This window comes from Mya arenaria, chromosome 6 (assembly GCF_026914265.1).
Source record: "Mya arenaria isolate MELC-2E11 chromosome 6, ASM2691426v1".
Classification (NCBI taxonomy): Eukaryota; Metazoa; Mollusca; class Bivalvia; order Myida; family Myidae; genus Mya; species Mya arenaria.
The window spans coordinates 7,087,094-7,209,200 of NC_069127.1; the positions used below are offsets into that span (position 1 = coordinate 7,087,094).

The window sequence follows — 122,107 nt, forward strand, 5'->3', positions numbered from 1 at the left end:
TAAGGTAAAGGATTGCTAAGTTTTGGCAAAACATGCATAGATCACTGTTAAATTAGATAACATTAGACATTCGGAACTCCTCGGCCATTTTTATCGGAAACAACCTCGGTTGTATTTGGACAGCTTACATACTCAAAAAGCGGAACGCCTAAGTCCGCTCCAAATAGATCACGTAGTAATTTTATTTAGAAGTTAAACTTTATGACTACTCTTGGTAATCTTAATGATGTTTGCAATGATACACTTCACTGGCGTTCAATTTAAACTTAGATTAATAGAAACAACTCTAAAACACTACATTTAATAAATGATATGATTTCAAAATTCACGAACTACTTCAACTGATGAACCGGCATACATCCGAGATTTTCGAAAAAAATGGCCGAGGAGTTCCGAGTGTACATTAAATTGCAAAACTTTACCTAGATTTTCTTAGTCAAATAACAATCGGTCCAAATGTGCAATATAGAAAGAGTTATCATACTTGATTGTATAAAGTATCAATGCAATACATCAAGTAGTTGCTGAGTAATTGACTTCTATATGTCCTTACATGCAAAACCTTAACCAGAATTTGAATAAAAAGGGGGCAAAATTTATAATATAATTATGCAAGATGGAGTTATCTTTCTCCCACGAAGGTTGAAGACCTTCACATTGCATAAAGATCCAATGCAATACATGATGTTTTTGCTGAGATAATGATTCAACTCGAAATGTGGAAATATTCAAAACCTTAACCGGAGTTTCAAAGTCCAATAATAAATGGGCATTATTTGCAGAAAATGCAAGATATAGTTTTCTCCCACCTCAGATAAGTAGATCCGAAAATTTAATCATGCTAGCAGTAGAAATTCTAATCTTGCCCACGTGCAAAGATAGAACAAATACCCGTATGGAACTCCTTTTTAAAGGTCATCACATTGTAATTACCTCCCTTGTTGAAGACTGTCGCCTGTAGCATCATAGAAACTTTGTCTTGTGGTTACATTTAGAATGCTAATTAATAATTTCTCGCTTCAAATGTCACCAGAAAAAAAGTGTTCACGCACCTTTCAAGAAATAATGCTTCACTCTCATCAGAACCATTTAAAGACCGATTTGACTATTAACATAATCTGAATCACTGTGCGCATATCCATGACAATCACGAATTATCACATAACCATACGCATTTATTTTCACCACGCACAAAACAGTTCCAGCAAAAAATACATTTTTACTTCATTTTGTTTTACTGAGGTGGGAGAAAAGCATCTACCATAGTCGATCGTATTAGAATGGTTCATACCAACCCAAGCGCAGGTTGTATTGCGGAAACTCGGTAAACCTCGTTTCCGAAAACATCCTACGCTCGGGTCAGGGTGAACCTTTATTACACTGTCGGCCATGGAAGATACTTATAATCTTACTTGATTAATTAAAAACGGTTTCAAAGTTGTGAACACACGTCTTAAGTTCCAATGCAATACATGATGTATTTGCTGAGATACTGACTTGAATGAACACTTTACCAGAATTTCTAAGTCGAATAAAAAGGGCAATAATATGCATTTTATGCAAAATATAATTATCTTACTTGTTTATTGGTGTAAGTTTGATTGTTTGTCGGTCAGTATCCAACAGGAATTCACTATCTCGAAGCTTGCCGGAGATGGCCGAGTTGATACAATTGAGTTAGAAACACATATCTAAAGTTTCAATGCAATTTATATACGATGTATTTGTTAAATTATAGACTTGACGCCAGTAATATGTTTAGTTGAATGTAACCTTTATATTCTTCTGATAATACATATAATCTGTTATAATTTCTCGCTCGTTATTTAAGCTTTGTCAATAAAGTTCCTTTGTTGAATTTCTCTTGTTTAATCAATCAGTGGCGTGGTGCTTACATGCAAAACATTTAGCATGGTGTGATGCCGACTCCGATGCTAGGGTGAGTAGTATAGCTACTGTGACAGCCAATAGATCCAACAACAACTCCAGCTTGAAAGCTTGACAAATTAATTAATAATAGTGTTCCATAACCCAAGACACATTTTTCTTCACAACACAAGATATTTCCAAAGTCCTGAAAGTCAAGTTTTTTTATCTAATTTGATGCTAACGAAATTATGTTCCATTGTTTTGTATCAACACATTCATATTATATGACATGATGAAATAAAACTTGAAACTCGAAAGTCGACAATTAACTTTAGGCGGGTTACCACATTCTCATTTCGGTGTCAGCTAAACTAGGTTCCCGTTATACATTCGAAATTTAAACAGAACACGGGAACCAAACTAAAATGGGGATCTGGCTAAAAGGCTGACCGGAGAGCTGACCATAAAGGGAAAAAGCTGGCAAAGTTGAAAAAGGCAGACCAAAAACATATGTTTCTGTATCTGTTTAAACACGTATGAGGACCACTTCTGGCATATTTAAACACGTATGAGGACCACTTCTGGCACAAACTCCGCGCAGTGTTACTTCCCTTGCAGTACAGTAATCACTGCCTTCACAAGATTTTCATCCAAAATTGGATGAAAACTTTTAATGGCATTTTTTTTAATCATATATATTTATTCTTATATCCTTTCTTAAATTATTACTTTACGCCAGTTGATAGGCATAATATGTTTTATAAAAAAATAACAATTAAAAAAAACATTCGGAAATGTTCGGTCTTTTTTCAAATTGAAAGTAGGATTTACAAATTACAATATCAACATGGATGTGTTGTTAGCTATTCAGACATGTATCGAACGTTTTGCATTTTTTTCCTTTTATGGAATAAAATCGTTTATTTTCTAAACAAATGAAACATGTTGCTGGAATTTCTTTTAAAGGTGTTCCGTCCATTTTGTAAATTGCAATCACGTGCCGTTTCTATCATCACGTGATATTTGTGAAGGCAGTGATTACTGTACTGCAGGGGAAGTAACACTGCGCGGAGTTTGCTTCTGGCATATACCTACGGAGGGAGGGATTCTTATAGCGATAAGGGAGAGGAAAACTATTGAAAATGATTTTATGGGTTAATTCTAGTTTCCTGGTATTATTTTATTTATTATTATTGATAATTTCATAGGTTATAAGAGTTTTTAGTGGAAGATGGATGGTTTTGTTACATTTTTAGATAGAAAAGTATCCCGGTCTACATCTAGGACACACCATTATGTGTTTTTTTTTCAGTTTCAGATGTTGTCCGCTGGGGTACAACGGTTCATGCAGTCAAAGCCAGGCGGCATGAGTTACGACGGTACGAGGAGGAAAGCGGCATTATAATTACGTACATGTCACGGTTTCTGGCCCTCGCCGGGTTCACTGGCTCGTACCCGGAAGTGCTCCAGTGAAAAGGCCGCGTCGATGTGACGGCTTCCTGGCCGCATATGTGAAGCCAGGGACCATTAAGGCGGTGTATGGATACATCAAGAAGTTCGTACTTTGGCTTCACGGGGAAGGCCTCATTACGCTTGAGGTGAAGCAGAAGGCCGTCTGCCTGCTGGCAAACTTGATTACGTCTGTTCGCAAGGAACGTAATAAGCGGAGGGTGAAAGTGCGGACGAGTGCTGAGCACAGACTCCCGAAAGATCACATTCAGACGGTTATTCGCCGGTTTAGGGTCTCGGACTATGTTAGTGGTAACATAAAACAGTTTATATGCTCGGACCAATCCAAATGGAAGGCGATCAGGAGCATTCTGATACGAATGCTTTCGCTGATAAATGGGTCAAGGCCAGGTGAATTCGTGAACATGAGGTATTCACATGTGTATCGGGCCACTCCGTTGGCTGACGGAAACCATATGACTGTGACATTGGAGCATCATAAGACCAGTGCACATTTCGTGGCAATGTTCACATGCCACTGATGTGTACGATCCCCTGCGTGCATACTGCCAGTACACAAGGAGTCTTATATGGAGAGGGGATGCGACCACCGATCTGTACGTTTTTCCCGCAGAGGACCCAAATCGAGACACCCCTGTTTTGCAGACGTATGTGAACACGTAGATTCAGGCGGTCTGGAAAGTGGTATTCTGAGCACCGAACCAGTATGACTGCAAACCGGAAGTTGATGACGACCTTGTCCAGGCAGCAAGACATCACCAAGAAAGGGCAGACTGCACATTTGCCTAGCCCTTACCCTAAGGGACCTGAAGGCAAGGGAACGTCAGTGCCAGTTGTGCTACAAGTAACAGTGGACGTACACGTAGATGCCGAAACCCCGCCACTCATCAACAATTGTGAGCCTGGCATAGTTCAACTTCCGGAAGAGGCAGCCTGCCCATCAATAAGCCACGGCGCCCACGAGGAGGAGGACTTGAGCACCGAGGTCATAGGCTTTTCTGTCCTGAAGGACAAGTGAATAATTACTAGTTGCTTTGTGATTTTTTCTTGTGATTTTTATTTGAATTGTTAAAAATCATTTTGAAAATAGTATTGGGTTTATCAAAACAGGACGAGTCAAAAGCAATAAAACCACTTAATTTCCGACCGTCGCCGAATTGAAATAAAAAAAAAACAAGTATATTGACCCAGTCTGACCCACTTCCTACCTGGGAGCCGTTGTACCGGAAGCAACGCTATCTCAATAACGGTATGAAACCGTTTCGGACTCGAGATTCTCGTTCACTGACACGCAAAACCCCAACGAGAAGGTCACTCTTTTAATTCTTTTTCAACTTCCGGCGGCACTGGTGGACACCAGGAGTCGTCTACTCAACTTCTTTATTATTGAAGAAAGCTCAAAAATCTCGTCGGATTCTTGTCCATGGCCGTCATTTGACTGACAATACACTTGTACATTGTCCATTATTACTTCCGGTCGCCCCAGTCCACGGCCGTCGGGAGCCCCAGTCGTTATCTCTGAGCAGAAAAGACATATCTCAATTGTGAATTCAGATTCGTTTTACGCGCACCCCAAAACCTCGCGAGTATCAATTTTCCGGCCAATCGGAGTCTTTTAATTTTGATATCACATTTTACCACTATATAATATTCCATGGGTGAAATTTGGAAAATTGAACAGGGGGTGAAGGGGGTTAAGTGAGTGTTTTAGTGGTTAGTTTATACGCTGAACTCATACCTAAAAAACGTTTTTTGAATTTTCTATCCGTTCCACCTGAACGGACTGTGGGCTGTCCAAAATTTTGCTCTCAACCTTAATAAGTTTTGAAGTATTTGAGATATGACAAAACGGATTTCAGATTCGTGTTTAGCGCACCTATTTACCCAGTCAAAGTATTAGTTGATATTAAAAATAACCCTAAAATTTCACCCAGGGTATATACATCAGTGAAATTTTTGGGGTTAGCAAAAGACAAAAATAAACCAAACTTTATTTCTAGTGGTTAATTTTCACTCTGATTACGAATCCGAATCCTTTCTACGATATCTTGATTTGTTCTACCAGAACGGGGTGGTCCGGGCTGTTTTTGAGGGCGTGCCTTTTTGCTCTCAGCACTGTGTGTTTTGGCTTCCAGCATCTGATTGCGCGTGTTCAATTGAAAGTAAGCGTAAAAACAAAGAATAATTTATAGAAATTCTAAAAAAAGCACAACCAACCCCCCAGCAACCCATAAAGAGGGCAAAACTGTATAAGGGCTAGGGTTTCCTGAAAGGTGATATGCGAAGCGCTTAAAAGCTTGGTTTTGCAAGAAGTATGTTGCCACAACCGATTGAGGAAGCTTTTGCTGTATTTCTGGTGCTCCTGGATATATGTTCTCGTTTAATTGGTGGCCCGAAGCACGGTTTTAGGGCTATGATTGCCCTAGAAATATTTATGCGAAAGGCCACTATACCGGATAGCATGTTGTTGCCACTACCCATTGAGGTAGTTTTGCGTTACTTCCGGCGTTCCTGGATGTATTCTAGGTGTTGCCAATTTTAAACTAAAAAACTGTCTTTTGCGCTACGGTTTTCGCCGGATATTGTTAAAAATGCATATTTTTTAATAAAAAAAGGCCCACAACGGCGCCGTTTTGCGGTTAAATTAATGCTGAAGGCCGTCTGAACCAAATTTTTAGGTGGTAAAGAGGAAAACATAGATCGAGATTGAGATAAGCACAGAAATTGTGCCTTTTTGCGCTAGGGTAAGCTAGGGTTAAAGTTGCAAGCCATAATTTCTAAGAAAATAGTCACACAACGGCGCCATTTTGCGTTTAGTTTAATGCTGAAAGCCATCTGAACAAAAAAACAGGTTTAGGGGGTTAATTTGGCAAAAATCGACCTAGATAAGATTGAAAACCCTTTCTTGGGTCGAGTTGGCTAACCCTAGTGAAGGGGGATAACAACTTTTTGGACTCAATAATTTTGGGGTAAAATATTTTATTTATAATAGTTAACATTTGTACTTTTTCAAATTAACAGACATGAAATCATGATTTGGTTACCGGCCTTCTGAAAACATGAAACATTCTTAAGATATATAGAACTAGACGCCAATAGAACCTTTGATATATACAGACGTATTTGGACTTTTGATCGTGACGCATGACCTATGTACAGACATTGGTCTTGTGTGCGGCACGACACCTCATCATGTTGAACATTCAAGGCAAGTTTCTTGAGAATCCTATAATGCATGGTAAATATACTGCCCTAACAATGTTCAGTCCGGACCTTCGTTCTATCAACAGTACTCGTTTTGACATTCAGCCTATAAGCGTGACCTTGACCATTGAGGTACACACCTGTGACTTATATGTGACATGCCACCTTATCTTGATGAATATTCATCTCAAGTTTCCAGAAGTTTCTATACTGTTTTGTGAAGATGTTGCTCTGACAAATCATTGGAGCAGTACGCATTTAACCTTGACCTCATTTAACGTTGACCTCTTGTTTAAGCGTATAGACCTGGATGTTTAGCGAGATACTCGGCATGGTGAACCTTATGACACGTTTTTTGAAAATCCTATAATGCATGGTCGAGATACAGCCCAGAAAATGTTGAATCTGGACGGATGCACAACCGCACGCACATACACAGAACCGCCATTGTAAAGACTATATCTTGCTCACCGCATGCAGACCCGATAACAAATAAGTTCTAGCCTCAATCGCTCGCTCTTCCCTTCTTAATTTTATCACAAATGTTCTTACTATTGCTTGATCATTAAATTTGTATGTTAAGTATAACTCATAGTATTTCAGAAATTATTTACTCATTTATTTTAATTTGTGACAAAAACACAAATGTGTTTTCTAAATACATCTCTAAGAGTAATGAAAGTTTATTTTAATACAGATTAAAATTCAACAAATCTTTAAAAACCCGCATGTAAATTCACAGACAGCTGGCTTTATATTATTTCTAGGTATCTATGTAAGTAGATATCTTTGCTGAAATAAATACACACTAGACATTTTTAACATGGATACAGTTAAGAACTGTTAACATTGGAGTGAAACTTAAAACAAACCTCAATATTTGTAATATTTACTGATATTACGTACATTATCAATAATGAATGATGATGAAACAGAAAAGAGTTATGAATTTGACAGCCAGGTTTGTGAGCTAAATGCTTGAACGAAAGTCCTATACCTAAACCATGTGACATTGGGCTCTAGATGAATACATATATATTTTTGTAAACGAATATGAATATATGAGATAAATTTACTACTAACATTATTTTATACTGCATACTGTATAGTTTTACCTTCAATACAATATTCCACTTATTGTTATTTTATTGGTCCCAGATATAGCTGAATATAATAAAGCCCTTAAATATGGATTAATACAAATTACTACCCAGAGATTTTATTATTATGGCACATTTTAAAAGATTCCATAGCATCTCCACATTACCTGTAATCTGGTCGCTTAGCTAAATTCAGGACTTCAGTCTCAAACAGCGACATCATGACTAGCTGCAAGTAGACGATCACCCAAGTGGACTTATAAAATGGATATCAAGGACCTTGACAGTTTGAGATCAATTGACCTAGTTGTTGATCTTGTTAAATAAATCCGTCTACAAGAGTTATTCATCGAACATTCTTCCTGTCGTCCCATTACTTTGGTGCCGGTATTTTGTTGACAGTGACAACTGATGAGCCTGTGTCCTGCTGATCCGAATGGCCGCGCCACTTACCTGTCAAGTTAAACAGTTTAAAGTTTTATTTACATCTTTGGCATGTAATATGCATGAGATGATGACATAGAAACAAGTTTGAAACAGTTTAAACAAATCAGTAAAACATGTATCAGTAAATGCATTCCGAGTTTAAAACACAGTGAACATAATGTGTGTACTACTAAACGGTTGAGATCAAGTTGAAAATAATGTTCAAACAAAACACAATAATATCAGGCTTTGCACTCTTACTCGCTAATAAGATGTACAAGAATTAATTTAAATGTTTGAATACCAATAAGGATAAATAAATGTCGAAAACTCTTATTAAGAATACCGAGTTTAATTTGAAATAAAGGTGCAGAAGACACGATCGGTATTTCTACCTTATGAGACGATAGTAAATCACAGTAATTTTTTTAGCACTCACTAATCATTTAATATTTTTGTGTGTTCAACTATTAAATTTATACACAGTTACAATCTTGTTATCAGTAATTAATAATGATTTTCCAAAAATGCATTATTAAGTAAGTAGTTATAAAGGTTTATCCGACTCAACAGTTACGTTTGTTATAAAAGTGTATGTATTGATTTTGAATAAGAGTGTCACTTTAATTAATTTACTTACGTGAGAACTCATCAATGAAATAGAATTGTTATGAAAAAAACTAATAAAGTCAAATTCAATTTCAAAATATATTGTAGCAATCGGAACACCTCGGCCAGTATCCAACAGGAATTAGTCTAACTCGAAGCTTGCCGGAGATGACCGAGTTGTAACGATTGATAATGTAGCAGGCTACCAGTCTACATGTAGTTTATTTCGCTTTATCTCAAGAAAAAAGAGTGACACAATTAAATTATGTCGTCGTTGTAAATTCATATATATTTGTGTAAAATTTAACATTTGCAAATCTATAAATGTTGCTTTTGAAGTCTTGGTCACCGGTCAGGGGCCGTATTCAATAAGCATCTTAGTGAATATTTTCAACTTAGTGGGAATTTCGTAATTTTTGACAACGATTATTTTAAATACCCGCTACTTTTCATCAGATTTATTCATATGCATATATTGTTTAGACAATTTTCTTGCTTATTTTCATATTTTTGGTATAGAAACATTGTTCGTTTTCTTAAAATTCAAATTAGAAAAATGGCAATTTTTCACTTAGTTGAAAATTATTACTATGATGCATATTGAATACGGCCCCAGATCAAACGTAACATCTCCAACAAGCTTCTAGATAGTCAATTCTGTCGGATAATGGCCGAGGTATTCCGATTACGGTCAGATGTCGGCCATGTTTGTTCGTGAGAAAGAAGCGTTTTGATTGGTTCTTGTTTCATAAATGTCCAGTTAAACGTTTTGTTACAAACGTTAATATATGTCAAAATATTGACAGGAGAAACTGCGTTTGTTTACCTCTGTAGCATATTTTCATATGAAATAAATGACATAGAAGAATCATATCATTGATTTTAGTGTTCAACATGGTTGAACCAATCTTTGACTACCAGTTTCGTCTTATTTTGATAGGAGACAGTACTGTAGGAAAATCTTCTCTCCTAAAATATTTCACTGATGGAAAGTTCGACGAGTTATGTGATCCAACCGTAGGAGTAGACTTTTTCGCAAGGCTGTTGGAAGTGAAGAATGGGGTGCGTGTGAAACTGCAACTGTGGGATACTGCGGGGCAAGAGAGATTCAGGTGACACTACTTATATTTTTCAGCACTTTAAGTTAAACACTGGCAATACTAACATGACCTAATTAATTCAACATGGCTGCTATCCTCAGCAGCATGGTCTGTGATGCAACTGACATCCGAACTTACATATGTAAGTAATCAATATCATGCAGTGAATAATTATTTCCAAAACATACTATGATGAATACAAAAATGTATTGCATGATTGCTACTTAATGTACATTATCATAGTATGATCAATTATGTGTGTACACATGTACATACTGTATTGATCATACTATGATGTTTAAATTGCCACATTTTGATTTTGTTTTCTATTCAAAACCTAACAAAAAATGTATGTGCTTTTTATTACATTGTGTCTCAAAATTATATATATTTAATTTAATTTTTGTTGTTGAATTGTTTCAGATCAATAACAAGATCCTACTACAGAAACTCAGTTGGAGTTATGCTTGTGTATGACATTTCAAAAAGACAAAGTTTTGAAAGTATAACAGGGTGGCTTGCAGAGGCTAAATTCCACATTGAACCGCACCAAGCAGTCTACATGATTATTGGACACAAAGCAGACTGTGACAATGACCGTCAAGTATCTTATCGTGAGGCCCAACAATTTGCACAGGTAAATGGACTGAAATATATTGAGACATCAGCAAAAAATGGACAGAATGTGGAAGAAGCATTCCAGCTACTTGCGAAAGATGTATATAAGTTATTAGAGGAAGGTAGAGTTAAACTGGAAGATGGATGGGATGGGATTAAACCTGGGTTTAATCGGACTGAAGAACATGTGCATTTAGAAGAAGAGGAAGCAAAATCTAAATGTTGTTGATATTATACTTAAGAGCTTACGTGTGCTGCGCCTATTGTAATTCTATTGTGTTTTCCTCTCTGTGCCATTTAACCATCTACATCCATACCTTAATGTCCTATTAAATGTGCCAGGTGCTTGTCTTTTTGAGCAACTTGCACACTTGATAAGAAACCTTTTTCCCCATTTGTCAAACTTAAAAATCTACTTAATTCTATGATCAGTCATGTATTAAAAACATATGAATTACCCATCAGGCCATCACATAGGGAAAACATGCGAATGACTATGCAGCAATCAATATGCGCTGCATCATAGATGTTAACATCCCCTGGTTTGTTATCCCTCGCCGAATTGAAGGTTTTGGGAGGGGGATATTGTTTTGGCGTTGTCTGTCAGTCTGGCATTCCGTTTGTCCTTCGGTTCACCCGGAACGATATTTTGGTAGGCATTGATCAGAAAATGTTCAAACTTGGTCAGAATGTTCCCCATGATCAAATCTCGACCACATGTAAAAGTGGGTCACATGGGGTCAAAAACTAGGTCACTAGGTAAAATCTTTGGAACAAACAAGAGGTATTATACATGGTCAAATATTCATGAATCATAATCAAAATGTTTTCCTTGATGAACTCTTGGACGTAAATAAAGTGGGTCAGATATGATCAAAAATTAGGTCACTAGGTCAAATCTTAGAAAAATCTTGTCAGGAACCATATCATGGTAATGATTGGTCAGATTATGTTTAAACTTGGTCAGGATGTACCCCTTGATGAAATATGGACCGCTTGTAAAAGTGGGTCACATGGAGTCAAAAACTAGGTCACTGTCTCAAATCTTTGGAAAAAACTAGAGGCATTATTCATGGTCAAATATTCATGAATCATAATCAAAATGTTTTCCTTGATGAACTCTTGGACGTATATAAAACTGGGTCACATATGATCGAAAATTAGGTAAACCTTAGGTAAAATTAAATAAACCGACAGAATCAGAACAGACCCCCTTTCCATCTATTAGGGCATGCATGTTTAATAGGACATTTAAGGTTTGCATACATATAGATCTTCACTTCTTTACTGACTTATTACATGTCATTATTGTTTTTTGAAACTGACTGCAGACTTTTGAAAAGTATTGAATATTCACTCAGATCTAGATATAATGCATGTCAACCTAATGATCAGCTAGTAGTGTAAAGCAGAACCTGTTAAATGCACAAAGTAGTATTGAAATCAAAACATCTGTATATAAATCAAAATGTTTTCAAAGCATGGTAATGTATTTAGGAATTTTTGAAACTGTTTCAACTTTGACCCATGTTTTATTTATACATACCATATGATATAACTTTTATCTGATATTTAAGTATTAAAATTAAAATCTTACTTTTTTATGTATAATTTTTGCATTATGTAGTCATTTGCCTTTTACTAGCATATTGGAATTTAATTGCCCGTATGCTTTTATCCATGAATTATAATATTTTACAAAAAAAAATATAATGTTTTGAAATCAGTAAGCAGTACAGCTCCATATATGTTGATAAGTGCATGGACAGGTACCTGCAGGATGGGTATGTTTTGGAGGATGCAATTTCGGTTCCATGTACCCAAATGATGAAGCTATGATTTTTAATTTATTCTTTCAATAACCCTTTTCATAGATAACATTCCGCCAACTTTGTGACTGAGTTCACATGAACAGAGAATGCATTTCCTCATTTCATTTGTGAAATGTTCAAAAGACTTCCAAACTGTACCAATCTTTGTTGATGATATGGTTTCTTTGCAGTGTTTTAAAAAGGAAACAAACCATGTATTTACTAGTCTTTGTCATGTTTATTCGATGGCTTTAAATGAATATTCGACTCTCCGGGTACCTGTGATTAATAGATGATCGGGAATCTGGGTTCAAAAGTTTTACCCGTCCATGCTCTTATAATCATAAATGGTACAGCAAATGTTTGAGTCAAAATAGATGCAATTTGTAATGTGTTCATGTACAACAGTGCTAGACATTAATGAAATAATTTTGTTTGTACCTAAGATTCAATACACGTATCATAGTTAAATCCTGTGTGTACATGGTCACAGACCTACGCATGAGGATCATCTTTATGAGTCTTTTTTTTGCTACTAATTTAAGCTTTTAGCCTCATTTATTGCTGTTATTGAACCCATTTTTTGCATATCACCTTTTCTGTTAGATATTCATATATTATACATGTATATTTGAACATATTTAATGGCTTTACCTGAACAACCAGTTGAACAAAATATTGGTTGAACTTCATAGTAATTGAAATGTTTACACAACCATGTTTAAGTTTTGATCTTCTTTTAAAAGACTAAGGTCTATTTTGACAACATATATTGTTGGCTAGCAGTTTTACAAGTTGTGATAATGTCTGCACTTAGTGCCAGTATGTCCCTGACATTGTATTATCTTACATAGAAATGTTTTCCTTTAAGACAGCTTGTGTTGATATGTTTTATGTTATTTCACTTGTTATTTATGTTTTAACATCAATGAGTCTTTCTTCTAGTCTTCTATGCTTTGTTATGATTTATATCACATGAATTAGTTCTGTTTGAAAAAAGAAACTAGTTTTTTGTAGTTGAGTTATAATGGTATAGGCTATTTTCCAAAAATACCAAACAAAAAACTCACAAACCAAGGTCAGTTTATTGGGGAATGAGGGGCAGACCAAGGTCAGTTAATTGGGGAATGAGGGGCAGACCAAGGCCAGTTTATTGGGGAATGAGGGGCAGACCAAGGTCAGTTTATTGGGGAATGAGGGGCAGACCAAGGCCAGGTTATTGGGGAATGAGGGGCAGACCAAGGTCAGTTTATTGGGGAATGAGGGGCAGACCAAGGTCAGTTTATTGGGGAATGAGGGGCAGACCAAGGTCAGTTTATTGGGGAATGAGGGGCAGACCAAGGCCAGGTTATTTGGGGAATGAGGGGCAGACCAAGGCCAGTTTATTGGGGAATGAGGGGCAGACCAAGGTCAGTTTATTGGGGAATGAGGGGCAGACCAAGGCCAGTTTATTGGGGAATGAGGGGCAGACCAAGGTCAGTTAATTGGGGAATGAGGGGCAGACCAAGGCCAGGTTATTGGGGAATGAGGGGCAGACCAAGGTCAGTTTATGGGGGAATGAGGGGCAGACCAAGGCCAGTTTATTGGGGAATGAGGGGCAGACCAAGGTCAGTTTATTGGGGAATGAGGGGCAGACCAAGGCCAGTTTATTGGGGAATGAGGGGCAGACCAAGACCAGTTTATTGGGGAATGAGGGGCAGACCAAGGCCAGTTTATTGGGGAATGAGGGGCAGACCAAGGCCAGTTTATTGGGGAATGAGGGGCAGACCAAGGTCAGTTTATTGGGGAATGAGGGGCAGACCAAGGTCAGTTTATTGGGGAATGAGGGGCAGACCAAGGTCAGTTTATTGGGGAATGAGGGGCAAACCAAGGCCAGTTTATTGGGGAATGAGGGGCAAACCAAGGCCAGTTTATTGGGGAATAAGGGGCAGTTGTGCGCTACCATTTTAAACCTGAGTTTAAAGTGACACTCTTATTCAAAATCAACAAATACACATGTATAACAAGCATAAATTTTGAGTGATAAATCTTCGACTACTTACTAAATAATGCATTTATGAAAAATATTAATTACTGATAACAAGTTTACAACCATGTATTTAATAGCTAAAAACGCAAACATATTAAATTAAACGCAGGGTCCTTAATAATAAGAACCATTGTTTTCGAAATTTAATAATCTTTTTGGTAAATTAAAACAATTGTGCTAAATATGGTAAATCTTATTTGGGAGTAATCGTGCATCTTTAGGAAGTACTATGCATTACCGTACTAACAAATTGGAATTTGGAATGTTTTTATTGAAACATTTGGGGAGATATATACTTTGTGGAATTGAAAATATAAACCAATATGAACTGTAAAATCTTATTTTGCTTTGTGACTTTTGAGAATCTCACTTCTATATTTTTAGATCATAAAAAAAGCCATATAGTAATTTGCTGATTAAGTTAAAACCACACCAAAACCATGAAATAAATTATTCTGTTGAACAGTTTCATTCCCAGCAAATACTTTGAATGACTTTATGAGCCTCAAAAGTCATAAAAAGAATTTGATTATATTTTGATTTGCCTTTTACATGTGTTCATTTCTATAGTGCTCACATTTTTAGCTCACCTGAGCACAAAGTGCTCCATGTGACTCATAAAAAGGGCCACGCTACATTAATCTGTATTGTCTATATGAAAAACCTTGAAAATCATTTCTTGAGAACCTATTGGCCTGAATTTACAGAAATGTTCTGAAGGTGAACCACTGTCAAATCCCTTCACCCTATGTTGATTTATAAAACATGGTTGCCAAGGGCTTGGCTAGTTAACACTTTATGTTTATTTGGAAAAATAGCAACCATTGACTTGATTTTAAAATAATTTCACAGAAATATGCCATAGGCAACATGGTATAAAATTACCTACCCCATTACAATTCATAAAAACATGGTTGCCAGGGGCAGGGCTAGTTTTCACTATATGTCTATAGGGGAAACATTTTTGAAATTTTTCCCTCTGAAACCATTGGCCTGATTTTTAAATATCTACACAGAACTGTTCCTTATGTGGACCTTTTATCAAAATTTTTGATACTTACACTGGTGATATTTCACTGATAAAACTCCATATTTCATAGAAAGGCATGAAAGAAAGAGTTTTACAATCATCGAAGACATCAACTTAAAACTTCATGAATGTATTCACAGTAACAATGTGCTCATTAGTGATGAGGTCTATAACTCCAACTTTAACATTGTAAAAGTAATGGCCCTTTGTAACTTTTTAAACACATAGTTTTCATGTATTAAATTACGCCTTTTTAAAAAGGGGGAAGTATTACAGTTTCATCGTATCATACGGGCGGAGGTCTCCAGTATGTTGTCCGATCAATTACTTTATAACCCTTTGTCCAATCAGGTGAGCAACATACATGTACATGTAACCCCGTCTTGGCCCTCTTGGCCCTCTTGTTTGTTACACCAGGTCCTGTCAATAATAGACCACTTACATTTTATAACAATGTAAACCTTTCAATGTTTGTTGTTATGTTAGATACAGTCATGTATTGTGTTCAAGACAGGCTTAAGTGCTGTTATGTTAGATACAGTCATGTATTGTGTTCAAGACAGGCTTAAGTGCAATATGAAACATGAATGTTTAAAGGTTGAAATGCAGAGAAATTTTATTTTCCTTATAAGTTTGTTCATGTATTCTTTCAAGGCATATACACTTGTTAGTATATATATATTTATACATACATTTTACACTCAATAATTGTAGGAAAAATAAGATCCTAAGACTTACAATGTATCTTTCTAAAGTTTGGTTAACTGATTTTACTGTTATGAAGTTATGTTGACATTAAATGATGATTTGAAGAAATAAGTTGAGATATTGTCATAGCGCTGGTTTTGTTCTTTTTAGCTAGTCTGTTTTTAATAAGATAAATTTGCATAGCCTTATTGTTTTAGCACACAAAACTTTAATCTCACCCATAACTCATTAAGGAAGTAGGAAAACCAAACCAAACTTAGTAGCCCCATCTAAGTTGAACATACGTCTATTTGTGAAAAAAGCAATGATGTTGACTGCTCTTAGTAGTAATCTAATGTGTTGGTATCACAAGCTGTTAAAATATGATCTGTGGTTATTATTTGCTTTTTAATTCTAATCTGAATAGGTTGTTGCTTCCATTATGTTGTTCTAAGTACACATGTAAACCTCCATTATACTATACATGTAGTCTAAATATAAATTGTGCTCCCCGAAGACTTGTTGATGATAAGTTTTATTTTGTTTTCAATTTCAGTTAAGTGTGTGTATTCGAAATGCGCTCAAATTACTTAGTATTAATCACATGGTCTGTTGTGGAATACTAGTCATTGGTATTCGTAAATAAACGTGCTTTCAACTGCAAACAATCTTTGTAATCTTTATATGTATGTTCCTGGCATGGGGCTGAAACCATCCTCTCGCGGTATTTAAAGTATTTTAATAAAGTAAATTAGTACTCACAAAATTTTCCTTGAGCATTTTACTCCTTAAGGCAGGTCTATATATAGCCAAGTCCGCTCCATAACTATAACCAATGAATGAATATTAAAACAAACTAAGTACAATTGTTCCCAACAAGGTGCCATATACAAAGGGGTTGTTCCTGCCAAGTTCACCCAGGGTCAAGGCCAATACAAAGTGGTTGTTCCTGCCAGGTTCCTCCAGGGTCAAGGCCACTACAAAGTAGTTGTTCCTACCAAGATCACCCAGGGTCAAGGCCACTACAAAGTGGTTGTTCCTGTCAGGTTCCTCCAGGGTCAAGGCCACTACAAAGTGGTTGTTCCTGCCAGGTTCCTCCAGGGTCAAGGCCACTACAAAGTGTTGCTCCTTCCATGTTCCTCCAGGTTCAATGCCACATTAAGGAGTAACAGGTCGTATGGCCATTTTATTGCCCACTTCTTATCTCTCGTGGTTGAACCGGTGAAAGGTATTACAATTTAATATTATAACATGTCGTTATTTTTTAACTCCAAAGGGGCTTGGAGGAATTCTAAGGGACCACACATTAAGGTTTCGTGCGCAGTCCATTTCCGGTCAAGGTCACTATTAGGGGTCAAATGTCACATAATCATTTTACTATACATGGGCTTCACTTTTACACAAGTACAGCCAATTCTACAAAAACACGTTTCGTGCATTCCAAATTATTTTAAAACAGGCATAGGCCACTTAGAACAACATGGGGCTACTATAACTACGGACTTTAAGAACTACTAAGAGATACCTAAAAGCATTATGAAATGTTATTTTGTTATGAAATAAATTATAATGATTATATCTTAAATTCAGAAAGAAAGATTATTTTGAAGTTGTTCCATGTATTTGCGTATTATTTTTTTTAAATAAAAAAAAATGTTTATGAGAATCTTTGATGACAGGTTGTCACATCAGGTTGTTCATGGAAAAGGAGCCTCGATAAAGTCATAATCATATCGACAAATAGGTAAAATGAATTGAACTTAAGGGATCTGGTTTAATAAGCGGCGAAAATTTCCGGCAAAATTGCAAAGTATTTTTCGAAGACTTCTTGTGTCTATATACATGTATTTTGAAACCCAAAAAGTTATAAAATTCCATCAGGTTATGTTGTATATTACATTGTTGTATATTACATTCGTTTTATGAAATGGCAACCTTCCTGCACATGGTTGTATCAGGTCTGAAGTTTCAAATAACGATATTTTCACAGAATTGAATAGGAGATAAATAGCACCAACAAAGAAGATCCGGTCCTATTGCCATTGTTGCCGACTATCAATTTCACTTTTGACTTTTTAATATTTCGTCGGAAAGCACGCACAACAACATGTCTAAAGGAGTAATCGTTAAAATGCAATCCCTGGTCAAATGGCAACACAGTAGAATATTGTGAAAGAAATCTGACTATAGGTTCATTGTGTATTAATTATTTAAGTATGGTTCTCTGCAGTCCCGATTGTGCCTCGGTCAGCACCGATTTATAAGAGTTTAGTGAAGATGTTTTGAAAAGTGTCAAGTATTTTGCCATTTTCTGATTTATGAGGACTACTCGAGGTTCATGCTGATTGATGAGGACTACTCGAGGTTCATGCTGATTGATGAGGACTACTCGAGGTTCATGCTGATTGATGAGGACTACTCGAGGTTCATGCTGATTGATGAGGACTACTCGAGGTTCATGCTGATTGATGAGGACTACTCGAGGTTCATGCTGATTTATGAGGACTACTCGAGGTTCATGCTGATTTATGAGGACTACTCGAGGTTCATGCTGATTTATGAGGACTACTCGAGGTTCATGCTGATTTATGAGGACTACTCGAGGTTCATGCTGATTTATGAGGACTACTCGAGGTTCATGCTGATTGATGAGGACTACTCGAGGTTCATGCTGATTTATGAGGACTACTCGAGGTTCATGCTGATTTATGAGGACTACTCGAGGTTCATGCTGATTTATGAGGACTACTCGAGGTTCATGCTGATTGATGAGGACTACTCGAGGTTCATGCTGATTTATGAGGACTACTCGAGGTTCATGCTGATTGATGAGGACTACTCGAGGTTTATGCTGATTGATGAGGACTACTCGAGGTTCATGCTGATTGATGAGGACTACTCGAGGTTCATGCTGATGCCGTCCATGATGTGCCCATGATTTGCTCCTTTTGCACTAAGATATTTTAAGGAGAAGATCAGTGGAGGATCGAACATTGTTCCCTCGTGGAAAAGATTTCTTCATGCGTTTATTGGTAAGACTGAATTATTGGCGGCCATTCCACGACGGGATGGGAACAACAGCGATATGTGTACGACTATTATGTCACGACACTGACCGTCACGATGTGAAAGAAATGCATCATTATGAAATATGTTGGCAGCCATATTGTCTAAAAAGATAATTGAATTACAAAAACAATTTCTATATCCCGCCATGCACGGTTTTGCTTAATTATCCCTTTGGGCTGACGACACTTTCATGATGTTTGGTTAATTATACCAGTCGAGACCTGAACTGTCTTTTTGTACGCAATAAGAATCCGTTTCTTATATTAAACTGCATTCTTAATAGTTGCTGTGTAACAAGAGTTAACACAAAAAGATATGATGGGTCCTCACTCCACTCTTGGCAAAACACAAATTAAAAAACTGCGATATGATGGGTCCTCACTCCACTCTTGGCAAAACACAAACTAAAACACTGCGATATGATGGGTCCTCACTCCACTCTTGGCAGTGTCATCCATTTTGCTGCATGCTGTTTATTCAGGCCTAATTGCCGAATGATTATTGCTGGAAACACGTGACTTATACAGCTGAATATTCAAAACACATGAAGCACGTCACTTATAAAGCGGGAAATTCAAACACGTGACATATAAATACATAAGCACCAACGATTACAATTTTCGGAACCAATTTTCTATCGAATGCGCAGAGAGGTCCTCACAAGCATACATATCACTATCATGAAATATATGATACGCCTACAGACCATTCAATTATTTAACAATGCATGTTTTCTGTTGTTGGTTTTTCCCATTTATTATCACTCTTAGTATAATGTCTTAATTCTTAAAAAATCCATAACGACTCGATCATGGCATGCGCACTGGTGATGAACGTAACGGAAGTCATGGTGCGAGAAACTGGGCAGGCTGGACGATCATGTGACCCAGTTCACGTGACATCTGTAACAGCGAGCAACACGGACAACAAGCGCTCGCGCAACAGTCGCCTAGCACCATCCCCTGAAATTTAAAACGGCACTGGAAGGAATCAACGATAATGTGTCGCACTGCGGGCGGGTCCAGTAAAAAGGCAAATACTTAGAAACTCTTATTCCATAATCTCTGTAACATTTTCCACGTAGTTATAACGAATTTTATTTAATAGGTAAACATGTAAAATAGCAATCTCATCAAAAAGCTTTAGGATCAAGTCCCACCGTAGCACTGTTGCATGGCCTCTCAGACTGCAGAACACCCTGATTGGTCTCTACCTAACTGAAAGTTGTCTATAATAAATTTAAAACGAAGTAGTATAAACTAACTGAACATGATTTCACAGTACCCGCACACCACCTAACGTCCTAATCTTGGTCCGGAGGAGTGGCCACACACACGGTAAAGCGGCGGCTCCACGCGGCTCCCCGAGTCGCCCTAACATCGACCCTACCACCAGACAGGGGCAGCAAACAACGTGATAAACTGCAATATATAACACGTGATTTGCGATTGGTGTTCAAAATATCGAAAGTGTCAAAGTAGCTCTATGATATTGTCGCGAATTTCATATTTATGTGTCGACAAAACAAGATGATAATCAAAAACAAACTTGAAAAGCAGCTCTCCTCTTTACAGCTCAGCAAACCGGAACTCCAGTCCCTGTGCCCCAGAGACGCTTGCCACAGCGTTTTATCCGTCCGTTTTCGTGGTGTAAACGCTTCAATAGCGACACGTGAGCCTCGCGCGGAACGTGGCTGCGCAACCACAGGCGTACGAGGAGTGATGTCCACTGCAGGTAATTCATCTCCACTTTCGCTCTCGCAATGGTGTAGCATTATTATTTGTTGTTTTTGTTATTGGATGTATATATCTTATTTAAATACTGTCTTATTAGACATCAACTCACGTTTTTCATAGATTCAAAAATTTGCGTTTCATTTTGAATGAACAAATCATGAATGACTGTAAGAAATCTTGTTATCAATGTTCTTTATTTCAGATAATAAATCGTGATAAAATCGCTCTTTAATTATGACAAATTAATTCAAATAAAACCTTCTTGTTACCTTTTGCTTTTCGATTCATTCTTTGAAATCATTTGTACAGGGCGTATTGTCGTTCTGTAGGAAATGTTCAATACGGAAAGATAAACCAAGCCAAATAGTTTTAATTAAATGGGAGCTGTTTTGCGCCGACGAAAATCGTGTTGTAAATATGATCCCCGTGGTAAAGATAAGACGTGTATGGGTGTCCTATCTGTATATAAAAATGTTACAAATACATATATATAGCACTTTTCAAAAATCAAAAACTGAAGCAAACCCTTTACATTACAGCACAACCAGTCTTTACTGTTCAATCAAAATTTATCGTTTCTACTTTGGTGACTTTCATAAAGTCTCCAGTTTCTCTCGGACGCCGACGTGACGATGATTTTGGATCTTTTAATATCCTTTCGGCATTTGGCGCATGTGCTGGAGGAGAGATGGCTTCCGTCGCGCCTCGGGCCGGGAACTGCGTCATCTAGGCCAAGCTCTTGGATCCTCCGCCGGCGGACCTGATGGCGGTGGCCCTTCCGCAACAGTTTAGCGAGTTTGGGCGCTATGAGCTTGTTGGTTGTTATATCAATCATAGGGAATACCATCTCTTGGAGCTGTTCCCCGATAGCGCGGTTCGTGTTCTCAATGCAGAACTGGCAAGAGCTAGGGCCGAGGATTTCGCAAAATTCGTCAGAGTCACTGCAAGATACAGGCTCGTGTAACGAGGGAAACTGTTGGATATTCACCACACTTGGTTCCCTTTTAATACCGTCCATGACTTTTTGGAAGTAGGTCCTGGTTGGTGGTCGCGGCATACCGTATGAGTTAGCCTGTCCGTGGTCGGACACGCGGTTAAACCGCCGCATTATAACGTTGGGGAACTTCTCTGGAGTGGCGTGCTTCAGGCGGCTTCCCATGATGTAGTTTTTCTCAACCAGGTGCTCGATGTTACCCACGGGCTGTCGGCCCTGCTCCCCCGGGCTTGTTGTGACGAACTTCATCTCTCGGCTCGCAATGTTCTCCCGTCGGATTGAATACAGGGATCTACATAGTATATAACAGATTAATTAAATATAAAGATAAGGACGATGGGGCATAACCATTTCTCAACGAAAAGTATACTCCTAATCATGACAGATTGTTAACACTGGCTACGTCGATGTACGTACTTCCCGTCAATGACGTTTCTATCGCCCTTCTTTTGTCGCTTGGTGACAGTCTGACCGGGTGCCCAAGTGGTTTCCGGTCCGATGCGCCCACTGAGCGGAAGTCCTGTGAGTAGGTTGACCGACTCGCGGCGGGGCGTCAGGTCGAAAGCGACACTGAGGCGGCGACTGGGCCGCCGGGCCATGATCACAGGGTTCGTCTCCATCTGCTATACCGGGGATAAAACAGGCAATGTAGTAACATTCTGCGCTCTTTTTAATACAAGAAAATGTGCGTACAATGTTTCGTTTCCACTAACTGGCCTGCTCTATTTATTTATCCAAGCCTCTGAAGTTCCATTTTTGTCACAAGACAGACCTAAAAAAAAATGTGAATTAAAAATATCTTGCATGTTTCTAACGTCAGATGTTTTTCTAAAAAAAAGTAAAAAAATACGTGACACAGTTAAACGGCCAAAAAGTAAAAAACAGGCCAGCAAACCATTGCCAACCGTGAAATAGATGCTCAAAATTGTCTGCCATTTTTCGTGTTCAAACGTTAGAATAGACACTGATACTTAAATTCGATTTGCCAAAAAAAATGTTTGTAGTATATGTTAAACCTGTAATTTATATAAAAACGTTCAACAATATTCTTTATATGTATAGAACTATTACTGTGCGCTTGATTTATCAATAGATAATATAGGTATAACAATAGAAAACTATGAAAGTCTTCCAAGACAACAATTATATATCGATGGCACCATTTAAAAAAGCCGAACCTACATTTTTTGCTATTTCGGGGTTTTCATCTTTTTATTAACATATTTTAGTTTGCCGCCTTTTTTGAAAACACCGGACTTAACAGCCAATAGAAATTGAGTTTACTGGTCAGAAGAAGTTGCAGAAAAAACCGAACCTACATGTCATTGTATATGACATTTTATATTGTTTTTTTTCCTGAAAAAGTACTAAAATGAAAGTTCGGCACTTTTAAATGGTGCCATCGATATATCTTTTAACAGATATGTATTATATCTGCAATCTGATGTATTTATGTCAATTAGGTTTTATATAAGTGAGAAGAAGAAAAACATCTGTTTAATAAATGTTTGTAGTGGCGAAAATCAACACATGAACATTAAGACGGCCATTCATTGAAATGTCACGTTTCTGTTCGAGGAAACTCATTTCATTAAATCATTTCCGAAATTCCATGCTTATTGAGTTTAATTGACTTCATACATGTACTGCTACAACATAGTGTGTTCACAGAAAAAGAAATCGCAAAATTTGTACATGTATATTGATACACAGAAAATCAACATTTTCCATGTCTGACAGATATGTCACAGCGCTAAAATTGTGAACTATTTGCTTAATACAAAAGCCTTTAATTGTAACATTTTACAAAATATTATTTGATATAAGTTTAAGGCAAAACATATTTTCGAAATGCGCATGATAAAACCTTTCAGATGAATATATGTACGTTTTCATTGGAACAAATATAGATCATGGTCGAATCCGATTGTCCAGCAGTAAATATACGATGTGCATTTTGAGCAATGGTTAAAGAATGTAAGCATGGACTTAGTCGCATAGCCATTTATTTTCTCAAAGTACATACTAACATCCTTTAAGGTTCTAGTGGTCTACATTATATTGTGTAAACTTACCACTAATTTGGCTAGCCACTTTTTAATTCTATCGATCCACCTGATTAAAATTAATACCGGCTGACTGCTGATTTACTGACATAAATGTATATATAGTTGGAAAACCAGAGATAAACTCCGCTCTTTAAACGATATTTTCGAAAAGTGCATGATAAAACCTTTCAGAAGAATATATACATGTTCTTTTTCATTGGAACACATATCATAGTCGAATACGGGCGTCCAGCAGAAAAGCTACTCGGCGCATTTAAAGCTATTATGGTTAAAGAATGTCATAATAAACTCACCAAAATAATGCACCAGTCAATTTTAACCATGCCCCCCCCCCCCCCCCCCCCCCAGGTCGTGGGGTATACCGGGGATAGCCGGGGAAATGGGCCGTGTTTTTACTTTTCAGGTGGCCCCGCAGTGCCGGGTGACGGCGGTGGTTTTGTCTTCACGCCAAATTTAGCGGGAAATTGGCCTTATCTATGGTCCCTTGGGTGCGGGGGCATTTGGCGGGGGTTTTACCAGCAGATTGTCCCCGCAGGGCGGAGACTTTGCCCGGGCTTGGCTGGACCGAAAGTCAAAGTCCCCGCTATTCCCCGGACCTGGGGGGTGGGGGCCGTGGTTACAAATGACTGATGCATAAGTGGATCGATGCGATGCAGTCGCATAACATTGTTTTTGTGTAAGAACATACTAACAACCTATTAATAATGAGTGATCTAAGTTATATTTTGTAACTACCCACTGACTGGGCCAGCCACTGTTTTCATCTGCTTAAAATCAATAACGACTGACTGTTGATTGACTGATATTATGTAATTAAATTACTGCCGCCTCATTTGACAAAATCTAATGCTGACCACGTCACGAACTCGAATCACCATAATACAACTTTTTTGTACCTGTATTTGTCTCTAATCGTTCGGATTTTTTATCAGATTTACTTCATTGTTAATAAGTGTTTGCAATTATTTATATAAATGATAAAAAGATAAACAGGTTTATCTTCATCTGATCTAAACAGCATATGAGTAAGTGTATCTTTTGAATAAGCACATCGAAACATTATTGTGCGCTTAATGTTGGAATATAGTGAAAACGTTTGTTTGTATCTTTCGTTTTAAATATATCAATATAGCATTACAATGAAGTTATTATTTACTGTTTAAAAACACTGAAATTATGGAAACGAAGAAAAAATAGTTACTTAATCAATCATAACTACAGTTAAATCTTGTTTTGTTATGCTTGTTGAAACAACAATGTTCACAACGATATTACTTTAAACAACTGCCATCATAAGTCAGATTTTTGCATTTGAAGTTAGAGTTAAGCGCGGGGTAAATATACGGTATAAATCTTCAATGTAGTTATTAAAATGTTATTCAATAATGTTAGTTGAATACTAATAACCATGTAAATGGCTATCGCTTGATTGCTCGGTCCTAAAATTGCAAAATCGAAAATAAACATTTGTATTTACTTTTCATTCGCTCGTTTCATTTTCTACGTCAATGTTGCTTTTTACTGTTTGAATACAAAAACTATATGTAACTTCATATTCTATGGTGGCATATAACTAACTGTTAATTTTTCGTGTTAACTATCTAGCTATAAAAGCAATATTCCCGATACCTTTTTGGTAAGATAAATATCCTAAGACTAAAATCTGGCTTGAAAGTACCCAGAATTGCCACCTGTTACCTTGTTAGCGAATCTTAATACGTTAACCAGTTATGGTATGTTACTTATTAAATGGAATTCGCAAACAATAATTTGTAAACCTGTTTGTGTTGTACTGCGTAAAAAGATAACACGTGGCAGTCTTCAAGCCGTTTTTTTTCCTAATGATAGCCTAATAACACGAAACAAATCGCGAACGTTTTCAGGTTATCTTACGGCAGTAACATGCCACCATAATGTTGAACTATAATTGTATATAAATATAGTTTTGACAAAACTAAAAGATACATGTTAAATAGCACCAAGTTCAGATACCTTAGATTGATGTTATTCCAATATGAATTTTACTGAAAGGATATTCCAACGATTTTGGTTTCAGTTATAAATTGTTATAAACAAAAAGAAAAGTTTTTACATATCTTGAAATCTTAAAACCATAATCCTAATAAGCAGATTAAACGATTTATATATACGATCACTGGTCAAAATGGTATAATCTCACGTCCAGCGCGTCGAATTTGTCAGACTGAAGCCTTACCTGCACATCAAGGTCATGGTTGTCTAGCTAGAAGCTTTTAAATAGCAAGGGCACCACAAAAGGGGCAGACGCTCACCCTTTTTCAAAGTCGATCAAGGGGCGTTTACTTATAATATAATTCGACATAAATCGTATCCAGAGTTACGGGACATTCTTCATATTTTGCGTACTTTCATAGTGAACAGTGTAGCTTGTTTGTCAGTAGTTAGCGCGCTCGCTTCCGCCACCAATGCATCCTTGGTACGAATCCCGGCTTGGGGGCATGTGTGGCGAGTGGTCAACATGCCCGATACTCTGTTTGGGTTCCTCCGATAACTCAAAACCACATTACTGCACAGCAGCATGCTCACAAGTGTGATTAATATAAGGTTGTAATATCTTGTTTAACAGTCGTTGTAAATTTATTCAATGGCTCTCATGTAATGGTCAAGATTGTGTTATTGCTAAATACGACGACGGGTGTTGTTGTTTTTGTTCGGTATTTTCGAAAAATGGCATTTACTCTTTCAATATGTATATTTTGAATTATTTTTGCGACGTTTTTCACGAAATTTGGACTTTTTATAAATAATAATATTGAGTAAACAGTCCAACCCCGTTGGCTCGAACTCGCTTGGCTCGAATTACTCATTGGCTCGAATAAAATGTAAAGGACCGATCTCTTTATACTGAATGTAAGCCTTCCCGCTTAACTCGATTTTTCCGAGGCTCGAGGTACATTTGCCGGTCCCTGAGGATTCGAACCAACGGGTTTCGACTGTACTCAAATACTCTCTTATTCTTGTGGGCTAAAATAACATCAACAATGATAAAGTTTCAAACATAACTTCTTCAGGTGATTTGGTTCTTTTTAGGAACTCTGATTCGAAAAAATACATTATTTTTGGCATTGGGAGCAAAACCGTATATCGGCTATAAAAATGACCGAACAAGTATAGTTCGTTGTTCGTTCTCTTCGAAATCAGGCGAGCTCAATGTCCAATGATTCACAGATACCTGATGAATGGATTTTAACATATGTAAGAAACAGAAGGCAGGTATGGTACTACATTTACTATGCAACCAATATAAACGGTACGAAATGGACAACAAGAAGGGTAATATAAAAATCGAACAATATTGCACTACTTAAAATAAATTTAAAGAGAGGAAACAGAAGTTCATTGAATTTACTACAGATCGCCAGACTGAACGTATGGTCGTCGTTTTTGCCTGACAGTGTTTCAGAGGGCTTATGCCCGTTGGGGGGGAAATACAATGTCCTGTGAGTCTTATACACAGTCTCGCAACCTGTCGTACAGCACTGGCATATCTCTACTGAAGAAAGCTGCAGTTACATCGGACAGGATGCAGGGGACTGGTCAGTGGTGAGGAGCTTCCAGGTGTGGATCCCGTAACCATCCAGCAGACTGTAGAGTTCTGCCATTTTGGAGTCAGGCACCCCTTGCGCGTTTCGCGTCAGTATCCATGCAAACTCTGGGGGAGAAAGCACACAGGGTTGGTTGTGTATAGAAATTATCAGTGAATTAAATATGAGATTTCACTGTTTCAAACAGTGAAATAACATCTTGATATTTGTCACTGTTTTGAAATTTTAGCCCCATCTCAATTCCAGATCAAACGTCAGCGCGAAATGACATTAGTTCGTATACAAGTTATACAATACAATAATTGATTGGCATTTCACATTTCTTAAAGGCATAACATAAATAGAAAAAAAACGATGATTTCAGTGTAAGATCGCAATACAACAACAAAAGTGAATATTTGAATCGTGACTACGCGACTCGTCAAATAAATATTTTGGTACGCAATGGTGAAATATACTACAATCTTACACTGAAACGATCGCTTCGATAATCCTCTATTTATTTATTATTTGGGAATTTATGGCATGTATAAAGTAAACGCGCACATCATACATATATTTACAAGACAGCAAGAGCGTTTCATTATAAATGCCATTAATAAGATCGCATGAATGTCACTGAAACGAGTTACATGTTAAATGTTCTATCATTCAAATGATGATCTAGCCTTCATGTAGTCAGTTTAATACATGTATAAAAATAAATGCATACGTACGTGTATTGAAAAACCGGGCAAAAGGTGTGCATGACCAGATGACCGTGTACGTATCGTAGTCAGTACTCAGTACCCAGTAGTCACCGCGGGGCTGGTCTAAATATGATAAAGAAATAGTCATAGGTCTGAAGGTTCAATAATACCAGCAATAACCTTTTTAATAAAGGAAAATAATAAATTATACGACTGGAGTTAGACTAGACCCCACTTTCTCATTACTTGAAATGATACCATAACACATTAATTGAGCTTAATCCTGCTGTTAGAAGGGAAACATGGGGTATGCTGGAATTGTAGTACCAGCATAGTATCGCCGTAGGACACAAGATTTAGTTGTATTTCAAACGTGAATTGCATAGTGATTAAAAATAAACGTACCCTTTGTAATTTTTAACATATTATGAATTTACAATTTGAGTACAGATTTGAAGTACTTACATTCCGAGAAGCGTACGCCAAGTTTGGCTGGCTCCCTAGGGTCCTCGACAATGGCGTCACCAATCGCAGAACTATACCTTCCCGAGCTGTAATATTGTACGAAAAAACCCATATAGAAATGCGCAATATATATGTATTATGCTAACATTTTAAAGATAACATAGCTCTAGGATTTACGGTGCATGAAGATACGATTACACAATGGTAGAGTAACAACAAAAAAAAGAAACAGCAGTTACGGCCCTTCTCGAATTTCTCATTTGATTTATGCATGACCTATTTAGTTAACTAGTTTGCCATGGCTCTTCAATACTGCCGCGGTATAAATAACTCAACAGTTACCAACAACGTATCTCCGCGCAAACACATAATGTTAGTATAAAGTTGTGTAAAGGTTGTGGCTTAATGTTTATGTATAACGTTGTGTGAAGGTTGTGGCTTAAGGTAAATGTATAACTTTGTGTGAAGGTTGTGGCTTAAGGTTGATGTACAACGTTGTGTGAAGGTTGTGGCATAATGTTAGTATAACGTTGTGTGGAGGTTGTGGCTTAAGGTGCATGTATAACGTTGTGTGAAGGTTGTGGCTTAAGGTTGATGTACAACGTTGTGTGAAGGTTGTGGCATAATGTTAGTATAACGTTGTGTGAAGGTTGTGGCTTAAGGTTTATGTATAACGTTGTGTGAAGGTTGTGACTTACGGTATATCTATAACGTTGTGTGAAAGTTGTGGCTTAAGGTTTATGTATAACGTTGTGTGAAGGTTTATATATATATACCGTTGTCTGAAGGTTGTGGCTAAAGGTTTATGTATAACGTTGTGTGAAGGTTGTGGCTTAAGGTTTATGTATAACGTTGTGTGAAGGTTGTGGCTTAAGGTTTATGTATACCGTTGTCTGAAGGTTGTGGCTAAAGGTTTATGTATAACGTTGTGTGAAGGTTGTGGCTTAAGGTAAATGTATAACGTTATGTGAAGGTTGTGGCTTAAGGTTTATGTATACCGTTGTCTGAAGGTTGTGGCTTAAGGTATATGTATAACCTTGTGTCAAGGTTGTGGCTTAAGGTTTATGTATAACGTTGTCACAAGGCTGTAAGTAAATTCAGTTTTAACTATTTTCCACTAATTGTTTAAACTATAACCAATGTTAAAAATAATTTTAGGCAAGAATCTCACTCTGGTTTATAAGTTGCAGAATGATACTGTGTATTTTTTGTAATGGAGTAGCATCATTGTTAAACGTTGTGTTAGAACTTTGAGAGACGTTTTTTTCGTGGTTTCCTATAAGTATAAAAAAATCGTTGTCCTAAAGTTGTTCTGGTCGTATTGTTAGAAGCAGTAACCAGAATGATTACAGTTTATTCTACTCGCACATGTTAACTCAACCGACATAAAGTGCATAATTCCGAACGTTAGATGCGAAATACGTACTTTCCTCCCAAACAAAGTTTTTTATGAAAATTATTATAAAAAAAATATAACGGTGAACATATCAATTTATTAGAAAAACTTCAAAAACATCGTGAATTACATATCTATATCAAATAAAAACAACTTACATCCTTCTGTACCCAGTGTTGTTGACTTTGACCACGCCCCCGGTCTCTAAAGTGTATTCCGCGCTCACGCATTCCATACCAGCCTCGAATACCGCAAAATATCGTTTCTGTTCATACCATGGGCCCATATACTGTAACAAAATATAAAGCATATACCAGCGGTCGAAATAAGCACAAGCCTTGCAATGGTAAATGCCAGCAGAGCGTGTTCATATTCTAGAGTTTCTATAGCAGGGCTTGTTAATATTTTTGATGCCAACGCTAATGTAAAATTTAATGCTTGTTCATTCGAAAGTGTAATGTATATCAGGATCAAATGGGTATCACTTGTATCATTTTCAAGAATAAGTATTGTTTCTACTTTTCAGTTTTAGTAAAAGTAACTAAGAGTTCACCAATGTATTAATTAGCATTGAAGAAATTTTAACCCCGTCCATTCACTACATAAAATTGATTTGAATTAGCATTAAAAGGAATAGCTGAATTATCAAGGAAAGTGGTACATTATTGTGCCGTATTTCACTTACCCGTGCAATGTTGAAGTTCTGCTGGACCTGTACTGTTGGGCAACTCCCCCACGATATAATCTGACCCCAGCTACCCCCCAACACACAGGCAAACGCCGCGGCCAAAAGGTACCACCGACACATTGCTCCAGTGGATTTTTAAAATTTAAAACAAATGTAAAATTCCTTACAAAATCCGCCTTACTGCTTACTAAGTTTTATCTTTTGAAAAATGATATTGTCAATCTAGACCTGTTTATATACGGCCAGTTTACCGAAAGGTCGGTGTTTTAATTACTGTGATGTTGACTCAGTCAAGTGGGTGCTTAGCGTTGACTGTTAATTGAGCTTGACTTTAAGTGCAGTGTACTGTATTAGTAAGAAGTTTTATATAAGTTCTTTACAACGTATGTACGTATATGTGGCGTGATGAACGAGTCACATTTTAGTCCGCATGATCATGTTTTGGTAAATCACAACGATAAGAAGTTTATATTGTTTCATAATTGATGAACAGTGTTTACGTCAGGTTTGTTTATAACATATCATCCATTTTATTTTTTGAATGAGGGAAAGGCTTTCTCCGTCAGAGAAGATTATTGAGTAGCTACGATTGTTGTCAATGAACAATCTCAATCAAAACAATACTATTATTGATCATACTGTGTACGTATTTATAATCAAATGGTGCAGAAAATACCAGACAATCAGTCTCCGTGGTAATATTTGTTTGGTTACTGTCGGCAATAGTTCGGTGCTCAAATACTCGCTCAAGTTGTTTTGGTACCAACCCTAGAGCATGATAGCTCGAGCCGCACCAAAAATGCATTCAAAACAAATTATCTCAATTCTAAAAATGGCCTCTCCAAATGAACAAACGCACTAAGATTCAAAGTATGATTTATTACAAAAAGCATATAAAACATCAAAAATGAAAATGCTCATATCTGGTAAGCAACAGCATTAATCATGTTTCAACTGTTATGACTCGTTACAGTTTTGTTCAGTAGTTTTGTATTTATTGACGTCGATGCCAAACCCGTCCAGAAGGGCGTGAATCTCAGCCATCTTGGAAGCTGACAACCCCGCGGATTCTCGCGTCAAAATCCAACCCAACTCTAAAAAAGTCAATAAATATGAATTTTTAAATACGTGTACTTCTTGAAAGACATGTTGTATATGTTACTTTGTTCATATTAATAATTGCTGGAATAAATTTGTTCCTGTCCATAAACGTTACGAAAAGCCCTAGTATTTATATCACCAACGTGTAAAAAGGAAATATTTTAGTTAGACACTATGTTCTTACTGGCGTACCTTACTCACAATGGTACTTGAATCTAACGATTTCACAGTGGTGTTTGGGGTGGAGCATTGCTTTAGACGCGCACAATCTAACGGTTTAAGGGGTGGAGCATTGCTTTAGACGCGTACTATCTAACGGTGTAAGGAGTGGAGCATTGCTTTATACGCGCACTATCTAACGGTGTAAGGGGTGGAACATTGCTTTTAACGCGCACAATCTAACGGTGTAAGGAGTGGAGCATTGCTTTATACGCGCACTATCTAACGGTGTAAGGAGTGGAGCATTGCTTTAGACGCGCACAATCTAACGGTGTAAGGAGTGGAGCATTGCTTTATACGCGCACTATCTAACGGTGTAAGGGGTGGAACATTGCTTTTAACGCGCACAATCTAACGGTGTAAGGAGTGGAGCATTGCTTTATACGCGCACTATCTAACGGTTTAAGGGGTGGAGCATTGCTTTAGAAGTGCACAATCTAACGGTATAAGGAGTGGAGCATTGCTTTATACGCGCACTATCTTACAGTGTAAGGGGTGGAACATTGCATTTAACGCGCACTATCTAACGGTGTAAGGAGTGGAGCATTGCTTTTAACGCGCACTATTTAACGGTGTAAGGGGTGGAACATTGCTTTTAACGCGCACTATCTAACGGTGTAAGGGGTGGAACATTGCTTTTAACGCGCACTATCTAACGGTGTAAGGGGTGGAACATTGCTTTTAACGCGCACTATCTAACGGTGTAAGGGATTGAGCATTGCTTTTAACGCGCACTATCTAACGGTGTAAGGGGTGGAGCATTGCTTTTAACGCGCACTATCTAACGGTGTAAGGGGTGGAGCATTGCTTTTAGTGCGCACTATCTAACTTTAACGCCTGAAAATGTTCCTGTGTCTCAAATTAATCTTCTTGGCGTTGTCGCTAGATGTTTTTAGCTGGTACATCTTATATTCGTACGGACGTTTGTTTGTGTCGACGCCGGTGATGAAGTTCACAAGAACAGGCATAATGTATGTTAGAATTAAACTAGTACTGTTTTATTTGTTCTTGTTACGTACGTATATTGGCGTCGACGCTAGTGCTAAGGTGACAGGACCAAGTGTATGTTACAATAAAACCTTTATTATTTCATTTGTTCTTAGATCGTACGTATATTGGCGTCGACGCCAGTGATGCCGGGGCCACAGGACCAGGTGAATGTTACAAAAAAATATATTTATTATTTCATTTATTCTTAGTACGTACGTATATTGGCGTCGACGCCAGTGATGCCGGGGCCACAGGACCAGGTGAATGTTACAAAAAATATATATTTTTATTTCATTTGTTCTTAGTACATACGTATATTAGCGTCGACGCCAGTGCTAGGGTGACAGGACCAAGTGTATGTTACAATAAAACTTTTATTATTTCATTTGTTCTAAGTACGTACGTATATTGGCGTCGACACCAGTGATTGGGCCACAGGACCAGATGACCGTATAGCTGGTGTAGTCTGTCGACAACACCCAGTAGTCACCGCGAGGTTGTTCTGTACAAGGCAACACAGTTGTAATGAATAATAATGGTCACAGGAGCCGGGACAAGAGTGCATTCATTGTACACGTATGTACATTTTATCTGAATAACAAGTCTGATAAATACAATGACAATAGGGAGAAAAGCGATTAAGAATACGTTGTTGTTGTTTTTAGTTATGTTCTGATGTACATCTACCGTCTATTTTATTGCAATCTGCGTTTACTACTATGTATATATTATAATGTAAAAAAATTTATAAGAACATTTTATAGAAAGATTAACTAATATTATTTCCTGAAGCATATACACTCTTATTCATTTTTCTACTCCATACTTGAAAATCATGAGCTGACCCGGCTTATAGTGCCTAGGTGGAGCTCCGCTAATAATGGTCAATCTAAAAAAAAAAAAAAAAAAAAAAAAAAAAAAAAAAAAAACCTCATCTACAATCAAGTCATTTGTGTATTCCAAATATTTTAACAGTTGGGAAAGTTTACCTGGAAAGAACTTAACTCCCAACTTAGCTGGTACTTTCGGATCCTCGGCTTTAGCATTTCCTAAACTCGTGGAGAATTTACGCTCTCTGAAATAGTTACCATCTGACTAAGTATCAACACTTTTTTCCAATGTTTGTCAAAAGTGTCATTAATGGTGCCTTGCTTAAAACAATACTTAACAGGTAAAAACTAGAATATATCTTCATATCTTAAACTAACTGGGCCAAATCTCTTGGGTACTTCGATTAACAATTTTGAATGAAATAAATTTCATTTACATAAAACTGACAAATTATTTTATACCATTCAATTCAGTATTACTATTAAAATAATGTGCACGGTTAATTGATTCAGTCTATCTTATCTAGAGTGCAACAAAATCTCCCAGAATGCCTATTTTCAATATGTATATACCAATATCATCATTGAAGTGAACTAAACCATCTCACATACACCCTTTTAGATCAGATTAATAAAGTGTTGCTGTGTTTTTTTTTTATAAATACCCGAAATGCTCTTTCCATTAACGTGGAACCGTACGTATGTTCTGATAGGTTACGTCTCCCCTAACCTGGATAAACTACCATTTCATACATACAATTTGACGTATCCGGTATTGTTGACCTGCACGGAACCGTCCTGCTGTAGAGTGTACTCGGCGGTCACGCATTTCTGGTCCAACTCGAAGGCGAAAAACAGCCTCTCTTGTTCGTACCATCTACCCACATACTGACAGGGGGAGGAAACACTTATATCGAGAGTTTATCAATCAAGGCGTGCGCAACTTGCACAGTCAGGCGCTGTTCGTAGCTATGAATTATCACGTACCCTGGGTAGAAACCATGGTACTAGTGATCTTCTTGAGAAACCGATGGAAAATTGGTCAGGCATTTGAGAAAAAGTGCTCCGGTAGTGACAAGCGACCACCTTTATACCACTGTACAAGCAAAAAGCGTAATACAATATAATGTTTGTCATAGTGTATTGACGACGATGATCTATGGTGTATATTATAGCATGAAACAATGATCTCCAAATCCTTGAAATTGCTGTAAGATAGTTCTGACGTTTATGCTGGAGGAGAATAAACTTGTCATCTTACCTTTTCGATGTCAAAATTGTCTTGCACCTTAACTTGAGGGCACTTTCCTGACGATATGGATTGCCCAATTACACCTCGAAATAAGCAAACGCATAATAAAATTGTGGCAAATTTTAACATTTTCTCCTGTCAGAGTTTTCGAAATAAAAAATCTGAACGTTTCTGCTCTAGAGCTCCGTTGAAATCTTTTATATCGGTCTGCCGTCATGATCATGGTTCTATAACACATAGATAATAATAGATCTATTAGATAATAGAATCACGTGGCAAGACCATACTTCTGTTAGGAACGTCAAGCAATTATTTGATTATGTAGTCCAAGCGTCTATGTCTCTCCGTAGCTCTACGCTCATACAGGCTGTGGCAGTGGGTGCCTTCCCATGCAGGCTGTGACAGTGGGTGCCTTCCCATGCAGGCTGTGGCAGTGGGTGTCTCCCCATGCAGGCTGTGGCAGTGGGTGCCTTCCCATGCAGGCTGTGGCAGTGGGTGCCTTTGCATGCAGGCTGTGACAGTGGGTGCCTTTACATGCAGGCTGTGGCAGTGGGTGCCTTCCCATGCAGGCTGTGGCAGTGGGTGTCTCTCCATGCAGGCTGTGGCAGTGGGTGCCTTTACATGCAGGCTGTGGCAGTGGTGCCTTTGTATGCAGGCTGTGGCAGTGGGTCGCCTTTACATGCAGGCTGTGACAGTGGGTGCCTTTACATGCAGGCTGTGACAGTGGGTGCCTTTACATGCAGGCTGTGGCAGTGGGTGCCTTCCCATGCAGGCTGTGGCAGTGGGTGTCTCTCCATGCAGGCTGTGGCAGTGGGTGCCTTTACATGCAGACTGTGGCAATGGGTGCCTTTACATGCAGGCTGTGGCAGTGGTGCCTTTGTATGCAGGCTGTGGCAGTGGGTCGCCTTTACATGCAGGCTGTGACAGTGGGTGCCTTTACATGCAGGCTGTGGCAGTGGGTGCCTTTACATGCAGGCTGTGACATGGGGTGCCTTTACATGCAGGCTGTGGCAGTGGGTGTCTCCCCATGCAGGCTGTGGCAGTGAGTGCCTTTACATGCAGACTGTGGCGGTGGCAGCCTTTACATGCAGGCTGTGGCAGTGGTGCCTTTGTATGCAGGCTGTGGCAGTGGGTCGCCTTTACATGCAGGCTGTGACAGTGGGTCGCCTTTACATGCAGGCTGTGGCAGTGGGTGCCTTTACATGCAGGCTGTGACATTGGGTGCCTTTACATGCAGGCTGTGGCAGTGGGTGCCTTTACATGCAGGCTGTGACATAGGGTGCCTTTACATACAGGCTGTGGCAGTGGGTGGTTGAACACGCAGGCTGTGGCGGTGGGTGCCTTTACATACAGGCTGTGGCATTGGGTGCCTTTACATGTATGCTATGGCATAGGGTGCCTTTACATGCAGGCTGTGGCAGTGGGTGCCTTAACATTTAGGCTGAGGCAGTGGGTGCCTTTACATGCAGGCTGCGGCAGTGGGTGTCTTTGCATGCAAGCTGTGGCAGTGGGTGCCTTTACATGCAGGCTGCGGCAGTGGGTGTCTTTGCATGCAAGCTGTGGCAGTGGCCGGGTGCCTTTGAATGCAAGCTGTGGAAGTGGGTGCCTTTGAATGCAAGCTGTGGAAGTGGGTGCCTTTGAATGAAGGCTGTGGCGGTGGGTGTCTTTGCATGCAAGCTGTGGCAGTGGGTGCCTTTGAATGCAAGCTGTGGAAGTGGGTGCCTTTGAATGCAAGCAGTGACAGTGGGTGCTTATACATGCAGTCGGTGGCAGTGGATGGCTGTGTGAGTGGGTGCATTTACATGCAGGCTGTGGCAGTGGGTGCCTTTACACGCAGGCTGCGACAGTGGGTGCCTTTACATGCAGGCTGTGGCAGTGGATGCCTTTGCATGCAGGCTGCGGCAATGGGTGCCGCTTTGCATGCAGGCTGTGGCAGTGGGTGCCATTGCATGCAGGATGTGGCTGTGGGTGCCCATTTTATACAAGATTATATCTAAATAGTTCAGCGTTTCGCCTTTATGAGTAGATAAATAAACATTATTCCATGCTATTCGATGAATTATGTAGTATTATCAGTGAAATAACAAAAGTGAAAAACATTTTTTGACTGTAAACTAAGGAGTTTAAATATCAACTTTTAATAAGAACTACTTTTAAAATCCAATGTCGTTATTGATTAGTGCACTTTTTAACCAGAAATTGTTGCCAAAAACATGAAATTAGGCCTAAAAAAAATTTGCTTGGTTAGGGTTACATCCTTTTCAAAAATAGGTAGGGTAGATAGGCTTTTTATTTTTATTTGGCGCCTTTACATGCAGGCTGTGGCAGTGGGTGCCTTCCCATGCAGGCTGTGGCAGTGAGTGCCTTTACATGCAGACTGTGGCGGTGGGTGCCATTGCATGCAGGATGTGGCTGTGGGTGCCCATTTTATACAAGATTATATCTAAATAGTTCAGCGTTTCGCCTTTATGAGTAGATAAATAAACATTATTCCATGCTATTCGATGAATTATGTAGTATTATCAGTGAAATAACAAAAGTGAAAAACATTTTTTGACTGTAAACTAAGGAGTTTAAATATCAACTTTTAATAAGAACTACTTTTAAAATCCAATGTCGTTATTGATTAGTGCACTTTTTAACCAGAAATTGTTGCCAAAAACATGAAATTAGGCCTAAAAAAAATTTGCTTGGTTAGGGTTACATCCTTTTCAAAAATAGGTAGGGTAGATAGGCTTTTTATTTTTATTTGGCGCCTTTACATGCAGGCTGTGGCAGTGGGTGCCTTCCCATGCAGGCTGTGGCAGTGAGTGCCTTTACATGCAGACTGTGGCGGTGGGTGCCTTTACATGCAGGCTGTGGCAGTGGTGCCTTTGTATGCAGGCTGTGGCAGTGGGTCGCCTTTACATGCAGGCTGTGACAGTGGGTGCCTTTACATGCAGGCTGTGGCAGTGGGTGCCTTTACATGCAGGCTGTGACATAGGGTGCCTTTACATGCAGGCTGTGGTAGTGGGTGTCTCCCCATGCAGGCTGTGGCAGTGAGTGGGGTGTTACCAGACAGACACCCCAACAAATAGTTGTATTTAACCTGAAATAAAAGATCTTCGTGAAGAATTTCCGGTAAACAGTGAAAATGGCAGATCAGATTATTTCAGACCTTGAGAGAGCCTCGCAGATCGTTTTGGTAAAAACATAATATGAGAAAGTGATTTATTAACAAGATTAAAGATCTATCCATGTTTAAGCTTAATTGATCGATTTAAACAGCCATATAACCGATTGTCCGAAATACTTATGTCCGAATTTTGAATGTTTGACTGGCACAGCATAGCATGTGTTAATGTGAGATTTTGTTGCAAATTAAACGCTCTTTATTGATCAAAATTAACGTCCCTGGATAACTGCAAGCTTTAAGCAGTTTGATCTCTAAGCGTTCATATACATGTGGCATTAAAGGCCTTTCGTATTTGTTGTTGTTGTTATATTGAATTGTGGCTTGCTGTCACCGATGTTCTCGTTGTACTTTGATGAATCGTTACACTATTATCATCTAATAGTACTACTTCTCATTGTTCTTTAACTCTTGCCTTTAGTTTAAAAGATTCCGTGTGATCAAAACTCATCAAGAAACCCCATGTGGAACTGCTATCAACCTGATATATAAAAACCTGATATTTTTGCACTTTCACCGGGGTGTAGTTTCAGAAAAATTGTTTAATGTTATATCATCTGTATCAAATAATAAATGCATTTCAAACAACAGGGCTCTTTCTGTAGTACCCATGGGTCCGACTATCGGACTAGTCGCACCCATTCCCAAAGCAAAATATACTGGTTCACTGTTGAGAAGCAGTTTCCGACGGAAAGCAGTTTCCGACAAATCACTTTTTTGCGTACCTTCCTTAGATTTTCATAAAGAAGGTACTGCAATTCAGCTATATGGTAACTAGGCAATCAAAAGTTGAAATTCTTACCGAGACACGTAAGAAACTTTTATTATATTTAATGTTTAATGTTTATTTTTCATTTTGTACACAATCTTGCACGTGGGGGATCTGCACGCGCAGCGTTTTGTGCATGCGTGTGAACCTAATTTGCATATCTATGAATAGGTACAAGGTTTTCCTTAATTGACTTATACAAACGATGATCATTGTGTACATATTTGTGAACACTGGTGTAATGCTTGTTTCGCATCCACATTCACTTAAATGTATACAAACACAAGTTTCCATCAGAAATGAATAAAAAAATCATTGATATTCAGTCTCTGCCTGATTTCGAGTATTAATTGATTGTCGTAAATTTTAAGGTTTAAATTTTTCGTAAATGTTGAAAAATTAAATAACATTTCTCTTATTACAGTCTTATATTTAGTTTATTAAATAAACGGATAATAGAAACACACAACAGGCACCTCAAATATGCCCCGCATTCAAATTGTTGGAAACTGCTTCTCATCACAAGCTAATCAGAACAATGTGAGTACCCTCTTTGCACCCCTATTAGATACACTATATGTGACGTCACATATGTAAGAAATATATCGACAATAGCAGCTTGAGCTGTAGTTATATAAAATGTGAACACTTTTCAGTAGATATTTAAACATGTATAAGTAATTCAATAAAAACGTTTAAAAACTGTCGGAAACTGCTTCTCAACCAGTATGATATTTTCCCAAATCTTCAAAAAAACAAACATGTTGAATCAAAAGTGATTTTTTTGTTGTTGTTTTTAATCAAGGTGTTTTTACCTGTACTGGTTCACTCAACATCCTATTAACATATTATGTGATTTTAAGATTTGGGGATAATTCAATTCAGAAATCATTGATTTTCATCATATTCAGAGATCAGTATGAAATATTATCAGTGAATATCTGTCATGATTTATTGCAATAGATATTTACACCCCAAGGATTGAGCCATTTTAGGTATTTTGAAAGGGCAAAGAAACTTCTATTTAATAATTTACTCATTCGCAGGAAACTTAAAAGCTTGTTATTAGCTTGACTATTCGAAGAATATGTGGGCTATACTACTCGCCGCAGCGTCGGCGTCGGTTAAAGTTTTAGGGCAAGTTGGGATTTTCACTTATAAGTCCAATACTGTTCATTCAATTGACTTAATACTTCACACAGTTGTTCAGGGCCATCACATGATGAGGTTAGATAACTCCATATTATGCTTTACACTGATTATGGCCCCTGATTGACTATGGAACTTAGGTTAAAGTTTTAGGGCAGGTTGGGATATTTATTAATAACTTCTATACCCTTTGTTCAATTGACTTAATACTTCACACAGTTGTTCAGGGCCATCACATGATGAGGTTAGATAACTCCATATTATTCTTTACACAGATTATGGCCCCTGATTGACTATGGAACTTAGGTTAAAGTTTTAGGGCAGGTTGGGATATTTATTAATAACTTCTATACCCTTTGTTCAATTGACTTAATACTTCACACAGTTGTTCAGGACCATCACATAATGAGGTTAGATAACTCCATATTATACTTTACACAGATTATGGCCCCTGATTGACTATGGAACTTAGGTTAAAGTTTTAGGGCAGGTTGGGATATTTATTAATAACTTCTATACCCTTTGTTCAATTGACTTAATACTTCACACAGTTGTTCAGGGCCATCACATAATGAGGTTAGATAACTCCATATTATACTTTACATTGATTATGGCCCCTGATTGACTATGGAACTTAGGTTAAAGTTTTAGGGCAGGTTGGGATATTTATTAATAACTTCTATACCCTTTGTTCAATTGACTTAATACTTCACACAGTTGTTCAGGACCATCACATAATGAGGTTAGATAACTCCATATTATCTTTTATACAAATTATGGCCCCTGATTGACTTAGGTTAAAGTTTTAGGGCAGGTTAAAGTTTTAGGGCAAGTTGGGATTTTCACTTAAAACTCCAATACCATTCATTCAATTAACTTAATACTTCACACACAGTTGCTCAGAGCCATCACATAATGAGGTTAGAGAACTCCATATTATCTTTTATACAAATTATGGCCCCTGATTGACTATGGAACTTGGGTTAAAGTTTTAGGGCAGGTTGGGATATTTATTAATAACTTCTATACCCTTCATTCAATTGACTTAATACTTCACACAATTGTTCAGGACCATCACCCAATGAGGTTACATAACTCCATATCCTTAATACAAGTTATGGCCCCTGATTGACTTAGGTTAAAGTTTTAGGCAAGTAAAAGTTAAGGGCAAGTTGGGATTTTAATAAAAAAAAACTTCTATACCGTTCATTCAATGCACTTAATCAAATTCAGAATTATTTACGACGATCTTACAACAAGAAACATAACTCCATTTCAACCCTAAATACAAATTATGGCCCTTTATTTTTTTTTGAATTTCTTATGAAAGGCATATTTGTAATATAATTCTTAATCACACTACAATAATGGGAAATCAAGTTATTTGAATGACTTGCGTCATTGTTCGGGCGGGCTGGTGGAAGGGTTAGCATCAAAGTCACCTTATGTATTGAATAATTTTAGTTAGGTTTGACATAAAGAGACCAAACTTGGAAATATGACATCGCTATTGTATTCCCTTCTAAGTCAAAGCGGCGTAGTCGAGCGCGCTGTCTTACGATGGCTCTTGTTTTAAATGTGAAATTTCCCAATTTAGGCATATTCGCGATGCAAATTTCCCCAACTTTTCCCAAAATGGGCCGAAAAAGTCCTGAACATGCAGTGGCTGTGCTGATTGCAAAGAAATAGAATTAAGGTTGAAATAACTACTTAAATGATCTATTTCTTTATAGCCCGCTCAAGTTTCTTGCAAATTATAGAAACATGTATGCCTGGATTTTGTTCAGTGCCCACCAACAATTCATTGAGTGTAGGTCACAGATTGGGTTATCGATCAATTAGTTGGATTAACACATTTTAAACTAACTGGCAGGAGACAACAGGTTTACAGCCCAGCCACATATTCTAATTTGGAGGCATGACCAACACAGTTGGAATAAAATTAGCAAACAATTTAAAAGTTCAGACGAAAAGAAAGTGGCCTTCCAACAAATAATATTATAACATTTGAGACAGATAATGCACAAATTTACCTACAGGGGCAGTTTTTACAGATGCTTCAATTCTTTCTTCAGGCTCCACCCAACATTGTCACCCCTGAGCAGAGACACGAGGCAGAAAATGTTATCCTGGAATTCCGCAAGTCTAAAATGCCATATAATATCTGCAAACATATTCTTGGTGAGTAAAATATGATTAACCTATCATCATAGTTATTCAATTGATGTAGAAAGTCTTTCCAGACCATTATCCAGTTTACTTTATCCTTATTCTCACACGATCTCTTTTTCAAAACTTTTGATAGAGATGTTAAATTCAAAATATTATCTTATGGAACCTATTTATTTTACAAGAAAGAGTGATCTAATAATTTCATAGGGCCCATTTTGTATTTTTAGCTCACCTGCGTACATAATACTCAACGTGAGATATTGTGATGGGGTGATTGTCTGTTGTCCATTGTCCTTTGTCTGTAGTCTGTCATCAAAATTTTATTTCAACATCTCCTAAACCACTGCAACAATTTCAATGAAACTTCACAGGAATGTTCCTTCTTTGGTCCTCTCCCAGATTCTTTCAATACGAAAGGTTACATGCAGAACTGGTTTTTGACAACCAAAAGGAACAACACAGAAATGCTTCTTAGGCAACCCTTTATCATCTTCCTTCACCCTATGTTGCATAAAAAACATGGCTGGCTGCTGCCAGGGAACAGGACTATTTTCTCAATTAATGTCTCTATGGAAAATGTTTGCTTCAGAAACCATTAAAAAGATGGAGAATCTCCTTAGGTAACCCTCTGTCAAATTTCATCACCACATGTTGATTTGTATAAAAAATGGCTACCAGGTGTTGGGACAACTTTTCACAATATATATATATGTATGTATGGAAAATTTTGAAAATCTTCTAAGAATCTGCTGACTGAATTTTATAGTAATTTAAAAAAAAAATCCTTAGGTGACACTCTATCAAATTCCTTCATCCCATGTTGATTCATAAAAAAAACATGGCATAACGCTTTTAAGACATAACGCCTATATATATTGATATAAGTTAGACTAGAATTTTTGGTGATAATTGATGAAAATATTTTTTACTTGTATTTCAGAGAAGTGCAAGACAGACTATGTGTTGTTCCAGGCTGCCAGTACCATACAGGAGAGCCTGCTGCGTGAATGGACACTACTTAGTGCTGAAGACATCGAGTCACTGCGGGCCTTTCTGCTGCACTACATAACACAACACATCAGGTTGGCACCATCACATTGTAAAGCCTCTGTAATAAGGTTCTCACTGGCTTCCACATTTTGTTTTTTGAGTTGCCTTTAGGCAAACTCTCTGGAGTCATGTTTGATACCATATTTCAGAGTTACACTATTTTTCGCGGACCCCTTGATTCAGGTAGAATGCCGCGCTGAAAGAAGTTCCATATCTATCATGTTTTCCACATGCATAGTTCAATTATTATGTGTGATGTGTCTTAATAAATCATTTATTGTGCGAGTCTGAAACTCGATTATTTGCATTTTGGTCAAATGAAGGTATTAAAAATGATTTATCCTGTCTCGTAGTAATTTATGCTTTTACATATTGTCAGAGGGGTGAGCGCAAGACTGTGTTAAGTGTAAAGCAATAAAGAATGCACTTAGCACAGTCTTGCGCTCACCCCTCTGTCAAATTGTGCAGTACCGGGTAATAAAAGTAGTCCATTGAATTTCCCGCCAGCTTGTCAAAACCCGCCCAATTCTGTGGTACTTCGGCTAAAAGTAGTCCATGAATGTGAAGTGTCGGGCGTGCTATTTTGTTATTTCATTAAAATAAATGTATGGAAATTAAAAAAAATTAACGTCGAGAAACGTTTGTTATCATAAGTGATTTATATACAATTCATTTTGAATGTTCGACTAAAATATCGCGGAGGAATCGTCGCCAGCTTCAATCCGGGCTAACTCTTCTACAAACCACAAACTATATCTGGTAAGTAGCCAACTATAACAAATTGTTTTTCCTTCAATTTCTTATTGTATGTGTTGAGTATTTTACAATCATAGCAGTGCATTGTTATTTTTGTCTTGTGACATATCTGCACAATTTACAAAGCGTCCGAAGTCAGTCATTTTTCAAAAACTCTGGGCATCGTTCAACAACACCGGAGCCTGCCATTTTGTAAAATCTCGGCCCTCGTTCAACAACAACGAATCGACAATCAGCAGTTCCGTTTGCATGCACTTGAATATATTGTCATTCACTTGAGTTTTCTTTTTATCGTAGGTTATTTATGTTTGATGTTCTCTGTGCATTTTTAAACAAACCATTTTTACACAAATTACGTGAATTCGACTTCGGAAAAACGATCCGTCTTCGTTCATTTTAGCATGCATGGAATAATTTCGTAACCAAGCCTTATGTTTATCTCGGGTTATATATGTATGTTGTATTCCGTGCATTTCTACTTAACGTTACTCCAGTGCGCATGCTAAATTTAGGTTATCATTTTACTGCGCTATTCGCCCCCACCACCATTATCAAACACGTACATTTGGGATTTTTTTATTGATGTTCACACTCACAGACATGTATTGAATTGACATATTAAAGACTGGTTAAAAATCAATTAACATTTTGTTTACATCAAGAGTTTGATAATCAATAGTTTGAGGTGTTTGGAATATTGGATACATTGTTAAAATATTGTAAAGCAAGTATTTGAGAAGCACTTGTGACTTTTTTCATCAAGTGTTTACATCACACGTGTTTGAATATTGGAAACGAGATTTTAATTGTTAAGTGTGTGTTTGATCAATAGTTTGAATTTAACTTTTTCATTTTTATTGGTCAAGCTTCTTTGATTCTAAGTCCTTTGGAATGTATTGAGCACAAAGTGTATTAAATTTATTTGTGACAAGACCCTTTGGGCGCATTGGTGTTTCAACTACACTTATTTACCATCGCAAGGGTTACAATTTGACAGGGTAATAACTAACGGTTTTTTTTGTGTGCAAATTTAATGCCCCTTTACAGGCAGACAAATGTTGGCATACATAAAAAATGATGATTGAAAATAAGCAATCAAAAACTTCTTTATGCCACATCAAAGATGTCGATGTTATTTCTCCTTGCAGGACAGCGTTGCCACTACAGTAATGGTGAATGACAAAGAGGTGAATGTGCGGACCATTACGGTGGAGGACCGTACTGGGAAGGTGAAAGTCAGCCTGTGGCGCAACATTGCAGCAGAGCCTGTGGTGTTGGGGGATGTTGTTGCCATCACCAATATTGTTGTCAACAGCAAGAGATATAACAATGAGGAATCCCTGTCGTCAACACAATTTACAAAGATAGAGGTAAATGCTATATCTTGGAACATACAAACATACATGTACTCGAGCAAAAGTTCCTTTCCAAATCCTCTGATCTACCTAAACTATTTGCAATGCACAGACTTGAATTTTAGCATGAAGGTGCATCTCAATGACCCACACATTTTGAGGGTCCACTTGTCAAGGTCACATTCAAGATGTAAAATTGCCATTAACTTTTCATCCATTTGACAAACTTCATATTTAACATGATATTGCATCTCAGGAAGCCGCTCATTTTTTAGCGGCCATGTTAAGGTAAAGATGTCCCATCAACATCAAGCGTTTCATTTATGAAATGTTTATACTACCCCTGGCAATTACGCATGCAAACTATTTCGATAGTGTATTTGTCCCATACTCTAACTTAAAAACTACTTGAAAGAATTAAAGGAATTGAAGGAATTTGATTGAAACTTGCAACTTAGATAGATAGCAATGTGAAGTTGTGCACTTTGCAAGGGTTATAACGCTTGGTCAATTTGTTGCAGAGTTATCTCCCCTTGTTCCATAGTTTAATAGTGTAAACTTTGTCCAGAGCATACTATGACAACTACTAGATTATATTTGATAAAGTTTTAAACAATGGTAGAGCTCAATTAGAGGAAGTACAGTTTACAAATACCATAACCCATGTTTGCTTAATGACAGAGTTATTTCCCTTTGTTACTTTTTCTTGTCCAGTGCATAACTTGAAAACTACCGGATGGAATTTCATATACTGCATACAATGGTAGAGCTCAATGAAAGGAAGTGCAGTGTACAAGAACCATAACCCCTTTATGCTTAATAACGGAGTTATTCCCTACTTTATTTATATAGGTTACTGACATGCCAAACACCGAGATGACGGCCACCATTCTAGGACTTGACCTGGGTGATGTGGAATCCCAGTTACTCACAGAACAGGATGGAATCTTCAATGTATCAAACGAAGTGCTAGTTGCAGCCTTTCAGTGTCAGTTGGAAGACATTACAGCCAAACTACCAAAAACACTGAATTTCATAGCCAAAGGACAGTCTGTGGTCACCTTTAATGAGTGAAAAATCATGTTCAAAGTTTATAGTTTAGAGATGTTTACTTTTCATACACTGGAGCATGACAGTCTGTGGTCACCTTTAATGAGTGAAAAATCATGTTCATAGTTTATAGTTTAGAGATGTTTACTTTTCATACACTGGAGCATTCATAGTGTTGCCTGTTATATCATTCCATCACCAAGAATTACCAAACTTGCTAGCTCTTGACCTGGGTGGTGTGGAATCAAGCTTAGTCACAGAACAGGATGGAATCTTCACTAAATCGAACGAGGATCTAGTTATCACCTAGGATTACCAAACTTAGTGTGAGGATGCATATATTGAATGCAGCGTTCCACTTTCATCAGTTTCATGCCCTTCTGACGTTGACCTTTACATTTGATCTTCATTATTTAGAGTAATATTCTTGATGAAAATTCACTTTAAAACACACAAAAATCTATCTTTGTCTGTTAGAGGACATTACCTATCTGTCATTGATGTGACAGATTGATGCATTATTTGATGTGAAAGTGGCGTATTTTACCTATTATAAAAGTCATTTGAATTCAATTTGAGAATTTTATTTCTCATAGTTCCTGCCCACAACTGTCAATCATTATGTGAACCACCAGCCGCGTTTCACAATTTTACTTTAAAGGTACCAGTATGAAACAAGAGCAGCAATGTGCCAATCAACCTCTTGTGTACTTTTTAATTGGCCAATTGTAAAGCACGCAACGGTTCGTAAACTAATTTACAATCTGGGGTGGGAATCATGAGGCATTAAAATCCTCACACTTTATTCATTTTGGTGTAATTAGGGACCCCCACACATCAATGTGGGAGCCCTATAGTAATCACCCTGTTTGTCTGTCCGTCCATTCGTTTTTTGTTTTTCTTTATAACTTCAGTATTTCTTAACACATTATCCCCTATGCTATATTTAGATTCCGACGTCATTTTTATATTTTTAGCTAACCAAAAATAATCTTGAAGGCTTGAAGTATCGGTTTATCTCAATGGTTTTAAAGGCATTATGGGATATAGAGCATTTGCTCCTAAGGAGCAAATGCTCTATTTCTCACAATTTCTTCAAACATCAGCCACAATAATTGTGCAATAATGTGTCTCTAGGAGATAATGAGTTAATGGAATTTGATAAAACTTCATACAATAGTAAAGCTCAATTGGAAGAAATGCAGTGTACAAGAACCATAGCTCTAATTTACCTAATTATGGAGTTATTGACCTTTGTTACTTTGTCTTGTCCGGAACATAACTTGAAAACTACTGTATGGAATTTCATAAAACATCATACAATGGTAAAGTTCAATGATAGGAAGTGCAGTAATTTGCTTAATTACAGAGTTATTGCCCTTTGTTACTGTTTCTTGTCCAGAGCAAAACTTGGAAACTACTGGATGGAATTTCATAATACTTCATACAATGTTAAAACTCAATGAGATGAAGTGCAGTGTACAAGAACCATAACTCTTAATTTGCTAATTATGGAGCTATTGTCCTTTGGTACTTTTACTTGTCTGGAGCATAACTTGAAAACTACTGGATGGAATTTCATATTTACTTCATACAATGGTAGAGCTCACTTGGTCAGAGTTCTAGTTCAATTACATATTGTAGGAAAAAATCTACCTCTTTTACCAAAAATGATTTCATCTATAACGTTTTTGGTCATTACTTTTACCAGACGATATAGGTTTTTTTTCGTGTTTGAAAGATTGAATATTCATCAGCAGAATTACTTTTAAATCTTTGTCAGCGCATATCTCCTATACTATATGGCCTACGATCACCAAACTTGGCTTGTGGTTGCATTTTTGGATTGTGAAGTGTCATGTATCACTATCATTTTGACCTTGACCTTCACATTCTACCTTGATTTTCACACACCAATTGAGTGGAGGCGTCCATGTACCATATATGCATGTCTACTAGTAGTTAAGTTTTAAATATACTTTAGTTAAATACAAGGAGTACAGGAATACTCGCATTTTATTATACCAGGCTTTAAAAATTGAATTTGCTTTTGCCAAATTCCAGCTACAGCTGTCTGCATTCTTTTTACATGCTCTTGGTGACACCTTCCCTAATTGACCACTACCTATCTAAGACAGGTAGTTGTATTAAAGAGTTGTTTTGCTGAATACACTCAACAAAACTCCTAATCGGTCACCTAGGTAATCTTCTAATATTCCCTTCCCTGTACAATAAGCTTAATTACAAATTAGATTTATGAAAAGACCATTATCTCGTACACATGCTGTGAAAACTTGGTTCACGTACTACGCTTCATCAAAAAGATACAGTGTCTCAAATGACAACACTATCAATAATAAAAGTCACAAAATCTAACATAGCATATAAAGGAAGAAAAATAAAAATACCACCCTTTGTCACTTTAAAATGATATTACATGACATGTGAGACTGATACACAGTCACCAATGGCTTAATAAGTTAAAAAAAAATGTTCAACTTTAACATTACCTTCTATGTGAAACAGAGACTGTGTCAAAAGATTTTAAAAATACAAAATCAATGAAAAATGTGATTCCCTATGGAATTTGCATTGTAATTTCTTTTCCTTGTGACTTTTGGATTAGGAGTAATCACATATGAACTGTGTTTTCTCTGCCGTTTAAGCTTCGATTTAGCTGAAATTTTCTAAGAATATTGCCACGAGATGGGGAAAATAGAATACTGAACTGTATATTGTTGACACTTTATGCATTTTTCAGGAAAGTTACTTTACTAAGTGACCGATTAGGAGTTTTGCCAAGTTTACATCAGCTGAGACAATTACTAATTTTTCAGACAGGACAGAAATATAGTTTTAAAAAAAATCCAGTTTAAGAAGTGATCGGTTAGAACTTTGACTGAGTGTATGTCATTTCACATATCTTACAAACTATTGATATGTCATTTGCTTATTATGTTGCCTATGATTTCTTTCTATGTTATGACTAAACTTTTACTATACTGTACATATCGTTGTCTGTTTATCTTTGTTTCATTCAACTTAGATATTTTTTCAAGCCAATTTTTTTTTTTTGCTAACCTTAAATTAATATAACAGGAATACAACTGCTTTCATAGTACATCGTTTACCCATTACCCGATATGCTATATTTGGATGATGACATTATTTTCTACACTTGGTTATAAATTTTTGAAATGCTTTGCAAAAGAAAAATTGAATTTCTAACAGTTTTGAAAACCTTTTTAAAAAAGTGAGCATTTGCTCCTTAAGAAGAACATGCTCCATTTTTAACATTTCTCGGATGCATCAAAATGTGTCTTATCAGATAATGGGTTAATAGTGTCGCGGGTTAGTGTTAGTACACATAATTAATGGCAACATATCAAAGCCAAGATCATCCTTCAAAGTCAAAGGTCAAATTTAAGGTTAATCAAGATGTTAATAGGCCATATTGCATACAGGCAGCAAATTGTTTTACAAACAGTGTTTTATGTGAAACACGAGACATACTATTTTACAAAACTGATAATGTACAACATAAACCTTGTACTTGTATTACTTTTACACCATCTTGTATGTACAATCTCATTCTAACCAGTATTTCAAGCAGATTCTATGCCAATCTAGTCATTGTTTTTTTAGCTCCACTGGCCGAAGGCCATGGAGCTTATGTCGCCACAGATTGTCCGTCGTGAGTGCGTGCGTGCGTGCGTAAACTTTTACTTTAAACGACATCTCCTCTAAAACTGATAAGCGGATTTTGACAAAACTTCACAGGAATGTTCCTTTGGTGGTCCTTTACCAAAATTGCTCAAATGGTTCCGGTCCATTGCACAATATGGCCGCCAGAGCTAAAAATAGCAAAATCTTTAAACGACATCTCCTCTGAAACGGTTAGGCAGATTTTGATGAAACTTGACAGTAATGTTCCTTGGGTGGTCCTTTATTAAAATTGCTCAAATGGTTCTGGTCCATTGCACAATATGGTCGCCACAGCTAAAAATAGCAAAATCTTTAAACGACATCTCCTCTGAAACGGATAGGCAGATTTTGATGAAACTTGACAGAATTGTTCCTTGGGTGGTCCTTAACCAAAATTGCTCAAATGGTTCCGGTCCGCTGCACAACATGGCTGCCAGGGCAAAAAAAATAGAAAAACCTTTAAAGAACATCTTCTCAGAAACCGATGATCAGATTTTGATGAAACTTAACAGAAATGTTCCTCGGATGGTCCTTTATCAAATTTGCTTCAATGGTTTCGGTCCACTGCACAAGATGGCCCCCAGAGGTAAAAATAGAAAAACCTTTAAATGACTTCTCCTCAGAAACCGATGATCGTATTGCAATGAAACTTGACAGAAATGTTACTTGGGTAGTCCTTAACCAAAATAGCCCAAACAGTTCTGGTCTGCTGCACAACATGGGCACCAGAGCTAAGAATAGAAAAAAAAACGTTAAACTACATCTTCTCAGAAACCGATTATCAGATTTTGATGAAACTAAATGTTCATCGGGATGCCCTTTAACCAAAATTGCCCAAATGGTTCCGGTCCGCTGCACAACATGGCTGCGAGAGTTAAAAATAGAAAAACCTTTAAGGACTTCTCGTCCGCAGTCTTCACGAAAAACATTTTAACCTACTAGCCAGTTGGACTAGCATAATGGCATATTTTACTAGTCCGAATGACAATCTAGTAGTCCGACTATTTTGCCACATTATAAAACTGTATGCTTGAGGTAAATACCTATTTCAATTGAGCAGCTTGCAGTTTGAGTAAACATTTCTTTATTATGATGCTCATGCAGTGATAGGGAGTGACATCCTTCTGTTGGGAATAGTGCTCCTTGTTTTTCAGAACCTATGGGTACTATGTAAAAACAAAAGGCATCTTGCTTGAATAGACTGTAATAATATCAACATGGTTAGAAAAGAAATGCCATGCTTTAATAGCTTTGATTACATTTTACTACTGAATTACATCCCTTTAATAGAAAAAAAAATAATGTCTTAATTTTTCACGTATAGCATCTTTAAATAATTTTTAAACAATAATAATTTATGAGTAAACATATAAGCTAAAAGCATAAAGTTCTCACAAAAAGATCAATTTAAAAACCGTACATTTATACATAGGAAAGTATATATAGACTGAACATTAATTTTCGTTTAAGTGACATTCTGAAAGTTTATGAAACAGCTATTTTTAGTAACTTAAATGGCCGAAAAGTGTAAGTGAAACACCAAGTCGATTCTATCTCGTCAGTTCTTGTTCAGGTTAGATATTTGCTTCATAATCTATTCAGATTAAATGTAAACTGATGATCAGATTTTGATGAAACTTGACAGAAATGTTCCTTGGGTGGTCATTAACTAAAATTTGTTAAATGGTTCCAGTCCACTGCACACCATGGCTGCCAGAGCTAAAAAATAAAAAAAACTTTATACGACTTGTCGTCGAAACCGATGACCTTTTTTCGATAAAACTTGACAGAAATGTTTGTTTGGTGCTCCTTTACTCAAATTGCCCAAATCATTTCGGTCCACTGCACAACATGGCAGCCAGAGCTATTAAAGTAAAAAAAAAAATTCAAATAACTTCTCCTCAAAAATTGATGATTGTATTTCTATGAAACTTGACGAAAATGTTCGTTAGGTGGTCTTTGCTTGAACCTTTTGGCCAGTGGAGCACAGGCACTGATGTGCCTCTTGTTTCTTCATCTCATATCTTCAAAGGCTTAGAAAAAATAACCCCTTCACTCCCAGGCCAAGTGTGCACATGAAAACTATTATATTTACTTCCAACTTAAAACACTTCCCCAACCTTTGGTAATAAAATCTATGGATTGAATTTCAAACAGTTTGGATCTAGATGAAACTTTAGTTACTAAGTGTCTTGTACAGGCTCAAGCCATATTCATAAAACTCCTAAGGAAAATCTTAAACTTAAGTGAACATTTCCATTGCAGATTTCTCACTTTTTTACCCATAATACTTCAATGAAACTTTGCATTCATATGCAAAACTATGTTTTTCATAAGCATGAAAAGTTTCTTTGACGTTTGCTTAAAAATAAATTGGAAATCCGCATCTGAAATGTTCACTTAAGTTTAAGATTTTCCTTAGGAGCTTTATGAATACGGCCCCTGAGCTACTGTGTGCCATTTAGGCCAGTAAACAGGTTAAATATTCACTATTTTGTTACCTCTGATTTTTTACCAAATCATACTTAATGTGCAATGTATCTATTTTCTTGATAAAAATAAAAGAAAAGTCCACAAAAAAATTTTTTTTGTCACTATAACCACTTCATCAACGTCAAGGTCACACTGATTTCAACTGTTTTATGCAAGACTTGTAACTGCAAGTGATTTTACATCCGACAATTGTATACAGCTGTTTGTCTCCCTCCAAGTGTGACCTTGACCTTATAGGTAGGGACCTGGATCTTGTATATGTCACATCATCTTCATGTGCTGAACAACTGTGTATAGTTCTTTCAAACCATGGCAATATTACATGTCTCATGTCTGCTAAAAATCTAGAACCTTTCGTCAAATATTTACAAAACTTTTGTTTACTCATATAAGCTTCATTTAGCAATGCAATGCAAGAAACTTCTCTTGGCAACTCTCAGGACCTTCAGTCCTTTGATATTGTTCTTTGAAGACAAGCAAGGTGTATTTTATATGTGTTTGACAAGCATCAGATAGCAGTCTTTAATTTTGTCTTACCCTTAGCTTCCATTAACTATGTCTTCTATCATTCTTTGATATTTTTAATTTGGCTGGTTCAAGAAAAAAAAGTATTGTTATAGCACTTATTTTGTAATCAATGTAATATCAAATATTAATTTAGACTGTAACAATGTAATATAAAATATTAATTTAGACTATCATCATATCAATTAAAAGAAAAAAACAAACATAAACCTATTACCAGTCAGTTATTATTAACATCACAATGATATTTTGAACTCTGACAGTTAAACCCTATGTGTGTTTTCAGCCTGCAAAGCTATGTGAGGGAGCAGATCTTGCGGACGGTGGCACTGTTGTTAAAACGCGGGACCCTGGACGAGAAAGGAGCCAAACTGGACAGTCTCTTCCAGGACGTGACCCAGCTCATTGGAAGTGGAAATGTCACCATGGTAATCTCATTCTGAGATGTTTAAGTTACTCTTATTCATTGTAGCTTTATTGTGAATATAGCTATTAACAAAAAGGAATCATGCTCAAATCATTTTCTTGGGTAGAAATTTGTGCTGTTGTCCTTTTAATAGTACATATTTCACTTTAGGCAAGCCACTCTTGAACTATAACATTTGGTGTTCATTAGGAGAGACATATTGTAATCTTACAATAAAACAAACCATCATCCCCTATAAACATATTTTTATTTCCTTTGTTTGCATTTCAACAGAATGTTTTATCCACACTCTTTCTTGGCCAATGGAAGGGTGAATATATAATGACTCTGATTGGCATATTTGTGCTTACAGCAACTGGTGGCATGTTCCATGATGACAGCGCTGCTGAATGAGTTCTCTAGCTCCAGTAGAACAAGCAGTGTGGGATTCACATGGGAGTTCCACACCAAATGTAAACGTGCTTTTGAGGTAGGTGTAAATGTGCGTTTAAAGTAGGGTTTAAACATGCATTTGAGGTATATGTAAATGTGCATTTGAGGTAGGTGCAAACAGGCATTTGAGGTAGATGTAAATGTGCGTTTAAAGTAGGGTTTAAACACATATTTGAGGTATATGTGCAGTTGAGGAAGGTGCCAACAGGCATTTGAGGTAGGTGTAAACATGCATTTGAGGTAGGTGTAAAATGGCATTTGAGGTAGTTGCAAACATGCATTTTAGGTAGGTGTAAATGGGCATTTGATGTAGGTGAGAATTCTTATTTGAAGTATGTGTTAATATGCATTAAGTTTGAGGTATATAAGTGTATACAAGCTTGTACAGAGAATAGATATACATATACCGGTATATATACTCATACCATCTTTAATGTTAGTAATGTTTGCTTGACTTGTGTTGTGATCTGGTCTTGTTATGTTTGAATGCTATTCCTACAACAATATTTGGTTGGTATCATTAATTTAAGAAATAAATTGTTTTAAACCAATGTTTGTCTGTATTATATTTCCAGGAGAATAACTTACAGAAGGTGTTTCTGTTTTCACTTCAAATGTTAAATGAGATTGAGAAGCAGCCGCCACCGCTTTCTCGAGAAACGACGGCAGTGTTGAACAGGTTCCTCGGGATCACGGAGCAGGTCTTGTGTTGGGAATTCACGCCCAAGCTCAATATGTGTATCCTTCAACACAAAATGAAACATCATGATTTCAGATATTTACATTCGTATAGTCCATTGTATTACCCGATAAGGATTATGATGTAATTTTTTGTTTCAATATTGTGCTATGATTGGATAAGTGCTAAATCATTTCACCAATGATATACATCATTACAATTATAGGCTTTTTCAATAATCTTTCTGATGAAAATTTTATTAACTTTTTTATAATCACAATGATCACATTTTTCTTGTGTTCAAGTTGTTTGAACGCAGATGGGCTCACTTGTAAATTATCTGTAGAAGTGCTACTGCACTTTATTGAACATATTCACCTACCTTTTGCATTCAGACAGTATGAATATACAAAAAATATGGCCAATCTCCTAGTGTGTTATGTTGTATGTTTAATGTTTAAATATGTTTGTTAACTTCATTTAGCAGAGTTTTCCTAATTATATTGGACCTTGATAAAAAAACAAAACAGGACCAACCTAAAATCAACTGACCGAAATCTAAAGCTGTCATGATTGTTTTTTTTCACAATACAGCTTAGAACTGAAACACTTTTTCAACAACATTTAACTCCAAATAGCAGCAATATGTTTACACATAAAAATGATATCACAGGGAAAAACACTGTAAATGATTTAAACACAGTATGGCATTGTACATTATAATTGAATTTACAATTGAAAAAGATCCTTAACCTATTGTACTAGTGCGACGTAATGTTGGATCGTTTGACAACAGCCAGACAGTGACCCTGAAGCCTCCGGAGAAATGGAGACAGACATTGCTCGACCCCTCTCTCGTGCAGCTTGTGTTCAGGGTAGGGAAGGGCTTGTCCACAGTGTTGTTATTTATCCCATTATTTATGTAATTTTTCAGCATACATGTATAAATCTGTGACGGTGTCCTTTTTTAGAGACCATCAAAAATGCGGTTAGTGGGTTGATATTTGGATAATTTAACCTTAAAATATTGCATTGTACGTTCAAATTCCTTCCTGTATACAGGTTCACCAAAAGGCTCGCCACAACCAGGACATGGCAACCCACTCCACCCAGTGTCTGACCCAGCTTGCATCTCTCAATGGCGTGATATACAAGGATGACCGTGCCAGAACACAGTACCTCACAGCCTTCATAGAGACACTCCTGGCCTTCCTGGATAGGTAAATAACACTCCTTGTTATGTATACAAGGGTGACCGTGCCAGAACACAGTACCTCACAGCCTTCATAGAGACACTCCTACAGTTCCTGGATATGTAAATAACATTCTTAGTTATGTTTACATGGATGACCATGTGAGGACACAGTACCTCACAGCCTTCAATCATAGAGACTGGTTTCCCCCTAAAGTACGGACGTAAAGAATTAGGAGTGTCTAGGTGTGGCATGCATGTTTCAATACCTTAGATTGTTGTTATCTAAAACATCACCATAAAATATACGTCCCTGAATATTTTCAATATAATACTATTTCTTTCAAACAGTGTGGACCTGCAGGACTACGAGTGTCTGGGAGTGGCTTGCATGTTCAAGAACTTGATTATGATGTTCCCGTCCATCTGTATCTCCTCCCTCCCCTCGTCGCTGTATGAGAGGTTCATCACTAAACTACAGACACTAACATGTGCCTATGGCCGGGAGGCTGCCTTGGAGGAGGAGGTTAGTGTGTGTAGTGTTTCAAGTCTTTGCTTTCATTTGTGGTTAAATAAGTCAAGACTGCTTAACACCTTCCCCTGTTTCAATAGGTCGAGAATATCTTGCATTGCGGAGTATATAGAAATTTATATACTGTGAAATCATTTATATTCGTTGGCATGAAATTTCGTGGTTTTCCGAAAAGTTACAATTTCGTGGATACTTGAATTCGAGGTTTTTCTTTTTTTAAAAAGAAAAACGGAACTGCGATCGTCCTAAATCGTCTGCATAATCTCCACGTGCTGGGACGTGATTTCCGTCTTCTGAGTCACACTGTTTATGACACTCGCTATAGTGGTATGACATGCCAATTAGTGCCTATACCCATGTCAATTATCAATTTAATTAGAAATTAAGGTCATAAAAGAAGATGCACCCTGATCAAAGTTATAGGTAGGCGAAGCCATTGAATGCCAATTCAGAATTTTGCAAACTGTAAAAACAGCAAGAAGGTGCACATATTTGAGTAAAAAATCAATGTAATCAATTAAGTATTTCATTAAAGAAAAAAATCGAGTAACGACACTCAACACATATATCTTGTAACCTGTACATATACAGCTTACGTTTAAGCACGTGTTTCTGTAATTTGTTTCATAAAAAAACAATGAATTTATTCGGTTTATTATTTGTTATGGGCAGATATAATATATTTAAGAAACAAAAATAGTAAGCTATAAAGTGTGTTTGATATTATGGCTGTATACTGTGACCTCTGAAAAGATTATACTGGAGTATGTACATAATATTGCAGTTGAAAAAGTAAATTAAGGGTCTATATTTCGTGGGATTTTGAATTCATGCATCACCTTATCCACGAAAACCACGAACATTTAATGTCCCACAAACATTAATGATTTCACAGTTAATGGAACAACAGGTTTAGGGTTCTAGGTCCACCAGATGTTCTTGTAATGGTCCCTTACCAGACTTGTAAAAATATATCGGTCATTGTTTTTACCAATAAAATGTGTATTTTGTTTATATACTTCAAAATAAGTAATTTAAGAAAATGTTCAAGTAATCAGTTTGAATAGTGTTGAAAATATTTTATCAAAAGGGAAGCAATTTAAGGAATTGTTTAAAGATGTGTTATAGATGATGGCCTGTACTAGATTTATCCCAGGATACAAACCTGGGCAGGATTTTGTAAGCTTTCAGGTTTTGTCCCAGTCAACCTGAAAGAAATAAGTATAAACTATGAATTATCTAAGGACCAAACTGTGCATAAGGAATTCAAAAATAGATAACTGTAACTTGTATAGCTACTCATACTTGTCTCCATTCCCACAGATGCACAAGGATGACACAGTACACATGGAGGCGTATGAGAAGCTACTGGAGACCTGGATGGAGCTGCTCACCACCAAGAAGGACAACGTTCCCATGGAGCCTGTACAGACACACGCACAACACGTGTTCAACTCCTACATCCAGTGTCATATCAGCCCTCCAGATGGATGCAGAGTTCAGGTAGGTCTAGGATGTGGTGTGGTCCACAGACAAACTCACAACATGTGTTCAACTCCTATATCCAGTGTCATATCAGCCCGCCAGATAACTAATAGTCTTATAAGAAGGTTTTCAGCAGCCCACTCAAACAGGGTGGCTTTCTTGGGGTAATGCGGAAATAAAGTCTAGTAGGCCTTTTCAAAGTGTTGGTGTCAGTGTTGTTTTGCAAAAGGATACAGGTAGATGCAATAAAGGGTGTTGCCGCAATTTCAGTGTGTGTATGCTTGTTGTGTACAGACGGACACACAACACAGGCTCAACTTTTATGTCTAGTGTAGATGGTTGTGTAATAATATAGTTTAGCTCATCATAGAATTAGCAATCTTTAATCAAATAGGTAATTGATCATTAATCTGAAATGGCTTGAGTGATATTAGATAATTGATTTTGATTATTGAGTGTTTTTAACAACTATGTATACATGTTGTCAGGGCACAGACGACTCTCGTCCGGACAGCGAGGATGTAGATGAGGTGGAGGAAGATGATCGAGATAAGTTCTCTGACCAGCTGTGCTGTGTGGGCGCCCTAGGGAGACTAACTGTCAAATCCAGCCTACCCATCATTGCAAGGTTAGTGGGACACAAGTTCTCGGATCAGATGTGTATCGGCTTACTGTTATTATGTCTCCCCCATTCATGGGGGACATATTGTTTTTGCCCTGTCCGTCAGTCCGTCCGTCCGTCAGTCTGTACATCACACTCCCGTTTCCGCTCTATAACTAAAGAACACTTGCATCCAGGAACTTCATACTTGGTATGCTAGTTGGTCATGACTAGTAGATGACCCCTATTGATTTTGAGATCACTAGGTCAAAGGTCAAGATCGCCGTAACCTTGGGGTGAAAAAACAGTTTCCGCTCAATAACTAAAGATCCTTTGGGTCCAGGAACTTCATACTTGGTACGCTAGTTGTTCTTGACTAGTAGATAACCCCTATTGATTTTGAGATCAAAAGGTCAAAGGTCAAGGTTCCCATCAGCTAAAAACGATATGTTGGCGGTGACCTTTAGCTTAAAAATGGTTTCTGCTCAATAACTAAAGAACGCTTGCACCCAGGAACTTCATACTTGGTATGCTAGTTGGTCATGACTAGTAGATGACCTCTATTGACTTTGAGATCAATAGGTCAAAGGTCAAGGCCACCGTGACCTTGAGGTGAAGAAACGGTTTCCGCTCAATAACTAAAGATCCTTTGGGTCCAGGAACTTCATACTTGGTATGCTAGTTGTTCATGACTAGTAGATGACCCCTATTGATTTTGAGATCAAAAGGTCAAAGGTCAAGGTTACCTTCAGCTAAAAAACGATATGTTGGCGGTGACCTTAAGCTTAAAAATGGTTTCTGCTCAATAACTAAAGAACGCTTGTACCCACGAACTTTATACTTGGTATGCTAGTTGGTCATGACCAGTACATGACTCCTTTTGATTTTGAAATCAGTAGGTCAAAGGTCAAGGTCACCGTGACCTTGAGGTGAAAAAATGGTTTTTGCTCAATAACTAAAGAACGCTTGCACCCAGGAACTTCATACTTGGTATGCTAGTTGGTCATGACTAGTAGATGAACCTAAATGATTTTGAGATAGGTCAAAGGTAAAGGTCACCGTGACCTTGAGGTGAAGAAATGGTTTCCGCTCAATAAATAAAGATTGCTTGCACCCAGGAACTTCATATATAACTTGGTATGCTAGTTGATCATGACTAGTAGATGACCCCTATTGATTTTGAGATCATTAGGTCAATGGTCAAAGTCACAGTAGATATTCACTATTTTATACAGGTGAATAAACCAAACTTCACTGTTGGTTCGTCTACAGTCCAAAATTACAAATTTCATGTCCATCATTTATTTTTTCTCAGATACGACCACACAATAGAAGAGACAAGCGTTTTTTCAAAAATGCAATCTCTAGTTTTTTATGATTTTTTTGTGTCTGTAATTTCAGATACACATTTTGATATCATGAAATTTTATAATTTTTGGAAGCAATGTTAGTTTTCTTTCATCTTTCAAATTATAACCACAAGTGTTCATTACAATACCTGACACAATAATACTAGACTTTCTGTTTGCTTCTAGCAAATTTGATTATGCCAGAATCTTATATGGTTCATTCGTGAGGTTGAATTCTGGGCTGAAAGCTGTACTGATTTTAGAGGTCATTAGAAAGTGCATTTTGTGAGTCTTATGCCCTCATCATCTTGGTTGAGTGAGGGATATCTAAAACACTGCACCACACCACCTTCCACTTCTGTTATATTATTTAACCCTAGCTAGTTAACTTGCCTTGATATCATTGTGAAAGATGCACAACATAGAATGATGCAGAAAATATGAATTTAAATTTAATGCATTATCATGTTTAATTCGTTTGACTTTATTGATAAAAACAATAAAAACCATATGATTATCAATAGCTACATTGCCAAAATTCCCCAGTTTAAAAAGCACCAAAACATGCCTTATATATTTTATCTGTACCTAAATCTATTAATCTTTTTTTGTTTTGATCATTTAAGCCAAAAGAGTTAAACGCAATATTGCATTGAAAAAAAAACATCAACCTGTATTGTGCGCCTTTAAGAAGGGAAAGACATAGAAAGGATTGGAAAAACTTGACTTACAGTTACATTAAAAAAAGAACATAGAAATTGAGCGTCTGAGACAGCTACATGTATTTCTCCAATCTAGGGCATTGGAAGACCGTGTGTCCCGCTTGCATGGCCAACTACAGCGAATACACCAGATGCGAGTCTCGTCTGGAAATCTGAACTGTAGTTTTGACAACACAATGATCAACACACTCAACGAAGACATTCACTGGCTTATACTCGTCACTGGTGAGTTTAGTGAAATAATTTACATTAATTATACACAGAAGTTTTTTTCTTTTCCATGATGCCTACATACACATAAAAAAGACCCAAGGCAATTTTTAACAGTGCTAAAAAATTCTTTTTTTAATATACATATACATCTTTGTTGAAGTAAGGCTATATATATTTCAACATTATTTTTTTTCAAATGTTTATAACATTTATATGCTGACGTTTATTTGTGTGACGTGTAGTACATACACATACTAGGATCATGTAAAAGTGTCATAAAAACAAATAACCAGTTTTTCTGATCAATTCAGACTAAGATTGCCATTTGAGTTTGAACTAGGTTGAGAAAGTCAAAGTGAGTTTGGGACCAATATTAAGAAAAAATGAATGATGTATGTATGGTTGTTACATATTATGTTTCCCATCTTGTTTGCAGCTCATGTTCTGACAGAGGAGGCTGAAGGTGAGACGCCCATGATTCCAGCCGAGATCATGCAATTCTCAATCAACCAGTCGACAGAGATTGACCTTAACACAACCCTAAAGGTGCTGGCTTCCCCCACTGACAACATAGACACAATCCCAGGGGCATCTTCACACACAGACCATGTCATTAGGTATAACATATGAACTAGTTTTAACCATACTTATAATTTAAATAGTGTAGTTTTAATTGCTATTTTCATCACCTTATAAGAATTTGAAATCCATCCTATGTAGCAGTACATGTATTGAAAACTTATCAAGAAATTTGCTTGGTAAAAACAAGCTTGTTTTACTTTCACTGCTTAAGTATTGACCCTACCGGTATATTCGCAACCTCATCTCTTTTGACACACATTATTTCCTGTGCAGTATTCCATCTGTACATTACATGGTGAATGCTGCCTGGTTTGGGAATGCAATGTCTTTATTCAAGCCGGCCCTTCTAAGCTGTACTGACACATGTTATCCCACTTATAAGATGTACAGTTAAACTGCAGTTGCAAAAATAGAAGGAATAATGCTTGAAACTAAGCTTTGACCATGATTGCTTGCCAGTTCATGAACAAACTGCCTGTTTGAAGGACCACAGTTTTACTGTACTAATTCATGTTTTTCCATGTCTGTCCCTAGGCTGATCTCTGCAGTTTTCCGTCTGTGTGAGGTGAATAACCAGGTGATCTCAGCCAAGATGGTGGATGCATTGTCTCCCCAGGTGACCAGCTCGGCCATGTGGTTCCTGAAACGATGGTCCAGATCCTACCTCCTACCAGATGAAAACTTTTACAATCAGGTATGTGGAACAGCCATCTGGATACTCTTAGGCTGAAGGTGTTTTTTTTAAAAATACATCAAAGGAGAAAAAGTATTGGTACAAAAGATTTGTCTGGTTTCAATAACAAAATTCAGGTCAGGTGCAAAAATAATGAGTCAGTTGGGAAACTGAAAACAAATATTTAGCAGATTTTTTTTACTCAAAAATAGGAGCAAGTGAGCATAAAAAAGAGTACAAGTTTGTCATTTTTTGTAAAACCGAAGAGAGTGAAGAATGAAAAATGTATTTTTCAAATAATCAATAAAGAAAAGAAAGATTCTTCAGCATGATTGCCCTTTCACCCATTTGTGAACAGTCTTGAACATTATCATTATAGGACAATGGAAAAATGCAATATTTACTCAATGGTTCTACTTGTTGAGTAAGGAATGAAATGTTTAAACCAAATTTCTACCATTAGTATAACAGATTTTATGTAGGATAAACATTGCTTTGGAAATAGCTATGAAGCAACTTATTTACTGCAATCATTGTCACATCAATGAATTATGACATGGATTAAAATAGAGTTTGGATATTCAAGAGGTGAAAAGGTTAGCATGTTTTCAGTCAACATAACAACATTAAGAAGTCTGTATACATTACAATTTCTTGATCAAATTTCATATCCAATATCACTGTAAATGAATGGTACCAACTTTTAAGCTACCATCTCCCATTTTCTGAACCAGGTAAGCAAGGCTCTGTGTGCAGGGTTTGGTCGGGACACAGACGGAGGTATGTGGACTGTTCAGTTTCTCCTGGACAAGATCATGACACACCTCGGGGCCTGGAACGCGGAGGAGACTACACTCATGGACATCCTTCTGCTGCTCGTTACACTCGTGGACAATAGAACCAGGTAACGGCACTGCGCCTCATAGTTGGTTACTTCACTAATTATTTTGATGAAGTTATATGACTGTTTATATTCAGATATCCATTAAGTAACAAATTTAACCCTATACTGAATCATAGTAAAATATGTTTTAGGTCAGCCTCTATGATTGTTTACTTACATATTGTCACTGTATTTACAATTTGCAAAAATGATATCTTTGCTGAGGGTGCTACTTTATTTGTAGCTCTTAATTTGCAAACCAACAGATCATTGACATGGGCATCTAAGCTGATAAGCATATTGTCACACTGTAGTATCATGAATCACATGATGTAAGTGAAGAAGGGCACACATCCAACATATGGTGATATTGCAGACAATTTTTTATCACAGTTTCAAAAAAAAAAAAAATCCACATATTGATGTCTTTGCAAAAAAGTTCACTATTCTGAAAACCATAAAATTCATGCTTACCAATATATATGATTTTCAAAGTATGGGTATACCTATGTATAGGTGTCGCAGATATTAAACTTTGCTTTTAAATAATTGACCAAAAGCAAAAACTGTTAAAAAATCTCACAATGAACATCTACATCAGGGCACAGTTCATCATGAAGGCTCCGGGGATGTGGAACCTGGTTCGCCAGGTAGCAGACAATTGTTCCCCATTCTCGCTTCTCCCGGCGGCGGCCCTGAGACTTGTCTACAAGGCCCTTGTGTTGGCGGGATGTGGAGTCAAAGAAGAAAACACAGTCGAGTATTGGACTCTGGTGAGGGTATTTTGTCATTCACATGTACCATATTGTACTGTGCATCATATGTTCTCATCTCTCTCTAACAGGAGCAGTCTGCTAACTAACTTGAGCAGTATGCTAACTAACTTAAAGCTATCTAACTTCAGCATTTTGCTAACTAACTTAAGCATTTCATTCTATAAATTAAGCATTTTGCTAACTAACTAAAGCATTTTGCTCTATAAATTAAGCATTTTGCTAACTAACTAAAGCATTTTGCTCTCTTAATTAAGCATTTTGCTAACTAACTTAAGCATTTTGCTCTCTTAATTAAGCATTTTGCTAACTAACTAAAGCATTTTGCTCTCTTAATTAAGCATTTTGCTAACTAACTTAAGCATTTCATTCTATAAATTAAGCATTTTGCTAACTAACTAAAGCATTTTGCTCTCTTAATTAAGCATTTTGCTAACTAACTAAAGCATTTTGCTCTCTTAATTAAGCATTTTGCTAACTAACTAAAGCATTTTGCTCTCTTAATTAAGCATTTTGCTAACTTACTAAAGCATTTTGCTCTCTTAATTAAGCATTTTGCTAACTAACTTAAGCATTTCATTCTATAAATTAAGCATTTTGCTAACTAACTAAAGCATTTTGCTCTCTTAATTAAGCATTTTGCTAACTAACTAAAGCATTTTGCTCTCTTAATTAAGCATTTTGCTAACTAACTAAAGCATTTTGCTCTCTTAATTAAGCATTTTGCTAACTAACTTAAGCATTTTGCTCTCTAAAGTAAGCATTTTGCTGACTAAAGCATTTTGCTCTCTAAAGTAAGCATTTTGCTAACTGACTTAAGCATTTTGCTCCCTAAAGTAAACATTTTGCTGACTAACTTAAGCATTATGCTCTCTAAAGTAAGCATTTTGCTGACTAACTTAAGCATTATGCTCTCTTACTTTAGCTTTCTACTTTACAACTTAAGCATTCTAATCTCTAACTTAAGCAGTCTGCTCTTTAGCTGAAGAGGTCTGGTCTTTAGCTGAAGTTGTCTGCTCTCTAAGAATTATGTATCCCATCTTTACCAAATTTGGTTACAATGTTATAGGCTATAAGAATATCATCCAAGCTTGATAGCTAGCCAGGCTGCTGCAGTTATTCCAGAATTGTCATTTCACCTTATTTACATTGCCCACTCAAATTCCTGTGATTTCCAATATAATTAGTAATGATAATAGATGTAATATTTGAGCTGATTTCTAAATAAGCTGGATATCTTTAATTATAGCAGAGTAATGGCCCTTAAATTGGTAAAGTTGGACAGTATTGACATTGCTCAATTCCTAGCTGTCAGAATATTTAGATACAAATATTGCCTGATTCTTATCTATAGCAACATTTATTTATGAGTATACATACTGAACTTAATAAGAATGTTGGATGGGCTTATTATTTTGACAACAGTATATTTCTAATTATTATACCTCACTTCTATAGAACATATAGTAAAAACGCCAGGGCAATATTTTCGACTATCACCCCGCACTATCACCCTCTGCCGCACTGTCACCCTCTGATGTCATGAAATTGAAAATACGCTACAAATACGCCGCCATGTTGGATTTGTATGTGAAAAATTATGATTAATATAAAACTGGCATTGCAACCTTAAAATGCACTAATTATAAGACCTCACTTCTATAGAACATATGAAATTGGCAATACGGTACGAATACGGGATTTATTGATAGTATTTTACTTAAAGTCTGTATCACCTGAGCGCTTTGTTTACCAGCCGACAATTCTTGCCAAAATGGCAGCAAGATTCGCAGCTGTCAGTGAAAATGGTATTTTTAGTCTTTAAAATACTACAGTTTTTGTTCGGAATAATAAAATAGATATTGACTGCCTTGAGGGTGACAGTGCATATTGTCAACTTTCGGAAAACACTGTCAACCTCGGCTTCGCCTCGGTCGACAGTATTTACCTCAGGTTGACAATATGCACTGTCACCCTCAAGGCAGTCAATATTTATATAATGTTACTGGGTGTTAATAGTACATAAAAATACAATGTTTTGTGATGATTATGGCAGGTTCTACAAAGGCTGGAGGAGAGATTCTACAGGCAGGTACGGGTAGTTAACTTCCGTCAGCTTTGTCATGCTCCCGACACTAAGGAGGAGATAACCAAGCTACTGGAGAGTCTGTGCGGGGTCGCCAAGGGCTCACGGGTCAACAGCATTGACAAACTGTTTGACTTTCTCCTGCCTCTGCTCATCCACTGTGTCGATCTGCTTGGTTAGTACATACTTCTGCTATGAATCTTTTGTTGATTTTCTTTCCAATTTTTATGCTCCCCCAAGGGAGAGCATTTAGTTACCACTTTTTTGTCCTTCTGTATGTCCTTCAGTATGTCACACCCTTGTCCTGAGAATAGCTTTGAAATGACTGATGAGATTAAAACAGAATTTGGTTTATATATATTTATATATGGCAATGAGAAGAAGTGAAGTACACAAGAACCATAATCCTATCATGCATAGTTATCTCCCCTTAAACATTTTAACTGGCATATACATATACGGCAATTAGAGGAAGTGCAGTGCTCAAGAACCTTAATCCTTTCATGCATATTTATGAAGTTATCACCCCTTTCCCATTCGGACTTGGATCTTGTCCAGACCATATCTTGGAAATACTAAATGTATTGAAATTGAAACTTCTTATATAGAAATATGGCAATGAGAGTAGGTGTAGTGCACAAGACAACAATTCTGTAATGCATATTTATGAAGTTACCTCCCCTTTACCTGTTATATTTAAAAAAGGGTTCTTGTCTGGGCCATATCTTTGAAAATACTAAAGGGATTAAATTATGAAATATAGATAGAATGCAATAAGGGGATGTGCAGTGCATAACAATAATAATCCTGCCCTGCATATGGTTTTAGTTATCTTCCCTGAAGTACCTCCCCTTAACCTGATAACTGTCAATGAAGGGGTTGAAATGAAACTGGGAATGTAGATAGACAGAAATAAGAGGAAGTGTAGTGCCAAAGAATCATTATCCTATTCTTCATATATGGGTACTTGTCCAGGTCTTATATTAGCAGGAAAGTACCCAAGTATAATAATCCTAAACTGCATATTTTTTCAGTTATCTTCCCTTAACCTGATATTTTTCCATAACAGATGCAGGCCATATCTGGGAATGTTTTAAAGTGATTCCAATGAAACTATAGATATTGGCAATGACATAATAAAATGTTTGAAGACCGGTATTCGCGCAGAATCACGCTATCATACATCTTTCCCCTTCAACTGATATTTGTGAATTTCAATTGCTGCTTTTTTATTTTTTGCTTGAGATTTACTTTAAATTCTTATTTTCAAACCTGCTTGGCCATGTCTTTCCATGTTGTTAATTTTTCCAGCTGGTGTATAACAATGCTACAATCATATACCTTCTACCAGCACATTGTATCACAATCGCTTCCAGCAATACTCTTGTTTAAAAGCTTGATTGTGATAACAGACGATAGCTTTTATATCTAAATGCATTCAAGCATAGAAATTAGTACTTTATGCCTTTTGTCAAGTCACAGGTTTTATTTTGTAAGATTTGCCATTATAAAAGGTTTGAAATTAAAAGAGATCCCTTTTAATAAGGGCTATTCCTTTTAATCATACAACCTACCCTAGGCCCTTTCAATTTGGGCTGTACCCTTTAGAAGTTTATTTAACATAAAAAGGTCAAAAACTGAAGAGGAACTTTCTCATATAGAAATTCTTTTATTTGCCTTCCTAGATTGGGTTGTAAATGTTTACTAGTACATTCATGTTGATATAATTTTACCTTATGAAGTACAAATATGTGGAACAGAAATGTGGTGATTCTTTTGATGCTTAAATAACTAGACCTTGTGTATACCATTTTAACTGTTGATCTATTTCTTTCCTGTCAGATGTGTACCACAACTACGAAGATATTGTCCCTCTTATACTGGAGATGCTGTCTGAGATTGTACAGAGACAGCTCTGCTTCCTCAATAATGTATGTCACTTCTCTGTGTTTTAAATGGGCTTTAGTGTACATGTTCAATAACAAGTGTGTGGTATAAGTGAATAGCGTTATAATACGAGGGTTGATCCAAAATTACGTGGACTTTTTTAATAATTCAAATATCATTTCACATAGAACATAGAAACTTCACATTCAATACATATAACACATCCTATATAATTTCTGCAATTTTCAGAGCAAAACATAGAATTTTCGCTGAATAACAATCGAATTACGATACATGGTTGAACCTGACCGGCGCAGTCCAATGACGTTGCGCTCATAAAGCGTCATATTTTTTCGAAGTATTACCAACCAACACTTACAAATGGCGCGTAATCCACTGCATATATTATAAAAAAACATAAATAAATAGAAAAAAATGAAAATATAATAATATTGATAATAATAATAATTAATAAAAAAAAAAAATGCCTTTCAAAGCAATGTGGTTCATTAATTGTTCACCTTCGCGTGCAAATCTTTGCAGAAATGTTTTTGAATAAAGCATACATTTTTCTATCTTGTCCTTACATAGCATTCGAGGGACCCATCTCGCATAAACTTTTCGCACGCCTAAATTGTCTTTTAAAACCCTTTGCACTTCCGTACCCTGCACCGACGATGCTTGCTACAACAGGAACTGTCAAACAGCGATCCCCTCTGATGAGGTTCTTCACCGACGTCAAAAACGTCGTGCCCCTCGTCTTCTTCTGTCCCTTTTCCTTATCATCTGATATGGAATATCATCCTTCTCTTAAACATTAATGCCAGTTAAATACTAATGAAAGGCACATGTTGCTTCATTTCCACCTCGGTCATCATTATCATAATCTGTGTCCGTGTTTTCCCCAATTCAACGCAAACTTCATCGTCTCACGCTTCTACACGGTCATATGTCGCCATGTTGTATCCCAGACTGTGCTTGTAATCATGTCAGAACATAACCACTTTTAAACGGAAATGACGTCAGAAACGTCAGAAATTTGAACAGTATATTCGTATGAAGTCAGCGTAATATATGACGGAATTTGGTGGAATTTCATAGATAAACGTGGAAGAAAAGCATGTTGTAAGAGTTAGATAAAAAGTGTGTAAATGTACATTTTAGACGTTGCGCCAACTGTGCGTTCCTGTTATTTTAGAACCCGTAATTTTTCAATACTCATTTATTTTGCAGACCTAAAGTTCATACCGTCTATGCAGAATATTTTGAAGAAGATATTCATGAATTTTAAAATGAGTCCACTTAATTCTGGATCAACCCTCTTATATCTACATGAAAGATATTTCAGGGTTAAGCTTTTCCTTCTTGTTACCATCTTATATGTCAGTTAACAAATTCAATTAAGGAATGAATTGCATGATTGGTGTCATTAAAGTGAGTGGAGTCCGAAGGATGTTGCATATATTGGAAAATATTTGCTATTGCTGAAACGCAGTTCAATTAAGGAATAGAAGTTGAGGTGTGAATATACCTGGTAGGCTGGTACATTGACAAAAACTGCATTTCAAGTTCCAATAAAACTCATATGAGTTCATATTCTTAATTTTGATATAATTATCTTGTGTGTTTTGTGTTTGTTTTTTCTTTGAAAAATAAAAATTCCAGGTATTGTCAGAGATATCATCTGGGCAGTGTTGCCAACATGCAGAAACATTTATGTTGACTACCGTTTTATTACTAAAATATTTCTTGTTAAGTTATTTACATGAGACTTGGTACACTTGTCCACCATGACAATGGCCATAGGTGTAGTAAGTCCCATAACTCACTAGAAACAAGGGCAACACTTGTCAATGTTTGCTAGGCTCTTGTTCATGCTTACTGACAAGGGTTTTGTGCATCTCTTTTCCAGAAGCGTTCAACACAGTTGTATGAAGTATGCCTCTCTGCAATACAGACCTACTCCAAACACAACAGTGGTAAATGAGGATACATTATGTAACATTCCCGATGCTATAATTTATTACTCATATCAACGAGTATAGATATGTTTAAATGCTATCTTGGGCTCTTAAACTGCTTCAAACTCGGGAACCTTAGGGTGTTTCACCCCCTTTGACCCCACCCAGGCCCTGTCCTGGACCCGTCAAGCGGCCTTAATAAGGCCACTGAAACCTGCATTCAGGGATTTTTGCTTTCTTCCATTTTCACCCCCTGATTATTGTATTTACGTGCGGTTTTAAAGAAATAAATTTTTGAAGTTGTAAATGTAATAAAATAGTGGCATTATGAACTACCCTTATGATATTGAATAATAGCAGTAATGTAATAAAACTACTTTATCAATAATACATGATGTAACTTGTGTATGTTACCCTTCCCAGGAAAGCGTGTAAAGGATGCTAGCGAGGAGGAGGAGGATCGCTATAACGACGTTCTGCTCGTCATGGAAATGCTGACAAACCTTCTCTCTAAGGATTTTGTGGACTTTGGGGAAACTGGTATGTCGATAAGATACTTCTTAGATGTAAACTGGTAACTGGTATTATTATTACAAAGCACCTGGATTTTCGATGTCACTGCATTTTTGAAGAATAATGTTAAAGTTTAGTTATAGTGCTTGTGTCGTCTACAGCATTGTTGTGGTCGGAAGTTTTAAATGCAAATCTCTATTAGACACATCAACATGAGTTATGGCCCCTGGCTAGCTGAGAAAAATAACAAGGTGTTTTTAACTGCCTATAGTGTTCTTATTTATTACTGTGCTGCAGACTGCTAAGATAAAGATATCACAAAAAGCTAGTGTCAATCATATATTTATTTTCATGTATTTAAACGCAGAGGTTATCAGCCCACAGGTTGAAACAAAACACATGCATTGTTAATGTAGATACATGTATAACTTAATACTTGAACAATTTTCAGATGAGAAAGATGCTGGTCAGCAGGCAGTGTCTCCCATTGACGTTGTTCTCTATGGCCTTAACACCATTATACCTCTCATGACAACAGACTTACTCAAGGTAATGTGCACATTGGTTGTAACAAAGAGTGGCTCTCTCATACTTTACATATTACACATGGATTGAACATACAAGATATGTGTAATTTTGTAAATTTTGGCACTATCCATGATTTTAAAAATGAATGAAACATTCAAATAAAGTACAGAGAAAATGTCCAAGTGGCATATTGGAAGCTGTTAAAACCTTTTTGTTTTCACTTGGTACATGTGTTTTCCATCATCTTTGTTGTACACAAATTTATATGCTGTTAATAATGTCAAAATTCAATGCATGGTGACTACTTTAATGTAAACGGTGGAAAATACGTTATATAGTTATTGAAGTTTGTAATTTTGTTTTTTTATTTTCAACTGAAATCAGATATGCAGCGACCTATTTTGCAATGTTTTAAGTCCACGAAAGCTTGTTTGTTATATTTCATTCACTTTTGTTTTACTTTTTCTTTCTACACACATAAAACCCTTTCAAATGATAAAGCAATGATATGAAGTCATGAGTCATCCATGGGTCACATAATAGACTATCTATATCTAGCCTTATAATATAGTAATGGATAATATTAATTACTGATAACAAGATTGTAACCATGTATTGAATAGCTGAAAACACAACAATATTAAATGATCTGTAAGCGCTTAAAGATTAACTGTAAACTACTATCGTCTGCTGCACCTTTCTTTCAAATTAAACTTGGTATCTTTCATAATAACCATTGTTTTCAACATTTATTCATCCTTTTTGGTATATTAAAACAATTGTATCAATTGTGGTAAATCTTATTTGAGTGTAAGAGTGCATCTTTAAATCAATAGCTGATCACTGTTTGGGTCATAATTATTGCCTTTATCTTGGGATAAAAGGAAAGAAATGTTATGTGACAGTAAAGAAAGAAGCTTATATATATATACCATTCACACACCCCTTAACCCTTTACTTCATGTAAACCTAAGCCATTTCAGGCTGCCAGTTCATGGCTTATCAGTTCATATCAGTACCCCTACTTCATAGGAGATTATTGATATTATTGGAATTTTAACCCCAATGTATTACAAACCTATTTTCTTAGTATTTCTTTTGGTTTAATCAATAAGTCATCAATGTAAAGTTTATAGAGAATTAAATTTCCAATCCAGTCATATAAATTTTATTTTGTTATCTAAATTATTTCCGCATGATATTCATAAACAAACAGAAAAATATGTCAAATTTGATGAAAATTAATTTTTATTACACTTTTATTAATCAAACACAACACGAAATATTATATAAACAACATATTTTTATAATTCATTTAATGCAACCTGAATTGAAACAAAGATGGACAGAATTAAAAAATAGTTCACAACAAAGAAGCACGGTATATTTATATATATGATACAGAAGAAAAAAAAAGGTGATCAACAGTCACAGTACGTATAACTTTCGGTTATTTAACACTACAATGAACAAATAAAGTTATTATTCAACTACTAAATGAGGCCTGCATGTTATTGTTTACTAAATTTATATCGTTTATTGCATGTCCATGTATTGTCATTTGGGTTTGATTTTAAAAATCCTCATTTCTCGTATCCTTGTGTGCGTGACGCCGAGGTCTGAATTCTCGACGTCGTACTCAATGTCTCAAACTCATTTTAATTGAAGCCAGAATGTTCCGATTCGTCAGACAAACACTGAAATATAAATGACATTATTCAGGAATGTTGTTTTAAACTGAAGTTAACAAGGGCAGAAATTAGCTCTACATTGCATTCTTGTGTATTCGAAAACACGTGTTTCAACAGCTGATCGATGTTAAATTGGGTCATGTCAAAGTTTAACAATAGGGATAGTCATTATTTTATAACACATTTGTACTTACTTTCAATTTGTAGAAGCAGATGCGCATTTTTATGACCGGATTAGCGAAACGGAAGTGACACATATGTCCCATATAATGATTTATGGCCTTTGTTTATACAAGCCAGATGATTTTTTGTTTATCCAACATGGCCGACATTTTGACACGTTTTCGAACCATGACCTGTGACGTCAGGCGCGTGATCAATAAAATATAGTTGTATTATTGGTAGTTAATTATAACTTGCAGTATTGTGTAAATTTCCACGAGGAAAACGAGACAGAAATGCCCACAAACCTGCGCAGTCAACGTTTTACGCATCTTTGATACCAGTGACCTTATTTCGCGATTTTCCGAAATTCTTTAAATAGTAACATAGTGTTTTTTTTAGTGCATTGTATTTATCGATGTTTATACTTCATGAATATGAATTTATAGCGCATAAACAAGCATCAGGTATGAAAATAAATGCCCCTACATTACGAATACGTAGGATTACGTATCTATGAAGCTATGGATAAAACGTTAAGATCCGTATCTATGAAGCTATGGATAGATAAGTAAAATTGCGTATCTATGAAGTAAAGGGTTAAAAGTTGATGCATGTTTTTCCAGTTCCCCAACTTGTGTTCCCAGTACTTCAAGCTGATCACCTTCTTGACAGAGATTCACCCTGACAAATTTACCTCCCTGCCTGAAGAGCTCTTCAAGAACATCATGGTCTCCATGGAACTGGGCCTTACCATGTATTCATATAGCTGATATTTGGTCGTTTTCTGTTTAAAACTTTAACACTCGATTTTTCAAAGAAAGTGCTTCTTCAAGGTAGTCCTAGTTATTAAAAGTAGACCACAACTTTAATATTCATAAATAACTTGATATTAATATTGTTGACTTAATATTTGGTCTACATGGAATTGAAAGAGAAAGCTCTAATACCCATTTGGAAACCATATAACTTGATCAAAATATCACAGTATAGGGTATGTACTCTTCTGCCAGATGGGTTTTAGTCTTTTGAATTTGCATAGCATAACTGTCAGAAGATGAATAAATGAATGAACAAAAAGATGAATGAAGTATTTGTATCTCAACATACTAGCCTCTATGCCTATTTCCCTCAACTCCAATGTGTCAGGTATGGTTCCGAGGTGATAAAGATGTCCCTAGACTGTATCTACGCCCTGGGCTCTCACGTGTTCCAACACAACCTGGCGGGCTCTCTCGTACATGACACACTCAAACACTTCCTCAAGGTAATGTACAAATACTATATATGACCATGTATATGCCTAGATTGTGTCTACACCCTGGGCTGTGTTCCAACATAACCTTGCAGGCTCCCTCATACATTTTAAATGCTTAAATGTATAGTAATATTATATTTTAGAAATTAATTTTTCCAAGTTTGCATTGAATAAAAAGCAAAGATAATTCCTTATGACTGTCACTGAGATATTACTTGTTAACATGCGTAACAAGTGTCATTTTGAAATAAGATGTTTGGGTGTGTAGCTTTTTATTCAGGTGGTATTCCGGATGTTCCTGTCAGATGCCTTCAACAATGAGCTGCTGGAAAAGGCCAGCTCTGCACTCTTCTGTGTTGTTCAGCTAACCTTTCCTGTTTCTGTGATTCTGGTGGTGTTTCAGATGCTGTTGTTGGACACGTTCAACATGGAGTTGGTGCACATGGCAAGCTCCGAACTGTGGTATTTCTACTGTAGTATATTGTTAGACATAAAGTAAACCTTTGATTACTTTGTGATTCAGGTAGTGTTCCGGATGCTGCTGTTGGACACGTTCAACATGGAGCTGCTGGACACAGCCAGCTCCGCTCTCTTCTGTCTTATCTGCTGTAACACAGAACAGTATCAGCAGCTGGTGCATGAGATACTCGAGTCACACATTGATAACACATACAAGTAACACACTTTGTACTCTTTTAACATTTGTTAGTTATGATACTGTATGAATTGTTAACTACTAGTATTTTACTTTAGACTTCTTGAAATTGACACCTTTCCTGGTGGCCATGCAGAAAATGGACCTGAGCATTATTCTCATTCATATAAGCTTCATGTTTATATCTGTTTTCACAAACAAGCAAAGGCCAGAGATAAAAAACTTGTAGATTATTACTAGGATTTTGGTGGGCTTTTTTACTGTCATAATTTAAAAAAAAAAATTAAACCATGTGTTTTGTTAAGCTATTTCCCTGATTTTCAACCACTGGCCCTATGGGTTTTTCTTAGACCTAAAGCAATAAACAAATTAGCTATTATTTGAAAACTACTATATTTATTTCAGGTCCCGTCTTCTTGAAGCATTCAACAACCTTACGCCACCCTCCCTTTCGCTAACAGTGAACAGACACAATAAACTTATCTTCATGGAGAACTTCAACACATTCCTCATTGATGTCCGCGGATTTCTCTGTGTCAGATGATAATGGTTGTGAATTAGCTTGGACTTTGTTGTTGATGAGTTGGTAGATCATGAACAAACAATTGTGCAATTTGTAGTGCTACACATGTTTTTGTTAATGTGGTCGTGCTTCCAGGATTTGTTATTTATGCATTATTTAGTAGGACAGCCCATTAATGTGTTTTCTGAAAGTGTGACATATTGGTATGACTTTTGATGGCCGCGGAGCCAGCTAAAACTTGTGTGGACAATTACTTTAAAGTAATTATTATCCAATTAACATGACACTTTGATGACAGTACATGTATTTGCGGGGCATTATATCTAGGTCAAGTTTGATGAGATCAGTAGCCCTGCTAGGTTTGTCCAAATAATACCAGTGTGACATTAAGATATTGTAGGTTATATTTTGTGCAGATCATATCCTACGTTAGCATGTAAATTACAATCAAATCATGATGACACTTAGTGTTTGGTTACAATCTCCCAGGTCAATGTGATGTCCCTTCTGCATAGGAATACTGTTGACTTACTTCTTGTTAGAGTACACAGTTTTGCGTTATATATATTATCAAAAATACATTAAATGTGACAATGACAGGCAATGTATACAGGTGACACATCCAAATCTGTGGATTCAATGTTAATCACATTTTTATTTCAAAAAGCCTGTTTCTGTTGTAGTGTTAAGGTTAGCTAAGTTTGACAGTGATAGTGAAGTATTGGAAGCTTTTTTAAAACCCTGTTACTATGATAGTAAATCACTGTTTATGCAAGTTTCTACACTCTCAGCACCATTTCACCTGCAACTGCTCAAGTTCCATTGTTTTTATGCATCAGCAAAGCTTTGTTGTTGTTCTAATGTTACCAGTGTTGCACTATCAATGTTTGTTTGTAAGCTGTAGAACGTCATGCAGTATGATTCTTGTGACTCTCTTGTAAAAGAGTACTAGTGAACTTTATCAAATCGATTATTTTTCACAGATATATGAATCAAGTAAAGCAATACTCTGTTTATGAATACTTTTGCAAATAAATCTAAAAAACTAAAATCTGTTTTGTTCTGGAAAATCTTGTATTAAGAGTAACAATAACAGCACCACATCATGATAATAAAATGTTACCTGACTTCAACCAAACACAGACATATTAAATAGTGACTTACATATTCAGGTGTTAACTGAGGTATTTAAAATAAAAATGTTTCTTACTCATCTTTGACTAGGCAATAGCTCTCAACAATTGAACATTCTGAAGTACATAATGTCGACTATGAAGTACGATCACACACCAAGACATCCTGTATGATCGACGCAATTAATTGGCATGTTATTTTTTATATGTATTTAACATTTTGTGGTAGTTTGTGCAAAAAGTAAGTTTTACCCCCAAAAGTATTCTCATTAAAAGGTGAACTTCGGAATATTTTTTACAATTTTGTTTAAAGATAGTACAGCGTTGAACAGAGGTAGAAGGGTGCTTTCGATGTGTTTACATCTGCAATAAAAACGGTGTGATGTATGTGATGCACCATAATGTTCACTTCCTGTTGAATCTGGCTGTGTTCAGACTCAAACCAGACACAATGATTCTAAACTGGTATTTCGTGAAATGGTACATAAGACAATAAACTAGGAACACGGTTTCCTTAGACGTACCTTGTTTTGTTGAAATTAAAAGATTGTGTGAATTCTGAATTGGGAGTCTCTGGTTTTAGTTTTTTTTGCTTATATATGAAATTATTTGAGGTCTTAAAACTTTTGTTTTATCTTACAGTCATTTGCTGAAGGACTAACAAACTAAACGATTTAAAAATATTATAACTTTTTTTAATGAAAAAAATGCCTTCTTTCACTTTGAACACAGGTTAGTTAATGCCAGGTAAATTTATCCCTTGGGTGTATCCTTAAGACTTGTTGGTCCTGGGTTCAGTTCTACAATATCACATACCTTGGTTGAACATACAATGGCGCAAACAATTTGACAGAAGTCAAATAATACTAAGATTATAATTAAATGTTATGTGCCCATCATTGACCATCATCGAAAATAGATTGCAGCTCTTTGAAGAAATGCTGTACAGATAAAGGAAGCAAGGCGCATTTCGTTTTAGAATCTGTGATTTCGTTGGTAGCAATATCCTAGTTACTAACCTATCTCAATTATTCACATTCACGAAGTACACAGGTCAATTTCAGAGTACATCAGTCGGATAATTATCCGTAAAGACTAGTGATGTTGACCAAGGGTCAATTTTTAAGTCAATGATGAGAGTATCGCAAGCAGCATAACGCATCATTTATTATAGTCAATTTTAGCCCAATGCCTTTCTACACATCTGCACAATGTCTCTGGATATGTGTCTAGAAATTTCTAAAATGGGTTTTAGCTTTGACCAAGGTTAATTTTGAGCGACTCCGCTGTCACTACTAATGACGACAACAAAGCTATACATGTAAATACATTAACTCTTCTTTTCGACAAAAAATGATAAATAAAAACAAAACACAATGTGTAATTACGTTTATTAGTTCTAGTTCATGAATGAAACACTTGATGGATCAAGAGAAATGTATGTCTCGGGCAATTTGCACTGTCGAGTCCCTAAAGAGAGCACCAGCGTGTAGCTAGGTTACCTACAGACTCCATCCACCGTCAATTACACACGCGTCGCCCGTGATGTACGAGGACTGAAACAAAGAAGGCAGTAACTTTTAACTATTTCATATATCAATATACAACAGACCGCACAGAGTTGAAGCGTATTCTCTCAGTCTGCTTAAGGGGTGGGGTTGAGAGAAGTCCAGTAGTATATTAGTCCACCTTTCACCCAAAAGGTCACGAGTTCGAGACCCACTTGAGACACGTTTTAACGGTATCTCAAAAAGGATCACTAGTATTGTTACTACACAGGAATTTGATTGAGAGGTAATTAATTCAACAACTATCAATTAATAGCTTTCTGTACGACCGAGCTAAAATTTGATATATTCAACTTTTAACTTTTTAATAACTTGTTTTCATTATTTCCTCTATCGTTTTATTGTCCAAATATTCCACAACTACATGTAGTCTATAACTGATTTGCATAACCAGGAATACCTCGTCAGAAGCGAGGAAGAGGATGAGATTGGCTACTTCCTGTGCAGTACAGAGGCGGCCCATCTTTTGTCTCGCCAGGAAGTCCTTGCGCGCCTCGCCTGGGTTAGGCTGCGCTTGGATACGTCCCTGAAGGGATGGGGTGTCCACAGTTCCTGAAATCAGGAGATCGATATAAAAGCAAAACTAAGTTATATCTGCGTCACTTCAACGTTCTCTTCGAACCGCTTCTCTTTCCTTCTTACGACAGGTAGCTTTCACTTTACAATGTACTCTGTGGCAAACATGGGCATACTGGGAACTTGCCACGACAAAGGCATACTAGGAACTTGCAACGACATTGGCATACTGGGAACTTGCCAACAACATGGTAATACTGGGAACGTTCAATCAACATGGACATATTGGGAACTTGCCACGACATGTGCATACTGGGAACTTGCCACGACATGGGCATACTGGGAACTTGCCACGACATGGGCATACTGGGAACTTGCCATCACCATGGGACTACTGGGAACGTTCAATCGACATGAGCATGCTGGGAACTTGCCAACAACATGGAAATACTGGGAACTTGCCATATCCATGGGACTACTGGGAACTTGCATTCAACATGGGAATACTGGGAACTTTCTATCAACATGGGACTACTGGGAACTTGCCATCACCATGGGAATACTGGGAGCTTGCGTTCAACATGGTAATACTGGGAACTTGCCATCAACATGGGAATACTGGGAACTTGCCATCAACATGGGAATACTGGGAACTTGCGTTCAACGTGGGAATACTGGGAACTTTCCATCAACATGGGAATACTGGGAACTTGCATTCAACGTGGGAATACTGGGAACTTTCCATCAATATGGGAATACTGGGAACTTGCCATCAACATGGTCATCCTAGGAACTTACAATCAACATGAGCATATTTGGAATTTGCCATGTTTCTTAAAAATTAGTTTCAAATGCCAATGTTTGACAAATGGTGATAGTCGTGCACGCAAACATATATTAGACCAAGGCACAGACGGTGCTGGAGGTGAGCGTCAAATACGCCGATCATATAATAATGAAACACTCCAACTGGTACCTGGACATATGCAGTTTGCCCGGATGTTGTTGGACACATAGTCGGCTGCGATCGCCTTCGTGAGTCCGATCACCGCCGCCTTCGTCGTTCCGTACACGCAACGGTTTGGCGCTCCTGTTGTAGATGGCATGGGTACATTACAAATACCCCATAGGTAGTATGTTATTACCCGTGAGAATCTATAATATTATAACAATTATCATAACATACTTAATATAACTAAATAAAAACCCATATGTGTGTGTTGTTTTTAGCGTGAATGTATATAATTTATTGTTGGCAGTTAATTGTTGTTTATGCCTCATTACACTTCTGTTCTGTTCTGTATTCTTACTGTATACATTTTATTTTAGAGGAATGAAATATTCATCAGGCATAAGGGTTAGAGCACTTAATCAGGACATGACATGGTATAGTAGTGTGGTAAATAAAGTCTTATTGAACAGGGAAAAAAATGTTTTCGCGTCTGCAGCGGCTTATAAATACGCCCATAACATTAACCTGCTGAAGTTGAACACTATGCATTGTAAGACGAGTTTAATAACTATATAGATTTGTTTCGTGGACAATGTATACCTTTGATGCTGGATGCTACTGAAGACATGTTGACAATTGTCCCGCCGTTCTGTTCAATCATCTTATAGAAAGGGAAAATGAAATAAAATAGGTACGTGTGCGGTTATTTAAATTGATACACAAGAGGTAGAAGTGTAGAAATTTAATTTCTGTTTTGTTTTTTTCAGAATTTATTCGTTTATAATTTAATTTATTGGTAAGCATGCAGGCTTCGAATCTGAGTCGTAATACTATTCATGTATGTATAGAACAAGCGTACGGTTACAACATAATTCATATTTGTACTTCGTTGTATTCGTTGTATGGATGTGTCTTACCTTGGGTAGAATGGCGCGGCACATGCGGTACATGCTCTTCACGTTCAGGTCAAATGAGAAATCCCAGTCCTTCTCCTCCGTGTCCAGTATCGTCCCGTGGAACACAAACCTGTCACGGAACACGAAGACAATGTCAAGTTTTGAATTATGTCTGAACTTTGAGGGACAAAGGGCCGAATTCAGACCAACCACTCTCACTCACACTCAATGAGTTAATCCTCTGTTATCACATAACGTTCCAGATATTTTCGAGTGAAAAGTATATCCGTATTCACAGGTGTGAGTGAGACTCAAGTGTTTTGCGTGAGTGGGACATTTGTGGGAGCTCGGCTAGATCACTTGAACAGCCCTCGAGGATTGGTTGTGAATACGAATTGAATGAGTGTGAGGGATAAATGTACATGACAAGTAGAAAAGGTGAAATATTTCAGATTTTGGAACAAATAAGGGACATCCTCGTTCCCAGAACATATTTAAGAGACCGGGATGATCTATTGAAGTACGTGTGCTTCCAAAAACGTTGCCTTCTATAAAAATCAAATTTTCAAAAAGATGCGCCATTCATATATTTGTTTTGTTTCGTAATGATCTTGAACGCCCAGCAAAGTTGATGGTTGCGTTTCATCGATGGCTGCAAGAACATGCAGCTAAATGTACGCGAAGTTAGCAGCCTCGCGGCATGAAGATAGCGGCCTAGCGGCGTGAACTTGGCGGACTAGCGGCCTGAATTGGTTCTATATTTTCAAAGTTATTGCTCATACGTTTAATTGGGAAATATCAATGTTTTTAATTCGTACATAATCATAGCAGTCTTAAATTGTTTTTCACAACAAAGCATGTTTATATGAGTTTTCCTCTAAAACAATGCTAGAATAATGTTTTCCTATGCAACATTTATCACGCTGGAGCGATTTTTGTTTAAAAAGTCGATCAAGCATGCCAGCGGCCTAGTGGCGTGAAGTTAGCGGCCTAGTGACCTACAATTCCCAATAACTCAATCCAGCAGCCCCCCAAAAGGGGGAAATGCTATTAGTCGCTAAAGGGTGTGGATTTATGAATATAACATTTAATTTATCATTGTTTAGAAAAAGAACTCACATTAAATGCTTTGAGATAGGCAACAATTTTAGGCCGCTAGGCACTTGAGGCAGCTAGGCCGCAAGGCCGCTAACTATATGCCGCTATGCCGCTAGACTGGTTTTACACGGTTTTACGCAATGTTCATGTTCATTTCAAAGCGTGGTCAGAGAATTTATATGTATTTTCCAGCCTATATTCAGTTGGATCATCATCATCATCATCATCATCATCATCATCATCATCATCATCATCATCATCATCACCACCAACATCACCATCATCATTACTTCTTCTTCTTCTTCTTCTTCTTCTTCTTCTTCTTCTTCTTCTTCTTCTTCTTCTTCCTTCTTCTTCTTCTTCTTCTTCTTCTTCTTCTTCTTCTTCTTCTTCTTCTTCTTCTTCTTCTTCTTCTTCTTCTTCTTCTTATCGTCATCTTTATCCAATTTCCCCTATATTTCTGAAGTTGTTTTTCACTCCGAAGTGTAATTTTCCAATAAGAGGTAGATTCATTCGTTAATTTTATCCATGTGCTATTTTTAATTAAGTGTTTTCAACTTTCATATCTTTTTCAAACGTCAAAGACCGCTTTATGCAGACTACAAAAGCAGGATTATATACCAATGCATATTTAAATCATGTGATACAATGGAAAACGTCTACATATTTAAAACAATAACAAAAAAACAACAACATGCATTTAAACGCATTATGCAACAGTTTTTTACAATTTTATTTTTATTAACCAAATGTTTTAAAATGTTAAGTTTCAGAATAACAATTATTGTCATTTGTTTGTCGCCATACCTACCAATAAGGTACTCAAATCGCAAATAAACTTACGTTTACTGTAAACATCGCCATAGTCAAACAGATAATCCGCTATGAAAACATACATGTATTTGTACTGTATTGGTCACTTGACGAAGTGGAGTGTTAGCGAGGCGTGTGAATACGAACAGATCACTTGAGTGTCACTCCCCTTATTTCACTCAAGTGATCACTTGAGTGTCCCTTACGGGAATGTGGTTGGAGTGTGAGTGAGAGTGGATGTTCTGAATTCGGCCCTTAGACCCACTCCCCCCCCCAACAAATTGTTTGCATAGGTGTCTGTCATTCCTAATACAAACCACCAACAAACCGACAATATGCGATACCTTATTTTAACTAGTATTTCAGTTAACTATCCAGAAGTATTTCAATATTACCCGGCACAGTTGAAAAGGACATCTACTCGTGGGATGGAGGCTGCAAATGCGTTCACGGCGTCAGAGTCCATGACGTCCAGCTTCCGGCAGTCGACTCCTGGAAAGCACACAGCCGTCTTTTTTAACTTCCCAAGAAATAATTTATTGTGATTTATGTGTCCATTTCTCTCTCAACGAAGAGATCATGAGTGCCAGCCCCAACGGGACACATACTCATTGTTTTAAAAATGGACCACGGTTTCTACTGTGAGACTATTTACATGATATACGTCGCATTGAAGCTGAATGAAATAAATGAGTAAAACTCATTATAATAAAAAAACTTAAGAGAACAAGAGCGTTGCTTTAATGGATTCCATTCGGGCAAAGTAATGATTATGTTTTTGCTTGGCATATGTGGAATGCGCTATTGTTATGATAGCACTTGTTTAAGGATGGTAGATGTATTGTACCTGAATGCGTATGCATACCTAGACTCTCTAACTCCTTCAGTTTGTCTGTCTGTATGTCACTGGCGATCACATTGGCACCTTCTCGAACAAATGTCTGTAAAAAGGCGTCTGCGATCAGCATTTGAGTAATTTGGTCAGTTGACTTTGTTGGTGAGAACAATTTAAACATTGTGTGCTTGTCATAATTTATGCATTTGATATCAGATTCACTTGCACTGTATGAACAGTAACACAAATACAAGTATATAACAGCTCAAATGGCATGGCGTGGCAGTAAATTTACATGCACCCGATGATAAAAAATATCAACTTCAATCTCTTTAAATGTAAGAACAACAGTTCCTGAATCTATTTTGGGATCCAATCTATACTTTGTCTTCGTGTACATAACCCTCATAGTGACTGTGTAAGCGACAGCTCCCGGAAGCTGAGCGGCCTACCTCTGCGGCTGCACGGCCGATGCCCTGGGCGGCCGCCGTCAACACCACAACCTTGCCTTCCATTCGACCTGGCATCTTCTCTAGAACAAGCACGACCACGGATATATTTAAATCGCTCAACTGCTATGTTATATTGTCGATGATTTTATACATGTGTAATGTAATGTTCCAATCAGTTAATGAGCTTATAAATGTTGTGTGCGTTCAGTATTTATTAGTAATCTTATTTATTTTTAAGTAAATGTTAATGCTTTCATTGACTTATTTGTTGCTTCTGGAAACGAAATATCTTCTAAGGTTCGATTTCATTAAAGAAAAATATTTAAACAACGACCACAGGTACATGCACAAAAAACGGAAAAGAAAATACACACAACAAAAACGTGATTTACTGAAATGTAATTTATGAATGCATATGCATAATATATTTCTAAGCTGTGAAGAAATACTAAGTATTGAAAACAAAGAATAAAAATAAGTACCTGTTTGAATATGCCTTTATATGTTCAACTTAAGAAAGACTGGTATTGTGATCCCTTATAACTTTAGTTATGCTCGTGTTCTATCTAGACAACTTACGATGATAATTCAGTTACCACTTACTTTGTGAACGGCATCTTTAGAAGGACCAGTCTAACCCTGATAAGAATACGGGACATGAGTACTGGACTCAATAGCATACATCCATAATATATTAAAAGGTCAACAGCTGTTTAATTCCATGCACGTCTCACGTTGGTAGCCATACATTTGGGTTGTAACAGTATAGTGTACATCACTACTGCAGAATTCAATGTCAAGCACATCACTTATTAATCGGCCCTTTTTTACAGGTAATTTTTTCGAATGTCAGTTGGAGATACATCAACTGGAGCCCTTTACAGCCTGTTTGCTCGATCGCTTTCAAATTGCACTATAGCAGTTGTATCATCATGCGCATGACACCATACTAGTACTCAGCAAATTTGTAAACATTTAAACTCATTGCAGACTTCAAGCCCGGACATGTCCAGGAAACAAAGAGTATTCCGTTCCCAATCGTGTTGACAGCGTACACTGGGCCGGACTGACGGGATGTGACCCACGGGACCGGCAATGGCAGATGGACACTCGATGAAGTGTTTGCCGGAGCTGGCATGGATCTAAACATATCCCACATTGTATCGCGTTGGTGGAGTGGTACACACGTTCCCGCCCGAACCAGCGGGAAAACTGCACGGACTGAAAGCAAATGTACAAAGTAAATATGTAAAAACTATCCTCTGTCCTTTCTACATACATAGTGCGGGTTACTGCGACTGTGCTTAAAATAATGGTGTTGTTTTGATTTTCAATCCATTATCAATATGTAAATATTGTTATTTATTATAAGCGTGTACCAGGTAATGAGCTGCATACATTTTACAGTAAACCATTAAGTCAGTAATATGTTTACACAGAAGTCGACGGCGAAACAGTCTCTGTTCATTTATCAACCCGTTTGCACATTCAATCCGTAGGCATCATCAACCCGTAATCAACCCGTAGGCATCATCAATCCGTAGGCATCATCAACCCGTAATCAACCCGTAGGCATCATCAATCCGTAGGCATCATCAACCCGTAATCAACCCGTAGGCATCATCAACCCGTAATCAACCCGTAGGCATCATCAATCCGTAATCAACCCGTAGGCATCATCAATCCGTAGGCATCATCAACCCGTAGGCATCATCAACCCGTAGGCATCATCAACCCGTAATCAACCCGTAGGCATCATCAACCCGTAATCAACCCGTAGGCATCATCAATCCGTAGGCATCATCGACCCGTAATCAACCCGTAGGCATCATCAATCCGTAATCAACCCGTAGGCATCATCAATCCGTATTCAACCCGTAGGCATCATCAACCCGTAGGCATCATCAACCCGTAGGCATCATCAACCCGTATTCACCATCAACCTGTAGGCATCACCAACCCGTTAGCATCATCAACCCGTAGGCATCATCAACCCGTTAGCATCATCAACCCGTTGGCATCATCAATCCGTATGCATCATCAACCCGTTGGCATCATCAACCTGTAGGCATCATCAACCCCATCACCAACCCGTTGGCATCATCAACCCGTAATCAACCCGTATGCATCATCAACACGTATGCATCAAACCCGTAGGCATCATCAACCCGTAGGCACCATCACCCCGTTGGCATCGTCAACCCGTTAACATCATCAACCTGCATGCATCATCAACCCGTAGGCATCATCAACTCGTAGGCATCATCAACCCGTATGCATCATCAACCCGTATTCATCATCAACCCGTATGCATCATCAACCCGTTGGCATCATCAACCCGTAATCAACCCGTAGGCATCATCAACCCGTAATCAACCCGTATGCATCATCAACCCGTTAGCATCATCAACCCGTAGGCATCATCAACCCGTAGGCATCATCAACCCGTAGGCATCATCAACCCGTAGGCATCATCAACCCCATCACCAACCCGTTGGCATCATCAACCCGTAGGCATCATCAACCTGTATGCATCATCAACCCGTAGGCATCATCAACCCGTAGGCATCATCAACCCGTAGGCATCATCAACCCCATCACCAACCCGTTGGCATCATCAACCCGTAGGCATCATCAACCTGTATGCATCATCAACCTGTTGGATCATCAACCCGTAGGCATCATCAACCCGTAGGCATCATCAACCCGTTAGCATCATCAACCCGTAGGCATCATCAACCCCATCACCAACCCGTTGGCATCATCAACCCGTAGGCATCATCAACCTGTATGCATCATCAACCCGTATGCATCAGCAACCCTGAATCTCGTATGCAAAAGGCATGATGGCAATATAAATTCATGTCTCAGTCATATATTTGTCATGGTTTGTAGGTTTCTAACAAATCGTTATGGAAGCTTTGTCGCGTCACACACGTTGGTCAGGCTTATAAGCCATGCTTCCTTAAGGCCAAGGTCACAATTGTTTTTAGCCCTATTAATATAAAAGTGAAAAATACTGGTATAAATGTTGTAACCCGTTTTTGGTATGTAAATAAAAAAAAAGAGTTTGCACTGTTCCTTATATGTGTTTAAACATGTTCACCAATAAAGCTCTATATTTTTATTATGCATGTACAACTGTTTCACATTTCAAATATGTGCGGCACGTTTCGTCTTTTAAACTGTGCATAGAAGCACAGGTTTGAAAGGGCAACGGTAAGATTTGTCTTACACCGTACGGTGCATGATAGTCTAAATTACGAAAACGAAAGTAGCACTGTCGAGTATTTCCGCAATTTTGCTCCAGCACGTGGCGGGTTCAAGCATTTTCGTACTTTCGCAACAAATTAGTGCAATTACGAAATGGCAAAAATCAACCACCATATGAATCTCAGTGGTACGCTATTCTAGCTGGTTATGGAGTCTTTCTAGATTATTAAGGGCATGTAGCTCAGTGGTAGAGCGCTCGCTTTGCATGTGAGAGGCCACGGGTTCAATCCCCGGCATCTCCACATGTTGTCGCCTATTGTCGTATTATTACATTATCATCATGATTTCCCCCGCCATCATCATCACCAACATCATAATAATACCAATCACAGTCATAATTGAATAAATGGGGTTTTCTTTAAGCAAATAAGTATAAAGTGAAGATATCACGTATTATGCTTGCTGTAATATTTGAGTTTTGGTTCAATGAAACAAACTTTTGCACTGTTCCTTAAATGATGTGTGACTGACACTCTTAAAATAATTTAGCAATATTAGTGTTTAGAAATGAATGCTTAAGTTTTGAAGTATATATAGTGTTACATGCAATATTGGATTACATGTACTACAATTACAGTATTTGTTTATAATGTCAATAACAATACAAACTCAATTACATATTTTTGCACATTTTCTCGAGGAAAGAAATTAATATGGTGGCCAATTTCTTCCATTTACACATTAACACGAAGGAAATGTGGAAATACAATAAAGAAGAAAGAGCCATCATATGAAATACCGCCCCGCCGCTCAGTGCATCCGCATTGACGCATTTTTACCTCCCACTAGGCATGCTTCTGTTGGAAATGGTTTTTACATGTCCACTCATACACTCGGACATTTAATTAAAAAAAATGCATGTGCAAGTGTTTCACACATTATATATTTAATGTACGTTTCGTCTTTAAAACTGTACAAACATGCACAGGTTTGAAAATGCAACGGAAAGATGTGTCCTTTACACCGTCTTGCGTATGGAAGACGAAAGCATTTTCGCCCTTTCGCAACAAATATGTGAAAACAGGAAATGGTAGAAATCAACCACCAGATCAATCTCAGTTATACGCGATAGTAGCTTCTTTATGGAGTCTTTCAAGAATGGTAAGGGGATGTAGCTCAGTGGTAGAGCGCTCGCTTTGCATGTGAGAGGCCCCGGGTTCAATCCCCGGCATCTCCATATTTTGGCGCATGTTGTCGATATTATTCTCATAAATATTTCCCCCGCCATCATCGTCACCGACATCACATAGTCATTCAAATCACTGTCATAATTGTATAAATTTGTACTGCTTTCAGAACATATGTACTGAAGAATACTTGTATGTTGCTTGTTATTTTTTTCTTAGTTGGTCCCTAAAACCAACATTTGCACCGTTCCTTGAATATGTGACAGACACTTTTGAAACCATTTAGTAACATTTGCTTTTTAAAAAATCAGAGTTTTGACGTCTGTGTTACGTTAAGTGCAATATTGGATACATACAATTACATTTCTATGAAAAACAAGATTTGTTTATATACACCCACATAGATAAGATGTGCATTTTCTCGAGATAGAGATTGATGTGGTTTCTAATAGCTGCCATTTCCTACAAACACGGCGAAAATGAAAAAAAAATACAGAATTTTATAAATGACCCATCATATGAAATACCGCCCCGCCACTTGGTTCATTTGCACTGTCGCATTTTCACCTTTCGCTGCCAATTGGTGCATTTTCACCTTTCGCTCGCCACTAATGGTGCATTTTCACCTTTCGCTCGCCACTTGGCGCATTTTCACTCTCCGTTAGGCATGTGCATGTCCGAAAGGGTTTACACATGTCCACCAATACAGCCATTTAATTCAATAAATGCATGTGCATGTTTTTTTCACATGATATAATGTATGTGCGGTGCGTTTCGTCGTCTAAACTGTACATACATGCACAGGTTCAAAAATGTAGTGGTATAATTTGTTTTAACATTGTGTTGAACGTGGAAGGCGAAAATACAAAAACAAATGGAGCACTCTCGTGTTTTTGCCTTTTCGCTCTATGTAACCACGTTGCGGGTTCACGTAGTTTTTCGCATAAATATTCAAGCATTTTTCGCTCCTTCGCAACAAATATGTGAAAACACGAAATGGCAGAAATCAATCACCATATGAATCTAAGTGATACGCGATGCTTGCTTGTTATGGAGTCGAAAGTTGTAAGTTTAACTGAATCATACACATACTTACAATCAAATCAAACAAAAACAACAAATGGGTTGGGCTACAAGTTATTACAACATTAGTTTCAGCAATTCCCAGGCGTCAATATAGCGTCAATGTCGTTTAAAATCTATAATTAAACGTAACTTGAAAAAGGAGAAAAATGCTAAGTTATTTTATTTTGGAAAAAAACACAATTACTTGCCACCAAAGGCGAAAAAAAATAACACGATGTGAACATCCCAGACCATTTATTTCGTGAGTGAGGGTGAGATTAAATAAAACGTTTGGTTAACAAAAAGGATGATCACGAAGAAAAGTTGTATGCATATGTGAATTAAGGTTGCTCCAAACTTCTCTAATTCAAGTTTGGTGGCTATTAAAAAGTCTGTCCCCGACAAGATAATATTTCGGAACAATTGAGCCTTTGTATATACCCTTTCACGTGTCTTAAATTCGCCAAGCGTGTTACTGTTACGGACGTTAACATCAAGCCGGTTCCACAAATCTATGGAAGATGGGATTGTTGATTTTGACTAAATACTTAAACGGCTAGGTATGGTTACATATTGATGTCTGTTTCGAAGCGAATAATTGGTTGTTTGTACATTTGTCTGTGGTATTTGATCACGAACATACTGTGGCAAGCTATCGATATTTTAACGAAATATGAAAAATAATTTTTGCTTTTCCCTGAGCAAATTGTAAGGGGATGTAGCTCAGTGGTAGAGCGCTCGCTTCGCATGTGAGAGGCCCCGGGTTCAATCCCCGGCATCTCCACATTTTGTGACCTGATGTATAGTTGTAAACTTCATCAGAAGTATTTCCTTCCTGTCGATATCGTCACCAACAGCATAATCATTCTCATAACAGTCATCAATAATACGAAAGAATACAAATATAATGCTTGCTTGATGTTGTGTTTTTGGTATGTAAATAAAAAAAAAAGTTTGCACTTTCGCAACAAATTAGTGCAATTACGAAATGGCAAAAATCAACCACCATATGAATCTCAGTGGTACGCTATTCTAGCTGGTTATGGAGTCTTTCTAGATTATTAAGGGCATGTAGCTCAGTGGTAGAGCGCTCGCTTTGCATGTGAGAGGCCCCGGGTTCAATCCCCGGCATCTCCACATGATGTCGCCTATTGTCGTATTATTACATTATCATCATGATTTTCCCCCGCCATCATCATCACCAACATCATAATAATACCAATCACAGTCATAATTGAATAAATGGGGTTTTCTTTAAGCAAATAAGTATAAAGTGAGGATATCACGAATTATGCTTGCTGTAATATTTGAGTTTTGGTTCAATTAAACAAACTTTTGCACAGTTCCTTAAATGATGTGTGACTGACACTCTTAAAATAATTTAGCAATATTGGTGTTTAGAAATGAGTGCTTAAGTTTTGAAGTATATATAGTGTTACATGCAATATTGGATTACATGTACTACAATTACAGTATTTGTTTATAACGTCAATAACAATACATTTGATCATACAAACTCAATTACATATTTTTGCACATTTTCTCGAGGAAAGAAAATAATATGGTGGCCAATTTCTTCCATTTACACATTAACACGAAGGAAATGTGGAAAAACAATAAAGAAGAAAGAGCCATCATATGAAATACCGCCCTGCCGCTCAGTGCATCCGCATTGACGCATTTTTACCTCCCACTAGGCATGCTTCTGTTGGAAATGGTTTTTACATGTCCACTCATACACTCGGACATTTAATTAAAAAAATGCATGTGCAAGTGTTTCACACATTATATATTTAATGTACGTTTCGTCTTTAAAACTGTACAAACATGCACAGGTTTGAAAATGCAACGGAATGATGTGTCCTTTACACCGTCTTGCGTATGGAAGACGAAAGCATTTTCGCCCTTTCGCAACGAATATGTGAAAACAGGAAATGGTAGAAATCAACCACCAGATCAATCTCAGTTATACGCGATAGTAGCTTCTTTATGGAGTCTTTCAAGAATGATAAGGGGATGTAGCTCAGTGGTAGAGCGCTCGCTTTGCATGTGAGAGGCCCCGGGTTCAATCCCCGGCATCTCCATATTTTGGCGCATGTTGTCGATATTATTCTCATAAATATTTCCCCCGCCATCATCGTCACTGACATCACATAGTCATTCAAATCACTGTCATAATTGTATAAATTTGTACTGCTTTCAGAACATATGTACTGAAGAATACTTGTATGTTGCTTGTAATTTTTTTCTTAGTTGGTCCCTAAAACCAACATTTGCACCGTTCCTTGAATATGTGACAGACACTTTTGAAACCATTTAGTAACATTTGCTTTTTAAAAAATCAGAGTTTTGACGTCTGTGTTACGTTAAGTGCAATATTGGATACATACAATTACATTTCTATGAAAAACAAGATTTGTTTATATACACCCACATAGATAAGATGTGCATTTTCTCGAGATAGAGATTGATGTGGTTTCTAATAGCTGCCATTTCCTACAAACACGGTGAAAATGAAAAAAAATACAGAATTTTATAAATGACCCATCATATGAAATACCGCCCCGCCACTTGGTTCATTTGCACTGTCGCACTTTCACCTTTCGCTGCCAATTGGTGCATTTTCACCTTTCGCTCGCCACTAATGGTGCATTTTCACCTTTCGCTCGCCACTTGGCGCATTTTCACTCTCCGTTAGGCATGTGCATGTCCGAAAGGGTTTACACATGTCCACCAATACAGCCATTTAATTCAATAAATGCATGTGCATGTTTTTTTCACATGATATAATGTATGTGCGGTGCGTTTCGTCGTCTAAACTGTACATACATGCACAGGTTCAAAAATGTAGTGGTATAATTTGTTTTAACATTGTGTTGAACGTGGAAGGCGAAAATACAAAAACAAATGGAGCACTCTCGTGTTTTTGCCTTTTCGCTCTATGTAACCACGTTGCGGGTTCACGTAGTTTTTCGCATAAATATTCAAGCATTTTTCGCCCCTTCGCATCAAATATGTGAAAACACGAAATGGCAGAAATCAATCACCATATGAATCTAAGTGATACGCGATGCTTGCTTGTTATGGAGTCGAAAGTTGTAAGTTTAACTGAATTATACACATACTTACAATCAAATCAAACAAAAACAACAAATGGGTTGGGCTACAAGTTATTACAACATTAGTTTCAGCAATTCCCAGGCGTCAATATAGCGTCAATGTCGTTTAAATCTATAATTAAACGTAACTTGAAAAAGGAGAAAAATGCTAAGTTATTTTATTTTTGGAAAAAAACACAATTACTTGCCACCAAAGGCGAAAAAAAATAACACGATGTGAACATCCCAGACCATTTATATCGTGAGTGAGGGTTAGATTAAATAAAACGTTTGGTTAACAAAAAGGATGATCACGAAGAAAAGTTGTATGCAGATGTGAATTAAGGTTGCTCCAAACTTCTCTAATTCAAGTTTGGTGGCTATTAAAAAGTCTGTCCCCGACAAGATAATATTTCGGAACAATTGAGCCTTTGTATATACCCTTTCACGTGTCTTAAATTCGCCAAGCGTGTTACTGTTACGGACGTTAACATCAAGCCGGTTCCACAAATCTATGGAAGATGGGATTGTTGATTTTGACTAAATACTTAAACGGCTAGGTATGGTTACATATTGATGTCTGTTTCGAAGCGAATAATTGGTTGTTTGTACATTTGTCTGTGGTATTTGATCACGAACATACTGTGGCAAGCTATCGATATTTTAACGAAATATGAAAAATAATTTTTGCTTTTCCCTGAGCAAATTGTAAGGGGATGTAGCTCAGTGGTAGAGCGCTCGCTTCGCATGTGAGAGGCCCCGGGTTCAATCCCCGGCATCTCCACATTTTGTGACCTGATGTATAGTTGTAAACTTCATCAGAAGTATTTCCTTCCTGCCGATATCGTCACCAACAGCATAATCATTCTCATAACAGTCATCAATAATACGAAAGAATACAAATATAATGCTTGCTTGATGTTGTGTTTTTGGTATGTAAATAAAAAAAAAGTTTGCACTTTCGCAACAAATTAGTGCAATTACGAAATGGCAAAAATCAACCACCATATGAATCTCAGTGGTACGCTATTCTAGCTGGTTATGGAGTCTTTCTAGATTATTAAGGGCATGTAGCTCAGTGGTAGAGCGCTCGCTTTGCATGTGAGAGGCCCCGGGTTCAATCCCCGGCATCTCCACATGATGTCGCCTATTGTCGTATTATTACATTATCATCATGATTTTCCCCCGCCATCATCATCACCAACATCATAATAATACCAATCACAGTCATAATTGAATAACTGGGTTTTCTTTAAGCAAATAAGTATAAAGTGAGGATATCACGTATTATGCTTGCTGTAATATTTGAGTTTTGGTTCAATTAAACAAACTTTTGCACAGTTCCTTAAATGATGTGTGACTGACACTCTTAAAATAATTTAGCAATATTGGTGTTTAGAAATGAATGCTTAAGTTTTGAAGTATATATAGTGTTACATGCAATATTGGATTACATGTACTACAATTACAGTATTTGTTTATAACGTCAATAACAATACATTTGATCATACAAACTCAATTACATATTTTTGCACATTTTCTCGAGGAAAGAAATTAATATGGTGGCCAATTTCTTCCATTTACACATTAACACGAAGGAAATGTGGAAAAACAATAAAGAAGAAAGAGCCATCATATGAAATACCGCCCCGCCGCTCAGTGCATCCGCATTGACGCATTTTTACCTCCCACTAGGCATGCTTCTGTTGGAAATGGTTTTTACATGTCCACTCATACACTCGGACATTTAATTAAAAAAATGCATGTGCAAGTGTTTCACACATTATATATTTAATGTACGTTTCGTCTTTAAAACTGTACAAACATGCACAGGTTTGAAAATGCAACGGAAAGATGTGTCCTTTACACCGTCTTGCGTATGGAAGACGAAAGCATTTTCACCCTTTCGCAACAAATTTGTGAAAACAGGAAATGGTAGAAATCAACCACCAGATCAATCTCAGTTATACGCGATAGTAGCTTCTTTATGGAGTCTTTCAAGAATGGTAAGGGGATGTAGCTCAGTGGTAGAGCGCTCGCTTTGCATGTGAGAGGCCCCGGGTTCAATCCCCGGCATCTCCATATTTTGGCGCATGTTGTCGATATTATTCTCATAAATATTTCCCCCGCCATCATCGTCACCGACATCACATAGTCATTCAAATCACTGTCATAATTGTATAAATTTGTACTGCTTTCAGAACATATGTACTGAAGAATACTTGTATGTTGCTTGTTATTTTTTTCTTAGTTGGTCCCTAAAACCAACATTTGCACCGTTCCTTGAATATGTGACAGACACTTTTGAAACCATTTAGTAACATTTGCTTTTTAAAAAATCAGAGTTTTGACGTCTGTGTTACGTTAAGTGCAATATTGGATACATACAATTACATTTCTATGAAAAACAAGATTTGTTTATATACACCCACATAGATAAGATGTGCATTTTCTCGAGATAGAGATTGATGTGGTTTCTAATAGCTGCCATTTCCTACAAACACGGCGAAAATGAAAAAAAAATACAGAATTTTATAAATGACCCATCATATGAAATACCGCCCCGCCACTTGGTTCATTTGCACTGTCGCATTTTCACCTTTCGCTGCCAATTGGTGCATTTTCACCTTTCGCTCGCCACTAATGGTGCATTTTCACCTTTCGCTCGCCACTTGGCGCATTTTCACTCTCCGTTAGGCATGTGCATGTCCGAAAGGGTTTACACATGTCCACCAATACAGCCATTTAATTCAATAAATGCATGTGCATGTTTTTTTCACATGATATAATGTATGTGCGGTGCGTTTCGTCGTCTAAACTGTACATACATGCACAGGTTCAAAAATGCAGTGGTATATTTTGTTTTAACATTGTGTTGAACGTGGAAGGCGAAAATACAAAAACAAATGGAGCACTCTCGTGTTTTTGCCTTTTCGCTCTATGTAACCACGTTGCGGGTTCACGTAGTTTTTCGCATAAATATTCAAGCATTTTTCGCTCCTTCGCAACAAATATGTGAAAACACGAAATGGCAGAAATCAATCACCATATGAATCTAAGTGATACGCGATGCTTGCTTGTTATGGAGTCGAAAGTTGTAAGTTTAACTGAATCATACACATACTTACAATCAAATCAAACAAAAATAACAAATGGGTTGGGCTACAAGTTATTACAACATTAGTTTCAGCAATTCCCAGGCGTCAATATAGCGTCAATGTCGTTTAAAATCTATAATTAAACGTAACTTGAAAAAGGAGAAAAATGCTAAGTTATTTTATTTTGGAAAAAAACACAATTACTTGCCACCAAAGGCGAAAAAAAATAACACGATGTGAACATCCCAGACCATTTATTTCGTGAGTGAGGGTGAGATTAAATAAAACGTTTGGTTAACAAAAAGGATGATCACGAAGAAAAGTTGTATTCAGATGTGAATTAAGGTTGCTCCAAACTTCTCTAATTCAAGTTTGGTGGCTATTAAAAAGTCTGTCCCCGACAAGATAATATTTCGGAACAATTGAGCCTTTGTATATACCCTTTCACGTGTCTTAAATTCGCCAAGCGTGTTACTGTTACGGACGTTAACATCAAGCCGGTTCCACAAATCTATGGAAGATGGGATTGTTGATTTTGACTAAATACTTAAACGGCTAGGTATGGTTACATATTGATGTCTGTTTCGAAGCGAATAATTGGTTGTTTGTACATTTGTCTGTGGTATTTGATCACGAACATACTGTGGCAAGCTATCGATATTTTAACGAAATATGAAAAATAATTTTTGCTTTTCCCTGAGCAAATTGTAAGGGGATGTAGCTCAGTGGTAGAGCGCTCGCTTCGCATGTGAGAGGCCCCGGGTTCAATCCCCGGCATCTCCACATTTTGTGACCTGATGTATAGTTGTAAACTTCATCAGAAGTATTTCCTTCCTGTCGATATCGTCACCAACAGCATAATCATTCTCATAACAGTCATCAATAATACGAAAGAATACAAATATAATGCTTGCTTGATGTTGTGTTTTTGGTATGTAAATAAAAAAAAAAGTTTGCACTTTCGCAACAAATTAGTGCAATTACGAAATGGCAAAAATCAACCACCATATGAATCTCAGTGGTACGCTATTCTAGCTGGTTATGGAGTCTTTCTAGATTATTAAGGGCATGTAGCTCAATGGTAGAGCGCTCGCTTTGCATGTGAGAGGCCCCGGGTTCAATCCCCGGCATCTCCACATGATGTCGCCTATTGTCGTATTATTACATTATCATCATGATTTTCCCCCGCCATCATCATCACCAACATCATAATAATACCAATCACAGTCATAATTGAATAACTGGGTTTTCTTTAAGCAAATAAGTATAAAGTGAGGATATCACGTATTATGCTTGCTGTAATATTTGAGTTTTGGTTCAATTAAACAAACTTTTGCACAGTTCCTTAAATGATGTGTGACTGACACTCTTAAAATAATTTAGCAATATTGGTGTTTAGAAATGAATGCTTAAGTTTTGAAGTATATATAGTGTTACATGCAATATTGGATTACATGTACTACAATTACAGTATTTGTTTATAACGTCAATAACAATACATTTGATCATACAAACTCAATTACATATTTTTGCACATTTTCTCGAGGAAAGAAATTAATATGGTGGCCAATTTCTTCCATTTACACATTAACACGAAGGAAATGTGGAAAAACAATAAAGAAGAAAGAGCCATCATATGAAATACCGCCCCGCCGCTCAGTGCATCCGCATTGACGCATTTTTACCTCCCACTAGGCATGCTTCTGTTGGAAATGGTTTTTACATGTCCACTCATACACTCGGACATTTAATTAAAAAAATGCATGTGCAAGTGTTTCACACATTATATATTTAATGTACGTTTCGTCTTTAAAACTGTACAAACATGCACAGGTTTGAAAATGCAACGGAAAGATGTGTCCTTTACACCGTCTTGCGTATGGAAGACGAAAGCATTTTCACCCTTTCGCAACAAATTTGTGAAAACAGGAAATGGTAGAAATCAACCACCAGATCAATCTCAGTTATACGCGATAGTAGCTTCTTTATGGAGTCTTTCAAGAATGGTAAGGGGATGTAGCTCAGTGGTAGAGCGCTCGCTTTGCATGTGAGAGGCCCCGGGTTCAATCCCCGGCATCTCCATATTTTGGCGCATGTTGTCGATATTATTCTCATAAATATTTCCCCCGCCATCATCGTCACCGACATCACATAGTCATTCAAATCACTGTCATAATTGTATAAATTTGTACTGCTTTCAGAACATATGTACTGAAGAATACTTGTATGTTGCTTGTTATTTTTTTCTTAGTTGGTCCCTAAAACCAACATTTGCACCGTTCCTTGAATATGTGACAGACACTTTTGAAACCATTTAGTAACATTTGCTTTTTAAAAAATCAGAGTTTTGACGTCTGTGTTACGTTAAGTGCAATATTGGATACATACAATTACATTTCTATGAAAAACAAGATTTGTTTATATACACCCACATAGATAAGATGTGCATTTTCTCGAGATAGAGATTGATGTGGTTTCTAATAGCTGCCATTTCCTACAAACACGGCGAAAATGAAAAAAAAATACAGAATTTTATAAATGACCCATCATATGAAATACCGCCCCGCCACTTGGTTCATTTGCACTGTCGCATTTTCACCTTTCGCTGCCAATTGGTGCATTTTTACCTTTCGCTCGCCACTAATTGTGCATTTTCACCTTTCGCTCGCCACTTGGCGCATTTTCACTCTCCGTTAGGCATGTGCATGTCCGAAAGGGTTTACACATGTCCACCAATACAGCCATTTAATTCAATAAATGCATGTGCATGTTTTTTTCACATGATATAATGTATGTGCGGTGCGTTTCGTCGTCTAAACTGTACATACATTCACAGGTTCAAAAATGCAGTGGTATAATTTGTTTTAACTTGTGTTGAACGTGGAAGGCGAAAATACAAAAACAAATGGAGCACTAACGTGTTTTTGCCTTTTCGCTCTATGTAACCACGTTGCGGGTTCACGTAGTTTTTCGCATAAATATTCAAGCATTTTTCGCCCCTTCGCATCAAATATGTGAAAACACGAAATGGCAGAAATCAATCACCATATGAATCTAAGTGATACGCGATGCTTGCTTGTTATGGAGTCGAAAGTTGTAAGTTTAGTTGAATCATATTTTATTGTCCTTTTCTGTAAGCAGTAAATATAAGTTAAATACAATTTAGTGAATTTACACATACTTACAATCAAATCAAACAAAAACAACAAATGGGTTGGGCTACAAGTTATTACAACATTAGTTTCAGCAATTCCCAGGCGTCAATATAGCGTCAATGTCGTTTAAATCTATAATTAAACGTGACTTGAAAAAGGAGAAAAATGCTAAGTTATTTTATTTTGGAAAAAAAACAATTACTTGCCACCAAAGGCGAAAAAAATAACACGATGTGAACATCCCAGACCATTTATATCGTGAGTGAGGGTGAGATTAAATAAAACGTTTGGTTAACAAAAAGGATGATCACGAAGGAAAGTTATATGGAGATGTGCGTTAAGGTTGCTCCAAACTTCTCTAATTCTAGTTTGGTGGCTATTAAAAAGTCTGTCCCCGACAAGATAATATTTCGGAACAATTGAGCCTTTGTATATACCCTTTCACGTGTCTTAAATTCGCCAAGCGTGTTACTGTTGCGGACGTTAACATCAAGCCGGTTCCACAAATCTATGGAAGATGGGATTGTTGATTTTGACTAAATACTTAAACGGCTAGGTATGGTTACATATTGATGTCTGTTTCGAAGCGAATAATTGGTTGTTTGTACATTTGTCTGTGGTATTTGATCACGAACATACTGTGGCAAGCTACCGATATTTTAACGAAATATGAAGATAATTTTTGCTTTTCCCTGAGCAAATTGTAAGGGGATGTAGCTCAGTGGTAGAGCGCTCGCTTCGCATGTGAGAGGCCCCGGGTTCAATCCCCGGCATCTCCACATTTTGTGACCTGATGTATAGTTGTAAACTTCATCAGAAGTATTTCCTTCCTGCCGATATCGTCACCTACAGCATAATCATTCTCATAACAGTCATCAATAATACGAAAGAATACAAATATAATGCTTGCTTGATGTTGTGTTTTTGGTATGTAAATAAAAAAAAAGTTTGCACTTTCGCAAAAAATTAGTGCAATTACGAAATGGCAAAAATCAACCACCATATGAATCTCAGTGGTACGCTATTCTAGCTGGTTATGGAGTCTTTCTAGATTATTAAGGGCAAGTAGCTCAGTGGTAGAGCGCTCGCTTTGCATGTGAGAGGCCCAGGGTTCAATCCCCGGCATCTCCACATGTTGTCGCCTATTGTCGTATTATTACATTATTATCATGATTTTCCCCCGCCATCATCATCACCAACATCATAATAATACCAATCACAGTCATAATTGAATAAATGGGGTTTTCTTTAAGCAAATAAGTATAAAGTGAAGATATCACGTATTATGCTTGCTGTAATATTTGAGTTTTGGTTCAATGAAACAAACTTTTGCACTGTTCCTTAAATGATGTGTGACTGACACTCTTAAAATAATTTAGCAATATTGGTGTTTATAAATGAATGCTAAAGTTTTGAAGTATATATAGTGTTACATGCAATATTGGATTACATGTACTACAATTACAGTATTTGTTTATAATGTCAATAACAATACAAACTCAATTACATATTTTTGCACATTTTCTCGAGGAAAGAAATTAATATGGTGGCCAATTTCTTCCATTTACACATTAACACGAAGAAAATGTGGAAACACAATAAAGAAGAAAGAGCCATCATATGAAATACCGCCCCGCCGCTCAGTGCATCCGCATTGACGCATTTTTACCTCCCACTAGGCATGCTTCTGTTGGAAATGGTTTTTACATGTCCACTCATACACTCGGACATTTAATTAAAAAAATGCATGTGCAAGTGTTTCACACATTATATATTTAATGTACGTTTCGTCTTTAAAACTGTACAAACATGCACAGGTTTGAAAATGCAACGGAAAGATGTGTCCTTTACACCGTCTTGCGTATGGAAGACGAAAGCATTTTCACCCTTTCGCAACAAATATGTGAAAACAGGAAATGGTAGAAATCAACCACCTGATCAATCTCAGTTATACGCGATAGAAGCTTCTTTATGGAGTCTTTCAAGAATGGTAAGGGGATGTAGCTCAGTGGTAGAGCGCTCGCTTTGCATGTGAGAGGCCCCGGGTTCAATCCCCGGCATCTCCATATTTTGGCGCATGTTGTCGATATTATTCTCATAAATATTTCCCCGCCATCATCGTCACCGACATCACATAGTCATTCAAATCACTGTCATAATTGTATAAATTTGTATTGCTTTCAGAACATATGTACTGAAGAATACTTGTATGTTGCTTGTTATTCTTAGTTGGTCCCTAAAACCAACATTTGCACCGTTCCTTGAATATGTGACAGACACTTTTAAAACCATTTAGTAACATTGGTTTTTAAAAAAATCAGAGTTTTGACGTCTGTGTTATGTTAAGTGCAATATTGGATACATACAATTACATTTCTATGAAAAACAAGATTTGTTTATATACACCCACATAGATAAGATGTGCATTTTCTCGAGATAGAGATTGATGTGGTTTCTAATAGCTGCCATTTCCTACAAACACGGCGAAAATGACAAAAAAATACAGAATTTTATAAATGACCCATCATATGAAATACCGCCCCGCCACTTGATTCATTTGCACTGTCGCATTTTCACCTTTCGCTGCCAATTGGTGCATTTTCACCTTTCGCTCGCCACTAATGTTGCATTTTCACCTTCCGCTCGCCACTTGGCGCATTTTCACTCTCCGTTAGGCATGTGCATGTCTGAAAGAGTTTAAACATGTCCACCAATACAGCCATTCAATTCAATAATGCATGTGCATGTTTTTCTCACATGATATAATGTATGTGCGGTACGTTTCGTCGTCTAAACTGTACATACATGCACAGGTTCAAAAATGCAGTGGTATATTTTGTTTTAACATTGTGTTGAACGTGGAAGGCGAAAATACAAAAACAAATGGAGCACTCTCGTGTTTTTGCCTTTTCGCTCTATGTAACCACGTTGCGGGTTCACGTAGTTTTTCGCATAAATATTCAAGCATTTTTCGCTGCTTCGCATCAAATATGTGAAAACACGAAATGGCAGAAATCAATCACCATATGAATCTAAGTGATACGCGATGCTTGCTTGTTATGGAGTCGAAAGTTGTAAGTTTTGCTGAATCATACACATACTTACAATCAAATCAAACAAAAACAACAAATGGGTAGGGCTACAAGTTATTACAACATTAGTTTCAGCAATTCCCAGGCGTCAATATAGCGTCAATGTCGTTTAAATCTATAATTAAACGTAACTTGAAAAAGGAGAAAAATGCTAAGTTATTTTATTTTGGAAAAAAACAATTACTTGCCACCAAAGGCGAAAAAAATAACACGATGTGATAACATCCCAGACCATTTATATCGTGAGTGAGGGTGAGATTAAATGAAACGTTTGGTCAACAAAAAGGATGATCACGAAGAAAAGTTATGGAGATGTGCATTAAGGTTGCTCCAAACTTCTCTAATTCTAGTTTGGTGGCTATTAAAAAGTCTGTCCCCGACAAGATAATATTTCGGAACAATTGAGCCTTTGTATATACCCTTTAACGTATCTGAAATTCGCCAAGCGTGTTACTGTTGCGGACGTTAACATCAAGCCGGTTCCACAAATCTATGGAAGATGGGATTGTTGATTTTGACTAAATACTTAAACGGCTAGGTATGGTTACATATTGATGTCTGTTTCGAAGCGAATAATTGGTTGTTTGTACATTTGTCTGTGGTATTTGATCACGAACATACTGTGGCAAGCTACCGATATTCTAACGAAATATGAAAAATAATTTTTGCTTTTCCCTGAGCAAATTGTAAGGGGATGTAGCTCAGTGGTAGAGCGCTCGCTTCGCATGTGAGAGGCCCCGGGTTCAATCCCCGGCATCTCCACATTTTGTGACCTGATGTATAGTTGTAAACTTCATCAGAAGTATTTCCTTCCTGCCGATATCGTCACCAACAGCATAATCATTCTCATAACAGTCATCAATAGATAAACTTTTTTGTCCCAGAAGTGATGTACGAAAGAATACATGTATTATGCTTGCTTGATGTTGTGTTTGGGGTAAATAAAACAAACGTTTGCACTGTTCCTTATATTTGTGACTGACACTTTTGAAACAATTACGCAAATTTGGTGTTTAAATATTTAAAGTTTTGACTTATGTATTATATGAAATGCAATATTTGATGATACAATTATAAAACATTGCGCGTGTTCTGGGCGAAGGAGAATGATATGGCTGTTGCTTGCTGCCGTTACAAATGAAAACACGAAATAGTAGAAATGAGCCACCATATAAAATTCCCGCCTCGCACTTTCGCATGTTCGCCTTTGGCGCTGCCTCAAGGCGCATTTTCGCATTTTCATCTTCCGCTAGGAACGCATGTGTTCAAAATGGTTTAAACATGTCCATCAATCAGCCCTTTATTACAATAAATGGATTTACAACTGTTTAACGCTTCATATATGTGTGGCACGTTTCGTCTTTTAAACTGCGCATACAAGCACAGGTTTGAAAATGCAGCGGTAAGATTTGTCTAACACCGTCCTGTGCATGAAAGTCGAAAATACGAAAACGAAAGGAGCACTCTCGTGTATTTTCGCCATTTCGCACTACCACGTGGCGGGTTTAAGCATATTTGCATATTCGCAACAAATAAGTGCAATTACGAAATGGCAGAACTCAGCCACCGTATGAATCTCAGTAATACGCGATACTAGCTTGTTATGGAGTCGTTATAGATTATTAAGGGGATTTAGCTCAGTGGTAGAGCGCTCGCTTTGCATGTGAGAGGCCCCGGGTTCAATCCCCGGAATCTCAGCATGATGTCGCATATTGTCGTATCATTACATTATCATCATCAATTTTCCCCGCCATCATCATCACCAACACCATAATAATTCCAATTACAGTCATAATTGAATAAATGGGGTTTTCTTTAAGCAAATAATTATGTACTGAAGATTTTACGTGTAAATATTATGCTTGCTGTCATATTTGTGTTTTGGGTCAATAAAACACACTTTTGCACTGTTCCTTAAATGATGTGTGACTGACAAGCAATATTGGTGTTAAGAAATTCAAAGTTTTGAAGTATATATAGTATTTCATGCAATATTGGATTACTACAATTACAACATTTGTTTATAATGTCAATAACAATACATTTGATCATACAAGCTCAATCACACATTTTTGCGCATTTTCTCGAGGAAAGATTGAATATGGTGGATAATTTCTTCGACTTACTCACTAACACGAAGAAGATGTGAAAACTTAATAAAGTAGAAAGAGCCATCATATGAAATAGCGCCCCGCCACTCAGTACATCCGCATTGTCGCGTATTCACCTTTCGCGCAGTCACTTGGCGCATTGTCGAATTTTCACCTTCCACTAGGCATGCTCCTGTTGGAAATGGTTTTTACATGTCCACTAATACAGACATTTAATTCAATAAATGCATGTGCAAGTATTTCACACTTCATTTATATGCGGTACGTTTCGTCGTTAAAACTGTGCATTCCCTAACGCGTTCGAAAAAATACCGGTAATATTTATATGGAAGGCTAAAATACGAAAACGAAAGGAGCACTCTTGTTGTCGCCTTTTGCTCCACCATATTTTGCCCTTTCGCAACACATATGTGAAAACACGAACAACTCTCAGTTATACAGGGTCTTGTTATGGAGTCGTTATACACCCACACATATAAGTTTGCGCATTTTCTAGGCGAAAGAGATTGATATGGTTTCTCATTGCTGGCTTTCCTATCACTCGTTCAAATATTATAAGGGGATGTGGCTCAATGGTAGAGCGCTCGCTTCGCATGTGAGAGTCCCCGGGTACAATCCCCAGCATTTCCACATTTTGCGACCTGATGTATTATTAAAATCATTAGTTTTTCCCCCTGCCTTAATTGTCGCCAATATCATAATCATTCTCATAACAGTCAACAATAAATACATGTACCTGTTGCTTTTTTCTCCCAGATGTTACGTACGAAAGAATACATGTATCATGCTTGCTATATGGTGTGTTTTGGGTCAATGAAACCAACTTTTGTACTGTTCCTTAAATATGTGACTGACTCTTTTGAAACAATTTAGCAACATTGGTGCTGAGAGATTTAAAGTTTTGTCTTTAATATTATTATATTAAATGCGATATCTGATGATACAATTATAATAAATTGCGCATTTTCTGGGCGAAAGAGATTGTTATATTTGTTGATTGCTGCCGTTACACTTTAACACGGTGAAAATGTGAAAACACAAAATAGTAGAAATTATCCACCATATGAAATTCCGCCCCTCCACTTGGTACATTTCACACCTTTGCATGTTCGCCTTTCGCGCTGCCTCATTGGGCCTTTTCGTATTTTCACCTTCCGCTAGGCATGCCTATGTAAGAAATGGTTTAAACATGTTTACCAATACAGCCTATTTATTCAATAAATGCATGTGTATTTAAAGTGTTTCACATTTTATATATTTGGTGTACGTTTCGTCTTTTAAACTATGCGAACATGCACATGTTTGAAAATGCAGCGATAAGATATGTCTTTTACACCGTCTTGCGAATGGAAGACGAAAATGGAGCACTCTCGTGTTTTCGCCCTTTTGCACTACCACGTGGCGGGTTTAAGAATTTTTCGCCCTTTCGCAACAAATATGTGAAAACAGGAAATGGCAGAATTGAACCACCAGATAGATCAATCTCAGTTATACGCGATACCACCTAGTTATGGAGTCTTTCAAGAATGGTAAGGGCATGTAGCTCAGTGGTAGAGCGCTCGCTTTGCATGTGAGAGGCCCCGGATTCAATCCCCGGCACCTCCATTTTTTGTCGCCTGTTGTCGTATTATTATTCTCATAAATATTTCCCCCGCCATCATCGCCACCAAAAACAAATAGTCATTCTTATCCCGGTCATAATTGTAAAAAATTGTCTTGCTTTTAGAACATATGTACTGAAGAATACATGTATGTTGCTTGTTATTTTTTGTTTGTTGTTCCTGAAAACCAAATTTTGCACTGTTCCTTGAATTTTTGACTGACTCTTTTGATATAATTTAGAAACGTTGGAGTTAAAAAATCAACGTTTTGACGTTTGTGTTATATTAAGTGCAATATTGGTTAAATACAATTACAATATCTATATGAAAAACAATATTTGTTTACAGTGTCAATTGATAAGATACACCCACACATCTAAGTTTGCGCATTTTCTCGGCGAAAGAGATTGATATGGTTTCTCATTGTTGGCTTTCCTATCACTCGTTCAAATATTGTAAGGGGATGTGGCTCAGTGGTAGAGCGCTCGCTTCGCATGTGAGAGGCCCCGGGTTCAATCCCCGGCATCTCCACATGTTGTGTCCTGCAAACGTATAATTATCATCAGTATTCCCCCATCCTAATCCATGTCAACATCATCTCCAACATCAAAATCATTCTCATTTGATACAGTCACCAAAAATTTGTTTTAGTCCCAGGTCTTACATACGAATGAATACGTGCATTTTTTTTTATTTTCACTACACACAAAAGAGTTCCGATAAAAAATTCAATTTTATTTTATTTTGTTTAACCGAAGTGGGAGAAAAGCATCTACCATACCGCTCGTGTATAATAGTTTCATCCCAACCCTTGCGCAGGGTGTTCTGCGGAAACTCGGTAAACCTCGTTTCCGCAAAACACCATACGCTCGGGTTGGGATTAACCTATCTTACACTCTCGACCATGGAAGATGCTTATAGTCTTTTACATCGTTTTGCGCATGGAAGACAAAAATGGAGCACTCTCGTGTTTTCGCCTTTCCCACCACCACGTGGCGGGTTTAAGCATTTTCGCTTGTTGTGGAGTCTTTCAGGAATTGTAAGGTAACAATCTTGAACCAATATTTTAATATATGAATATATCTATGCAAATACAAAGGTTACCTGCCTAATTCCCCATAAACACACGCATTGCATGTATTAGTTCTAACTCTCAATAATCTTTTACAAAATTTTAAGTGAATTCTCTCTATTTCTTTAGATTTAGTTTCAAGTTTCAAAGTTTATTGGCAGATCGGAAAAAATAGCCTTTGGCCATTAACAACATAAATATGGCAAAAACATAAATCAGCTATAAAGAGTAACGGAATGATAATAAATATACATCATGTAATTAAATATGAAAACATAAATTGTTAAACACTTAGAAGGAAAAAGCATAAATTAACAAAAGTTAACATAAGGAGGATTACTTTTGTACAAGGAAAGTATTTCTTAAATTCATAGCTTCTTTAATGTAGATTGCTATCTTAGTTTGCCTTTTGCTTAACATTAGTCGTTTAAACATATTTAATTTTGGCCATGATATATTTCCTAGGTATTTTAAGCGCAAGAGTCTAAATTTACTACAGCATAATACAAAATGGTATTCATTTTCTATAACATTAGCGTTACAGCATTTTCAAAGTCTATTTTCTCTTGCAATACCGGTATATCTGCCGACTACAATTTCTAACTTGTGAGCAGACAATCTCATGGAAGAAAAATGTTTGCGTAAATTATCGTTTTCAATTCTATCAAGATATTCTTCGTATTCAAAATTTGTTTTCAGTGAGCAATATGTTTCTAATTTAGTCATGCTATTTATCGATCCGCGCCAATCTTGGATAAACTGGTCACGGAGTCTAGCTTTTAACAAAGGAAAGTATTCGGCATTTACATCAAAATTATCAGTAAGAAAATTTAATCCTAAATGGTTTATAATAGATTTCATCTTAGTCGCCCAGCAAGGGCCATTAATATTATTACACTGATCGAGATACATATAATTCATCGGAGAGTCACCATTTTTCATAATCTTTAACCAGAATTTGATTGCCCTTTCCTTGCAAACGACAGATAATGGTATTTCCCCAAATTCACCGTATACAGCATAGTTAGGAGTCTGTTTTATGACACAAAGTAAATGCTTTAAAAATCGAACTTGCAGTTTATCAACTTCTTTAAAATTATAAACTCCCCAGACTTCTGACCCGTATACAAGAATAGGCACAATCATAGTATTGAACAACGATAACTTGGTCTTGACATCTAATTTGACTCGATCGAACAAAATCAGGAGACTATTATATGCCCTAAGGGCTTGATCATGTAATATCTTAACAGCACTAGACATATTGCCTGAATACATACAATTAACCTAAATACGTAAAATTATCAACAACTTCAATAATCTCATTATTTATAAAAAAACTCAATATTTCTATATTGCTTCCTTTTTTCAAATATACAAACTTTTGTTTTGTTAACATTAATGTTCAAACCCCATTTGATAGAGTAATGAAAAATAGAGTTAATCTGACCTTGGAGACTGGCTGCATCAGTAGTAAAAAGCACAATATCATCAGCAAATAGTATCATATACATAGATAACAGTTCAAAGGTCTTTAGTACAGAGTGAGTTGAAATCAATATTTTCATATATATCATTTATAAATAATATAAATAAAAGGGGAGATAAAGGCTCCCCCTGTTTCAAACCGATTGTAACATCAAACATTTGAGAATAGCTATTGTCTCTAGCTATTTTTATACAGTATTGGATGTCGCTATATAAACACTTTATCATTGTTGGTCATTTTACAGCTGATACCTGATTTAATCAATTTTACCCATAATGCATCTCTATTAACTGTGTCAAAAGCTCTTTGGTGATCTATGAATGCGCACCACAGTTTGGAACCTTTGTTAAGGACTTTTTGTATAGAAGCGTGAAGAAGGAAAATTGCATCAGCTGTAGAGTGACCATCTCTAAAACCAAATTGACCATCATAATATTTATTGTTATTTTCACACCAATTGTTAATTCGATTTCTTAATATTAGTGAATATATTTTGGCAGTAACATTTACTAGAGTAATGCCTCTATAATTTGCCGGATTAGTATTATCTCCCTTTTTAAAAATAGGGACAATTACGCCTTTAGTTCAGCATTTCGGATAAACACAATTATCATATATATAGTTAAACAGAGTACAAAGATACGACGAAATAAAATCGTTACTGTCAATGAAAAAATCCGCAACGTTTCTATCAAAATCACAGGCTTTGTGCCGCTTCAGCGACTTTATGGTTTTGACAATTTCTTCTATTGATATTTCGCAGTCGAGAAAATCAATGGAGAGAGTTTCGTCTCACGATATATTATGGTCTCTGATGTTAAATTGACCCTCAGCTTCATTTGAAATGTTTGAAAAATGATCAAAAAACGAATTTTCAGATACATTAGTGGATGACTTAGCGGAATTGCTGAACTTTTTGATGTAGTTCCCAAATTTACGAGGTGCTGTTTTACTTAAAGATGCTATCTTTTTCTTTTCTGCCCCATAAAATATATGTTTAGCTTTGCGTTTTGTTTTAGAAAATTTACTCATAGCGTTTAAAAACTGTAATTTATTAACATCAGTATGATTATGATCATAAGTGCGTTTCGCTGTCAAGAAATCACGTTTCGCGCTTTTACAGCTTTCATCAAACCAAGACGCTTTTTTGGTAGTTCTGTTTCCGGTAGATTTGCGGCTACGAAAAGTCTTCCCGAAACAATTTAAAGAGATGTCATACAACAGATTTGAAAAGTTTTGCAGACAATCGTCAATCAAACAGCTCAGACTTGTTTGTAAGTGATTGCAAGAAAATGTTTCTTCGGGAAGTATCCCACATAATTTTGTCATATTCATGACAAGTATCATTTATTTCAAGTTCAGTGCAATTTAAAGAAAAATAAACTGGACAGTGATCCGAGAATTCTGTCAAGTCCATAACATACATTTTATTTATAATTTCATAACTATTGTGATTGCAGATGATATAATCCACAAGACGTGAAGTTGGTTTATTTCGCCACGACCCGTGAAAAGTACAGTAACCTGCCTCTAGTTAGTAAATCCCCAGACCTCTGCTGAGTAATTTAATATGGAGCCAACAAAGGCGTCAAAAAGTTGACACATAATCTTGGGTTTAAATCAAAATCATTACACTTGTGAAATAAAACATTCATTGCCTTAAGGGCTTTTCCAATCAAATGTTCCTGGTTCGGAGTAAAATTACCAGTATAATTAAATACAACACCTAAATAATTAAAATCGTTAACCACTTGTATACCCTGACCATTATAAGAACAGAACAGAACAGAACAGACAGTTTATTAGACTTATACAATAGTATATCGTCTTAATACATAATAGTATACACAAATCAATGCCACGTGTCTAAACATTATAATTTTCAAAAGAAATAATTTCATGACTTCAAACAGTAAAACTAATATTTATGAAAAATAAATAGACTATAGATCAAAAGAACTAATTAAATAAATTCATTCAATCAAACCTAATATGTATGAGTAATAAATAGTATATAGATCAATTTTTAACATAGGCAGTGAGGAAAAAACTGCATAAAGTTAAGTCACAATGTTAATTAATGTATTTCTAATAACAAATGCCTCTTTCATATATTTACAAACATTTATAACCTCGAACCTATCAGTTGAAGTAAGCATATTATGGAACTTATATACAGATGGATTAACATAATACAAACGTTTAATGTACTTTTTTCGTAATTGAGTATAACAACGACAAATGCAAATAAAGTGGTATTCATCTTCTATATCGTTAGTATTACAACATAAGCAATAACGCTCATTGCGAGGTAAATTAATACGAGCATACCTTCCTGTCTGAATTCTTAAAGGGTGTACAGAAACCCTTAATCTAACAAAATACAATCGTAGAGTTCTAGGTACAATATCTAGATAATGCTCATAATCTAAGGTGGGTTTAAACACTCTATACATATCTAAAACTGGACTATTACTAGCAGTTACACACCATTCTTGGTTGAATGTATTTACGATTCTACTTTTAAATTCACTAATGAATGTATTTACACGTATCGCATTGGGATTATCAAACACATATGCAAAACCATAATTATTTAACAAAGTTTTCACATTTGAAACCCAGTTGGTATAACCCTTATTATTGTAATCATCAAGTGCATGATTATACATAGACTTCAGAATAATATATTTGCTATTAACAATTTTAAACCAGTACTTTATAATGCGTACATATCTATTAATATATAGAGGATATCTTCCTATTTCGCCATATACAGCAGCATTACATGTATTATATTTCACTTGTAACAATCGTTTACAAAATTTCAAATGGATGCGTTCTATTTGGATTTACTAAAACCCCATACTTCGGATGCATAATTAAGTATAGAACCAGCAAAGGCATCAAATAATTGACAAAATATTTTAGGTTTAAGATCAAATTGCTTGCATTTATATAACAATGTGTTCATAGCCTTGAGGGCTTTTCCAACTAAATGTTGTTGGTTCAATACAAAAGTACCAGTATAGTTAATAACAGTACCTAAATAATTAAAATTATCTACAACCTCAATGTTATGACCATTATAAGTCCATGTCTCATTTTGACGTGTTCTACCCCGCTTACGGAATACCATAATCTTTGTTTTAATTGTGTTTACTTTTAGTCCCCATGCATTGCAATATAAGACCATCGTTCGTTAGGCAAAAGCCCGCCACTTTTTCGAAAAACCAGAATTTTTGTTTTATCAGTATTAACCTTTAATTCCCAAGCATTACAATAACTTGATAAATTATTTAATTGAATTTGAATATCTTCAGGAGATTTGCCTACAATGGCCATGTCATCAGCAAATAATAGCAATATTAAAATAATATCATCTAAGTGCAGACCAGAGTTAACATCATTCTGTAAATACAACTCTAGATTATCTACAAATAAAGAAAATAATAAAGGAGACATAACTTCTCCTTGGCGTCAGCCAACAGCGTAAGAAAAGAAATCAGAATATGAAGACATTGATTTTACACAAGATTTGACTTTTTGGTACATGTCGCGAACAATTCTAAGTATTTTCCCTTGTATTCCACATTTGTACATCTTTAACCATAGTGCATTTCTATAAATAGTATCAAAACACTTCATCATATCGACAAAAATAACATATAATCTTTTTTTCTAAAACAAATAATTCTGAATAAATTAATAAAGTATAAAAATGGCATCCGTTGTAGATCGCCCTTTTCGAAATCCGAATTGAGCATCCGAAATAATGTTATGTTCGTCACATATTTTATCTATACGTTTATTAATGACAGAAGTAAATATTTTTGATAAACAACTAACTAATGTTATTCCCCTATAGTTATTAACATCCGATTCAGAACCTTCTTTGTGCAGGGGGATAATAATACATTCCGTCCATTGCTCGGGGAAAACCCCCGAATCTAATATATTGTTAAACAGGTCACAAATATGCGATGATAAAATGTCAACGGTTTCAATAAAGTATTCATTTAGTAAAAAGTCATTGCCAAATGCTTAACATCTTTTCAATGATTTAACAGCAGCTTTAATTTCTTCAACAGAAATAATTTCATCAAGTTCTTGGAAAACTGTATTTGGTTGATTAAAATCAAATTGTTCATTAAAATCCTCCGCTTCCAAGATATGATTACCAAAATCATTGTTACTTATATTTTCAAAGTATTTATGGAATTCGTCAAGAGGAATTTTATTGGATTTGTTGGAACTTTTTGTGTAAAAATGCTTCCAAAAATCTCTAGGTTTACATTTTCTCAGATTTTCGATGCCATTCATTCTTTTTCTATAGTCACATTTTTCTTTCTTTTTATAATTGCTTTGTAATGAACAAGGATTTACCCTAAATAAAAATAATGTGAACATAAACCGTGAAAGTGAAACCGACTCACAGTGTTTCGGAATGTTTTCAAAGCGATGGCGTCCTTTTCACGCGGCACCGGTTGGCATCCGTACTGCGCTACTTCTGGATTACAGAGGTCGGACACTACACGTGGACTCCCGTCGTGTTGGCGATCTCCACTGGTAAGGGATAACACCAATGTTATAACGCAAAGTATACAGTATTCCCGGTTAATAGTAAAATGGCGTTTATTAAAGAGTATTCACAACTCAACTTCCATTCCTCCAATGGACAGCCTCTCGGCACTTGCGAAATTTCCGATGAACGCAACATCGCGTATTAATATTAATAGCGTACTGTAAGTTGTATTCTTTAAGCACGCTGCGATATTTTGAACATGTTGAAAAGTTTTAATTTATGATTTGTTTTATGTATTGTTGTCATAAGCTTTTCAATTAAACGTTAAAATTTGTTATTTTAGGACTATGTTTTGTTCGTAGCTATACTGAGTAAACCGTACGATTGGCTACCAGACATCTCGGCCATTAACCAAAACGACCCCTAGTTGAAACGGTTACCATTTCGGCCCCATCCTAAATAAGCCCCATCATGTAGAAGGCCCCTAGTTATGGAGACGTTTCAGGCCTAATTAAGCATTTTGAACAGTATAAAGATATATTTTGTTAAAACTGTTAAATATATCGATACAGACTTCAAAGAAAAATGTCTTTGATCAATGCATCCTTTTCCAGGCAAACTTTGGGTGTTGTGGTTGTGAAAAAGACGTTCAAATACGTGTGAATGGATTAGAGCGTTTAATCTCTTAATGTTTTTACAGGTTATAAAAGAAGATTTGAGATTTAAAAAAACGTGTTTTTGGTCATATAATATATATAATATAATACACATATATATAAACCGCCGCAATACAGCCAGTTATTTCAATTAATGCATATATGTGTACAACTGTTTCATGGGCGGCACGTTTCGTCTTTTAAACGTTGCATACAAGCACAGGTTTGAAAATGCAGCGGTAAGATTTGGTTAACACCGTCTTGTGCATGAAAGTCGAAAATACGAAAACGAAAGGAGCACTCTCGTGTATTTTCGCCATTTCGCACTACCACGTGGCGGTTTTAAGCATATTTGCATATTCGCAACAAATAAGTGCAATTACGAAATGGCAGAACTCAGCCACCGTATGAATCTCAGTGATACGCGATACTAGCTTGTTATGGAGTCGTTCAAGACTAACGCGTTTCCACCTTTCGCGCTGCCACTTGGCGCATTTTCACCTTCCTGCCTAACTGTTCCTTAATGATGAGTAACTGACACTCTTGAAACAATTTAGCAACATTGGTTAGGAGATTCAAAGTTTTGACGTATGTATTATATTATGAGCTGTATTGAATAAAAGCACTTACAATTATTCTTTATAATTTCAATAACAATTAATTTGATTATTTAAACCTGATTAATTATTTTGCGCATTTTGTCGGCGAAAGAAATTGATATGGTGGCTCTTTTCTGCCATTTACACATTGACGCGGCGAATATAGCAGAAATGAGCCATCATATGAAATTCCGTCCCGCCACTTGGTGCTTTTTGCACTGACGCAACTTTGCCTTTCGCGCTGCCACTTTGATCATTTTGTCATTTTCACCTTCCGCTAGGCATGCACATGTCCGAACTGGTTTAAGAAAGTCAACTTATACAGCCACTTAATTCAATCAATGCATTTGCAAGTTTTTCACACTTGAGTTTAGGTTAAACATATTGTATTGCTCTTTTGTAAACAGAATTATTTTGCATACAAATTACACGTACACTTACAATCAAATAAAAAAATGGGTTGGGCTACAAGTTATTACAACATTAGTTTCAGTCCTTTCCAGGCGTCAATATAGCGTCAATGTCCTTTAAATCTATGATTAAACATAACTAGAAAAATGAGAAAACGTTAAGAAACGTTAAAAAAAGAATTGGTTGCCATCAAAAGAAAATACAATGTAATAAAATTCCAGACCGTTTATATCGTGATTGAGGATGATATCAAAAGAAACGTTTCGTTAATTTTATATACTTGAGAACTTCAAGAAAAAGCACACTGTTTTCATCGACTGTGTTATCTTCTATCCCAAATAATAATTTAGATGTACTTAAAGGATGAAATATTCGAGTACTTCGAAAAATAACACGCGTTCTTCGCCGTATCTACTACATTTAAAGAAATAATGTTCTGCATCTTCTGTGCCTTGTCAACAGTCACAGATAGGATTATCACGAAGAAAGTTTATGTGGAGATGTGCACACTTGAGATATATGTGTGATACGTTTTGTCGTTAAATTTGTGTGCAAACATGCTCAGGTTGAAAATGCAGAGGTATAGTTTGTCTTAATAACGTTTTGCACATTGAAGGCAAAATTACTAAAGCACAGTCTTGTGTTTTGGCTCTTTCGCTCTACCATTTGGGGGATGGGTGTCAGCATTTTCGCCCAACAGATATGTGAACGGCAGAAATCATATGAATCTCAGTTATACGCGATGCAAGTTTGCTATGGAGTCGTAAAATATTTCTAAGGGGATGTAGCTCAGTGGTAGAGCCCTCGCTTCGCAGGTGAGAGGCCTCGGGTTCAATCCCCGGCATCTCCACATTTTGTGGCCTAATTTCGAATTGTCGTAATTCCACCGCCATCGCCACCAAAATCAGAATCTTTCTTATCACAATCGACAATGAATAAACTTTTTCAACCCGCTTGAATAACTAAGAAAGATAACACCAGTTATGGCCCTTTATTATTGGACTTAAAAATTATGGTTAAGGTATTGTTTGTTACCATATTTATGTCAATATCTCAGCAGATACATCAGGTATTGCATTGAACTTTTTGACATGTCTTTCAAGCTATCCAACCTACTTAATTTTTCATTCTATTTCGCATATAATGATAAGTATTGCCCTTTATTATTTGCCTTAGAAATTATTGTTAAGTGTTTGCATGTAAGCACACATAGGTTAAATATCAGCAACTGCTTGATGTATTGCATTGAGATTTTTTACAAGGGTACTTAACGATCAAACATTTTCTGAAAATATCAAAGAAAATAACTTAAAAATAAACTTAAGAGCGGTGGAATAGTCGAGCGCACTGTCTCTTTGACAGCTCTTGCTTATTTAGTTTTGAGGTTCAGAATTATCAAGTATTATACATATATCCGTTGCAATATGTGTAGCTGTAATATAAGCAATTGAGCAATTTTACAAAAGAATATTTAATCAGATTTCCTATCAAAACGCATTTACATGTTTACGAAAATGTCTTTATTAAACTTACAAAAGAACTATGTTTTTGTGTAATAAAAGTCTGTACTAACCTATCAACAATACCTTGTTGCTTTGTGGTGGTTTTATTATTTAATAAATGATATTTTTGTAACCAGGAAATGAATTAAATCCACTATTGATCATCATTTTATTGTATTTCTTTCTTATTTAAAGAAAAACCATCAAGAACCCAAACTACATCGTTGTTTAGGTAGTCTGGGGCATTTTGACACAAAAGCAAAGTTAAATTTTTGACAGACTTTTTCGAAAAAAAAAATGAAAATGCTCTTGATCCAAAATCGGATAAAATCTTCTTTCGTTCAGTTTAGTCAACTCCTTACTGCCACTAACATTGTCACAAAGGATGTATGTTTGACTCCCGGAGGCGGTTGTTCCTCTCATACTAAATAAAACATGACCTTTTGAAACGTTTCAATTTTGGCCCTCCCCACCCCATGTTGGTAAGGTCCTTAACGGAGTCTTTTGGCGATTTGTGTACTTTGCAGACTAGTAACCGGGATGCATTACAAATGTCAAAATCTAAAAAGTACGCTCATTTCTGTGTCTTACGCCCGGGCCTTCCGAATTGGTATTTATTCTGCCCTTGGGTGACTGAGTGACCTTGGGAAAATGCAAAATCAGGCCAAAATAGTTGATATACATTGTATTAGCAAATGTACATATTACGATATTTTTATGCTTGCAATAGACTGTTTTAGAGCTATAGGAAAACTATTGGGTTTCTGTGAACATCGAAACCAAAGTTTAATAAACGTATTTGCTATTATTTTGCTTTTTACGCACTAGTCGTATGCTGAAACCATATATGTATTTTGTATTGAAGACGTCGATCTTTTTAGAAGCTTAGTAATAATGTACAACGCATTTTGCTTCCAATAGATGGACACACACTGATATGTTATTAAGTTACGTAATGTGATACAACTGATGTACATGCATACTAAATGGGTAAAATATAAAGGCGGGAGTTGTACAAAATAAGTTCATTATACCTCGTTTCTTCTTCTTACTCTCAAGAAGCCATATTTCTGCCAAATCTTCTTGAAACTTGGTCAGAATTTCTATCCATGAAGTCTAGGTCAAGTTCGATTTTTTATCATGGTCTATCAACTGTAAATTAGGTAAGTAGGTAAAAAATTTGGAAAAAAAACTTAATTATAACATTATAGAAGCAACAAAGTCTACCCAATCAAAAATAAACTTGGTTATAATGCTTGTCTATTGTATTAAATATACGAATGTAGGTTAAAAACAGATCAGTATAAATAATTCTCCATACATATGAGTAAAATAATGCTTAGAGTTAGTGGCTTTTACTATGCTTGTTTGTGAAAGAAATACAAAATAATTTCAAAATTCCAAAGCTTTTTTTTTAATGTTTACGGAATCCCGATTGACATGTTTAGTATGATCACATGATGTACATGATCACATGATCATCATGTGATAAAGCTTCTCAAGAATACATTTGCTTGCACTTGTTATATCAACAAAATAACCCGCATAACAATGCACAAAGTGGGTTATTTTGTTGAATATATATGCACACTTTGGGACACGTGAATCACATTATGATCTGTACATTGCATCACCAATATTTATATTTATCATATTTAAAAAGTTTTGCACAAAATAACCCTATGTGGCCCACAATGCTTTGTGTTGTAAACATGCAACCTCAAAATAGTTTATTTATGGCTCCATTTATACCAAATTGTAAAGTTCTTTAGTTATTGTGCTTTTTGGCAAAACACTGTTGCCAATGTCGTCAGATCTCAAAAACAAGAGGGGCCATCAAAGGTCAACCTGCTAAACAAGATTTTGTTCAAACCGTTTATGAGTTGTGCTGTCAAGAATTGAACTTTCCTGACAGGCAGACAGACAGACAGACATACAGACATATCAACCTATATATGCCCATTTTTGCAAAGAGGCATGGCGTAACCATAATAGTATAGGTTGCACAAAGTTAATATGTTTAAAGATTCTCTTTTGATTGCATGAGATATACAAGTATGGTTAAATTATACCGATGTTTAAGCTAGAAAAATGTTGGTGCCATTATAAGAACTAACAAGAGGGCGTGATGAGTGACCTGTATATCTGAACTGAGTACTGACATTATCTGTTAAAACACATTTTTAAAAGAACTTGACCTAGATACAAGTCAAATATTCACACCAAAGTCATTTTTGAAGGCAAAACAAATTCGATTGAAATAAGAAACTCTGAAGGGAAGAATCTAAAGGAAATATGGGACGGGGAAATTGTTTGTTCTTGTATGTGATATGTCGTTTGACCTCATGCATTCAGACCTGACTTAATGCTTTAAAAGACGTATTTTAAAGATGGGATAATTATGAAAACAGTTGCTATATACATGTAGTATGTACCAACAGTTTCAAGATGTACATTACAAACTTATAGGATAATATACTAAGGCCAATAGTTAATGCAATAAATATATTTCCTATGTACAGCAGATCCAGCATGGGCTATTGAACGTAAAATCATGTCAAGCATTCACTGTTTCTGACAAAGAAGGACAATGATTAATACTTATTATGACTCCTCTTGTTAGTAATATCATAAATTTTTCCCCAACATAAAGCTGTCACCGTTCTTCTCATGGTGTTGTGGCAGCCTTTGTCTAAACGTATACAATTAACATCTTGCGCAAAAGCTGGCAATAATATATTGTTCTACAAGAATTTTACATTGCAATTATAATGGCAACCAACATCCATACAAATTACTTCTAAATACCATAGTTTATCCTCGTTTTTTTCTCTGTTAAGTGTAGCACACACAAGTAGAATAAATCCGTCAGGTATCATTGAAGTACGAGATATTTTCATCCACTCGTACGTCGAGTGACACAAGTAAACTTAGGAAGATTGGCTGTGTAAATATGAAAGAATCTGGCTTACGAGTAAAAAGTTTATGCTTTCAAGCCTTAAACCTAACCCAATGGTGATCGTACGAGGACGCCGGGCATGCGCCTGCTGCACGAGTAATAGACCACCCGGGTCATGAAGAAAGGACGAAGGGCCATCGTGCTTCTCCACAGGTTTGATACCGAATGAGTTTTGAAGACGGCTTGGCTACGTAGCATCTGTCTTCAAAAAACGGACACGCAGACATCAAGTCCCATGGATCAGGCAGTCTGACATGGAGCCGACACTCAGACATCAAGTCCCATGGATCATGCAGTCAAACATGGAGCCGACACTCGGACATCAAGTCCCATGAAAAGGCAGTCGGCCATGGAGCCGACACTCAGACATCAACTCCCGTGGAACATGCAGTCAGACGTGGAGCAGACACGCATACATCAAGTACCATGAATCAGGCAGTCAGACATGAGCCGACACTCTACCATCAAGTCCCATGGATCAGGCAGTCAGACGTGGAGCCGACACTCTACCATCAAGAACCATGGATAATGCAGTCAGACGTGGAGCCGACACTCTACCACCAAGTCCCATGGATAATGCTGTCAGACGTGGAGCCGACACTCAGACATCAAGTCCCATGGATAATGCTGTCAGACGTGGAGCCGACACGCATACATCAAATCCCATGGATCATGCAGTTAGACATGAGCCGACACTCTGCCATCATGCCCCATGGATCAGGCAGTCTGAGGTGGAGCCGACACACAGACATCAAGTCTCATGGATCAGGCAGTCAGCCGTGGAGCCGACAATGAGAGATCAAGTCCCATGAATACGGCAGTCAAACATGGAGCCGACACTCAGACATCAACTCCCGTGGAAAATGCAGTCAGACGTGGAGCAGACACGCATACATCAAGTACCATGAATCAGGCAGTCAGACATGAGCCGACACTCTACCATCAAGTCCCATGGATCAGGCAGTCAGACGTGGAGCCGACACTCTACCATCAAGTCCCATGGATCAGGCAGTCAGACGTGGAGCCGACACTCTACCATCAAGTCCCATGGATCAGGCAGTCAGACGTGGAGCCGACACTCTACCATCAAGTCCCATGGATCAGGCAGTCAGACGTGGAGCCGACACTCTACCATCAAGTCCCATAGATTAGGCAGTCAGACGTGGAGCCGACACTCAGACATCAAGTCCCATAGATCAGGCAGTCTGACATGAAGTCCCATGGATCATCTAGTCCCATGGATCAGGCATTTAGACGAGGAGCTGACACTCTACCATCAAGTCGCATGGATCAGGCAGTCAGACATGAGCCGACACTCTACCATCAAGTCCCATAGATCAGGCAGTCAGACGTGGAGCCGACACTCTACCATCAAGTCCCATAGATCAGGCAGTCAGACATGAGCCGACACTCTACCATCAAGTCCCATAGATCAGGCATTCAGACGAGGAGCCGACACTCTACCATCAAGTCTCATGGATCAGGCAGTCAGACATGAGCCGACACTCTACCATCAAGTCTCATGGATCAGGCAGTCAGACATGAGCCGACACTCTACCATCAAGTCCCATGGATCAGGCAGTCAGACGTGGAGCCGACACTCTACCATCAAGTCCCATGGATCAGGCAGTCAGACGAGGAGCCGACACTCTACCATCAAGTCTCATGGATCAGGCAGTCAGACATGAGCCGACACTCTACCATCAAGTCTCATGGATCAGGCAGTCAGACATGAGCCGACACTCTACCATCAAGTCTCATGGATCAGGCAGTCAGACGTGGAGCCGACACTCTACCATCAAGTCCCATGGATCAGGCAGTCAGACGTGGAGCCGACACTCTACCATCAAGTCCCATGGATCAGGCAGTCAGACGTGGAGCCGACACTCTACCATCAAGTCCCATGGATCAGGCAGTCAGACATGAGGCGACACTCTACCATCAAATCCCATGGATAATGCTGTCAGACGTGGAGCCGACACTCAGACATCAAGTCCCATGGATAATGCTGTCAGACGTGGAGCCGACACGCATACATCAAATCCCATGGATCATGCAGTTAGACATGAGCCGACACTCTGCCATCAAGTCCCATGGATCAGGCAGTCTGACGTGGAGCCGACACTCAGACATCAAGTCTCATGGATCAGGCAGTCAGCCGTGGATCCGACAATGAGAGATCAAGTCCCATAGATCAGGCAGTCAGACATGAGGCGACTTTCAGACATCAAGTCCCATGGATCAGGCAGTCAGACATGAGGCGATTCTCAGACATCAAGTCCCATGGATCAGGCAGTCAGACATGAGGCGATTCTCAGACATCAAGTCCCATGGATCAGGCAGTCAGACATGAGGCGATTCTCAGACATCAAGTCCCATGGATCAGACAGTCGGACATCAAAATCGAATTAACAGGCGATCGGGTCTACAGCGTCATAGATATAGCACTCAGGCATAGAGCGTTATGGACGAGGAAAGCTGACGTATAGCTTAATAGACCATACTGTCAGACTAAGAACGGACTTAGAACAAAAGTGGACCTAACAGTTCAACTTAGAGCATTATGGATCTAGCATTCTGACTTATAGCCTTAATGACTCGGCTGGCGGGTCATATAGCGATCATGAACCAGACCTGTGGACATATATCCTTATCGACCGAAGATTATGCATATATTTCTTGAAATCGACTGTCGGACATCACCGGACAAGGAGCCTCTTGACATTGTTACCATTAACATAGGACCGACACCGGTTGAAAAGGCGACCTGACATAAGTTGTCCTTAATTTTGCAACACGGCCTGACACCGGTCCAACATAGGTTAACACAGTCAACTAGACCGTTTATTTGTGGCTGAACAAAAGGACTGTGTCGCATTTGCATTTGCAAAATCAATGTTGAACCGACCCGACCATTATTTGAAGTCACCTTTCTAGTCAGCCTTCCTTTCTAACACGGAATAACATCGTTCCAATATCGGTTATCAAAATTCAACCCAAAATAAATTTAAGTGGAATCGACATCCATCCGACACTTATTTCGCCAACACTAACGGCCCGACATCGGTTAAATGACATCTGATATCGGTCTTCCTGGACTTTGCAACAAGCGCGACAACGGTCTTACATTGATACAGAACATCAAAGTGAAGTTGGATCAGCATGTTTAACTTATAATGGTTTGCAGCTGATCTGACGATCTCTGACTGATATGTAGTCGATTTGATATGAATGTCGGTTATATGTCGAACAAATATGATTTTGGTAAAATTGTAGACGAACAATTTACATAATATTACTGAGTAACAGAGTGAAATGCATTTTAGACAGAAATGAAATAAAGAAAAGAGGTAGTTTGTATTCGGTCACTATTGGTATGCGAGCTTGGTCGCACAAACAGTCTAATGGAACATCAGACATAGTTCCTAATTGTCTAATTAGTCAAACATAGAGCCTCGTTGAACCAGCTGTCAGACTTACAGCCTCATGGATCAGGCGGTCTGACATAAAGCTTCGACAGACACAGTCATCCTATTTAAAGCCCCATGGATCTGGTGATCGGACAAGGTACCAAATGGACGCAGCCATCAGACTTAGTTCCTCATGGACTTGGCAATCGGTTTAAGAGCCGAATGGACCCAGCCGTTAGGCTTATAGCCGCATGGACTTGGCGGTCGTACAAAAAGCATAATATACCAAACATTTTTACTCATTTCATCACTTGATATAGATTGCTGAAGCTGCATGGCGATGCTGTTTAGCATCTGACGTTGTGCACCTGCGGTTTTGCGTCGAAATAACAGTGAAATATGAGCATACGGCGCGTCATCGATATTATGTCCAGTAATCGTGACGGCTTCTAAGTGTGACCTTGAGGTATGGACATGCGATATTCATGTGCTTATTTCTTAATATCCTCATAAGACACGTTCCCATTCAATAAATCAAATATGTGCCTGTATGAAGGATCACA

General features: G+C 37.1%; 8 protein-coding genes, 1 long non-coding RNA gene and 19 other non-coding genes across 28 annotated transcripts in view; 23 read left to right on the plus strand and 5 right to left on the minus strand.

Annotated features, from left to right (window-relative positions):
• The window catches only part of LOC128238778 (solute carrier family 35 member F2-like), a 13,319-nt gene extending 10,389 nt beyond the window's left edge, over positions 1 to 2,930 (minus strand). Inside the window, exons 1-2 of the mRNA XM_052955019.1 lie at positions 2,708 to 2,930; positions 1,580 to 2,074 (exon numbers count right to left, since the gene is read on the minus strand). The gene's annotated coding sequence lies outside the window, so the exon portion shown is untranslated. The remainder of the gene's footprint in view (positions 1 to 1,579; positions 2,075 to 2,707) is intronic.
• LOC128238779 (uncharacterized) lies at positions 2,107 to 4,429 on the plus strand. Its single transcript, XR_008261771.1, has 2 exons — positions 2,107 to 2,435; positions 3,182 to 4,429. It is a non-coding gene; the product is annotated as an uncharacterized LOC128238779 (long non-coding RNA).
• Positions 4,430 to 9,474: 5,045 nt separating this feature from the next.
• On the plus strand, positions 9,475 to 17,567 carry LOC128238252 (ras-related protein Rab-39A-like). The gene is made up of 2 exons (XM_052953956.1): positions 9,475 to 9,790; positions 10,202 to 17,567. Exons 1-2 carry the CDS (start codon positions 9,573 to 9,575, stop codon positions 10,623 to 10,625), a joined length of 642 nt encoding a protein of 213 aa, XP_052809916.1. The 5' UTR covers positions 9,475 to 9,572; the 3' UTR covers positions 10,626 to 17,567.
• A 2,220-nt stretch (positions 17,568 to 19,787) lies between these two features.
• Positions 19,788 to 20,835, minus strand: LOC128237136 (uncharacterized). Its single transcript, XM_052952390.1, has 3 exons — positions 20,571 to 20,835; positions 20,307 to 20,443; positions 19,788 to 19,984 (listed from the first exon to the last, which is right to left on the minus strand). The coding sequence occupies exons 1-3, from the start codon at positions 20,794 to 20,796 to the stop codon at positions 19,868 to 19,870; spliced, it is 480 nt and encodes a 159-aa protein (XP_052808350.1). The 5' UTR covers positions 20,797 to 20,835; the 3' UTR covers positions 19,788 to 19,867.
• A 6,239-nt stretch (positions 20,836 to 27,074) lies between these two features.
• Positions 27,075 to 30,901, minus strand: LOC128238643 (apolipoprotein D-like). The gene is made up of 5 exons (XM_052954763.1): positions 30,641 to 30,901; positions 30,114 to 30,244; positions 28,560 to 28,645; positions 28,122 to 28,217; positions 27,075 to 27,512 (listed from the first exon to the last, which is right to left on the minus strand). Exons 1-5 carry the CDS (start codon positions 30,761 to 30,763, stop codon positions 27,370 to 27,372), a joined length of 579 nt encoding a protein of 192 aa, XP_052810723.1. The 5' UTR covers positions 30,764 to 30,901; the 3' UTR covers positions 27,075 to 27,369.
• A 699-nt stretch (positions 30,902 to 31,600) lies between these two features.
• On the minus strand, positions 31,601 to 35,164 carry LOC128237027 (apolipoprotein D-like). Its single transcript, XM_052952206.1, has 5 exons — positions 35,045 to 35,164; positions 34,541 to 34,671; positions 33,943 to 34,028; positions 33,357 to 33,455; positions 31,601 to 31,737 (listed from the first exon to the last, which is right to left on the minus strand). The coding sequence occupies exons 1-5, from the start codon at positions 35,162 to 35,164 to the stop codon at positions 31,601 to 31,603; spliced, it is 573 nt and encodes a 190-aa protein (XP_052808166.1).
• A 2,961-nt stretch (positions 35,165 to 38,125) lies between these two features.
• On the plus strand, positions 38,126 to 76,078 carry LOC128237450 (exportin-4-like). The gene is made up of 25 exons (XM_052953011.1): positions 38,126 to 38,219; positions 42,201 to 42,306; positions 43,238 to 43,379; positions 53,518 to 53,659; positions 54,011 to 54,127; positions 54,666 to 54,828; positions 55,535 to 55,644; positions 55,832 to 55,989; positions 56,313 to 56,487; positions 57,817 to 57,996; positions 58,467 to 58,606; positions 60,727 to 60,875; positions 61,300 to 61,480; positions 61,980 to 62,139; positions 62,853 to 63,022; positions 63,603 to 63,774; positions 65,831 to 66,035; positions 67,703 to 67,791; positions 69,660 to 69,726; positions 70,132 to 70,248; positions 70,673 to 70,770; positions 73,229 to 73,359; positions 73,752 to 73,869; positions 74,384 to 74,535; positions 74,921 to 76,078. The coding sequence occupies exons 1-25, from the start codon at positions 38,169 to 38,171 to the stop codon at positions 75,057 to 75,059; spliced, it is 3,432 nt and encodes a 1,143-aa protein (XP_052808971.1). The 5' UTR covers positions 38,126 to 38,168; the 3' UTR covers positions 75,060 to 76,078.
• LOC128237451 (uncharacterized) lies at positions 43,805 to 46,872 on the plus strand. Its single transcript, XM_052953012.1, has 3 exons — positions 43,805 to 44,106; positions 45,252 to 45,473; positions 46,311 to 46,872. The coding sequence occupies exons 2-3, from the start codon at positions 45,273 to 45,275 to the stop codon at positions 46,530 to 46,532; spliced, it is 423 nt and encodes a 140-aa protein (XP_052808972.1). The 5' UTR covers positions 43,805 to 44,106; positions 45,252 to 45,272; the 3' UTR covers positions 46,533 to 46,872.
• Positions 76,079 to 77,547: 1,469 nt separating the features above from the next.
• LOC128239008 (dehydrogenase/reductase SDR family member 6-like) lies at positions 77,548 to 83,893 on the minus strand. The gene is made up of 9 exons (XM_052955415.1): positions 83,784 to 83,893; positions 83,302 to 83,381; positions 82,880 to 82,955; positions 82,410 to 82,506; positions 80,125 to 80,233; positions 79,808 to 79,868; positions 79,232 to 79,345; positions 78,140 to 78,291; positions 77,548 to 77,727 (listed from the first exon to the last, which is right to left on the minus strand). Exons 2-9 carry the CDS (start codon positions 83,374 to 83,376, stop codon positions 77,674 to 77,676), a joined length of 738 nt encoding a protein of 245 aa, XP_052811375.1. The 5' UTR covers positions 83,377 to 83,381; positions 83,784 to 83,893; the 3' UTR covers positions 77,548 to 77,673.
• Positions 83,894 to 86,744: 2,851 nt separating this feature from the next.
• Positions 86,745 to 86,816, plus strand: Trnaa-ugc (transfer RNA alanine (anticodon UGC)). Its single transcript has one exon. It is a non-coding gene; the product is annotated as a tRNA-Ala (tRNA).
• An 863-nt stretch (positions 86,817 to 87,679) lies between these two features.
• Trnaa-ugc (transfer RNA alanine (anticodon UGC)) lies at positions 87,680 to 87,751 on the plus strand. Its single transcript has one exon. It is a non-coding gene; the product is annotated as a tRNA-Ala (tRNA).
• A 1,727-nt stretch (positions 87,752 to 89,478) lies between these two features.
• On the plus strand, positions 89,479 to 89,550 carry Trnaa-cgc (transfer RNA alanine (anticodon CGC)). Its single transcript has one exon. It is a non-coding gene; the product is annotated as a tRNA-Ala (tRNA).
• A 281-nt stretch (positions 89,551 to 89,831) lies between these two features.
• Trnaa-ugc (transfer RNA alanine (anticodon UGC)) lies at positions 89,832 to 89,903 on the plus strand. Its single transcript has one exon. It is a non-coding gene; the product is annotated as a tRNA-Ala (tRNA).
• An 875-nt stretch (positions 89,904 to 90,778) lies between these two features.
• Trnaa-ugc (transfer RNA alanine (anticodon UGC)) lies at positions 90,779 to 90,850 on the plus strand. Its single transcript has one exon. It is a non-coding gene; the product is annotated as a tRNA-Ala (tRNA).
• A 1,726-nt stretch (positions 90,851 to 92,576) lies between these two features.
• Trnaa-cgc (transfer RNA alanine (anticodon CGC)) lies at positions 92,577 to 92,648 on the plus strand. The gene has a single exon. It is a non-coding gene; the product is annotated as a tRNA-Ala (tRNA).
• A 280-nt stretch (positions 92,649 to 92,928) lies between these two features.
• On the plus strand, positions 92,929 to 93,000 carry Trnaa-ugc (transfer RNA alanine (anticodon UGC)). Its single transcript has one exon. It is a non-coding gene; the product is annotated as a tRNA-Ala (tRNA).
• Positions 93,001 to 93,874: 874 nt separating this feature from the next.
• On the plus strand, positions 93,875 to 93,946 carry Trnaa-ugc (transfer RNA alanine (anticodon UGC)). Its single transcript has one exon. It is a non-coding gene; the product is annotated as a tRNA-Ala (tRNA).
• Positions 93,947 to 95,673: 1,727 nt separating this feature from the next.
• Positions 95,674 to 95,745, plus strand: Trnaa-cgc (transfer RNA alanine (anticodon CGC)). Its single transcript has one exon. It is a non-coding gene; the product is annotated as a tRNA-Ala (tRNA).
• Positions 95,746 to 96,026: 281 nt separating this feature from the next.
• Trnaa-ugc (transfer RNA alanine (anticodon UGC)) lies at positions 96,027 to 96,098 on the plus strand. The gene has a single exon. It is a non-coding gene; the product is annotated as a tRNA-Ala (tRNA).
• An 874-nt stretch (positions 96,099 to 96,972) lies between these two features.
• Trnaa-ugc (transfer RNA alanine (anticodon UGC)) lies at positions 96,973 to 97,044 on the plus strand. Its single transcript has one exon. It is a non-coding gene; the product is annotated as a tRNA-Ala (tRNA).
• A 1,780-nt stretch (positions 97,045 to 98,824) lies between these two features.
• Positions 98,825 to 98,896, plus strand: Trnaa-cgc (transfer RNA alanine (anticodon CGC)). The gene has a single exon. It is a non-coding gene; the product is annotated as a tRNA-Ala (tRNA).
• Positions 98,897 to 99,176: 280 nt separating this feature from the next.
• On the plus strand, positions 99,177 to 99,248 carry Trnaa-ugc (transfer RNA alanine (anticodon UGC)). Its single transcript has one exon. It is a non-coding gene; the product is annotated as a tRNA-Ala (tRNA).
• An 863-nt stretch (positions 99,249 to 100,111) lies between these two features.
• On the plus strand, positions 100,112 to 100,183 carry Trnaa-ugc (transfer RNA alanine (anticodon UGC)). Its single transcript has one exon. It is a non-coding gene; the product is annotated as a tRNA-Ala (tRNA).
• Positions 100,184 to 101,899: 1,716 nt separating this feature from the next.
• Trnaa-cgc (transfer RNA alanine (anticodon CGC)) lies at positions 101,900 to 101,971 on the plus strand. The gene has a single exon. It is a non-coding gene; the product is annotated as a tRNA-Ala (tRNA).
• Positions 101,972 to 102,835: 864 nt separating this feature from the next.
• Trnaa-ugc (transfer RNA alanine (anticodon UGC)) lies at positions 102,836 to 102,909 on the plus strand. Its single transcript has one exon. It is a non-coding gene; the product is annotated as a tRNA-Ala (tRNA).
• Positions 102,910 to 104,853: 1,944 nt separating this feature from the next.
• On the plus strand, positions 104,854 to 104,925 carry Trnaa-ugc (transfer RNA alanine (anticodon UGC)). The gene has a single exon. It is a non-coding gene; the product is annotated as a tRNA-Ala (tRNA).
• Positions 104,926 to 105,380: 455 nt separating this feature from the next.
• Trnaa-cgc (transfer RNA alanine (anticodon CGC)) lies at positions 105,381 to 105,452 on the plus strand. The gene has a single exon. It is a non-coding gene; the product is annotated as a tRNA-Ala (tRNA).
• Positions 105,453 to 114,451: 8,999 nt separating this feature from the next.
• On the plus strand, positions 114,452 to 114,523 carry Trnaa-cgc (transfer RNA alanine (anticodon CGC)). Its single transcript has one exon. It is a non-coding gene; the product is annotated as a tRNA-Ala (tRNA).
• The last annotated feature ends 7,584 nt before the right edge of the window (positions 114,524 to 122,107 follow it).

What these genes read in the sequence shown, in the direction of transcription:
- LOC128237136 (XM_052952390.1), bottom strand. Translation starts at nt 20,796, where the DNA reads ATGCTACACCATTGCGAGAGCGAAAGTGGAGATGAATTACCTGCAGTG. An exon ending in AGAGGAGAGCTGCTTTTCAA is followed by an intron (nt 20,444 to 20,570) that starts GTTTGTTTTTGA and finishes TATATATTGCAG; the next exon opens with TTTATCACGTTGTTTGCTGC. An exon ending in GGACGTTAGGTGGTGTGCGG is followed by an intron (nt 19,985 to 20,306) that starts GTACTGTGAAAT and finishes TTTAAATTTCAG; the next exon opens with GGGATGGTGCTAGGCGACTG.
- LOC128239008 (XM_052955415.1), bottom strand. Translation starts at nt 83,376, where the DNA reads ATGCCAGGTCGAATGGAAGGCAAGGTTGTGGTGTTGACGGCGGCCGCC. An exon ending in GAAGGAGTTAGAGAGTCTAG is followed by an intron (nt 82,507 to 82,879) that starts GTATGCATACGC and finishes TGTGCTTTCCAG; the next exon opens with GAGTCGACTGCCGGAAGCTG. An exon ending in AGTAGCATCCAGCATCAAAG is followed by an intron (nt 79,346 to 79,807) that starts GTATACATTGTC and finishes CATCTACAACAG; the next exon opens with GAGCGCCAAACCGTTGCGTG.
- LOC128237450 (XM_052953011.1), top strand. Translation starts at nt 38,169, where the DNA reads ATGGCAGATCAGATTATTTCAGACCTTGAGAGAGCCTCGCAGATCGTT. An exon ending in CAGTCGAGTATTGGACTCTG is followed by an intron (nt 63,775 to 65,830) that starts GTGAGGGTATTT and finishes TGATTATGGCAG; the next exon opens with GTTCTACAAAGGCTGGAGGA. An exon ending in TGACAACAGACTTACTCAAG is followed by an intron (nt 70,771 to 73,228) that starts GTAATGTGCACA and finishes ATGTTTTTCCAG; the next exon opens with TTCCCCAACTTGTGTTCCCA.
- LOC128237027 (XM_052952206.1), bottom strand. Translation starts at nt 35,164, where the DNA reads ATGTTAAAATTTGCCACAATTTTATTATGCGTTTGCTTATTTCGAGGT. An exon ending in ACAATTTTGACATCGAAAAG is followed by an intron (nt 34,672 to 35,044) that starts GTAAGATGACAA and finishes TCCCCCTGTCAG; the next exon opens with TATGTGGGTAGATGGTACGA. An exon ending in AATACCGGATACGTCAAATT is followed by an intron (nt 34,029 to 34,540) that starts GTATGTATGAAA and finishes TAACTATTTCAG; the next exon opens with AGAGCGTAAATTCTCCACGA.
- LOC128237451 (XM_052953012.1), top strand. Translation starts at nt 45,273, where the DNA reads ATGGTGAATGACAAAGAGGTGAATGTGCGGACCATTACGGTGGAGGAC. An exon ending in CACAATTTACAAAGATAGAG is followed by an intron (nt 45,474 to 46,310) that starts GTAAATGCTATA and finishes TTATTTATATAG; the next exon opens with GTTACTGACATGCCAAACAC.
- LOC128238643 (XM_052954763.1), bottom strand. Translation starts at nt 30,763, where the DNA reads ATGTGTCGGTGGTACCTTTTGGCCGCGGCGTTTGCCTGTGTGTTGGGG. An exon ending in AGAACTTCAACATTGCACGG is followed by an intron (nt 30,245 to 30,640) that starts GTAAGTGAAATA and finishes ATTTTGTTACAG; the next exon opens with TATATGGGCCCATGGTATGA. An exon ending in TGCCCGGTTTTTCAATACAC is followed by an intron (nt 27,513 to 28,121) that starts GTACGTATGCAT and finishes TTTCTCCCCCAG; the next exon opens with AGTTTGCATGGATACTGACG.
- LOC128238252 (XM_052953956.1), top strand. Translation starts at nt 9,573, where the DNA reads ATGGTTGAACCAATCTTTGACTACCAGTTTCGTCTTATTTTGATAGGA. An exon ending in GCGGGGCAAGAGAGATTCAG is followed by an intron (nt 9,791 to 10,201) that starts GTGACACTACTT and finishes GAATTGTTTCAG; the next exon opens with ATCAATAACAAGATCCTACT.